The sequence below is a fragment of the Vitis vinifera genome, chromosome 17 (assembly GCF_030704535.1).
Source record: "Vitis vinifera cultivar Pinot Noir 40024 chromosome 17, ASM3070453v1".
Taxonomy (NCBI): Eukaryota; Viridiplantae; Streptophyta; class Magnoliopsida; order Vitales; family Vitaceae; genus Vitis; species Vitis vinifera.
The window spans coordinates 3,208,835-3,333,823 of record NC_081821.1 but is presented as its reverse complement, the minus strand read 5'-3'; the positions used below and the strand labels follow the sequence as shown (position 1 = coordinate 3,333,823).

General features: G+C 35.1%; 10 protein-coding genes across 18 annotated transcripts; 4 read left to right on the top strand and 6 right to left on the bottom strand.

The window, feature by feature from the left end:
* Positions 1-1,288: 1,288 nt before the first annotated feature.
* LOC109124342 (putative disease resistance protein RGA3) lies at positions 1,289-5,181 on the bottom strand. The gene is made up of 2 exons (XM_059734219.1): positions 2,468-5,181; positions 1,289-1,699 (listed from the first exon to the last, which is right to left on the bottom strand). The coding sequence occupies exon 1, from the start codon at positions 5,031-5,033 to the stop codon at positions 2,472-2,474; it is 2,562 nt and encodes an 853-aa protein (XP_059590202.1). The 5' UTR covers positions 5,034-5,181; the 3' UTR covers positions 1,289-1,699; positions 2,468-2,471.
* Positions 5,182-7,220: 2,039 nt separating this feature from the next.
* LOC100247513 (putative disease resistance protein RGA3) lies at positions 7,221-10,980 on the bottom strand. Its single transcript, XM_059734220.1, has 2 exons — positions 8,311-10,980; positions 7,221-7,585 (listed from the first exon to the last, which is right to left on the bottom strand). Exon 1 carries the CDS (start codon positions 10,855-10,857, stop codon positions 8,311-8,313), a length of 2,547 nt encoding a protein of 848 aa, XP_059590203.1. The 5' UTR covers positions 10,858-10,980; the 3' UTR covers positions 7,221-7,585.
* Positions 10,981-13,036: 2,056 nt separating this feature from the next.
* Positions 13,037-16,800, bottom strand: LOC100242377 (putative disease resistance protein RGA3). 2 transcript variants are annotated; one of them, XM_019226514.2, is made up of 2 exons: positions 16,362-16,800; positions 13,037-13,378 (listed from the first exon to the last, which is right to left on the bottom strand). In XM_019226514.2, exons 1-2 carry the CDS (start codon positions 16,665-16,667, stop codon positions 13,370-13,372), a joined length of 315 nt encoding a protein of 104 aa, XP_019082059.2. In that variant the 5' UTR covers positions 16,668-16,800; the 3' UTR covers positions 13,037-13,369. The 2 variants fall into 2 exon arrangements, with proteins under 2 accessions (XP_019082059.2, XP_019082058.1); XM_019226513.2 differs by lacking the exon at positions 16,362-16,800 and adding an exon at positions 14,112-16,347.
* Positions 16,733-19,466, bottom strand: LOC132252556 (disease resistance protein RGA2-like). The gene is made up of 3 exons (XM_059734179.1): positions 19,161-19,466; positions 18,093-19,034; positions 16,733-16,804 (listed from the first exon to the last, which is right to left on the bottom strand). Exons 1-3 carry the CDS (start codon positions 19,464-19,466, stop codon positions 16,733-16,735), a joined length of 1,320 nt encoding a protein of 439 aa, XP_059590162.1.
* A 4,026-nt stretch (positions 19,467-23,492) lies between these two features.
* On the top strand, positions 23,493-29,832 carry LOC100852903 (pentatricopeptide repeat-containing protein At5g40400). Of its 8 annotated transcripts, XM_019226518.2 has the most exons (5): positions 23,493-26,146; positions 26,873-27,647; positions 27,749-27,819; positions 29,016-29,192; positions 29,543-29,832. In XM_019226518.2, the coding sequence occupies exon 1, from the start codon at positions 23,585-23,587 to the stop codon at positions 25,616-25,618; it is 2,034 nt and encodes a 677-aa protein (XP_019082063.1). In that variant the 5' UTR covers positions 23,493-23,584; the 3' UTR covers positions 25,619-26,146; positions 26,873-27,647; positions 27,749-27,819; positions 29,016-29,192; positions 29,543-29,832. The 8 variants fall into 8 exon arrangements, with proteins under 8 accessions (XP_019082063.1, XP_010663649.1, XP_019082061.1 ...); XM_010665347.3 differs by lacking the exon at positions 29,016-29,192 and having other exon boundaries at positions 27,590-27,647; XM_019226516.2 differs by lacking the exon at positions 29,016-29,192.
* A 3,251-nt stretch (positions 29,833-33,083) lies between these two features.
* On the top strand, positions 33,084-35,197 carry LOC100249272 (WAT1-related protein At3g18200). The gene is made up of 7 exons (XM_002277571.4): positions 33,084-33,321; positions 33,404-33,466; positions 33,547-33,663; positions 33,756-33,999; positions 34,138-34,296; positions 34,427-34,578; positions 34,698-35,197. The coding sequence occupies exons 1-7, from the start codon at positions 33,128-33,130 to the stop codon at positions 34,861-34,863; spliced, it is 1,095 nt and encodes a 364-aa protein (XP_002277607.1). The 5' UTR covers positions 33,084-33,127; the 3' UTR covers positions 34,864-35,197.
* Positions 35,198-39,786: 4,589 nt separating this feature from the next.
* LOC100262936 (T-complex protein 1 subunit delta) lies at positions 39,787-41,832 on the bottom strand. The gene has a single exon (XM_002280198.5). It carries the CDS (start codon positions 41,573-41,575, stop codon positions 39,974-39,976), a length of 1,602 nt encoding a protein of 533 aa, XP_002280234.1. The 5' UTR covers positions 41,576-41,832; the 3' UTR covers positions 39,787-39,973.
* A 1,030-nt stretch (positions 41,833-42,862) lies between these two features.
* LOC100244105 (DExH-box ATP-dependent RNA helicase DExH3) lies at positions 42,863-90,086 on the top strand. Its single transcript, XM_002277589.5, has 19 exons — positions 42,863-43,420; positions 47,514-47,668; positions 47,752-47,839; positions 48,059-48,301; positions 62,249-62,344; positions 65,696-65,884; positions 66,018-66,177; positions 66,249-66,379; positions 67,881-68,048; positions 68,127-68,399; positions 81,356-81,550; positions 85,478-85,681; positions 85,882-85,951; positions 86,089-86,237; positions 87,490-87,798; positions 88,131-88,190; positions 88,338-88,490; positions 88,620-88,730; positions 89,030-90,086. Exons 1-19 carry the CDS (start codon positions 43,058-43,060, stop codon positions 89,495-89,497), a joined length of 3,585 nt encoding a protein of 1,194 aa, XP_002277625.3. The 5' UTR covers positions 42,863-43,057; the 3' UTR covers positions 89,498-90,086.
* Positions 90,087-92,732: 2,646 nt separating this feature from the next.
* Positions 92,733-109,859, top strand: LOC100266447 (CDP-diacylglycerol--serine O-phosphatidyltransferase 1). The gene is made up of 13 exons (XM_010665348.3): positions 92,733-93,008; positions 94,747-94,913; positions 96,269-96,334; positions 96,435-96,494; positions 98,518-98,608; positions 100,425-100,479; positions 100,595-100,674; positions 100,812-100,928; positions 101,444-101,528; positions 105,141-105,232; positions 108,914-109,167; positions 109,248-109,336; positions 109,474-109,859. Exons 1-13 carry the CDS (start codon positions 93,000-93,002, stop codon positions 109,599-109,601), a joined length of 1,293 nt encoding a protein of 430 aa, XP_010663650.1. The 5' UTR covers positions 92,733-92,999; the 3' UTR covers positions 109,602-109,859.
* Positions 109,860-111,008: 1,149 nt separating this feature from the next.
* Positions 111,009-112,820, bottom strand: LOC100261238 (alpha-1,3-arabinosyltransferase XAT3). Its single transcript, XM_010665350.3, has 3 exons — positions 112,559-112,820; positions 112,364-112,435; positions 111,009-112,258 (listed from the first exon to the last, which is right to left on the bottom strand). Exons 1-3 carry the CDS (start codon positions 112,734-112,736, stop codon positions 111,090-111,092), a joined length of 1,419 nt encoding a protein of 472 aa, XP_010663652.1. The 5' UTR covers positions 112,737-112,820; the 3' UTR covers positions 111,009-111,089.
* Between the last annotated feature and the right edge of the window lie 12,169 nt (positions 112,821-124,989).

Sequence of the window (124,989 nt, the reverse complement as noted above, 5' to 3'; positions counted from 1 at the left end):
TGATGTATTTATATGTATGTTATTAATTGTATCAATGCATTTCTATTAACAATAGAGAACACGATGACTTTAATTTTAAAGCACTTTCAATATTTTAAAGTTTATATTATATACAAAGTTATGTTTAAAACCATGAATAATCATTTGATTGTTAACAACATAAAAAGACAGGTTGAAGTTATTACGACAAACCAAATTTTTTACAATTTTAAAGTAAAGTGTTTATCACAATTTTAAGGAAATGTTGAAAATGTTATGTTATAACTTTCATTTCCACATTATGAGTAATTAGACGTGAGGAGACAACATCAAATTAATTACACGGCTTATTGATGGGCATGGTGAACCAAACCACACACACAAGTACAAAAATAAAGAAAAATAAGAAATTTTTAACGTGGTTCAAGAATCTATATGATCCCTGTAGGGAGTGCACAAATAGTAAAAAAAATCTACTAATCAAATAGAAGAGAATGGATATAACGGTGAAACTCTCATTCTCTTTTCAATTACGACCACACTCTTATTTATATTTTTGTAACAAAACCTTAAATTATAAAAAAGTTCAAATACAATTGAGGCAAATTCATCATCCGAATAACCTTATTAAGAAAAATCAGTTGTGCTAGAAATTAGTTGAGTGTTTGGGAAACCATAGTTGCAAAAGTATTGTTAATTTCAAAAATAATTTATATAAATATTACATATGACCAATAACCAATTTCAATTGATATTCAAAATTATGTATTTGTTAAATTCATGGTAACATTATTTCTTAAATGATTAGATGTTAATTATGATATTGGATAATCAATTGTTAATTTCAGATATAAAAAAGGTTTTATCCAAAAAATTAAGTTATTTAGAAAAATAAAAAATATAATTTAAAGTTAAAATGTTTATATATTAATATAAAAATAATATTTATTTATTTATAAACACTTATTTATAATGGTATATATAACAAAAAAGAAAACCGAAAAGATTAGTTCAAAAAAATTTTTATGGTATATTTTAGAACAAAAATTTGAACTTTTCACAAGGTAATTTTTTATGGTTGTAAACAAATTATTTTCAACCATTCACTATATTATATGACTATTTTTTAAAACAAATTTAAAAAAACAAATAAAATATATTACTAAAAAACATAATGTTTTCAAAACTACTACTAATAAAATTTTTTTTTTAGTAATGAAATTCTCAATCATGTTTTCAGAGAAAACTATTTTTAAAAATGGTTATCCAAATAGACTTTTTGATACCTACTAAAAGATTATTTAAGAGCATAATAAACAATTATCATTAGTTGCCAATATCTCAATATCATGGGAAATGAGACAAATAAAAGTCATGAGTTCAACTGATTGAGAATCAAGAAGATGAAACCAAATCAATCTGAAAAAAGGCAAGCAAGAAATAACCCACAAGTCAAAGAGGCAAAAGGAGATAAGAAAGATGGTATCTCCTCCGCCATTAATGAAGATACATACTGTTAATCCAGATTGAACACTCAAACAGGAATGAAGAAGGCAACACCAACTGATGAAAACAAATCCAAGGAGTTTGACTAAGCAGAAAAAAGCAAGCAATGGCCCAAGCAACGAAGAGCTAAACAGTAGCTTTGATCGGTCTTCCAGGTCCAGCTCAATTCTCAATCCAATCGCAGCAGCACCACCACATTTCTCACCTACACCACCTGTTTTTTATTTTTATTTATTTTCCAAGAAAAAAAATAGAAAGATTAATATCATTAAAAATTATGGAAACCAACTAAAAAATAAAAATTAGAGAAAGAGAATATCCACTATCTCCATAAGAATCAACAAATGAAGCTATTTGGTACCAGGCGTAAGGTCATCTTGAATGCATAAATAATTATCCTTGACATGTACTAACCTTCATTTGAAGTTGATATCTCAATATAACAATTTATTCAAACATAATATTGTGGAAGGCTCGAGGGAAATTACAAAAGAAAGAAAACATAAAAAAAAAAAATGAATAAAAATAAAAAGTAGATTTAAAATTAATAAATTATTTTTATATATTACTTCAAACTTATTTAAGCTTTTTTAGCTTTTTTATATAACGTTTAAATAATTTAAAACTATATAAGTTTCTAATTAATTTTAATTACGTTTAATTTTTTTTCATATTTTTTATAATAAAACCAAATATGAAAAAAATTATTTTTCTTAATAATTTTTTCCTTTTTTTAATACTTTATTGGAACCAACATAACGTTAAGGTATATATTCCAAAGAAAGTATGAACTTTGATTTATACATATCATAAAAAAATTATCAGAGAAATTCAATTTGAAAAAAAATAATTAAATCACTTGACACAAACATTGAACTTTGAACTAAAAGAATAAAAGTAAGAGCAAAAACTAGACAAATGAGGCTCATAAAATGACAAATAATCAATAAGAAAATAGACTAAAATAGATATTCTCTCATACCTAATTATTTGGTTGATGATGCAATTTCCCGTCCATCAAAATATATTTCAGGTATATGAGCGATTTTTTGCCAATCCTCCCCGGTTTTAGGCTTGCATCTTTTAATCAATTCAGGACAATCATCGATCTCCAATTTTTTAAGGGATGCGAGCTTTTGTAGATCATTCGCTGGCAATGCTTTCAAGTTTGAGCACTGTGAAATCTTTAAATGGTGTAGAGTGTTAGAAGTTGGCTCATGAAGAAGCCACCTCGGTAAAGCCTCCAATTGTGGTAAATTGTCAAAGAACAAAATTTGTAGGCTCCCAAAGCTTTGAATGTCTTCTTGCCCTTCTGCTTCCCCATCCATGGATTCAAGTTTTTGACAATTGCCAATTGCCAAAACCTCTAATGCAGTCAAGAGTTTTATACCATGTGACAAAGAAACCAAACTTGGACAATCGTTAATGACTAACATTCGAAGTTCAATAAGGCTTTCCATTCCTTTAGACAAAAATTCCAAATTGAGACAATCAACAATCTCTAATCGTTGAAGAGAATTCAAGCTTCTCAACCCTTTTTCCTTTCCAAATAAATCCCTTTGTTTCATTGTTATAGATACCGTCCTCAAACTGATCATACTCCATATGCCTCTTGGTAATTCTTCAAGTTCTGAACATCGTGAGAGTGACAAAGCTTGCAAATGGTATAACTTACAAATGGAATTAGGGAGTTTTTTGATTCTCTTATTTCCACTTAAGTCCAAAAATCTTAGATGCTTCATACTACCAATAGATTTAGGCAATGCTTCAAAGTTAGAGTCTTGTAAATCCAATATCCGTATACATTTGAATCTCAAGATGCATGCCTTAACAAATGATTCGCTTCTAGGGGCCACATTTTTCATTTGAAAATAAATGGTATGAACATTATTCAACTTCTCCAAGAATTTTAAAGCTTTACACTCTTCTTTGGGCCACTCGGTATCAGAAAATGCGGCGTGTTGAACCCTTTTAGGAATATCTTTACTATGAAAATTTAGTATTAAACACTCAGGTTGTGCAAAAAACATCGCAAGATCATGTACAAGATCGTGCATTTTGAATGTATATAGTACTCCTAGTATCAGCTGCTCAACATCTTGAAAGAAAGATCTCGATAATAGCTCATTAATATATCTCTCACCAATATCCTCCATTTTGGCATTTTGTCCCGATGAATGAATGAGGCCTTCTGCCATCCAAGTTGAGATCAAAACAACATTACTAAATTCATAATCTTTGGGAAATAGGGAACAAAGAGCAAAGCATTGTTTCAAGTGATAAGGCAAATCATAATAGCTCAGTCTTAACGCAGCCATAATACCATCTTCATTAATACCATCTTCATTTTGTTCTAATTCCCATATTTTGCTATCTCTAATGGATACCCAATCCCGTTCACCCCTTTTCGAATACAGCAAACTCCCTAAACTTCTCACAGCCAGAGGAACCCCTGCACATTTCTCAACAATTTGGTCCCCAATTTTTAAAAGGGTTGGATATTGTTTATCTTCTCCGTCCCTAAATGCGCATTTCACAAATAAAGATAAACAATCGTCATGAGAAAGACCCTTTATTTCTTGCATGGGAAAAGTGCCCATGATTGAAGCAGTTGACTTCTTGCGTGTAGTTACAAGAATTTTGCTTCCACTGGCACCGTCCACGAGCAAGTCTTTCAGCTTAAGCCACTTCTCACGATCCGTATTCCACACATCATCCAAAACCAGCAAGAATTTTTCACCATCTAATGCATTTCTAAGATGACTCTGCAACTGCTCCATGGAGGAGTCACTGTAACTTTCATCACCTTTCCTGATCTCCTTAAGGATTTTCTTTATAAGCTTTTCAATATCAAACTCATCTGACACACAAACCCACATTTTAGTGGAGAATTGCCCCACTACGCTCTCGTCATTATACACAAGTTTAGCCAGAGTTGTCTTGCCTAGCCCCCCAATCCCAACTATGGGAATTACAGAAACATTCTCAGTAACGCTAGGTTGCATCAAAAGCCCAACAATATTTTCTTTATCATCGTCTCTCCCGATAACATCGGAAGCTCGGACAAAGGAGTGGGTCATCTCCCTCTTGCTTAGCACAACAGGCGTGTTTGCAACAGCCTCGATGAGATTAAATTTTGACTTATCAGCTGCAATTTTATCCAATCTCCCTCTTATCTTCTTCACCCTATGACCCATCTTAAGATTGAATGCAAGTGACTTTGGACTTGAAAAGAAACTGCATACCTTGGTTTTAAAACTCCCACTAGCCACCACTTTCTGGCGTAAGGCCTCATATTCAAATTCATCGACAATATCTTCAGCATCATAAAAGCCAACTTTGAGCTTTCCCAGCCAATCTCTCAGCTGATGGCTGGTGGCTTGCTTCTCCTCAGCATCTAAGAGCACCGCTCGGATGGTGGATAAAGTATCGTTGAGCTCTTCCAGCTCGGTTTTAACACCCCAGGCAAGGCCAACTTCTTGGATGAGGGCAGAGCCCAACTTCCCCAAAACTCTGTCAGCTATGGCAAAGGCAAATGATTCAACCATGTTGCAGAGAAGCAGGGAATTGAAGAGCTAGCGATGGGCGATGGTGGTTGTTTGGGAATGGGAAAGGTAAATTGAGAATCAGAGATCCGAGATCTGAAATGATTCTTGGCAAAGTCGATGCTCGGGTCAATGTTAACACATTGTAATGACGCTTCTGTCCCTATAATCAATTCATCCAGTAATAAAGGGACGTGTGTAAAGCATTGGAAACTTTTTTATTGTCCAAGGAAGTCACTTGACTCACTTGGACCATACTCATTGATGCTCACAAGAGGAGAGACTTTTTTTTTTTTGGTTTGTTTAAGGGTTAATTTCACTCAAGCCTACGGTTTTGTCTCAATCATGATCGGTTTTAAATTTCATCAATTAATACTTTAATAAATTTATTTTATTTACCAAATTTACCTTTTTCAGAGAGATTTTAAGTAAAAATATTTTGGAAAGTAGTATTTAACGGTCCTCTAAAAATTAAATTTTATTATTTAAAATATAAAATTTATATATGAAATACATTTATAGGAATCCTAAATGATAAAATTTAATACTTTTGATATTTTAGTGTATTTACACTAAATCTTAAGAGGTCTTAATTTAATTATAAATAAATACAATTTTTATAAATATTATTTAATAAATTATTACTAAATTTATTATAATTCTTCTAGAGATTATAAGTTACTTTTTCAATCATTAAAACAAGGGGAACATTAATAATTAAGTTTCAATTTATGATTTTTCTTTCTTAAAACATAAAATTAAATCCATTCACTTATGAGAAGTTTGAATTTTTTTTCAATTCCTTTTATAGAATAAAACATTTTTTTTTCCAAATTGTACTAAAAATTTGTCATTTAGTTGAAATTCCAATTGACCCCAACATCATATTTTTATAATTTATATTTTATTGATTGTATTTGGGACTTGCCTTTGTAAAACAGAATGTGAAAGAATAAACTTTTATCATGAGACCTGAAATTGTTTTATAAATCAACTTCTCAAAATAAATAATTTTTTCTTACAAATTTAAGGGGTAAAAATAGAAAAGCTATGATATTATATAATGGTTCTCATTACATCATTTTAGAAATTTGCATTTTATATCTTAATTGTAGATACTCACCCGAATGTAATTTTAAACTTTGAAATTTTCTTCTTAATATAAGAAATTCTATCTCTAATAAAGTCATATACCATCTCGGGAAAATTATGGATTATTTAATTAAAAGGTTATTGGTTATTGGAAACCTAATTTTGAAAATATAACCCTTAATAATTTTTTTGGCCTAATTTTGATAAAAATACCTTTATTGTTTTCGTGTAAAAATAATTATTTCTTTTAAAATATATTATAAATACTTGAAATAAAAAAGGATATTTATGTAAAAAATAAGTTACTCTTCAAATAAAAATATAGAAAATAATAAATTCACAAATATGAAAAGTATTTCATCTTTTTTAACCAATTATTTAAAAAAATATTTATTTTTTTAATTTCTTTTATTTTATGATCTCTAATTTTATAAAATTATTTTTGAAAAAAATATTTTACATGTTTTTCAAAATAGCTACCAAAATGAATAAGATTATCTTACAAATCATTCTCTTTAACATTTTTAAACACATTAATTAGAAAAAAAATTATATTATGAGGGGCTTAGAATCAAAAGAAGACCATGCTTTCAAAGATTGGATGTTGCTCGACAAAAAAATCTTAACATGGCCAGAAATCGAGACTTGGATTGAAGGAAGATATATTTTTTTTCCTAAGTTCCAATTTATTGGTTAGAGCAGAGAAAAAGAAAAAGGAAAAAAAAATCAAATGTATGTAAGAAACATCCTCCAGGTCAAAGAGGCAAATTTTTGCAACCAAGCAGGGCATCAAAGTATAGTAGGATAGATAATTCAGTCTCTGTGTTCCCAAACCAAGGTTGTGGCTTTGATTCCAAACGGTAGCCTTGATTAGTCACTCCAGTTCCAGTTCAATTCTCTCCTATGTTGGCCAAAAAAGTCCTTGATTTTAGGACACGGAATACATGCGGAGAATCTCGTATTCATATATATGTGCGTCCATGCATGATATATATAGAGAATGTTGGAGGAGGAAATTATGAATACGGGCAAATCAAAATCGTGTATTGTCATTTATATTTTACCAATAATGTGTAAACTAAATTAGAATCGTATATTATCATTCATATATTTGATTGATAAATGAATCCATCAATCTTTTATTGTAAACTAAATCAAAGTTCACACTCCAAACTCCAAACAACCAAAACAACCTTACACATGAGTCTATGTGAAAATAAGACAAATAATAAACAAGCACACCACTCCAGAATTCAGCACTGAGGCAACAAGTCAAGAATCAAGAAAAAGACTGGTAAGCAAGCAAGGACCCAAACACTAGCTTTGATCAGTTCTCCATTTCCAGCTCCATCAACTCTCTTCCAACTTCCAACTTCCAACCGCATCATCCAATCATAGCAGAAGAACCATATTTGATTAGTCCTCCATTTCCAGGTCAACTCTCCATTTCTTACCCAGTCCGCCTGTTTGTATTTTTATTTTCCAACAACAAGATAGAAAGACCAATATCATTAAAATTTTATGGAAAGAAATTGACAACTAGAAGAAGAGAATGCATGGCCTCTGTCACTATTAAAGAATGGGCAACCGGGAGAGGTCATCTTCAGAGCATAAATTATTATCCTTAACATATGCTACCTTTCATTAATTGCCAATATCTCAATATCAACAACAGATTCAAACATAATATCATGGAAAATCGACAAATTAAACATTCTCAATAGAAAAGGCAACGAGATGAATAGATACTTAAAAGAAATGACTAGTCTGACTCTAGTAACAATATTTCCAACTTCCAACCGCATCATCCAATCAAAGCAGAAGAGCCACATTTGATTAGATACAAGAAATGACAAATGTGGTAACAATATTTCCAACATTTATATATCTCTCTCTCTATATGGAAATACCCATCAAAGTTTATTTGGTTGCCTGTGCTTCATTTTTTTTTTCCCTTCTTTCTTAAGATTATATATACTAAAGAAATAATAAACTTTGATTTATAAATGTTATAAAAAATCATAATAGAAATTTTGTCTAAAAAACCAATTAAACCAAATGACGCATTGAGGATTACACTTCATACTAAAAGAATAAAATTAAAAATCAGAACTAGATAAATGAGGGTAACAAAGTGCCGTGTGAAATTAATAAGAAAATAAACTAGAATTTAAGAGTTCTCCCTTACCTAATTATTGGTTAACGATGCAATCTTTTCTCCATCAAGATATATTTTAGGTATATGAGCGATTTTTTGCCAATCTTCCCCCGTTTCAGTTTTGCATCTTCCAATCAATTCAGGACAATCTTCAATCTCAAGTTTTTGAAGGTATACGAGCTTTTGCAACCCACTTTCTGGCAATGCTCTCAAGCTTGGGCAATTTGAAATATGTAATTGATGTAAAGTGTTAGAAGTTGGCCCATGAAGAAGCCACCTCGGTAAAGCCTCCAATTGTGGTAAATCACCAAAGAACAAAATTTGTAGGCTCCCAAAGCTTTGAATGTCTTCTTGCCCTTCTGCTTCCCCATCCATGGATTCAAGTTTTTGACAATTGTCAATTACCAACACCTCTAATGCAGTCAAGAATTTTATATTATGTGACAAAGAAACCAAACTTGGACAATCGCTAATGACTAATATTCGAAGTTGAATAAGGCTTTCCATTCCTTTAGACAAAAATTCCAAATTGAGACAATCAACAATTTGTAAATGTTGAAGAGAATTCAAGCTTCTCAACCCTTTTTCCTTTCCAAATAAATCCCTTTGTTTCATTGTTATAGATACCGTCCTCAAACTGATCATACTCCATATGCCTCTTGGTAATTCTTCAAGTTCTGAACAACCAAAGAGTGTCAAAAATTGCAAATGGTATAGCTTGCAAATGGAATTAGGGAGTTTCTTGATTCTCTTATTCCCACTTAGGTTCAAGTATCTTAGATGCTTCAGACTACCAATAGAATTAGGCAATGCTTCAAAGTTAGAGTCTTGTAAATCCAATCTCCGTATACATTTGAATCTCAAGATGCATGCCTTAACAAATGATTCGCTTCTAGGGGCCACATTTTCCATTTGAAAATAAATGGTATGAACATTATTCAGCTTCTCCAAGAATCTTAAAGCTTCAGACTCTTCTTTGGGCCACTCGGTATCAGAAAATGCGGCGTGTTGAACCCTTTTAGGAATATCTTTCTTGTGAAAATTTAGTGTTAAACACTCAGGTTGTGCAAAAAACATCGCAAGATCATGTACAAGATCATGCATTTTGAATGTATATAATACTCCTGGTATCCGTTGCTCAACATCTTGAAAGAAAGATCTCGATAATAGCTCATTAATATATCTCTCACCAATATCCTCCATTTTGGCATTTTGTCCCGATGAATGAATGAGGCCTTCTGCCATCCAAGTTGAGATCAATTCAACATTACTAAATTCAAAATCTTTGGCAAATACTGAACAAAGAGCAAAGCATTGCTTCAAGTGATAAGGCAAATCATAATAGCTCAGTCTTAATGCAGCCATAATACCATCTTCATTTTGTTCTAATTCCCATATTTCGCTATCTCTAATGGATACCCAATCCCATTCATCCCTTTTCGAATACAGTAAACTCCCTAAACTTCTCACAGCAAGGGGAACCCCTGCACATTTCTCAACAATCTGATCCCCAATTTTTAAAAGGTTTGGATACTCATCTTCTCCGTCCCTAAATGAGCATTTCACAAATAAAGACAAACAATCGTCATGACAAAGACCCTTTATTTCTTGCATGGGAAAAGTGCCCATGATTGAAGCAGTTGACTTCTTGCGTGTAGTTACAAGAATTTTGCTTCCATTGGCACCGTCCACGAGCAAGTCTTTCAGCTTAAGCCACTTCTCACGATCCGCATTCCACACATCATCCAAAACCAGCAAGAATTTTTCACCATCTAATGCATTTCTAAGATGACTCTGCAACTGCACCATGGAGGAGTCACTGTAACTTTCATCACCTTTCCTGATCTCCTTAAGGATTTTCTTTACCAGCTTTTCAATATCAAACTCATCTGACACACAAACCCACATTTTAGTGGAGAATTGCCCCACTACTCTCTCATCATTATACACAAGTCCAGCCAGAGTTGTCTTGCCTAGCCCCCCAATCCCGACTATGGGAATTACAGAAACATTCTCAGTATCGCTAGGTTGCATCAAAAGCCCAACAATATTTTCTTTATCATCGTCTCTCCCGATAACATCGGAAGCTCGGACAAAGGAGTGGGTCATCTCCCTCTTGCTTAGCACAACAGGCGTGTTTGCAACAGCCTCGATGAGATTAAATTTTGACTTATCAGCTGCAATTTTATCTAATCTCCCTCTTATCTTCTTCACCCTATGACCCATCTTAAGATTGAATGCAAGTGACTTTGGACTTGAAAAGAAACTGCATACCTTGGTTTTAAAGCTCCCACTAGCCACCACTTTCTGGCGTAAGGCCTCATATTCAAATTCATCGACAATATCTTCAGCATCATAAAAGCCATCTTTGAGCTTTCCCAGCCAATCTCTCAGCTGATGGCTGGTGGCTTGCTTCTCCTCTGCATCTAAGAGCACCGCTCGGATGGTGGATAGAGTATCGTTGAGCTCTTCCAGCTCGGTTTTAACACCCCAAGCAAGGCCAACTTCTTGGATGAGGGCAGAGCCCAACTTCCCCAAAACTCTGTCAGCTATGGCAAAAGCAAAGGATTCAGCCATGTTGCAGAGACACAAGGACTAATTGAAACCACAAGAGAAATGGCTGTGCGGAAAAACGATTAGGACGACGAATAATTTTTGTAAAATTTATGAGAGTTAGATCACAAAGTCTTGTTTGGTTCTGGACGATGTCCTTTACCCAAAGGCACTTGGAAAAACAATTTGGTTGCCCACCCTTCACCCAATACTAAATGTACGTGTGTTGAGTGGCAGAAATTTTCTTTCTAAAAGAAAATCAAGAAGGGGTTAATTTCGACTATTTGTCGAGAAAAATATGCAGGGAATTTTTATGTGTGGAGTTACATAATCAATTTGATAATATCATAAATCAGTATTACTTTATTTTTTGTATTGTGGTCCATAATGGGACTGGACACATATTGTTGCTTGATTTTTTATGGGCTCACTCTAATTCACTTGACTGACCCATTAAGTCAAGTCTTCCAACTAAAGTGTGTAATGTGCAATATATATATATATATATAGATGTGTGTGCATTTTGGAGAGCTATCCTATTTTCTTCTCTTTGAAGAGCACTCCCGGCAACACACTCACACACTCCACTTTGAACTGATTTTTGGGAGACAAGGGAAGAGCTCATTGATCCCTCATTCTCGGACCATCACGCACCCGGAAAGCAGATTATTGGATATCAAAGGGAGAAGAAATGGCTTTCCAAAGCATGAACCAAGGTAACGATTGAATTTTTGCTATTAAATGCATGCTTAAATGTAAACATGTGATCCTATGCAATTTAAATTCTCTTTAGGGCAGTCAACTTGGTTCTCTTGGATTTCATTATTACTAATCACAATCTTTTAGACTATATAAAATTAACGCAATTAGCATGTGATCCAAAACTTAGAACATGGTAAATTAATGCTTGTAATTAATCTTTAACAAATTTTATGTTTTCAATCAATGTAGACAATATTAGAAATAAAAGATCCAAAGCTTTAAACCAAGGCTTCTTCATTAATATTATTTTTCTAGATCAATCTTAGCTTAATTTGGACAACTCTCCTCCAAAGATTCAATATCTTACAAGTGAGAAGTCTATGGTCACATTCTTTCGATGGGATTCCATACTTCACAAGTGAGAAACCCATGAACATGGTTAGAATTGGATTCAGTGCTTGACAAGTGAGCAACCAAAATATTCCCACATTCTTTTCTTGAACATGGCACATTTTGAGTAGAAGAGGGGTTTGGCTCCTTTGGTCAAATGTTTGAATACTTAAAGTCCCTAGGAAATATATGATGCTTGCACCAACAAGTGTGGTTGAGGGCTAAGAATGTAGTTGGATCCATGCAAGTATATTTTTAAATTTTGCAGGACAAGAAAGTTATGGGTAAAATTGTAAATTTTATTAATTTATACAATTAGGTCATAATCAATCCCAAACTACTAGCAATCTTGTCTGTGGCTTATCATTTGGTTACGGAAAGGGCAACCCAAAATCTCAAGCTACTACAGCAATTGCCAAAGGCCTCCTCTTGAGAAGATTGAGGATCATCAAAATTTTGTTTTTTCAATGCATTTAATATTTTATGTTGAAAAAAAAGTCTTATTCAAAAGTGTTATGTTAAAAAAGAGTATATATTAATAATACTTCTCCTCAACCCTATACATTTTTTTATAAAATATATATATATATATTTTACTTTCAATATGAATAAGAAATTGTCTAGGAAAGGTTGAAAAACAAGACGAAATATAGTTAGAGTGTTTAACTATTTAATTAAAATGATATGACCCATTCAAAAAAAAAATTTAAGCTAGACTCTAAATCTATAAGTTATGATTGATTTTCAAAAATTATTAGAAAAATGAAAAAAAAAATGGTATGTAAAATGAATTTCTTATGTTTGGTTTTATTATGAAAAATATAAAAGAAAATTAAATAAAATTAAAATTAATTAAAAATTTATATATTTTTAAATTATTTAATCATTATACCAGGAAAGAAAATAAGTAAAATGAGTTTAAAGAAACATAATACTAATGAGTTTTTTTATAATAAAATTCTTATTCGTGGTTTCAAATAGCAGAAAACTATTTTTAAAAACAATTCTCTCAATAAATATTTTGGCATGCACCAAAAGATTGTTTCAGAGCATAAACAATTATGATCAGTCGTCAATACTCAATAACAACGGGTTCAAATATAATATCATGGAAAATGAGACAAATAAAAGTCTTGAATTCAAAAGATGAAGAATCAAGTAGATGACACCAAATTAGTCAAGAGAAAGGCAAGAAAGAAATATCCCCCAAGTCAAGGTGAAAGTAGATAAGAAAGATGATATCTCCTCCGCCAATAAGGATACAGACTATTCCAAACTGAACACAAATGGGAATCAAGAAGTCAGCATCCACTGATGAAAACAAATCAAAAGAAAGCAACCAAGCAAGCAGGGGCCAAGCAACGAAGAGAAAAACAGTAGCTTTCATCAGTTTTCCAGGTCTAGCTCAACTCTCATCCAATCGCAGTAGAACCACATTTCTCTCCTACACCACCTGTTTTTTTATTTTTTATTTTATTTTTCCAAGAACAAAAAAGAAAGATTAATATCATTAAAAATTATGAAAAGAAATTAAAAAATAAAAATTAGAGAAAGAGAATGTCCACTATCACTTATAAAAATCGACAGAGAGAGTTGTTTGGTATCCGGTGTAAGGTCATCTTTAGCATAAATAATTATCTTTGACATTTACTAGCATTCATTTGAAGTCGATATCTCAATACAACAATTGATTCAAACGTAATATCACGGAAAAAGTGAATAAAAATAAAAAATGGATTTAAAGTTAATAAATTATTTTTATATATTACTTCTATTTTATTTAACCCATTTTACATCTTTTATTTAAAAATTAAATAATTTAAAACTATATAAGTTTCTAACTAACTTTAATCAGGTTCGATTTTTTTTTTTCATATTTTTCATGATAAAACCAAATATGAAAAAAATATATTTAAAAAAATATATTTTTTCATTTATTTAATACTTTCTTGGAACCAACGTAACGTTAAGGTAATATATTCCAAAGAAAGTATGAACTTTGATTTATACATATCATAAAAAAATTATAAGAGAAACTCAATTTGAAAAAATAATTAAATAACTTACACAAGCATTGAACTTTGAATCGAAAGAATAAAAGTAAGAGTAAGAACTAGATAAATGAGGCTCATAAAATGTCAAATGAATCAATAAGAAAATAGACTAAAATGAAAATTCTCTCTTACCTAATTATTGGTTGATGATGCAATTTTTTGTCCATCAAGATATATTTCAGGTATATGAGCCATTTTTTGCCAATCCTCCCCTGTTTCAAGTTTGCATCTTCCAATCAATTCAGGACAATCTTTAATCTCCAATTTTTTAAGGGATGTGAGCTTTTGCAGGCCATCATTTGGAAATCCTTTAAAGTTCGGGCAGTTCCAAATTTGCAAATGGTATAGAGTGTTCGAAGTTGGTCCATGAAGAAGCCACTTGGGTAAAGCCTCAAACTTTGGCAAATTTATAAACCTCAAAAGTTTTAGGCTTCCAAAGCTTTGAATGTCTTCTTCTTGCCTTTCTACTTCTCCATCCATGAATTCAATTTTTTCACAATCTCTAATTGCCAGAACCTCTAATGCAATTAGGAGTTTTATACTATGTGACAAAGAAACCAAACTTGGGCAATTGCTAATACTTAATATTCGAAGTGCAATAAGGCTTTTCATTCCTTTAAACAAAAATTCCAAATTGAGACAATCAACAAATTGTAAATATTGAAGAGAATTCAAGCATCTTAACCTTTTTTCCTTTCTCGATAAATCCTTTTGTTTCATTGTTATTATCAACATCCTCAAACTAATCATACTCCCTATGCCTCTTGGGAATTCTTCAAGTTCTGAACATTCACCTAGCATCAAAGTTTGCAAATGGTACAACTTGCAAATGGAATTAGGGAGTTTCTTGATTCTCTCATTCTTAGATAGGTTCAAGAATCTTAGATGCTTCAGACTATCAATTGAATCAGGCAACACTTCAAAGCTGGATTCAGTTAAATCCAATACCCGCATACATTTGAATCTCAAGACACATGCCATAACAAATGAGTTGCTTCTAGGAGCAACATTGTCCATTTGAAAATCAATGGTACGGACATTGTTTAGCTTCTCCAAGAATCTTAAAGCTTCAAACTCTTCTTTTGGCCAATCATTGTCAGAAAATGCAACATGTTGAACCCTTTTAGAAATGTCTTTACTGTGAAAATTTAGTGTTACATACTCAGGTTGTGCAAAAAATATCGCAAGATCATGTACAAGATCATGCATTTTAAAGGCATATATTACTCCTGGTACGTTTTGCTTAACATCTTGAAACAAAGATCTCGACAATAGTTCATTAATATAGTTCTCACCAATATCCTCCATTTTGGCATTTTGTCCCGATGATTGAATGAGGCCTTGCGCCATCCAAATTGAGATCAGAAGACGATTATCAAATTCAAAATCTTTGGGAAATATCGAACAAAGGGCAAAACATTGTCTGAAGTGATGAGGCAAATCATAATAGCTCAGCTTTAATGCAGCCATAATCCTATTTTCATCTTGTTCTAATTTCCAAATTTCGCTCTCTTTAATGGATACCCAATCCCGTTCATCCCTTTTCAAATGCAGTAAACTCCCTAAACTTCTCACAGCAAGAGGAACCCCTGCACATTTCTCAATAATCTGTTCCCCAATTTTTAAAAGGTTTGGATGTTGTTCATCTTCTCCGTCCTTAAATGCACATTTCACAAATAAAGACAAACAATCCTCAAGGGAAAGGCCTCTTAGTTCTTGCATGGGAAAAGTGCCCATGATTGAAGCAACTGCTTTCTTGCGTGTAGTTACAAGAATTTTGCTTCCACTGGCCCCGTCCATGAGCAAGTCCTTTAGCTCAAGCCACTTCTCACGATCTGTATTCCACACATCATCCAAAACCAGCAAGAACTTTTCACCATCTAATGCATTTCTAAGAGGACTCTGCAGCTGCTGCAAGGAAAAGTCACTGTAATTTTCATCACCTTTGATCTCCTTAAGGATTTCCTTTACCAGTTTTTTAACATCAAACTCATCTGACACAGAAACCCACATTTTAATTGAGAAATGGCCCACTACCCTCTCATCGTTATACACAAGTTTAGCCAGAGTTGTCTTGCCTAGCCCCCCAATCCCAACTATGGGAATAACAGAAACATTCTCTGTATCACTGGATTGCCTCAAAAGCCCAACAATATTTTCTTTATCGTCGTCTCTTCCGATGACATCGGATGCTCGGACGAAGGAGTGGGTCTCCCTCTGCCTCTCCCTCTGTACTACGCGGGTGTTTGCAATTCCCTCGGTGAGATTAAATTTAGACTTATCAGCTGCAATTTTGTCTAATCTCTCTCTTATACTCTTCACTCTATGGCCCATCTTAAGACGGAACGCAAGCGATTTTGAACTTGAAATGAAACTGCGTACCTTTGACGTAATGCTTGATCCGCTGGCCACCACCTGCTGCCGCAAAGCTTCATAGTCAAATTCATCGAGCACATCCTCTGCATCATAAAGGACGAGTTTGAGCTTTCCAAGCCAATCGCTAATCTGACGATTGGTTGCTTGCTTCTCCTCAGCGTCCAAGAGCAGGGCGTGGATGGTGGATAAAGTATCCTTGAGCTCTTCCAGCTCGGTTTTAACACCCCAAGCAAGGCCCACTTCTTGGATGAGGGCAGATCCCAACTTCCCCAAAACTCCCTCAGCTATGGCAAAAGCAAACGATTCAGCCATGTTGCAGAGAAGCACAGAATAATAATTGAAACCACAAGATCAGAAATGGTTGTGCGGAAAGGTGTTCATGAGTTGAATCTAAAGGAGACTGATCCAGGCGGAGCCATGGATAAGAGGAGCTGGTCAACTTTGGCAACCTAATTAAATTAATGAGTATTAATATAAAAATGTAATCATGGTGCATGCCAGCCAACGTGAAGACAAATTATTTTAAAGTGAAGACACAAATATTATTTTAAAATGTTTCCTTATTAAAAGGACCATACACGTGTGTGTGCGTAGACAATAAAACCCAACACATTAATTAGGAAAAATGATAGAAAAAGTTTATTATGAAGGGTTTAGGATCAAGAGAAAATTATATTTTTAAATCGTTTTTTTTTTAAATATTTAGGTTATGTTTAGTTGTTATTAAAAAAAATTCTTTTTTATGTTTGATTTTATTATAAAAAATATGAAAAAAAATAAAATCAAATCAAATATAATTAAAATTTATAAAAATATATATTTTAAATTATTTAATTTTTATATAATAGAGATAAATAAGTAAAACATGTTTTAAAAAACATATAAAAATAATTTATTGAGTTTAAATCTATTTTTTATTTTTCTTCATTTTTATTTTCTTATACTTTTCCTCATATTTTTTTCTTAAATTTTCTAAGAATCCAATATAGTCTTAATAAATATAATAGGACACATTAATAAAAAAAATGATAGAAAAAGTTGATTATGAGGGATTTAGAATGAATTGAATCAAACAACACTTCAAAGTTGGATTCAGTTAAATCCAATGCTCCCATACATCCGAATCTCATACACGTGCCATAACAAATGAATTGCTTCTAGGGGCAATATTGTCCATTTGAAAATCAATAGTACGAACATTGTTTAGCTTCTCTAAGAATCTTAAAGCTCCAAACTCTTCTTCTGGCCAATCATTATCAAAAAATGCAATATGTTGAATCATTTCAAGAATATCTTTATTGTGAAAATTTAGTGTTAGATACTCAGGTTGTGCAAAAAATATCTCAAGATCATACATTTTAAAGGCATATATTAGTCATGTATGTTTTGCTTAACATCTTGAAACAAAGATCTCGACAATAGTTCATTAATATAGCTCTTGCCAATATCCTCTATTCTGGTATTTTGTCCCAATGATTGAATGAGGCTTTGCACCATCCAAAATGAGACCATAAAGAGATTAGCAAATTCAAAATCTTTGGGAAATATCGAACAAAGGGCAAAACATTGTCTCAAGTGATGAGGCAAATCATAATAGCTCAACTTTAATGCAGCCATAATCCTATTTTCATCTTGTTCTAATTTCCAAATTTCGCTCTCTTTAATGGATACTGTTGGGATGTCATTTGTTTTATCCGGGCAGGGTCGCGGGTTATTTTTGGCTCTGGCCGACTGTACCACCGAACTGTGCCAGTCAGGGGGCACAGATGGTACCAGGAGGGCAACGGTATCAAAGTTTAAGCCTTGCTTGCTCCCGAGTTCGAATCCTGGAGAGGCCATTCTGGTCCTGACCCATTTCGGCTGTGATGCCCCTGACTGACACAGTTCGGTGGTACAGTCAGCCAGAGCCAAAAATAACCCGCGACCTTGCCCGGATAAAACAAATGACGTCCCAACAGATACACAATCCCGTTCATCCCTTTTCAAATACAGTAAACTCCCTAAACTTCTCACAGCAAGAGGAACCCCTGCACATTTCTCAATAATCTGGTCCCCAATTTTTAAAAGGTTTGGATGTTGTTCATCTTCTCCGTCCTTAAATGCACATTTCACATATAAAGACAAACAATCCTCAAGGGAAAGGCCTCTTAGTTCTTGCATGGGAAAAGTGCCCATGATTGAAGCAACTGCTTTCTTGCGTGTAGTTACAAGAATTTTGCTTCCATTGGCCCCGTCCATGAGCAAGTCCTTCAGCTCAAGCCACTTCTCACGATCTGTATTCCACACATCATCCAAAACCAGCAAGAACTTTTCACCATCTAATGCATTTCTAAGAGGACTCTGCAGCTGCTGCAAGAAGTCACTGTAATTTTCATCACCTTTGATCTCCTTAAGGATTTCCCTTACCAGCTTTTTAACATCAAACTCATCTGACACAGAAACCCAAATTTTAATTGAGAAATGGCCCACTACCCTCTCATCGTTATACACAAGTTTAGCCAGAGTTGTCTTGCCTAGCCCCCCAATCCCAACTATGGGAATAACAGAAACATTCTCTGTATCACTGGATTGCCTCAAAAGCCCAACAATATTTTCTTTATCGTCGTCTCTTCCGATGACATCGGATGCTCGGACGAAGGAGTGGGTCTCCCTCTGCATTACACGGGTGTTTGCAATTCCCTAGGTGAGATTAAATTTAGACTTATCAGCTGCAATTTTGTCTAATTTCTCTCTTATACTCTTCACTCTATGGCCCATCTTAAGACGGAACGCAAGCGATTTTGAACTGGAAATGAAACTGCGTACCTTTGACGTAATGCTTGATCCGCTGGCCACCACCTGCTGCCGCAAAGCTTCATAGTCAAATTCATCGAGCACATCCTCTGCATCATAAAGGACGAGTTTGAGCTTTCCAAGCCAATCGCTAATCTGACGATTGGTTGCTTGCTTCTCCTCAGCGTCCAAGAGCAGGGCGTGGATGGTGGATAAAGTATCCTTGAGCTCTTCCAGCTCGGTTTTAACACCCCAGGCAAGGCCCACTTCTTGGATGAGGGCCGAGCCCAACTTCCCCAAAACTCCCTCAGCTATGGCAAAAGCAAACGATTCAGTCATGTTGCAGAGAAGCAGGGAATAATAATTGAAACCACAAGATCAGAAATGGCTGTGCGCAAAGGTGTTTATGTGTTGAATCTAGCGAAGAATGATCCAGGCGGAACCATTGATAAGCGGAGGTGCTCAGCTTTGGCAATCTAATTAAATTAATGAGTTTTAATATGAATATATAATCACGAGTCATGGTGCCTGCCGGTTGTATTCAGCAAACGACAGAGCTGTCGGCCTCCAACTTAAAATAAAAAGTAAGAATTCATTTTAAAAATATTTGTTACCTTGCCCAAAAAAAAGGCCCTTGCTTTCACATATACCAGCTTTCTATACGTGTCCATTTCCGTTCAACCTACATGGAGGAGACAAGCATAATATCCCCTCTTAACTTTTCATTTTAAACTCATTAGTAAAAGGGAAAATGGTGTTTTACGTTGTTAAGCCCAAAAATTAAGATTTGGTCTATATAACTTACATAATTGATAGAAATGATATATAATATCAAAAGACCAAAATACCCATTGACCTTTCACCTAAGTTTTTTTTTTGTCTTTATTGCACCACTATTCATGCAACCATAATAATTCTCTTTCAATTATTTGGATTTTTCATTTTTAAAATTTTTTTTTTATAAATAATTAAAAAATCAACATTTTAAATTATAAATAAAGAAAAATTACGTTCAAAAACTATTCTAAAAAATCTTTTTGAAAAAACATTTAATTAAAAAATGAAAACTATTTTTAAAAATAAAAATTGAAAACCTTTTTTAGTACTATTTTTTATATGAAAATAATAAAAATAATTAAATTTCATTTATTGATTATCCATTAAAATTTCTATGAAAAAATTTTATTCTTACTTATAATAAGAGTAAAAAGATTCAATATCTTTAAAAAAGAAAAAAACAAAAACAAAAAGTTAGAAATGAGTAATACTTAATTGGGAATAGAAAGAGGAAAAATACAAAAAAAAAAAAAATGAAATTTACACTTATTATGTGCCTATATTGAAATTTACACTTATTATGTGCCTATATTGGGATTAAGGATATTTTAGGGATTAATGAAGGATAATATCCTTCAACTTAATTTTTACATTTTATTTGGGTCTTGAGTTTAAATGTACATGATATATGGATCTTTGATCAATTATTGGGCTCTGGGCCAAAACACAATTCTCCTGTAGTAAAAGAAATATTTTTGTAAAAAGCAATATAATAATTTTAAAAACGATATTTTCTAATTTTCACATTTTTTTAAGCAAATATAATAATTTGTATGTAATTTTTTTTAATACAATTATGCATTGGAGAACAAATGGAGTTTCAAATTTTTAGAATTATTATTAAAATGATGATTTTATAAATGTGTTTTTAGCATGTAATACTTCTGTTAATAATGTTATCAAAGTAAACTATTATTAAAAATAAAGGTTGTTAATGTTTGAATTGACAATAAAAATATAATTTTAATAATATTTTAGTGATGTCTTATAAAATATTAGTCCAAAAATCATTTTAAATAATTCTTTAAATTTTAAAATTATTTTTTTAAAACTTTAATAAATACGTGTTTTTTTTTGATAAAAATACTTTTAAATATTAAAAAGCACTTCTCACTCCCTTAAAAACACTCTTAAATAATCACTTAAGAACTAAGTTCCATCAAATAAGAATTATATTATCTTAAAATCAGGTTATCCTTTACTTAAATATTCTTATAAATTATGATTTAGAGTCTCTTAAATAGTAATTTTAGGAATTATTTCTAACGTTTTTAATACTTGAAAATTTTTATAATTCATGTGTTAAAAATGATAAAAACGTTTTCTAGAACCACTATCAAACACGTTCTTAGTGTGCATTTAATAGTGATTTTAAGAGATGTTTCTAGCCTAAATAATACTTAAAAGATGAAAATTTTCAAGTATTAAAAATATTAAAAATACTTTCTAAAATCACTATCAAACACATTTTTATTCTATGAATCTTTTATTATTAATAATGTATTTCTATTTCTTGTCGTTCACTATCAAACCTCCTCGACATCATTGAAGAGAAACAATTAGTTAATCTAAAATGACAAATGGTTAGTATATATTACAACTTGCAATCATTTTTTATTAGTAGAACCTTAAGCTTGAGATTGAAGGTAGAGGAGAGTGGACGTGAACCGGATTACGTCAAACCATTATAATAATCTTGTATTTGTATTATCTTTTCCCCTAGGTTATGTTTGGTTCCTAGAAAATTTGAGGGAAAATGTAAGGGAAAAAAAATACAAAGAAAAAATAGAAGGAAAGAAAAAGTGAAGGAAAATAAAAAATAGATTAAAAGTTGATAAATTATTTTTTTTATTACTTCAAACTCATTTTATTTATTTTAACTCATCAATATAAAAATTAAATAATTTAAAAATACATAAATTTTTAATTAGTTTTAATTATATTTGATTTTCTTTTATATTTTTCATAGGACAATCAAACATGAAAAAATCATTTTCTTTTGTATTTTTTTTCTTTCCTTAGTATTTTCCGGGAACCAAACATAACTTACTCTTTTACTTTATATGCAATTGTTTTTATATCGTTTTATTATATATTTGTATATATATGTCTCTTGCATTCACATAATTTAAAATTGTAAAATAGATCATTACCCTGTTCCACCCCCACACTTTTTTATTGAATGCTTCTTGTAAATGTTTGAAGTTTTAAAATTTTAATTAATTGAATTAGTATAAAATTGACATGCAAATCAGGCCACACTTTACTTCATTCAAGCCTGTGTCTTGTGTTGCACATTATGCCTAAATTGTAGAAAAATTTTACGCCTTATGTGGGACCCCACAACCGCCAAGGCAGAAGTTCCTTGTTTGTCTAGGTGTTAGTCATGCAAGGGGTTATTTAGGCAATATCCATACTCATTGCACAAGTATTAAATGTTTCGAACCATTGTAGAAATAGTAAATTACAAGTACAAATGTTTGACTTTAAGCCTGAAAACCGTTGTTTATAAGACTAATTATTAACATTTAAAGTAGTAAAGAAGCACATGAAATGCTACAACTTTGTTAATATAAAAAACCATCAAATATTGGAATTCAGGGATGAAAAAGCTCTCTAGGCTATTGTCCGCTTCTTTCAAAAAACTAACTTAAGTTTCAGAGGGACGTATTTGAAAAAACCATCCAAACACACCTTATTGCAGAAACATTTACCGCTTGCCTAAAAGAAGTTAATCAAAGAAGAGTATTGTTGACCATGTACTAATACCTTAGTTATGTATTGGGCTTTTTAAATATATGAAGACCCTAAGGGAAATAAATTTTGAAAATTCTTAATAAGAATGTGAAAAGTAAAATATTAAATAACCTTAAATTATCTTTTTTTTTTTCCTTAAAAAAAGAAAAAAGAAAAAAAAATGTGTAACATACTTTAATCAAACTAATTTCACAACATTCTCTTTTCAACACTTATTATAAAATGGTTGCTCTTTCTTTTTTTAAGAACCCTCCAAAAAAGTTGAAAATTTCTGGTAAGAATGTATAATGTTAAAAAATTTAATAACCTTAAATTTGTGTTTTTTTTAATACTTAAAAAAAGAAAAAAAAAAGAAAAAAAAAAGAGTATTAGGAGATAGAGAATTATCCCTATATATATATATATATATATTTCTTATAAGTTGCATAAGATTTTTTTTATTATATTAATAATAATTTCAAAGTTATATATTTGAAAACCAAATGTTGCATCTATTCAAAGTTTATTTTAATATTAAATCAAAAGTCATCCAATTGATTTTTTTTTTTACATTTAATAAATCTAATTTTTAGAACATTTTATCATTCTTGAAATTATAAAATTAAGAAAATAAAAAACAATAACTTTAAGTTGAATAACATTTTTATGTACTATATCATAATTTTATAATAAAATTTACCTTATTTTAAATATTTCAATAAGAATAAAAATAATTAAACTTAATCAAATCATAGATGATTGAAATTTTATGATGATCAATTTTTGAAAATTCCTTTTAGGGATTAATAATTTTCCCTTCCAAAAAACTTCATCTGATTGCCATCCGGCCCATCCCCGGTCACAAGCCGGCCTGACCCGTTTCTATGTTTAGGGTTAGTGTGGGGGGCATTCTGAACGATTTGTTTGACCGTTATTTCATACAAAGTCGGTTCCAAACCCCTGAACTGCGGATTCCAAAGCTTTGTCCCCCGTATCTGGAGCCTAGGTACGCTAGTTCTATTATGAATCCTACTTCAATCCATGCTATTAAGCTTAATCTCTACAAATGCCCACTCTCATTAACAGTTTTGCGCTTCATCCTTATACCAAAATTTCCCTATTCTTCTTCTTCTTCTTCATCTCTGCAAACCCTTAACCAATCTCAAACCAATTCAATCTCAAACTCACTCTATCACCTTCTCCCCCAAACCCAAAACCCCAACAACATTGTCAATCTCATCTGCTCTAATCTCAAGCAACACAATTCCAATCTTGCCCTTCTTCACACAGAAGTGAACGCGCTTCTCCCTCATCTGGGCGCCCAGGAAATTTCTAGGGTTCTGTTGAGATGCCAATCTGATTCCTTCACGGCTCTCTCTTTCTTCAATTGGGTAAAAAATGATCTGGGTCTGAGACCCAGTACCCAGAACTATTGTATTGTCGTTCATACGTTGGCATGGTCTAGGAATTTTTCCCAAGCAATGAAATTTTTATGTGAATTGGTGGAGTTGGTTAAGGATGATTTGCCCAGTGAAGATGTTTTCAAAAATTTGATTTTGTGTACTGAAGATTGTAATTGGGACCCTGTTGTCTTCGATATGCTTGTTAAGGCCTATCTGAGAATGGGGCGGGTTCGAGAGGGTTTAAGAAGTTTTAGGAGGATGTTAAGGGTTGGTTTTGTCCCCACTGTGATTACCTCAAATTATCTTTTGAATGGATTGTTGAAGCTGAATTATACTGATCGGTGTTGGGAAGTTTATGAAGAAATGGAAAGATTTGGGATAGCTCCAAATTTGTATACATTTAATATTTTGACTCACGTTCTATGCAAGGATGGGGATACAGGTAAGGTGAACAAGTTCTTAGAGAAGATGGAAGAAGAAGGGTTCGACCCTGATATTGTGACTTATAATACACTGATAAATAGCTATTGTAGGAAAGGAAGGCTGGATGATGCATTTTATCTGTATAAGATCATGTATAGGAGGGGTGTGGTGCCAGATTTGGTATCATATACTGCCTTGATGAATGGTCTTTGTAAAGAAGGGAGGGTGAGAGAAGCTCATCAGCTCTTCCATAGGATGGTTCATAGAGGGCTGAGTCCAGATATTGTAACATACAACACTCTTATTCATGGTTATTGCAAGGAGGGAAAGATGCAAGAATCAAGGTCATTGTTGCATGACATGATATGGAATGGGATCTCTCCAGACAGTTTCACTTGTTGGGTACTTGTGGAAGGATATGGGAAAGAGGGTAAATTTCTTTCAGCTTTGAATTTGGTTGTGGAGCTTCAGAGATTTGGAGTTTCAATATCACAGGATATTTATTCTTACCTAATAGTGGCTTTGTGTCGGGAGAATCGGCCTTTTGCAGCCAAGAACCTTTTGGAGAGAATGTCTAAAGATGGCCACAAGCCTGAGTTGGAGATTTATAATGAGTTAATCAAATCATTCTGCCAATGTGATTGTATAGCAGAGGCTTTACTACTGAAAATGGAGATGGTAGATAAGGAAATAAAGCCCAATTTAGCTACTTATAGAGCTGTTATAGGCTGCTTGAGTAGATTAAGTAGAAGTATGGAGGGTGAATCATTAGTGGGTGAAATGGTTGCATCTGGCATGCTACCTGATTTGGAAATTTGCAGGGCTTTATTTTATGGGTACTGCAGGGAAAATGATATTGATAAAGCAGAATCACTATTGAGCTTCTTTGCCAAGGAATTCCAAATTCATGACACAGAAAGTTTTAATGCACTTATCAGAATTACCAGTGCAAAGGGTGACATTGCTAGGTCATTGGAGATCCAGGATATGATGCTGAAAATGGGGCTTTTGCCAAATCCACTGACATGCAAGTATGTGATTGATGGCTTATGGAAAGCCAGGAGGGTGGACTCTGCAAGCTTGATGAAATGAAATATGATAGGAGGTGTTTAAGGAGAAACAGCGTCTACCATTCTTCTAGATAGTTGGGAGGTTTTGCAAAGTGCTCCTAATCCAGGATGCCATGTGACTAACTGCATGGATGTGGTATAGCTTCAGAGTGGTTACTGCAGATTATAAATTTAAATGCTAGAACAATTCAAACATGATGTTAAAAGGCTGGTGTCCTAATCTGTCTTCAACATTAATTTACTGTGTTAAGTAACCTAGAAGTTAGCCTTACCCACAATATGTAGTTTTGTATCTGTGGACATGATGATCACATTTACAATTGGGCTACATGAGTAGGATATGGTGATTATCCATCTTACATGCTGTCTATTGACAAAAGCAAGAACAACATGGCTGTATCTCTGGCATGCCCAACGCATCATCTCTGTGTCTCTTGGAAAGACTACTTGCCTCTTGGAAAGCAGGTTAGGCTCACCAACATGGTTGTCCCTCAAGATTTCAATGAAAAATGTGGCATTCAGACAAGGCAGAAATTGGAAATCTACAAAGGTAATTCTCAAATTCCACTTGGGATGGCCTATCTCCATCTTCCAATTTAGCATGAATACTCCTCCCAGTTTGATAATTGTATAAAAGATAATTTAATCACTTGGACAAGGCTATTTGTTTTAATCTTTCCAATGATTTATCTACCTGTATACACTGTTTATCTGTTTATGGCATCTCGTCTGATATCGTGTTGAGTTGCCAAGACTCAGTTGTCCTTCTAAGACTGATGTTCCTCAGTTATTCTTGCATGTCAAAATTATGTTTTCATTTAAAGTTGGGGATCTTAAATCAGTGGGATGTGTGGCAACTGCACCTTCTTTTCAGTATTTCTAGGAGAATTCTTCAGTTGATCTGCTTCTGTGTGCTGCCAGCTGGGGAGATCAGGTTCTCCCCCGTGTGGACAATGTTCCCTTCTTTGGATTAAACGCCATTGGTTTGTTTTTGAGCTTTGCAAAAGTATTGAGAGTGTGGATTTGGTAGTTCAAATGTCTGATTTTGTATTTTCTTGACTAGTGGCTTTTTTTCTAATAAGATAGTGTTGTGGGCATGGAGCTTTGTCATGCTAAAACGATGGCTTTTATTTTTACATGATTGAAAAATTATACTGCATTCATTGCCTCCATTGTTGTTTAATCTCTGTCAAGTTTTAATTTCTTTTTCCTCGAGAGTTTGCACACATCAACTTTCAAACATTGACATACATAAACACTTCTTTTTCATAAGTAGGGAAGGTATTATGGTGGGTTTGGGATGGGATCTCCTATCCTAAACAAGGCTCAAATTCCGTCAAAAATAAAGTATTTAGTTTTCTTCAGTAACATATGATGATTTACATGCTTGCAGCTGTAATTTAGAGCTGAAAGTCCCTTTGCTTTTTGCTTCCTGACATCAGAAGTATGTTTGTTTGATAACATTCCTCCTACATGGTTCAGAAATTTTCCCAAAGTTACTTATTACTACAATGCCTTAACAGTACCAAAAAAAATGTGAGTAAAGGAAATTGATATTTGGTTGGCCTGCTAGAACCCTTGCGTGTCTCAATTGAAGTTGGAACTTACCATTTCATCTCTGCCCCTAGCTTGTGTAAGGGCCAACGTGTACCAATAAGGTGACCTGTTGAAGGTTAACTGATTAGACAGCCCGTTTGCCATCCTTACCAGCAGAGTGAGATCTATTCCATTATTCTATTTACTTCATTTGTGGACATATGTATATATAGACACACACTCACATACGTGCTTTCCTATTTGTTAACTTTTGCTTCCATGGGTTCTCAGGGAACTAACGGTTGCATATTATTTTCTACAATCTCTCAATACTTTTCATACACTTAAGTTTCGTGACAATATTACTTCTTTTTGGTATTACTAGCTGCAGTACATTTTTTCCTGTTTGGACTTGATTTCCCCTTATTCATGCCTCATTTGTTTTGTTTTATGACAGCTTCGCGTAGATGTTAAAGCTGCCAACATGGCCATATTTGATGGCATGAATGCATCTAGTAATTCTTTTGACTCCAATTCATATTCACTGCTAACTAAAATTTTGTTACTTCGTTCGACATTGTTCTCTTGTGAAGGTTTTTGAATTTTTCTAATTTAGGTCTCTGGGGGGATAACGAGTCTCTTGAGGAAAATGCCCTTCAGGTACTGCTGGGAAAACTTTAGTTCCAGGTACTTTTCTTAAATGCCTTTTTTAAATCATTTCAACATTGTGCAAATGTTTAATCCATTAAAGCAATAAATTTTTGCTTGTGTAGTTTAATTCCTAAATCTTTTCGTTCTGGATAATTAAGGATGGAATATGAAAAGATCTTCATGTGAGATTAAATTGTTTAAATACTTAAACTGTTGTAGATCAGAAACCACAGCTATTCATCCTAACAACTATATACTCAAGTGTTGAATGATTAATTGAAGGGTTAAGGGGCATGTGTGGTGTTTTTGATATGCCATTGGTTCCATTTCGGTTCTGGAATTAATAAAATATGGGAATGCCTGTAAAGCTCCTTGAATTGGAGTAATTTGGTCCTGCAATTCCAGCGTTCTCATCTGGAAAGAGGAAAAGGATTAATATTGGTTTTAAAGCACTATGACATTTTGTTTGGCTCAATTATTGAAATTATGCAAGATTCCAGTGTTCTTACTCAAGGTTCCAGTGTTCTCATTTAGAAAGAAGTGGAAGGTCTTTAAGACCAATATTAAGGCCTTCTTCTTCTTTCTAAATGAGAACACTGGAACCTTGAGTAATTTCAATAATTGAGACAAATGCAATGACATAATGCTTGAAGACCAATATTAAGCCCCCATTTAGTACTAACTTTTTAAGTCCCTAAAAGCTCTTCATAACTGCTAAAGAGCTTTACAGGATTTGTGATTATGCAATGAAGCACATTCAGTAGAAGAATATTGAGGTCTAAAAGCTCTTTTCAAAAGTTATGGGGGATATGCTTTTATAAAAGAGCTTATATAGGAAGAGATTTTAAAATTTAAAATTTCTTCAGGTTAAATAAAAGCTCTTCTTTACACATATCTTTTTAGCAAAGCTCTTCACTAGAAATTAACCCTGTGCCAAGTAGGCCATAAGTAAACTTAAGCCTGTTCATTTTCTTACCAATCCATTTTGAATGCACTCATTTTGTATGTTGTTTTGCTTTGATTGTTATTTGAGGACTCCGAAAGGTGATTTTTTTTTTTTTTAGATTGTGTGTATATCATGATTAGCTTGGTTGTACTTGTAGAAGCTTGCTCTGTCCTTTCTCATTTGACTTGATTAAAAGTCCTAGAGAACTTGTAAAATTGCTAGGAGTTTTCTCAAGTGTTGCTTAAGATATCACTTTCCCTGTTTGTCTTTTGTGAATTCTCATCAGGGGTTTGGCATGATAAGTGCAACAGCTGCATGCATTTGGGTGTTAGGCAAGCAGTAAATCTGTGACTGCTCTTATTTGCTGTTTTACTCTAATAAATAATTGAGATGTGTAATAAAGCAACTTCATTTAGAAAAAGGGTGCTGAGCAAGATGCTGTTCAACCTGTGAGGGACTTTGGGTATATATTGTATTTTAACATAACTGATTTCATTTTGACTGCAATGATTTAGTCCTTTATTTTTCTCCTTTTCCCTTGATGATTAGTTGTTTGATTATGCTTCCTTTTGTTAGCACTCTTCACCTTCCACATATAAAACAGTTTTATTTAAGCTCTATTGAGATGTAATGGAATTCCATATTTGATTCATATTTACTCTTACAGCTACATGGTTCTTTATTACTAATCAGTGAAATAGTGGCTGTATTTGATTGCTCTAAAATTTTTATGCTTTTCTTAGGATCACATGTTCAAGTTTATGGCTTTAATTGATTCAGAAGTAATCCTTTTTTTTTTCTTTTAATTTGTAGGAACATATGCCTTGATCCTCAAGACTTCTCCATTATCAACATGATCATGGTGTTGACATGCAACAAGCCTCATACTGTGTTTATTGAAGAGTTTAGTTGTCACCAAAACAAATTCCCATGATAGAAGAGTCCCTAGTGTTATTTTTTACGAACTTGATGTGAGATGGAGTTGTATCCTTCTTTGCTGATATCATTGTCTTGTTGGGTCAGTGCATGGAGGCATACATTGCCCTTGTTGATATTCTTGGACCAACCTCTTCTATTTCAGCAATCAAAGCCTGTATTTTGCATTTGTATGTGTGCTTGTACCATCCTCTATCAAAGCAATCAAAGCATGTAGAGTAGTAGTTAGTATCTGTTTGGTGAAATTTGAAAATGTTGAATGGAAAAAGGATTTTCTTAGAAGTTCTATTATATGGATGCTCTTCCCCTTTTTATGCTCTGGTTTAACCTTGCTATAGAAACAGAGAATTTGAATTCAGCACTCCTCCACCATCATCATCCCCATTTGTGGCCCATACTTTCTCTACCCTTTATTTTGATTCTTCTCCCAACACCAAACTTGTATGAGAATAGAAAACAAGGAAATAAATAAAATAAACAATCCTTAAAATTCACTACTATTTCAATCTTCTTTCTGTGTTTAAAAGATAAATCATGTTGAATACAGAATGAAGGAAAAACCTTTTGTCCCAAACCCTTTTCTTTGTTTTCCCTTTCTTTCTCTTTATCTTTCCTTTCACATTTTTCCTATAATTTTTTAGGATGAAGCATATTTTTCCTTGTACTTTTTAGCTACTGCAACAGAATATTTGTCAAGGTGCATCTACTTGTTAAAATCTTGAATAAACCCTTAGTTTGGACCTGAAAAACTTTTTGTTGAGAATGAGAGGAAGTCCTATGATCAAACATTTTCTGCATTATGTGTGAAAAAGTAATTCAGAATAGCATAACCCTTTCTCTTGATAATCTCTATATTATTGTACCTATATGCAATTCAAGTGATGCAAAGGTGTTATAGACTTGGAGCTGAGGTGGCTGCTTTACACAGACATGTGATTTTCATAAGTCACCATGACTGCATGCTAGTATTGACTCTGTTGGGATTCTTTTGACATAAATAATGATTTGAAATGAAGTCTTTGAAAGCTACAAAAAAATTAATTAGGGTTCTGCCAAAGCAAATAATGAGATTTGAGACAACCCCATGTTGGCCAAAATGATTGCAATCTATATTCCAATTAAACAATCCTTCCCCTCTTTTTTTATGCCACAATAAATAAGACCCAAGATGGAATATTCTTACTGTTTCCAAATTGCCCCTTTGTTGAAACCTTCATGCACCAAGTTGATTGAAGGAGGTTCATGAATGAGGAGGTTCCCATAAAGAAAAATCTCCATTCATTTCTTGTTAAGTTGCTGATCTCTGATTTCATTGTGGTTAATTAATCAGTTTTTCTATGTTAAAAATGATATCTAGTGAGATGTTTGTTCCTCTCCAGCTCTCCTAAATCTAATTCTCAGTGTAAAACTTGTATTGAATTGAGATGTTTGTCCTCAAAAGGCATGCATACAATGAAGATTATCTTTGATAATCACTACATTTTGTGAGAGACACAAGCTTATACAAAGTTATATTTTATGGGGCTTTCTCTCATGGCCTCAATTAATGATTGGTTAGTGAATGATTGTGGAGAGAGAGATAATAGGGTTAGTGGTTCAATCATCAATTTTTTAGTAGTAGATGATTTTTAAAAAGGAAAAGAGTAGATGGAATGTCTTGAAGAAGACAATAGAGTATACTATGAAAAACTCATATACAAACATTTTGAAATTTTTGTTACTATATGCATGAACCTCAACATTTTCAAATGAAAACAATTTCTTAAGTTTGATTGATTTTGGATAGTAATCTAAAAACTATTGTGCTAATGAAGACATTTTTCTTGGTATCTCCTCAAAAAATCCTTAATCTATTCAATAAGAGTAAAAATAATAAGAAAATAATAATGGTCTTCTAGTCTTCTTCTTGATTAGAAGAACAAACAAACAAAATTCGAGAATCTTGAAATGAATCATGCATCATAGTCGTACATGTTAATTTGAATTAGCATGTCTTTTCACATTTAATAAAAATATAAAAATTGAATAGAAATTCATGCAAAAGACTTCGTACATCATGTAAAATTTTAAATTTTTCTTAATTTTGTTATTCAAATGAAATATCTTAAAATAATAATTAAAAAAAACAAATAGTATTACAACATCTTAAATGTATTAAAAATTCAAGTAAAAAAATTAAAAAGAGCCTTAATTATTTTCATATATATTATTGGTCTATCATTGAAAAATTAAAATCTTATATTTATTATTTAATGTCAAAGCTTTGAATTTGCAATTAAAATGATTTTGGCTCAAGTCTCTTTTAAATTTAAAGGGTTAAATTCACTCACCTCCCTTAATATTTTAGTTAAATACAACTAATTCATCAAATATTTCCCTTATTTTGAATCATGTGATGAAATTTCAAACCAATAGGAACTAGGTGTATTTAGCTAAAACCTCGGACTTGGTGGAGGTCAATGAAATTAACCCTTTAAAATAAATCTTTAAAACACATCTTACAAAAACATATTCCCCTTCAAAAAAAAAAAAAAAAACATTCACAATTTAAAAACTCTTTTGTTTTAAAGTACTCAATTATATAATCACATAAAGTAAGTCATTTTGGAAGTTCAAAAGAAGTTCTATATAGTTAAAAAGTTGCATCCAACAATCTTAGTTTTAGTTTTGGATTGCTTTCAAATCAACTTTTTAACAAAGTATTTTAGTGTAAGTATCTATTTGGAATATAACTTCATTCTTTATCATAAAAAAATATTAAGACTATATTTGGATAATGGAAACTAAAAGTGAAAAAGATAATAAGGAAAAAGGATTAAAAATAATGAAAAATAAAATATAAATATAAATTTGATAAATTTTCTTTACATAATTATTCAAATCTATTTCTCTTTCTTACTCTGTACATCAAGAATGGAACATTTGATTTGCTAATAGTAAAGATAGATAATATCTCCTTCAAATATCCCTTGATTTTCCAAGATTTCTCAGTGAAGAACTAAAGATCCAACAATTTATGGATATGTTGGCCAATTATTTCCAACTGCCAAAGATAATGGTGGAGACAATGGTCATACCAAACATTTTAATTACTAAAATTCAAGTGTAAGGTTGGCCTCTCTCTAACTACCTGTCCAACATGGTCTACTTCCTCCTTGTCTCCTCCAACAAAATTCAATTAATCAATTCCCATTGAGATAACCCCTTCACTCATTGGAGAGACTACATGCAAATACAAAGCCAAAACTTCAAAAATGATACTACACATGAATAACTCATAATCAACTCATATGATTACCTTCCCATATGCTTGTGAGGCAGTTTGCTGCCCTCATGCAACAAATAATTCAGCACTACTTTTAAAGTTTTCTCCTTTTATGTCTATATAAGCACTTTCTCTTTGCTGAATCATACTTCATCCAAAGCCAAGGAGCCAAAGGTAGTAGAAGGAGATTACCCAATATGGGAAGTGAGAGTATGGTCTCTGTGAAAACAAAACTTCTTGCAGCATTGCTTGTTCTGCAGCTCTGCTATGCAGGGACTCACATTGTCTCCAGGGTTGCACTAAACATTGGTGTCAGCAAGGTTGTATACCCAGTTTATAGGAACCTCATTGCCCTGCTTCTGTTGGGCCCTTTTGCTTATTTCTCAGAGAAGTGAGTCCCTTTTTTCGGTTTCTTTGCTAATTGCTTGTTTTCTTCATTGTATTTGGTTTAATGTTGTATTGTGCATTTTCAGGAAGGAGAGACCACCTCTTACTTTCTCTTTGCTGGTTCAGTTCTTCCTTCTAGCATCGCTGGGGTAAGCAGAAACATGAGCTTGGATTTTGATGAAGATTTTGTTTTCTCCTGTTTGTCACAGCCTTGTGTTTCTAAACTCAGAATCACTGCAAACCAAGGCTTTTATCTCTTGGGGTTGTATTATGCATCTCCAACTTTTGCATCTGCAATGCAGAACTCAGTTCCAGCAATCACTTTTGTCATGGCTTTTGCTCTGAGGTAACTGAGGACTAGCTCCTTGCTCTTCAGAATCAGTTCTATTATGGATTAGCTTTTCCTCTGATCTGTTTCTCTCTGCCTCGATTTCACAGGCTTGAGAAGGTTGATATCTCAAGGAGATATGGACTGGCAAAGGTGCTGGGAACCATTGCAAGTATAGGAGGTGCCACAATCATCACTATCTACAAGGGCCCTCCTCTTCTGCACCAGACACATCCCCAACCGGGAAATTCCTTGGAGGAAGACATGTATTCCAGGAAAATGCAGAACTGGACATGGGGCTGTGTATACCTGGTTGGACACTGCCTATCATGGGCTGGTTGGATGGTCCTTCAGGTCAGCTTTTGTTCATCTTAACCCCATAAATTATTAATACTAAAACTACTTCTAAGACCACTAGCTTACCTCCTGCATAAATGCATGAGAATTGAGAATCCACCCTCATTTACTGAACTTTTGAATTTCGATTTGCAGGCACCTGTGTTGAGGAACTATCCAGCTAAACTCAGTCTCACTTCATTTACGTGCTTCTTTGGATTGATCCAGTTCTTGATCATAGCAGCCTTTGTAGAAACCAACCCTGAGCTCTGGAAAATTCAATCAGGAGAAGAGCTTTTCACAATTCTATATGCTGTAATACATTCAAACTCAATTATTTGAATCTTATGATGATATCACATGCTCTGTATATTATATTGGGGATTCAGATTAGTTTCTCCTCATAAAATGTTATTTATTTAGCCTACTTCCCACTTCTTTGCAGGGAGTTGTGGCAGCTGGGATCGTCTTCTCCCTTCAAACATGGTGTATTCAAAAAGGAGGTCCTGTTTTTGTTGCTGTCTTCCAGCCCATGCAGACACTTTTAGTCGCTGTCATGGCATCTCTAATTCTTGGCGATCAGTTATACCTTGGAGGGTACGTAGAAATTCAAATAAAATTACCAAAAGAAATCTACAAGTGATAGAAATTTCAAGATTCATCAAGCTTATAAAATTCATCCTACTGACAGTTTCGGAAATACTGGTCACCTGCAGGATTATCGGTGCAGCTCTCATTATGATTGGTCTTTACTCGGTTCTATGGGGTAAAACAGAAGAAAAGAGAGTAGGAAGCCAAGATCAGGAACGGACATTGACAAAGCATCTTCTTGATACTGAAAATAGAGATAAAGATGATGCTCCTGCATCAGACATTCCATGACTACTACTCCTCATATATCAAGATAGCTTATCTCCAGATAAGAAGAAGCTCATGGAGCTTGATAATCCCAGCCCTTCAACATGTAAATCTAAGGGGTCTTTTCTTTTTTCATTTTTTTTTTCTTAGTTCTATTGTCAAACTAAGCTGGGAGTGGCCTGCAAGTGAATCAAAGAGGGAAGCCCATTTCAATGGAGTATAGATTTGAAGGTCTGGTATGGTGAGTCATCAACACTCATGAGACAAACTGAGGCTGGAGTCATTGGAAGTGAGGCTGAATGATTGTACACTAGTACTGATTTGGATCTAAATATTATATAGAAGCAGCAAGATTTATGTATTTGAATATTGGAACAAGACAACTAAACCTCCCTCTCAAAAAAACTTATAATTGGAGACACTCAATTCCAAGATGACTCTGAAAATTGACTAATAGAGATGATTGTTGCTGAGTTGCAGCCATGGCTAATCATATGCATCTGCCACTTCAGAAATTCACCTCTCCCTAGAGAGATACAAGTCCCAATATGGGAACAAATTTACATGGAAAATTTTGACTGAATCATCTAAAAGAGGCTTTGACATGGGAAAGAGTCATCTCTCAACCCTCTCATTCTAAAAAACTTACCTCCCATTCTGAACATCTCTCAAACTCTCTTTCCAAATGCAAGTGCCTCATGAAATGCCAAAAAAACTAGTACTGCTTCACACTTTTCTACCTATTTCTAGAAATAGAAAACCTGAATAATTTTTTAATTATATATATAATTTTTTTTAAATATTAAACATGTTTCAATTTTTAAAAATAAAAACAAAATTTGAAAAACGAAAATGCCACTAGAACATATTTCTTATTTTTTGTTTTTAAAAACAAAAAAATGATAATAAAACTCTTCAAAACTTATTTTCAAGAGATGGTATTTTTTTAAAAGTATTTAACAAATTAAGATATTAAATAAATTTTAATATCTCGAGTTTTAAAAACAATTTTTAAATATACAAGAAAATTCCATACTCTTTATATAAGAATTATCATATAAATTGTACTACTAATTTCTATATATATATATATATATATATGTATATATAAAGGAAGTGCATAAGTATGTTTCAATTCTTTTAAAATAGTTTTTAAAAATCATTATTTAAAAAAAAAAAAAAAGTCTCAAAGCATTTTTGGTAGGAGTTTCTGTTTTAAAAATTAAAAAAGAAAGTAATTTATCCAAATCAAGTCCAAATATTTCAATTCAATGTAAACTCGAAAAGCAGTGGGCGGTTCTAACGATGCAGACCTCTTCGCCATTATTAGGCATTGGCAACCAAATATGGGACCCGATATGACTCCCTAAGACCTTGTCTCACTCAAAAATCATCAGGAAAGGCGAAAATACAAGCAACCAGAATTAAAAGTTTCTTTTCAAGACATCATGGAAGACGTTTAAAACTGAAACTCTCAATATAAGTCATCATCACACACTCAAAACCAACCAAAGAAGGGGAAGAAAGTTGTAGACCTCCACATGATGCTTAAGATTCTCACCAGCAAATCTCTGCTTCAATTTACTTTCAGAGTATTAACCCTAACCATTATTTAATTCTAATCATCTGCAATTGAACTGCAGATATTAACTTGAGATAATTTAGAGCAGAATAGCCTGCTAACAGTCCAGAAGCCAGTATCAAACCGAGCCCAGACAACCACTAGGAAAAGTAAACAACATACAGAGCATGCACTAGCATAGAACAAGCAATTCCTCTGAAAAGGCCATCCCACTTACAAAGATGAACTAGCAGTGTTCCTTTTTCTTGAAAGGGATTAGAGATTTGGAACACTGCTCAAATATTCTCCGCTTGGCCTGTTTCCATGTACTGTCCGACAAATAAAGAAACCAATGAGTTCATTTCATGATTGATCTTCAAGCAGCCATAAGGTTGCTAAACATCATGTGCTTATCATATTGGAGGCTTAGTTCCTGAGGTTATGGCCTAAATATTTGGGACCAGGACAACTAAAAAATTCCCAATAAGAATAGCTAAGCCGAAAAATCAATGTCTTACTATGCCAGCAGATCTGATTGCATTTGATTATTATTTTTAGTCCAAGAAAAAAACACAGCACAGCCATTCAATGAAAATAGGAAAACCTAGTTCTCTTGCACATCTAAGAGCAACTAAAGGGCACTAACTGAAACTAACAGCCTTGATCACCCCACCCATCCCCAACCAAACCATGCAGCATAGAAAATACATTAGTACTGTTTCCACAATGGACACTGAATTTTCATTCAGATACCCAATCAGGGCTTCCAATGAGCACCTATCAAAGTTATTATTCTACCAATGGAGGGAAGAATCCAACTTTGGGCCATGGTAATCCAAAAGGAAGCTTTCTAATAGACAAAATCAGTATACCAAGTGGGCCTAGCAAAAGCATCAAGTTGAAAAGGGTTAAGATATAGGAATTTATTTCCCGGGGGTAAAAAAAGAGACAAAAAGGTCATATAACTTGGTAGTAACTATGGATTTGAAGCAAGCCTCTTGAGAAAGGGATCAAATCTCCTTCTTACCAAAAAGATTTTCTAGATTTTGGGGCAGCCCACTCCCCAGGCACTATGTGGCTCCACCACTGATCCCTAGCACCCAGAGAGTATATAGGAAAAGCAAAAACCAAGACAGAGACCCTATGGTGGGTTAACTCCTCAAACAATCCAGAAACTCCAGAAACGAAATCCTAGCCATCTCAAAAGAATCTCTAGACCACCATCCAGTTGGTTGGTTATAACAGAGATGAGGATACCTTGAATGTTTTAATCACAGAAACCCAAAAGAAGAAGGGACTTGAATTTCCACCTGAATAGAGGGCATGACAGCACCTTTTTTCTACAACAACGATAGAAAAGGGAGCTATCCAATTTTTTCCATTCGTACAGACCAAAGAACCTCTAAAAGTGGAACATCTGCCACGAACTTCAACTTTTTTTTTTGATAGGCAAAAGCAGAAATATATTAGAAAAGGGCACCAAGAGGAAAACCCAATAGCATACAGGGAGTATACAAAAGGCCCCTTAAGGCACACACAAAAGAAGAGAAAAAAACAAACCCGACCCTCATCTAGCGCCTAGCCAATCAAAAAAACTAGGTAAAGTAAGAGAACCTTCATTTACAATTGTTTTTGTCCACACCCAAAGATTACAAACAAAAGAATTTTTCAACCTATGAGCCGAAAATTCCTCATTATCGAATGCAATCCTGTTTCTTTCTATCCAAACCGCCCAAAAAAGGCACAACGGGGCTGCCTTCCACACCTTTCTATGCTTCTTGCCCAACATAAAGCCTCTCCATTCAATAAGGGTCTCTCTAGCCGAAAAAGGAAGGACACAACACACTCCAAAAAGGGCGAACAATAATTCCCATAAAGCTCTTGCCTTGGAGCAATGTATAAGAATATGATCAATTGACTCCTCTTCCTCACAGCACAAAAAACATCTGTTAGCAACAGCCCACCCCCTCTTTTTAAGCTGATCCATAGTAAGCACCTTGCCCCAAGAAGCCTCCCAAGCAAAGAAACTCACTTTGGAAGGCACACTAGGGTTCCATATCAAACCATGAGGAAAAAGACCAGCTCTTCTTGAAAAAAGATCATTATAGAGTGATTTAACTGAAAAAATCCCATTCGAATTCGCCTTCCACATCATTCTATCTTCCATAAGAGGACTAAGTCTTGCACCTCGGATTGTCAAAAGAAGCCTCTCCACCTCTTCCACCTCCCAATCATTGAAGGGCCTAGAAAATCTAGGACTCCAAGCCCCTTCCCCTCCCGACGTGTCCCAATACTCCTCTACCCAAGCCTCCTTAGAGGAGGCAAAAGCATACAAGGAGGGAAAAGAATTGCATAAGGCGAGGTTCCCCCACCATATATCTTTCCAAAATTTTACCCTTCTACCATCCCCCACTACAAAAGCGACTTTATTTTGCATAAGGGCACGAACTTCAACTTTGTTATCCCAAAATCCAGAAACACATGTTTGAAGAGCTAGAAAAAGTGAATGGCAAACAACTAAAATTGTGTTACTCAAGCAGCTTTCCCAAATGAAGAACACAACCAGGTAGTGTACAAAAATAAATATCACTACTATTTACTATTCATTTATCAGAAAACACATATTTGAGGATAAAGCATATAACTTTGACAGGATTTTTTTTTTTTTTTTTCCTTTTTGATAGGCAAATAATAACAGCCTTGCAATTTGAAGCATATCAAATGTATTAGCCAAGAAAAATAAAAAAGCCTTAACCCTATGGGGCACCATAGGTATTTAGAATACTCTACAGGAGAAAAGAAGATCCAAACTAAGAATGCAAGGACTTCCAACAATAAAATGCAACTGGACTCAAGAATCCAACTTTTAGCATCTTGGCAAGAAGAACTGAGATTACTCAAACAGCCTAAGATAAGCATGATCATCTACCCTGTGTCCTAAATTCCAAGATCAGCAGAAACAGGATGAGGATATAAAGAAATGAGGGAACAAAGATTCAGGAGGAAAATCACCAAGGTATCATTCCTCCCTAAAGAAAATAGAATCCATGTTTCCTGCATTTTCAGCATTATATCAGTGCAATTCAGGAGCTCAAACAAACTTAGGACACTGAGTTTTCAAGGGAAGTAATAGGTTTTCCCACACATTTAGGTGGGTGAAAACATTAAATTTTCAATATAGCATAGTGAATCAGAAGGAATAAGTAAAGGCTCTTCATTGACGCCACAAAAGACATCTATCAAACTATCAGCTAGTGTATAATCATCTTTGCAAAGTACTTAACCCAGAGGCCCTATAAAGAACCAAACCAATGCACAGAAACACAATCATCGGCTCCACTATGAACGAATTGATAAAATCAACAAAATTTCAATAAACACCACAGTTTAACCAAATTCAAAGCAGATATGAATAACAAAAGCAGCAATGTCAAAATTCTTTAACCATGATCAATCCCAAAACACCAAGACCATTAATTTAAAAACACTATTTGAAAGCACACAGAGCCTAAATGATAACAAGAGCAGTTTTTCATTGTCCAATATTGTCAATATTGCCGTGTTCTGATCAAACTACCTCACTGTAACAATATCATCGATCTTCAAAATCATCCGCACACACTCTGTTGCCAGAGTGATAGCACTTGTGCTCACCAGCAGTGGCTGCACCACATTCTCCTCCAAGATGTTTGTAATCTGTCCCTTCCTCACATTGATTCCGGCATTGATCTCCCCTTGAGCATGACGGTTCCTAAGCTCGGTCACAATAGATATTGGGTTCAAGCCTGCGTTCTCAGCCAAGGTATAAGGAATAACTTCAAGAGCCTCTGCAAATGACCGGACACAGTAGCTCTCCATTCCCTGCAACACCTTTGCCCAAGCACCAAGCTGCCTCGATAGCTCAATCTCTGGAGCACCACCACCAGCAATCAAAAACCTCTTGTTCACCAAGCACCTAACAACACACAAAGCATCGTGCAAACTCCGTTCTGCCTCATCTAGAACCAACATATTCGACCCACGAACAAGCACAGTCGTGGTCCGACCCATATCCTTAATGCCAGTGATTTTCACAATCTTCCCATCTCCAAGTGAAACCTCCTCAACACAATCCGCAAAACCCAACTTCTCTGCCCTGAAATGCTCAATATTTGCAATTGGCAAACAATTCAGAGTCTTTGTAATGAACTCAATTTCATCACGCTCCACATCCTTTATCACCAAAATCTTTGCTTTAGCAAGATAATGCAACGAGAGATCCGTCACTGCATCTCTCAATATACTCTTCTGAATCAGCAGAACGTTACAGCCAGTGGCCTTAATCTTCTTAATCATACCTAGAATATAATTTCTCTCTTCTTTCAATATCCGGTCCATTTGGGTATAATCGGAAACTACAATACTCTGCTCAATATCAGTCTTTGGAGGCGAAATCTGGAACTGAATCACTGCAATCTTAGCGTTCTCCACCCGGGTCGGCCCGCCAGCTGTGTGACTCACCTTCTTGTCGAAAACCAAGCCCTTGACCAACTCGGTGTCGTCCACAGTACCTCCCAGCTTTTTCACGATCTTGACGTCGCGGAGATCCACGAGGTCGGGCTTCGCCGGGTCGACGACGGAGAGCACTGCATCAACGGCAAGCGGAGCGAGCAGCGTCGAGTACTGGCTCACAACCTTGCTGTTAAGCGAAGTGCTGGCGGATTTAATCAATGATTCGCGGTCGGAGAGTTCCACCGGAACGGCCATGGCAGTGAGGACATCCACGGCCTTGATCGACGCCTTGTGGAGCGAATCTGAGATGATTGTTGGGTGAATGCCGTGCGAAAGAAGCGAGAGGCACTGCTTCAGTAGAGCGCCGGCGATAACAACCACGGTGGTAGTGCCATCGCCAGCAACAATATCCTGAGACTTAGAGAGCTCCACAAGCATCTTTGCCGCCGGCTGGAGCACCTCCATCTTGTTGAGAATGGTGGCGCCGTCGTTGGTAATGATAACCTCGCCGCTGGCGGTGGAAATCATCTTGTCCATGCCCTTGGGGCCCAAGCTGGTGCGGACGGCATCAGCCACAGCTCGTGCCGCGACGATGTTGGCTTGGCGGATGTCATCTTTGCGCTTGTTGTCAACGTAGCTCTCGGTCTTGGAGGAGCGCACCAGAGGAGCCACGGGAGCCGCCATGGATAAAGGAGATCGAAGCTCGAAACCTTAACCCTAACCCTAGGTGGGTGGAAGTGTAAATTTGAGAGCAAAGCAGGGTGTATGTAAAACCCTAGAAACAGTTTGTTTTAGGGGCTTGAAAATGAAAAGAGGCGAAGCGGGAATGAGAACGGTGATAGTGAGAGAGTGTTAAGAGGTTGCTGGAAGGAATGTTAAATTACGGAAATAACCTTGGTAATTGAGAAGGCTTTTCTTTGTCTTGAGAAATTATCTAGGGTTTGTTTGAGCTTCTACATGACTATATCTGATTTTTTCGATATTATAATTTACTTGTGACCCTTTTACTTGAGTTAATGTATATATATACATTAACACCTTCCTATTCCTTTTTTTTTTTTTTAAAGTTAAAAATATAAAAATAGAATATTAACTTTTATTTATTTAAAATGTTCTCATAAAAAAAACGTAGATATAAAAAAAGAGTTGGAAACACGATGAGAGTAAATATTTTATTTTTAAATTTTTAAGTGTTTTTGGTTTTTAATCTTTTTTTTCATGTATTTTCAGTTTTAATTGTATTTTTTTTCTTTTTGAACATTCTCATTTTATTGTTGATGTCAACTTAAAAAAAATTCATTCAATTTTATTAAAAAAAGGGAGAAGATAATAGGATTTATATGATGCAAAATATAAAATCACTGTTAATTAGGAAATTAGAAAAAATATTTTATTTATCACTTGAAGATAATAGAAAAAATTTATTCACAATAATTTGTATTTTATATTATATAATAAAAAATTATAACATATTTATTTGTAAAACACTTTTATCATATTAAAATTATAAATTAATTTTAGATAATTTATTTTATATTATAAAATAAAATGGTATTTCATAAAATAATAATTTTGACTTATGAAAAAATACATTTATTTTAAAATATTTTTAAATTAATAAAGATAAAGCTGATTTATTAAAATTATGAGTTTTTTTTTATATTTTTAAAATTAATGAGTCAAAATTATTTTTTCCTATATAAAAATATATAATATTTTTATGGAGAATAAGTGGATCAAATAAAAATTTATTCATAAAAATAGTTAAAAATGGTTTTGAATGACAGTTTTCAAAAATTATTTTTTAGAATGTATTTTCAAAAACTTGTTTACCAATGAAGCACTTTATTTCAAGGCGGAGCCCAAACTCAAACTTTAACCCAGCCCAGCCCAGCTGTTTATGCTCGATTTGGCTCAATTTACGCCACAGAGAGTGGTTGGCAAATGGGCTTTCTTGGATTTATTATTTTATTTTATTTTATGAAACAGATATAACTCTGAACTCCCTCCCCAAAACCCTTGGCAAGCGACAGCTTAAACCCTCTTCTCATTTCCCCACCACCTCTCTTCAACCACCAAGCCTAATTCCTCTCTTCTCTAAACCCCCAATTTCAGCAAAAATGCTACTAAAACCCTAAAACTACCGCCCCAAATCCGATTCCTACCATGCCCTACCCTTACGCCTCCATTTTTCAAGGTTGTTTCAGAACCACCATGTCTCTTAAACCCGTTCCTCTCCAATTCCACATCCGTCCTTACCACAAGACCCCCAAAATGTTCAGGCCTTTGCTCTTCACCCCAATGAGAGCCCATGTCTCTGCTGGCGGTTCCTTGTATCTGCGATCAGTGGTGGCGTGCTCGGCCTCTTCTGGTGCCTGTGCTCGGTCCCTGGAGCTTGATTGGCGGCAGAGGAATGTGGCCCTGCCCTATTTGTTTCATCAGAATTCGCGGTATGGTCGGTTTGCTTATGATGATTTTTCCGAGTATGACTCCGACCGTGAAGTAGAGTCGGCTCAGCAGCAGCAGATGGTAAGTTTATTGTACTCCTTTTTATGGATAATTTTGCGGAAGTGTTTTTGTGTTTGCTTTGGAAAGCAATTTAAGTGCTTTTTGTTTGTGGAGTGTGTGCTGTGTTGGTGTTGGAGTTGGAGTTATAGAGAAAAATGAAGCAAAAGCAAGGAGATGAGAATGTTGGGAATTGTATTTTATGTAATTTCCTTTGAAATGTTTTGTTGAATAATGCTCTTTGATTGGCATTTTTTTGTATGTAATTATTCATTTGCATATAGAGAAGTTTTCCATTTACTAATTGTGATAATTATAGTTTGGCTGCTGTTTTACTATTCATTCTTGAAAGTATGAAGTATGGGATATAAGCTTGAGATGAGCGGAAAGTAGGTAGTTGGAAAGAGTTTGAGGGACTGGAAATTGTACTACGCTATAAAGCTATCACTGTTCTTTCATGTGGGGGTTTCTATATGTTCTTAATTATTCTTCTTTTTGACACAATACTGGGGTACTCTACATCGTTCTTCATACACATATCTAGGAATGATCATTATGTATAACTTCAGGATATTCTAATTATTCCAATTTCACACCTTTCTGTGCATTCTTAAGAGTTCAGGAATTTTGTGTGCAATTATATACACAAGCTAAGTAGGCACTGGCACATGACGTTAAGCTCAAGGTTTAGAGTTTCGTTCTAGGAATGACTTCGTATTGGATACAACTATAATTTTGCACAAATGACGGAATGGAAAATTTGAAAGAAGAAAGTTGGGGAATGGAAAATAAATATGCTATGATATAAATTTGATGGAGCAAGTGTGTTTGAGGCTACTATATCAATCCACGAGGCAAACCATCATATGGAATAAGAGAGGGAAAAAGAATGCACTCATATATTAACTAAAACCTTTTTTTGACCCAGTTGGAAAGGCTAAATGATATCTTTTATAGGCAAATTGAATATATGTTAGATGGTGCCTAAAATAGGTGCAACCCTAGTACGTAAAAAGTTATGCAAGAAATACTTGAAAGAGGGAGACTACAACAAGGACCAATCCACAAGCTTGCATGAAGATCTCATCCCATCTCCATCTTATCAACAAAGTGTTGTGCTAGCGAAAGCTTCAATGCAAACATGTTGGTTCAAGCACACAAAGATAAAATAATCCACACACAAAGGTACACAAGATTTTAATGTGGTTCAACCAACCATGCCCACATCCATGGCTAGGAGAAAATAATTTCATTATACCATAGAGAATATTATAATGGATAGAAACTAAATACAACCGCCCTTGAAGCCTGACTCGAGTGATAAAGGAATGGGGGCAAAATTTTGTGGAGGTTTCAAGTTTCAAGTCCCAATGGGAACAAAAGTTTACCTAAAAATTAAAAATCAAATACTACTATTGGGTTCTTTAGACATCTCATATTTCTTTACTTCTTGTATCTACACCCTGAACCACGAGTTCCTTTGCTCCATCAAGTGTCTCCCATTCTTCCTCACATCTCTATCACCCTAAACAATCGACTCCACCTTCAACTAAACTTTCTTTGGTCATTTTCTTGTGTCACATTCTCTTTGATTCTTCGAGAGATCTTCAACTAAGGCCATGATATCGATTGTTGTGCCGGTGAAAGCTTGCAAACATGTTAGTTCAAGCACACAAAGATAAAATAATCTGCATACCACACAGTTTTAATGTAATTTGGCCAACCATACCTACATTAATGGATGAGAGAGAAAATCATTTCACCATACCATAGAGAATATTATAGAGGATAGAAACCAGATACAATTATTGGGTTCTTGAAACACCTTATGTTTCCCCACTCCTTGTATCTATATCCTAAACTACAAGTTTTCTCTCTCCACCGAGTGTCTCCCATTCTTCCTCACATCTTTATCCACTTCTTATAGTTTTTCACGCTTATCTCCATCTCATAACCTTTTCCCCTCATGACGTAGAATATTTATAGAAAATTTCCTTATAATTTTCCCTATTCTATAAAGGAATCTAATATTACAATGACATATGAATATAAAAAATATTCTATACAAAATTCTTTACAAAGAAGAATTTATACCAATTAGGAATTTGAGACTTTTTCCAATGCATATAAAAGATACTCTCTCCCCCCTTGAATTTTTGGGCCAAACAAAGATTTGAGGAATGAGTCTTTAAGGTTCAGCTTTGACATATGCAAGCCTTGAAAAGTTCTTGGATTCCACCCCTTTTAAATACCTTAAAATGAATTTTAAGGGTTGTTCTCCGTACTTTCTTTCTTCTCTTTCCTACTAAGCTTTTGCAAGCTAGAGGGTCTTTTTCATTGTCTTTGCAACACTCAAGTGACACCTAAATTAAATTTACTCTCATAAATTAGGAGTTATCCTATAATGGTTAAGGGGTTGATTAGTTAATTCCTCATTTGTTTTGCATACATGACACCAATTAGCTTGGAGCACTCCTCTTTTCATCCATTGGTTGTAATTTGTAGATCTATATCAATTTAAAACAAAATTACCTTGTTTTAGTGTTGAAATACTATTTTTCATGCTTGGACAACGTAGAGAGTTTCTTTTTTGAACCAGAAGGAAAGGTTGTGAATAAGGAAGGAGAGGATAGGGTGATTTGGATGGAGTCAAAGGATAAAATGTTTTTCTTTTTAATAAAAAAAGAATGAAACTTTCAAAGCCCTTGAGGTTTGGCTCAAGTGGTAAAGGGATGAGGAGGATTTGTGGGAGGTTCTAGGTTTAAGTCTTAATGAGGACAAAATTTACCTATTAAAAAAAAAATGAAACTTTCAAAGCTATATACTTTGTCTTGGAGACAAGGAGATCAATTCTTTTCCCAACGGAAGTAATTTGGAATTCCTTGGTTTTGTCTAAAGTGAGTTTTTTTGCTTGGGAGGTGAGCTAAGGAAAAGTATTGGCCTTGGATCAAGCTTTAGAGGAGAGGGTGCTCCATGGAAAATAGATGCTTTCTTTGGAAGAATGAAGAAGCATCCATTGATCGCATTCTCTTTCACTATGCCAAGACAAGAGTTTTGTGGTAGTTGTTTTCTTTGTTTGATGTATCTTAGGTGATATCTTCCATGGTTAGAGAGACTCTCTTAGGACGACATGGCTTTGACAAGCAACTCCTTTGTGCATTTTTTGGACAATATGAAAGAAAAGGAATAAAAAATCATTTGAAAATGAGGAGCATTCTGACCAAAGACTAAAAAACACTTTCCTTAGTAATCTTTTTCATGGGCTAAGTTGTATATAGAGAAATATTTATGCCTTTAATTGATTTTGTTAATTGGTTGGGTTCAATGAAGGAGTAGTTTTTTGTAGTTTCCTCTTATTTGGTTATGACTTTTGGCAATTATTGTATACATCCAATGTACTTTGGCACACTCTTTTTGGCATTTTTATATATTATACTCACTTTATTTACCTATATAAAAAAATGATTTTATAGTACATGATGTGGTTAGGTTCAGAGGGGTCTATGAGAGTCTTTGGGAATCTAGTTTGAAACTTTGAAGTTTGAAAATTATGTTTACTTATGTTTCATTCTTCTAAAAAAGCTGAAAATTTCAGCCATTTGGGTGAAATGATGATGATTTGTGGTCTTCATTGTCCTTGTAACTTGCATTGGCTCATTAAGGCCACCCGCAGGGAGAAGACATATATTTTGCTTAATCCATTGAGAACAGCCACACAAAGAATCAAGGAGATAAGAGAAAACGAACACCTTGCTGCTATTGAATATTCTGAAATAATAATCATCATCAATTGATGGCCTTATTTGCCCTAAATAAGCAAAATAAAAGAAAGAAGTACGGAATTTTTTGTGGGGTTGTTGTTTGTTCATTCCGGTGTCAGATCAATTTGTGACCCGTTTTCAACATGGATCTTGATTTTTTTCTTTTTCTTCCATTGCTTCAAAGCTACTCATGCACCATGAATGAGTCAGCAGGAATTGGAATTCCGTAGTGCATTGTTGTTCTTATTCTAAATCTTCTCTAGATTACTTCTCCTGGCCTGTTGCCTATATAAAATATGAATTTGTTATAACTCACTTGCACTATTTTTTATTTGTTTTTCATTCATGATTATCAGCGTGCTTCCACCCATGAGAACATTGATGAGTGGAAATGGAAATTAACCATGCTTATCCGCAACAAAGATGAGCAAGAAGTGGTCTCAACAGAGAAAAAGGACAGACGTGATTTTGAGCAAATTTCAGCACTGGCAACCAGAATGGGCTTATATAGGTATTGTAAAACTTTGTAACATAAAATTCCATTGTGCTACTACCTTTATCCATTGTGTTTTGAAATTTGATTGACTTTGGCAGCTGTCAGTATTCAAGAGTTGTTGTCTTTAGTAAAGTTCCGCTGCCAAATTACAGATCTGATCTGGATGATAAGCGTCCACAGAGGGAGGTATTTTCTTGTAAACTAGCAACTTTATGTCAATTAATCCATTCAATAGTTTAATATGTGTAAGGAAGGTATTGGTCTGGGGAACATAAAAACTTTCCCTAAACATGTTTTAGTATGGCTGTCAAACTAAATTGAATTTGTGCATGTTTCTTATAAATATTTACTTCTGTATATAGCTGTGTGCTTAGTGTGATTCATGACATTCTTGAGAACCTACAGGTGGTGTTACCTTTTGGGTTGCAAAGAGAAGTACATGCTCATCTTAAAGAATACCTTTCTCAAAAGTCTATGAGCAGGGAAAGTTTTTCAGATAAGACCTTGTCAAGGTCAATTGGTAACAGCAGTGTTACTGAGGAGGGATTTTATGAGCAACAGGAGCCCTTGACACAGACTAGTGTCGTCATGGAACGAATCCTCAAACGGAAAAGTTTGCAAATACGTAATCAACAACAAGATTGGCAGGTTTTTCTCATCCTGAAAATTTTAAGTACTTTCTTGGCCTATTGTTCTCATAAGTAGCACATTAAAAATAATTATTATCCTACCTAGAAATTTTTTTATTTTGATAGGTGTTATCCTACCTAGAAATAAATATAACTAATGCCATAATAAAATATTTGCATTATTTAGGTCCTGCTCTGCATTTGGCATGTCTCTATGCTGAATTTAGAAGGGTTTATATTTTTGAAATGTGGCTCTTGTTTTAATTCAAGTATCTCAGTGTTGCAATTGTGTTCATTTCTTCCTCATTTTCAAATCCACATGTTGATTTTAGGAAACTTTTAAATATTAGAAAAATAGAAGAACTCGTTAATGTCAGTTTATTTCTTTTAGGCTTTTGAAGGACAACTATAGAAGCATTGGAAAAGATATCAGTGAAGTAAACACTAATTTATTTTTGAGCTTATAAATGGTTCATCTTCACAAAACCTATTGGACTTACATACTAGTGTGATAAGCTTTGAGTCATGCTGACACTTTTGACGCGTAATCATACTGTGATATAGTATCTTTCTTTTGACTCCCGGATGAATTTTATACTGTCTTTGAAGTGTGTTGAAATAATGCCAAAGTTAGGACTTTAATTTAGGAATAAAAAAGGAGAGATCATTTAGGATATTTCCTTATGATTTAGTTTCCTAATTTTAGGAGAGAATTAAGCTAGATTGATTTTTTCTTATTCAGTCATTTGTGTATATATATGTGGATGGTGTGTACCGATCAAACATCAATAAAGGAGTTCAGAAATTCTTCATGGTATCAGAGCCAGTTTTCTGAAACCCTAATCCCTTCTAGCCACCTCTTATTCAGGCCATCACTCATTCCGGCCAAATCTCTCTGGCCATATCTCAATCCGATCATCTCTCTCTCTCCCTCTCTCTCTCATTCCGGTCATCAGTCCCTGTTCTCAGAGCCAAGGGAGAAAACGCTTTCCGGTCAGTCGAATCGTCGTCAGAAAACACTCACCGCCGGCAACTTTTCCGGCGAACTTTCCGGCAAACTTCCGGCGAACTTCCCGGCGAACTTTTTTTCTACACCGCAAGGAGTGCCTGGAGGAGATCTCCAATTTGTCCCAAAGCACCGGAACCAGAAACCCATCCACGCGCCGCCCACGCACATTTTTCCGGCCGGCGACTGCATCTCACACGCCGGCGCGTGAGGGCGCGTGAGCCACTTTCCGGCGACGCGCTTCCTCCTCCAGGCTCGCCTGACGCCGACCAGCCACCCTTCTTACCTGTTTGTGCAATCCGAGCCCTGCACGTGCCTCTTTTGGGGTTCTTTTGCTTCCGCGGGCCCTCTGATCAGATTTTCCGGCGTCCTCCGGCTATTTTTTCTCAACTCCAGTCCCTGCACGTGCCTTGGGAAGTGTTCTTCTACCTTTCCGGTCTATGACAAAATACGGAATGGCATCATCACAAGTATCCAGTGTCACGTCACAAGAATTAGGGGGCAGATTTGAAATTCCAAACCTTGGTGGCAATGATTCCTCTCCTATTCTCATCACAGGACACAAATTAAATGGCCATAACTATTTACAGTGGTCACAATCTGTGTTGCTGTTCATTTGCGGTAAAGGAAAGGATGAGTACCTCACTGGAGAAGCAGTCATGCCAGAAACTACAGAACCGGGTTTCAGGAAGTGGAGGATTGAAAACAGCATGATCATGTCATGACTTATCAATTCCATGAACAATGACATAGGCGAAAATTTCTTGTTGTTTGGGACTGCAAAAGACATATGGGATGCAGCCAAAGAAACTTATTCAAGTTCTGAAAATACTTCAGAACTGTTTCAGGTTGAATCAGCTCTACATGACTTCCGCCAAGGAGAGCAGTCAGTTACTCAGTATTACAACACACTCACAAGGTATTGGCAGCAACTTGAATTATTTGAGACTCACTCATGGAAATGTTCGGATGATGCAGCAACATACAGGCAAATTGTGGAACAAAAGAGACTGTTCAAGTTCTTCCTAGGACTAAACAGGGAATTGGATGATGTTAGAGGCCGAATCATGGGCATTAAACCCCTGCCAAGTCTCAGGGAGGCTTTTTCAGAGGTTAGGCGTGAAGAAAGTAGAAAGAAAGTGATGATGGGATCAAAAGAGCAACCTGCCCCAACATTGGATGCCTCTGCCCTTGCTGCTCGGTCATTTAATAGTAGTGGTGGAGATCGTCAGAAACGGGATAGGCCTTGGTGTGATTATTGTAAGAAACCAGGCCATTATAAGGAGACTTGCTGGAAGCTTCATGGCAAACCGGCTGATTGGAAACCAAAGCCACGGTTTGACAGAGATGGCAGAGCACACGTGGCTACCAACTCTGAGAGCACATCTGTTCCCGAGCCGAGTCCATTCAACAAAGAGCAGATGGAGATGCTACAGAAATTATTAAGCCAAGTTGGCAGTGGCAGTACTACCGGTGTAGCCTTCACTGCTAATCGAGGAGGAATGAGGCCGTGGATAGTAGACACAGGTGCTTCTGATCACATGACAGGAGATGCTGCCATTCTTCAAAATTACAAGCCAAGTAATGGTCATTCATCCGTCCATATTGCTGATGGTTCAAAGTAAAAAATTGCCGGGACAGGTTCTATAAAACTTACTAAAGACTTATATCTTGACTCTGTCCTCCATGTTCCAAACTTGGATTGTAATCTTTTGTCCATTAGCAAATTGGCTCGTGATCTCCAATGTGTTACTAAATTCTATCCAAACTTGTGTGTTTTTCAGGACTTGAAATCGGGGAAGATGATTGGCAGTGCTGAACTGTGTTCCGGGCTCTACCTCCTTTCATGTGGCCAATTCTCAAACCAAGTCTCTCAAGCAAGTTGCGTACAGTCTCAGAGTATGTCAGAGTCTTTCAATTCTGTGTCAAATTCTAAGGTCAATAAAGATAGTGAGATTATAATGTTACACTATCGCCTTGGTCATCCTAGCTTTGTTTACCTTGCAAAATTGTTTCCCAAATTATTTATCAATAAAAATCCAGCATCTTATCACTGTGAAATTTGTCAGTTTGCAAAGCATACTCGAACAGTATATCCTCAAATCCCATACAAACCTTCGACTGTTTTCTCTCTAGTACATAGTGATGTGTGGGGTCCCTCCCGGATAAAAAATATTTCTGGCACTCGATGGTTTGTGACATTCGTTGATGATCATACTCGGGTAACATGGGTTTTCCTTATGAAAGAAAAGTCAGAGGTCGGGCACATTTTTCAAACCTTCAATCTTATGGTTCAAAATCAATTCAATTCCAAAATACAAGTCCTCAAGTCAGATAATGCAAAGGAATACTTTACTAGTAGTCTCAGTACTTATCTTCAAAATCATGGCATTATCCACATAAGTTCTTGCGTTGACACCCCACAACAAAATGGGGTGGCTGAACGCAAGAATAGACATCTCTTGGAGGTTGCCCGGTGCCTTATGTTTTCCTCTAATGTTCCAAACTATTTCTGGGGGGAAGCTATTCTCACAGCTACCTATTTGATTAACCGTATGCCATCCAGAGTGCTTACCTTTCAATCCCCACGTCAACTTTTCTTAAAACAGTTTCCTCACACCCATGCCACCTCTTCTGATTTACCACTCAAAGTATTTGGTTGCACGGCATTCGTTCATGTGTATTCTCAAAATCGTAGCAAATTTGCTCCTCGAGCAAATAAGTGCATTTTTCTAGGGTATTCTCCAACCCAAAAAGGGTACAAATGCTATTCTCCAACCAACAAAAGATTTTACACTACCATGGACGTCTCTTTCTTTGAACATGTCTTCTTCTATCCCAAATCTCATGTTCAGGGGGAGAGCATGAATGAACATCAAGTTTGGGAGTCTTTTCTTGAGGGTGTACCTTCTTTTCACTCAGAGTCACCAAATCCTTCCCAATTCGCGCCCACTGAGTTGTCCACACCCATGCCGCCATCAGTTCAGCCAGCCCAGCACACAAATGTCCCTTCTCCCGTGACCATCCAGTCTCCCATGCCTATTCAACCTATAGCCCCACAACTTGCTAATGAGAACTTACAAGTTTACATCAGGAGGAGGAAAAGACAGGAATTAGAGCACGGATCACAGTCAACATGTGGCCAATATATTGACTCCAATTCAAGTCTTCCTGAAGAGAACATAGGTGAGGATAGGGCTGGAGAGGTGTTAATTCCCAGCATTGATGATTCTACTTTGCCAATTGCATTGAGGAAGGGTGTTAGGAGATGTACAGATCATCCAATTGGGAATTATGTTACGTATGAAGGGTTATCACCATCTTACAGAGCATTTGCTACTTCTCTTGATGATACTCAGGTTCCCAACACAATACAAGAGGCATTAAAAATTTCAGAATGGAAGAAGGCAGTACAAGATGAGATTGATGCACTTGAGAAGAATGGGACGTGGACTATCACAGATTTGCCGGTTGGGAAGAGGCTTGTGGGGTGCAAGTGGATTTTCACCATAAAATACAAAGCAGATGGATCAGTCGAAAGATTCAAGGCTCGTTTGGTAGCTAGAGGGTTTACACAATCCTATGGGATAGACTATCAGGAGACTTTTGCTCCTGTTGCAAAACTGAACACTATCAGGATCCTTCTCTCATTGGCTGTCAATCAAGATTGGTGCTTGCAACAACTGGACATAAAAAATGCGTTTCTAAATGGGGACCTAGAAGAGGAAGTCTACATGGAAATACCACCTGGTTTCGAAGAAAGTATGGCAAAGAATCAGGTTTGCAAACTCCAAAAATCCTTGTACGGCCTTAAACAATCTCCTCGAGCCTGGTTTGATAGATTCACAAAAGCAGTCCTGAAGCTGGGCTACAAACAAGGTCAGGCTGATCATACTCTATTTGTCAAGAAGTCTCATGCCGGGAAATTGGCCATATTGATAGTCTATGTCGATGATATTATTCTATCTGGGAATGATATGGGGGAGTTACAGAATTTGAAGAAGTATTTGTCAGAAGAGTTTGAAGTTAAAGACCTTGGAAATTTGAAATATTTCCTTGGTATGGAAGTGGCTAGATCAAGGAAGGGAATCGTAGTCTCTCAAAGAAAATACATACTCGATCTTCTTAAGGAGACCGGTATGCTTGGATGCAAACCAATTGATACTCCTATGGATAGTCAGAAGAAACTTGGTATCGAGAAAGAAAGTACACCGGTAGACAGGGGGAGATATCAGCGGCTTGTCGGGCGCTTGATTTATCTCTCACACACTCGGCCAGATATTGGCTTTGCAGTGAGTGCTGTAAGTCAATTCATGCACAGCCCCACTGAGGAACACATGGAAGCAGTCTACAGGATTCTTAGATATTTAAAAATGACACCAGGGAAAGGCCTATTCTTCAGAAAGACAGAGAACCGTGACACTGAAGTATACTCAGATGCGGATTGGGCAGGAAACATCATTGACAGGCGGTCCACTTCCGGATATTGTTCTTTTGTCTGGGGAAATCTTGTTACCTGGAGGAGTAAGAAGCAATCAGTTGTAGCCAGAAGTAGTGCAGAAGCTGAGTACAGAGCTCTTGCACAGGGAATCTGTGAAGGGATTTGGATAAAAAGGGTTCTTAGTGAACTGGGACAAACGAGTTCATCTCCAATTCTGATGATGTGTGATAATCAGGCAGCTATAAGCATAGCAAAGAACCCCGTGCATCATGACAGGACCAAGCATGTTGAGATTGACAGACACTTCATCACAGAGAAGGTGACTAGTGAGACGGTCAAATTGAACTATGTTCCTACCAAGCACCAAACCGCAGACATCCTCACCAAAGCTTTACCTAGGCCTAACTTCGAAGACTTAACTTGCAAGCTGGGATTATATGATATATATTCTCCAGCTTGAGGGGGAGTGTTGAAATAATGCCAAAGTTAGGACTTTAATTTAGGAATAAAAAAGGAGAGATCATTTAGGATATTTCCTTATGATTTAGTTTCCTAATTTTAGGAGAGAATTAAGCTAGATTGATTTTTTCTTATTCAGTCATTTGTGTATATATATGTGGATGGTGTGTACCGATCAAACATCAATAAAGGAGTTCAGAAATTCTTCAAAGTGATATAAGGCTGCAGCAGACATACATTCATACATATGTATATATATATTGTATGGAAAGGACAATGAGTCCTCCGGATCTAACCTTAATAGTTTTTTAATGCAAGGCCAGTTATGTGTGGTCCATGCTTCCATGTGGTCTTTATCTGCACCTTCTAGGTAACAATTTAAAATAATTTAAGTGAATGTGTCATGGGATTTGTCCACTGATACACTTGTTTTTATGAGGCAACATTTGATATTTCATTTTTTTTTTTTTTTATCGGAAACAAAAACATTTTCATTAAGAGAGTAAACAAGAGAAGGATGAGAAGTTCATTCCTGAATACAAAACCTAATAAAAACAAACGAAAAGAAAAATAAACCAAAAGACATCAAAATGTCTCAACATTACTATTTTGACCCTTGTGATCTACATATTGAAATCCAATCAAGTTGAATAAAGTCGAGAGGAATGCCCTTGAAAGCTATAGTAGTAGATGTCCAAAAGATGAATAGAAATAAACTACGTCCCATAACGTTTCAAATGTCCTCCACTTATCCTCAAAGATCCTTTCATTTCTTTCTTGCCATACTATCCAAAATCTACGTAAGACAAGCGATTTTCCATAGAACTTTGCCCCTATTTGTGCTCTCCAACCCCCTAAAAGAATGGTCAACATGTAACAAACAGTTCTAGGAGCAACCCAAACTAAATTGGCTAGTCTAAATAGTTTATGTCATAACTCCAAAGTCATCAAATAGTGTAAAAAGGGGTGATCTATCGATTCTCCACTACCCATACACAGCGATCAACAATTTGGACTAAGGGCTTTGAAAAGTCTTTGCACTTGAAGCACGACATTGGTATTAACCTTTTTGTTGGCAACTAACCAAGAAAACACCTTGACCTTTTGGTGGGGCTTCCAAATGAGATTAGTAGGAGAGACGAGAACTATAGTTGATTGATTAGCTAACACTAGGAAAAAAGATTTGATCGAAATAAATCGAAAGGTGAAGATGATAAGCTCTCACACCTAGGAATGACGGTGATAGGTTAACACTATTAAAACACACAAAAAGCATATATTAGAAAATGACACCTTGAGGCTGACCCAAAAGCATATAGGGAGTATACAAGAGGCGCCAAAGGACACAAAAAGAAGAGGAAATACAATATTAGCCCTCAACTAGCACCTAGCCAATAAAAAAAACTGAGTAAAGGGAGAGGACCACCATTTACAACCAACTTAGTTCACAACCAAAGGTTACATACAAAAGAATTTTTCAACCTATGCATCGAAAGCTCCTCATTATCAAAAACAATCCTATTTATTTTCTTTCAAACCGCCCAAAAAATACACAAAGGGGCTGCTTTCCACACTTTTCTGCGCTTCTTGCCGTTAAAGTCACACCAACCACTAAGGGTATCTCTAACCGAAAAAGGAAGGACCTAAGTAACACCAAAAAGAGCAAACAATAACTCCCATAACACTCTTGCCTTGGAGCACTGAATAAGAATATGATCAATTGACTCTTCTTCCTCATAGCAAAGGAAGCATCTTTCAGCTAGAAACCGGCCTCTCTTTTTGAGTTGATCCAAAGTTAGCACCTAACCCCAAGAAGCTTCCCAAGCAAAGAGACACACTTTAGTAGGCACACAAGGATTCCATATAATGCTGATAGGGAGCTGAACAACTCTTCTTGAAACTAGAGTACTATAAAGAGATTTAATTGAGAAAATCCCATCCTTAGTCTCTTTCCACAACATTCTATCTTCCATAAGAGGATTAAGCCTCTTACCCCGGATTGACAAAAGTAATCTCTCCACCTCCTCCACCTCCCAGTCATTAAAGGGCCTAGAAAAGTTAGGACTCCAAACCCTTTCTTCTCCTGAATGATCTCACAACTCCTCTAACCAAGCCTCTTTATATGATGCAAAGACATACAAAGAGGGGAAGGAATTACAGAGAGTGAAATTCCCACACCAATTATCTTTCCAAAATTTCACTCTTCTACCATTCCCTACAGAAAAGACCACTTTGTTTTGCAAAAGAGCGCCTTCCTTCCTTATGTCCTTCCAAAAGCCTACTCCAAAACCCTCCCTAACATCTCTAGTATACCAACCCCCTTCTTCCTCCCCGAACTTCCTACTAATGATGCTCCTCCAAAGAGTTTCCCTTTCATTCGCAAAATGCCAATTCCACTTACATAAAAGGGCCCTATTGAGAGTAGAGAAACGTCTAACTCACAAACCACCCTTCCTTTTATCCAAACACACGGAATCCCATTTGACTAGATGAGGCTTCCTCTCCAAAGCTCCCCCTCCCCACAAAAAATCCCTTTGAATTTTTTCCAGTCTTAAACTAACCACTCTAGGAATTCATAGTAGAGACATCAAGTATATGAGCATACTTGACAAGGTGCTACGAATTAGAGTAATTCTCCCGCCTTTGGAGATAAATTGCCTTTTCCACATGGTAAGCCTTTTTCGGAATCTCTCTTCCACCCCATCCCAAACGGCCACAGACTTGTGATTCACCCCCAAAGGGATCCCCAAGTAAGAAGTTGGCAGCCTTCCCACTTTACAACCAACCTCAAGAGCCAAAACCTCCAGATTCTCTACTCTCCCAATCGGCAAGATTTCACTCTTATCCAAATTGATTCTCAAACCTGATATGACTTCAAACCACATCAACAACCAGCTTAAATAAGCCATTTGGTCTTAGGATGTATCACAAAAAACTAAAATATCGTCGGCGAACAGCAAATGAGATACCAAAGCCCCGTCTCCGCTTCTTCCTTTTATCCTACAGCCTGAAAGAAACCCCCCTCTCACTGCCTTAAGGATGAGCCTACTAAGGGCCTCCATCCCAATCACAAAAAGATAGGGAGAAAGTGGATCCCCCTGACGTAATCCCCTTGAACTGTTGAAGAAACCCGTTGGAGTACCATTGATTAAAACAGAAAATGTTGCTGTGGAAATGCATCAGGATATCCAACCAGTCCACTTCTCCCCCCATGCTTTGCAATACCAACAACAAGAAATTCCAGTTTAGGTGATCGTAAGCCTTCTCTATATCCAACTTGCACAACACCCCGCTCTCATTTCTTTTTAGCATCGAGTCTATTGCCTCATTGGCGATTAGGGCAGCATCAAGAATTTGTCTTCCTTCAACGAAAGCATTTTGAGCTGAAGACACTAACTTTCCCACAACCTTCTTAAGCCTATTAGCTAACACTTTTGCCAACAGTTTATACAACCCCCCTACCAAACTAATCGGTCTAAAATCTCTAAGGTACTCTGCACTCGCCTTTTTAGGGACAAGGACCAGAAAAGTTGAGTTCAGACTCCTTACGAATCTGCCATGCTCGTGGAATTCCTTCAAAAAGCCCATAACCTCTTCTTTCACAAACTCCTAACTAAACTGCCAAAAGCTGAGAGAGAAACCGTCTGGACCAGGAGCCTTGTCCCCATTCAGATTTGTGAGGGCAGAGAAGACCTCTTTCTCTGAAAAAGCCTCCTCCAATCTAGCTGCATCCTCACCATCAATCCTATTAAAATCCAACCCTTCCATAGATGGGTGCCATTCACCAGGATCTGTTAGAAGGTTCTTAAAGGCTCCAACCCCCCCCCCCCCCCCCCTTTAATTTCTTGCTCCTCTGTTAACCAGGTTCCATTAACCTTTATCTTAGACAAACAATTTTTCCTTCTGTGGGTTGGCCATCTTATGAAAGAAACCAGTATTTCTGTCACCCTCCCTCAACCACACTTCTCTTGATTTTTGCCTCCAAGAAATTTCCTCCATGAGAGCCCATTTCTCAAAATCCCCCTTTGCTTCCTTTCTAGCTTCCAACTCCTCCATAGATAATGTACACATCTTCTCCTGAGTATCCCAGAAAGCCACTTTGTCCAAGGCCAATCTTTTATTCATTCCCACCTTCCCAAAAACATCCTTGTTCCAAGATTTTAAGATGACCTTCAGAGCGTTCAATTTCTCTGCAAGGATGAAACTGAAGGAACCACTGAATCTTGAACCTTGCCACTACCGTTTTAGCAAATCCTTAAAACCCTCCTCCTTAAGCCACATATTTTCAAACCGGAAGGGGATACGCCTCCTTCTCACCCCTCCCCCATCCAATAGGATGGGAAAATGATCCGACACTGGCCTAGGAAGAGTACTCTGCACCACCCCATTAAAATAGCCCTCCCAGTCCTCCGACACCAAAAATCGATCAAGTCTTGACATGGATTGACTGTTCAACCCTCCACTCTAGGTAAATGGACCCCCCTGAAGAAGGAGATCCCTCAAGTCTAGGTCATCGATCACCTCTGAGAATCTTCTCATTGAAGAAGACACTTTGCCTCCTTTTCTACGCTCATTCGGAAACCTGATCATATTAAAATTTCCTCCAATACACCATGGATCATTCCAAAGCCCGCGGATGGCCCCTAATTCTTCCCAAAAAAATTCTCTATATCTTTTCAAAGTAGGACCATACACTCCTGAAAAAAGTTCATCTGAATCCATCTTCAACATTCTTGAAACGACAAGAAATGGAAAAAAGACCCACCTCCATCCCCATTAGCTCTAACACTCTATTATCCCAGAATACTACCACCCCTCCAGCTGCACCCCTGGCATTCAAAGCTCCCCACTCCAAAAATCTCCCCACCCCTAGGCTTCGCACCACCCCTAAAGACATCTCGGTCATTTTAGTCTCCTGAAGGCAAACTAAATCCACTTTTTGGGATCTAATTAAGGCTTTAATTAATTTCCTCTTATTTCTGTCATTCACCCCTCGAACATTCCAAGATAAAATTTTAATCTTCATTTAAAACACAAAGCTCTGTCCCCTCCTCTTCTGTCCGACCCTTTCTTTCTGCTCTCTCCATCGTAATTAATCGAACATTCTAACTTTTTACTTCCCAATCAAACCTAGTCGGTCCTAGAGTTCCCTTTTTCTTGCCTTGATCTCTTCTGGTTTTCAATCTTAGCAGCAATTTTAGGATTTCCTCTTCAACGCCTTCTCTCGAGAACCCCAACGACTTGCTGAATTTCACCAAACTACTTTCATCCCACTTACTACCAGGAATCTCCCTTTCTTATATCTCCTCAACAACATCCGACTTATTACCCGTAGACTTTTCCTCATCTGAGTCCATCACCGACGGACTACCATCTTTCAACACTGCGCACAATGGGGCTTGAAACCCAACACCTTCAATAGTCTCATCCAATCCCGAAGGGCCCCTCACCACCAAAGCCCGATCACACCTAGAAGAAGGAGTAGAAGAGAAGAAGTCCCAGACTCCCCCAATGTCAGCGAGATATGGCTCGTGCTTGGATGCCTAGGCTGTCAGCGCTTCGTCAATTATCAACGCCCTAGATTTCGTTGGAAAAGCCTCTGAAACCCTCCAATCCCCTTCGTGACAACAGGCGACCCCCGCGTCCTCTCTAACACGAGCTCGAGAAGCCTCCTCTGTAGCCTTAGCTTCCATATCCGCTTCCTCAGAAAGGGAGTGAGCCCTAACTCCTTTTATCCCCTCTGTCGCATGTCCAGAGCCCATTTTGGACATACCCTCACAACCCACAAATGAGCCCTTGATGTAAAAGGGCCTCTCTTCACAGCCCATCTGCCAACCTTTTAAAATAATGGGCCTTGCATCCACCGGCCCATGCACCTGGGCCACCTCACAAGCTGACTCATAACTTTCCCCCCCCAAGCCCGCATCTAAACTGGGCCTTCCCAAGAACAGGCCCAACTTTAGGAACAACGGGCCCTAACCCAAATCCACCCCCTTTGACCACTTTACCTGCACCTTGACCCCTATTCCCTAACCTATCCTCTCCATCAGTCGCCTCCATACCAGGCCCTCTTGCAACGAGGTCAGAGGAGAAGACTGTAGCTTCTTTTGAGGAACTTCCACAGGGTGGCTCACCCTGTACTCCAGTCTGCACCATGAGCTGCGCCTCCTTCTCCAACACACTTCCTCTGCACACGACACATGATCCACTCCCTGCTTCTTCATTCTCTGTATCACCCTTCCCATACATGCTTCTCGCCGGCACCACCTGAGAAAACCAAGGCGGGGTTTCCCACCATAGCTGGACTGAAAAACACCCCGACCCCACCACCAACTGGACGGAGGTAGGTAAATCCCTGCCGACCACCATCACCAACAATCTAGCCCATTGCAATTCAACCATAAAATCCGTATTTTCGTCCACTGCAATGAGACCACCACAGCCATCCCCTATCAATTTAAACACCTCGCGGCTCCATAGATGAAGAGGAAGACCCACCACTCTCATCCAAGCCTTGTTAGCATTGGCTCCATTACAAAAACACCCCACCTCTGGGTGCCATTTTTCCAAAAATAAGACATTGTCTTTCATCCTTCTCTTCTCTCTCAACAGAACACGCTCGACTTCACTTAAACATTCAAACTCAAAGAGCAAAAGCCTTCTTCCCAAAACAACTATGTTCAATTTTCCTTTGAGGAGCCAAGCATGGCCCGCCCAATGTTTCAGAGAATCCAGCTGGAGGGGTGGATTCGCACCATTTTCCCATCTGCCCACTAAACAGCGATCCAACTGCTCAAGTGTTTTTGGCTTCACCCTCCTTCCCAACTCCAACTAGACCTTATCTCCTAATCTACCCGTTTTCGATTTTGCTACATCCGCATAGGTCCTTGGTTCTAGTTCCTTTTCCTTCTTCAGCACCTCACTATATAGAGGATTCTTTAAGCCTCCAATGGGAACTACCCCAACCTCTCTCAACTTCTCTACAAAAATATTCCACCCTCCAGACAACCCCTTCCTTTCTGGAAAAATTAAGCAAAAACGTTTTGCCTCTAAATCACGAACATAGCAAAGGAGAAATCTTCCTGCCTCATTTGAACGACGCTCCAACCTGTACTTCCTTCCCTCCTCCTCCCAGGCGAGAGACCAACCTCTATCATCTTTGCCTCTGCAACAAGTCTCAATTCCAGCCAGCAACCTACTAAGACTTACATCCCAAAATCTGATCCAAGATGTTATTCCTTTGCATCTCTCCCAAATGCACCCTCTCAGCTTACCTCCTACTTCATTAATCATGATCTCAAAAGATTTTGACTCCACAGCAAACCAACTTCTTCCACCCCTAGGAACTTCCTTCATTCTTCCACAGGGCCCTGAGAACAACACTATTAAAAATAGACATGAGTCTTTCAATATCCTCTATCTTTGAATTCGTGATGCGTTGCTGAAAGTTAAAATTCCGAGTAAGCGGGGGAACAAGTCAAGGATAGATGAAATAGGAGAATTTTGAATCGATAAAACTCTGCAAAGACTCAGAAATTGCAAATTCAAAGGTTGATTATCTCACCACAAGTCTTCCTAGAAACGGATATTTCATAATTTTACTTTTAACATTTGAAAAATCAATCAATCACATGTCAATTGCTAACTGGCTATGTTTTTTGCAATTGGTTTCTGCTTATAGACCCCCATTTGCTGGGGTAGTATGTTGGCCGTTTTGGTGTTTTCATGTGTACCACTAATTAATAAATATTCTTTTTCATTTTTTTCCCTTTCAAGGATTCTCTCATCCCTTGATGAAGAGTTCTGCATTTGTGTTAGTGGATCAATATGCCATGCACATTTGGTTTCAGAGGGAGGAGTCAAGATTGGTTAATGTACATTCTGATTATTCTTTAATTTTTAACACAATATTAGTCAACAGTGGCTGTTTATCTATCTGTTTCTAAGTTTTTCTATATTTTACCTTTTAGTCATGCAAGTATGCTTTGTGCATGTATTTGATTGTTCACTTTTAACTTCATAAGTCAAAATGTTGTTGACAAGTATCAGATCTTCTATAGGAATCTTCAGAAGGCCAAAAGATGCAAGAGTTTCGCAGAAGTCTCCCTGCATACAAAGAGAGAGAGGCATTATTAAATGCCATTTCACAAAATCAGGTGCTTTATGCTTTTTCATTTGTTTTAGTTGGCTTGGGTTGCCTACATTACATTTATTTTTATTTTTGAACTAACACTTGGCTCCAGAGGAGTTATAAAAAGGCATTGTTTATTAAGGTTTTAGAAGTAAATGTAGGCTGAAATCCTTCTTAACATCTCATAGGGTTTTCCCCCCTTCTTTTTGAGGTTGTGAAGAAATCAAGGTAGCATTTATCTATTGTTCCAATAAAAGCACTAGTTTCATTTGGGAAGTTGACAACTGTCTTTGTGGCATGAATTATGGTATTCAATCTTATAACTAATACATTAGTGAGTCTCATACTGCATTTGTTTCTTCTCAATGGAGACCGACCTAGTTTCTTTCTCTTTTCTATACAATAATTCCTAGAGTAGTTAAAATAGTTGTTGCATCAATTATGAAAACCTTTCTTGTGCACCAATTCTTTTTGGGCTTTTAATATATTATATGATCTTAATGCCAATAATGGCTTAATCTTTCAAGATTTCTTCGTCATTGTTACTATGTTTTAACTGCTGATTTTATCTCTTTGAAATAATTTGTTATGCTATTTACCAATTTATCAGTGTCTCTAGAAAGTGGTCGATAGTTTGAAACTGCCAAACTTTTACTGCAAAACCTATTTCAAACCGTAAAGCTTCAGCTGTTCATTGAAAATACTCTATGTTCAATTTCTCATGGCATGAATAATAAGTTTAAAGTTTGAGAACTTTTTCCCTTAAATTTTCTTGTTCAATAATGATATTCTGTGACAAGGACATTTTCCCCCCCTTATATCTGATGGGTTTTTTGGATAGGGAAAACTAAGATGTAAGGGGGGGGGGGGGGGGGGGGGGAAGAAGTTTCAAGGTTAATGAATTTGACCTTGACATTTTGTCTTTGCTTTTTGGACTCGTACATGTAATTTCGCTTTATTGAGTCCAGTCCAACAATTATTGATGTAGGACAACCCTCAAATGGATGTCTACAATCAAGTTGGTGGGTTAGGGTTTTTGTCTTTTAGGGTTCAAGGAGAGGAATAAAGGATGAAGTTTATGACAACAAAAAAATAAAATAAAAACATAGAGAAAGAAGGTTAAAAGAAGAATGGATAGAAACCTTAGAATCTTACTAAGGTCTTCTAGGAATCTCACTTAGAATAAAATCAATGTAATCCGACTAATGAGACTTGCGAAGTATGCAAAAAAATCATAGCTCGTCAATGTGCCTAGTTGGTTAGGACGAATGGCAGAATGTGTGGCAGAGGCGTATGGTCTTGGGTTCAATTCCTGCCATTGGTTTGATGTCATGGATGATTCGGTTTTGGTTGTCGTGGGCGTGATCCGTACCTTGAGGTTTGGTTCCCTATAGAGAGTTCAAAAGACTCGTCCGTGAAAGGTTCATTGATTATAAAAAAATATATATATAATATTATTAGTCATCATTACTTAATCCCATTTTTCATCAATGAGCCTTATTTATAGGTTTTAGAAAATCTTGGAATTTGAATAAAACTATGAAAAAGTAAACCTAACCTATTTAGTAACTAATTGAGACCCTCATTTCTTTCCTAAAACTTCTAAATTAAAAGAAATAAAAAACTTACTTTTTAGAATTAGAAACTTCTTATAATAAAGTTTCTAATAAAGAAGGCTTCTAAATTATAAGAACTCAAAATAGAAACTCTAAAGTAAAAAGATTATTTTAGAAAATAGAAAGTTAAAAAATTTGTGAAGGCAAATTCTAAAACCTTCCAAATTCTAAATAACACTCAAATACCAATTATTAATTAATTATGACACCTGCAAAATTACTTGAATACCCTTGCTAGAGGAGTTTAGGATTTCTTAGTCTTTCAATCCTTTCTTTGAGTAGATCTTGAAGATTCATCCTCATCAATTACTAGTCTCTTTTAGTCTCAATTTCCTAGAAGTGGCATTTTACCCCTGTATTGGCATGTTTTGTTGGTAATTTTGGTAATGGTGCTGTCTATTTTGTGAGAGGATGATGTTCGACTAAAAAATTAGGGTATTGGATGTGTAACACTGTTGCATTGAGAAGGCTATTGAATCATGATTCTAAATATCAGTACTTTTGGGCATTGAAAACAATATAATGGGTAGGAGAACCTATCTTTGTAAAAAAAATGACACAAATTTTAGAAGTAGAAACTGTTGGCAATAGTAAGAAAACTGTCAATAACATAATATCGTGATGAAGTCAAAATAAATAAATAATTTTTTTAAATGCATATCACTTTGAGCATAAGTTTGAGATTTCACAGTATCATTTTTTGTCTTTGAAACTTGTAAAAGAAAAAAAAACTTTGAACACAATTAAGAAAACGTTTTCAAGCCCTTAAGTAAGAGAAGATTTGACAACAAGAGTTCTTGAGGGTTTAATAATTGGCACTTGTGCTAATATCTTTGGCTCTTATTAACATATATTAGCTAATACAGCTCCATAAAGCATTCATATAGTGTTTTCTAACCCTGGTGTATCACAAAGTTAGCTTGGGTTAGAGGAGGAGGTCTTTGGGTTTAATAATTACATCCTTGTTGAGAAAATTGGAAGCCAAAAACGGTTGTAGAATGGCAGTCTCAAGTATTAAGAAGAGGTCTTTCCTTGCGTCTCGCTTTGATAGGGAGCTCCAGAAGTTGGAGTGCTCGGTTAACTCCATCAAGTGAAAGAAGAGAGGGGTAGCCAGAAGAGCGGGTGAGATTTGGATTCTGAGTGTCTAGGCTTTAGAGATAAGGTGGGGGCCGGGATGTGGGGAAGAGGAGGAAGAATGAATTCTCTTCAAAACTTGAAAGAGATTCAAAGAAGTTGGATTGTTTTATTTTTACAAATGGGTGAAGGTAGTTGCATTAGGTAGCAGCTGGGAAAAGTAGGATTTGCTGATGTGGGAAGTTGATGCTCACATTTTGGGTGCTGTGAAGGCTTTGGTTAAATATCAGACTGCGGTCTGGGTTTGCCTGCAAATAGGTCATATGGAAGATCTCTCTTTTTCTACCTCTTTAGGACATTGTTTTTGTTTCATGCTGTGGTTTGTTGTTTCTCTTTTCCTTTGCTTGCCTTTTGGTGCTTTCTGCATATTTCATGTGTACTTTGTGTGCCATTTCCAAGCACTTTTAATATATTTGCCTATTTTCCTATCGGACAAAAAAACCCTGATGTATCACAGGGTATCTGCATTTGATGGTCCTATCTAAAACCAAGTGCATCATATAAATGTGGGTTGTGGACTGGCCACCAGATTACGACTATGCTAGTTTCTTAGATGTTATTATATCTAGTGATGGTGATATTTTCTTATTTAAAACTGATGGGTTGTGTTTCTATTAATTTCACAGGTGGTTGTAGTCTCAGGTGAAACTGGTTGTGGTAAGACCACACAACTCCCTCAGTACATTTTAGAATCTGAGATTGAAGCTGCTCGTGGAGCTTTCTGTAGTATTATTTGTACTCAGCCTAGACGAATATCAGCTATGTCTGTCTCTGAAAGAGTTGCTGCAGAGAGAGGTGAAAAACTGGGAGAATCTGTAAGTTTCTGATTGCATTTTAGGAATCTTGCTTCTGATCATTTTGATCTGTCTAAGACTAATGTAAAAATACCTATAAAAAAAAAAAGAAGATTAATATAAAAATATCTCCATTTCATGATCTTTTCTAAAGGTTGGTTATAAAGTTCGGCTGGAGGGAATGAAAGGGAGGGACACTCGCCTTCTTTTTTGCACTACTGGCATATTATTGAGAAGATTACTTGTTGACAGAAATTTGAAGGGTGTAACTCATGTTATCGTCGATGAGATTCATGAACGTGGAATGAATGAAGGTAATATTCAAATTGACTGAATGTCATTATTTGGTGTTTCAATTTCTTATGGTAGTCTGCATTTATTTCAGATTTTCTCCTTATTGTCCTAAAAGACCTGCTTCCTCGTCGGCCAGAATTGAGGCTGATTCTGATGAGTGCAACTCTTAATGCTGAGCTTTTTTCCTCCTACTTTGGTGGTGCTCCAAGTATCCATATTCCTGTAAGTTTAAGATGCCATTATCATTTGCATTAGGCACTAGTCCCATGTTTTCATTTCTTTCCCCAATCAATGAAGAGATCCAGGTGGAATTGTCACTCACAACATAAGAAAAATAAGGAGAAATGTGAGAATTGAGAAGAGAATTTGATTTGATGGTTGATTCCTAATGTGATTTTATCATTGACTTGTTAGGGAGTATTAACAGATCAATCTTATATTTTCTTCTCATTTGTGAAGAGGGTTTTTTCCTTTTACAAACTGGGTTTTGTCTCATTTAATGGGGTCCTGTCTCTTGTTGCTCTTTGTTGTTTCTCTTTTCTTTCCCAGCTGTTGGCCTTCTTTTTAAGCTGGATTGAAGGACTGCTCTTCCCTATATTTTGTTCAACACTAATGAAGTTTTATTTCCTACTGGGGAAAGAATCGTTAAATGCTTTGGCTGTGAACACCAAACTTTTGACAAACTTAAGTCATTTGAATCTAGAAAAATTGTGAGTTGTGCTAAGCTCTCCTCTGGAGGGGATGTTGGCTTTTGTCAGCCAAGTTCAGTGAGGAAATTACTAAGGTTTATTTAGGAAGCAGTGTGCTGCTTGAATGCCAAGGATGCTGTGAAAAGTTGACAAACGTTTCCCTATGCATTCATGCCATGATTAAGTGCATGGGAAGAATCTAACAGAAAGAATAAAGTCAAGTAGCGTGCATGCCCACCCAAAACTAAGTGAAAGAAGAATTGAATGATGAAGTGATCGCAATTCAGACTAAGGAAGTGAAAAAGGCATAGATAGTGTTTTTATAAAAAAACACATTAGATCTTTTCTATTAATTAAAAAATCAAGATGGATGTCACATTCTTCCACAATATACTAGTCTTATCAAGACAAGGGAATGGGCTCCTTAACAAGGAGCCTTACAAGCTGAACACTAATTACTGCCTGAGGAGGCAAATAATTTCCAATAGAAGGCACCAAATGCTTTGATTCTCTTTTAGCTAAAAAGTTTGCTACTTGATTAGCTAAGCGAGGAACCCAATCCCTGGAGCATCCTAACTTTGGAACAATATCAAATGTTTAATGTAGCCACTTGTCAAGCCTCTATGAATCTATTTCCTTCTTAGCCACCCATAAGATGACAATAGTAGAATTTCCCTGCACTACAAAGTTGGACAAGCCCGAAGCTTTTGTTTGCATGAGGCCCTCCAACAGCACAACAATCTGAATCTCAATAGAAAAACCCACACCTGCAGGTTTAGAATAAGCTTTGACTACTAAACCTCAATGATCTCTAATCACTCGACCAATCTCGAGTTGCCTTAGGGTACCCAAAGAGCATCCATCTAAGTTCAACTGAATACTCCTTCAATCATGAATGATCACACTTAAGTGGACTTCTCATGTATTAAATCAATTTAGTTTATTATTGAGTACAAATTTTTTATATATAACATGTTGTTCATTCATGGTGTGATGGACTAACTCTTCTCTCTCCCTCTACTGTTCTACTTTAGGGGTTTACGTACCCAGTACGAACTCATTTTCTGGAAAATATTCTGGAAATGACTGGATATAGATTGACTCCTTATAATCAAATTGATGATTATGGTCAAGAAAAGGTGTGGAAAATGCAGAAACAAGCTCTCAGAAAGAGAAAGAGCCAAATTGCTTCCTCGGTTGAGGTATAACAGTTTTATGAGGCTACATACTGTTGTTGTTTTTCTATAAATGCATCTTGAACACTTTATACTTGTGAACAGGATGCACTTGAAGTTGCTAATTTTGATGCATATAGCCCACGGACACAAGACTCTTTATCCTGTTGGAATCCTGATTCTATTGGTTTTAACCTTATCGAACATGCTCTTTGCCACATAGTTAAAAAAGAAAGACCTGGTGCTGTCTTGGTTTTCATGACTGGTTGGGATGACATAAATTCTTTGAAAGATCAGCTCGAAGCTCATCCTCTCTTGGGAGATCCAAGCAGAGTTTTGCTGCTTGCATGCCATGGTTCCATGGCCAGCTCAGAGCAGGTAATCTTGCTATTTACTCTTCATTTTGTGTTGGCTCTATCATTTATCAACATTAGTACTCCTATTCATGCAACTTTCTTGAACTCATGCTGATAATTTATTCTTCTTCAAACAATACCTGCTAATTGTAGCTTTTTGAGGCGTTTGAGGCTTCTCGTGAGGCTCAAGGAGAACACCTTGAGCCAATACCCAGCAACTTAACTCACAAACAACTGATAATGGTCTTTTTCAAACAAAGTCGAGAGGGGGTTTGGGTTTTGGAAAGATTTCTATGAGGAATGTCGCTCTTTTAGGGAAGTGGTTGTGGAGGTATCCTAGGGAGGGTTCAGCTCTATGGCACCAGGTTATCTTAAGCATTTATGGATCACACTCCAATGGCTGGGATGTCAACAATAATGTTAGATGGTCTCATCGTTGTCCTTGGAAGGCCATTGCACTTGTCTTCCAAGAGTTTTCCAAGTTTACTCGGTTTGTGGTAGGGGACGGGGATAGAATTCGGTTCTGGGATGACTTGTGGTGGGGGGATCAACCTTTGGGAACCCAATATCCAAGATTACTTAGCGTAGTCACGGATAAAAATGCTCCAATTTCTTCAATTCTCGGGTATTCCCGTCCTTTCTCTTGGAATTTCAATTTTCGCCGAAATCTTACTGATTCTGAGATAGAAGATTTAGAAAGCCTCATGCGGTCTCTTGATCGTCTACACATATCTCCTTCGGTTCCAGATAAGAGATCCTGGTCCATATCTCCTTCAGGTCTTTTCACAGTCAAATCTTTCTTTCTGGCCTTATCCCAATATTCCGAGTCGCCTCCAGTGTTCCCTACTAAGTTTGTCTGGAATTCTCAAGTCCCTTTCAAAGTCAAGTCCTTTGTCTGGTTGGTGGCGCACAAGAAGCTTAATACTAATGACTTGCTACAATTGAGAAGACCCCACAAAGCACTTAGTCCCAACATATGTAAGTTGTGCATGAAGCATGGAGAAACAGTAGATCACCTTTTCCTCCATTGCTCGTTGACCAAGGGGTTGTGGCACAGATTATTTCAGTTAGCAAAGATGGATTGGGTTTCCCCAAGGAGCATCTCTGACATGTTTTTTACTAATTTTAATGGTTTCGGTTCTTCTAAGAGAGGGGTTGTGTTATGGCAAGACGCGTGCATCGCGTGCATCGCGTTAATGTGGGTGGTGTGGCGGGAAAGAAATGCAAGGATTTTTGAGGATAAAGCAAGGAATTCAGGGTTTCTTTGGGATTCTATTCGTTTTTTGGCTTCTCTATGGGCTTTTTGTTCTAAGGTTTTTAAAGGGATACCTCTTAACATGTTACAACTTGATTGGTTAGCGGTGTGTAAATAGTCCGTTTGCTTATTCTCTCATTGTATTTCTTATATTTGATTCTTGTAGTCTTGTTTTTCTTTGGTGGGAGGATTTCTCATCCTTCTAATTGTACCTTCTTTTTATCAATATATTCCGTTGTCGTTTCCTATCAAAAAAAAAAAAAAAAAAAACAAATTTCAGAAGTCATGCAAAAATAAGTAAAACTACAGGAAAAATATCCAAACAAAATTATTTGTATCAGAAAATTTCTGGGTATAACTCTTTGTAGTAATACTCTTTTATCCACTAATTGTGGCTTTTCGAGGGGTTTTCAGATGAGGCTCAAGGAGAAGACCTTGATGCACAACCTAGTCACTAAAACATGCACCATTCTTTGTTGCAAGAGTTTGGGTGCAAGTATCTGGTGTGGGTATGTTTTCAGGTGTTTGGCCCTTCACATGTGTGAAAAGAGAGAAAAAGGGAGAATCCCTAATTATTGTTATTGAAAAACTGTAAAGAATACACATTAGACTTGGACATATATATATACATGTTAGTGGGACCCACAATACAATAAGGAAAGAAAAGGAAAAGGAAAAGGAAAAGTAAATAACCTAAATAACTGTACACTATCTAACACTCCCCCTCAAGCTGGAGCATATATGTTATATGCACCAAGCTTGTTACAAATGTATTTAATTCTAGGACCTCTGAGAGATTTAGTAAAAATATCTGCTAGTTGATCATTTGAATTGACAAAACTAGTCGCCACACATCCTGATGCGATCTTCTCTCTAATGAAGTGACAATCAACTTCAATGTGTTTGGTCCCTTCATGGAAGATTGGATTGGATGCAATATGCAAAGCGGCTTGGTTGTTACAGATGAGCTTCATCTGTTCATCCTTTCTAAATCTCAACTCCCAAAGAAGATGTTTCAGCCATATGAGTTCACATGTTGCAAGAGCCATAGCTTGATACTCGGCTTCAGCACTAGATCTGGCCACTATATCTTGTTTCTTACTCTTTCAGGATATTAGGTTACCTCCAATAAAAACACAATACCCGGAAGTGGAACGCCTATCTGTGGGTGAGCCAGCCCAATCTGCATCTGTGTAACCAACAATCTGGGTATGACCTCTGTTCTCGTACAACACACCTTGGCCTGGTGTGCTTTTGATATATCGAAGAATGCGGATTACAGCATCCCAATGGCTATCACATGGTGACTGTAGGAATTGATTAACAACACTTACAGGAAAATAAATGTCCGGACGAGTAATGGTGAGGTAGTTCAGTTTAACTACAAGTCGCCGATATCTCCCAGGATCTCCTAAAGGCTCCCCCTGTCCTGGTATAAGTTTGACATTTGGATCCATAGGAGTGTCTACCAGTTTACAGTCTAACATACCGGTTTCTTCCAAGATGTCTAAAGCATACTTCCTTTGGGAAAGAACCACATCGGAACTGGATTGAGCTATCTCAATCCCTAAGAAATACTTGAGTTTCCCCAAGTCTTTAGTCTGAAAGTGGGTGAAAAGGTGTTGCTTTAGTTTCTGAATACCATTCTGATCACTGCCTGTAATGATTATGTCGTCCACATAAACTACCAGATAAATACACTGTCCCGAAGAGTTATGATGATAGAAAACGGAATGATCTACTGTACTACGGAACATGCTAAACTCCTGAACAACAGAACTAAAACGGCTAAACCATGCTTGAGGAGATTGTTTCAAGCCATATAGAGAACGACGTAACCTGCACACTAAACCAGACTCCCCCTGAGCAACAAAACCAGGTGGTTGCTCCATATAAACTTCCTCAGCAAGATCCCTATGAAGGAAAGCATTTTTAATATCTAACTGATAAAGAGGCCAAGAACGCATAGCAGCCATGGAGAGCAATAGATGAACAGAAGCTATCTTGGCAACAGAAGAGAAAGTGTCACCATAATCAGAACCATAAACCTGAGTATAACCTTTAGTAACTAAGCGGGCCTTAAGGCGATCAACCTGACCATCAGGGTCAACCTTAACTGTGTAGACCCAACGACAACCAACTGTAGATTTACTAGAGGGTAAAACAACAAGATTCCAAGTGCCATTGGAGTGTAAAGCAGCCATTTCATCTACCATTGCCTGTCGCCAGCCTGGATGGGAAAGAGCCTCAGGGGTGCTCTTGGGAAGAGAAACAAAAGATATAGTAGAAACAAATGCAGAATAGGGTGAAGATAATCGATGGTAACTCAAAAAATTGTAAATGGGATGAGGATTACGAGTAGATTGATTACCTTTCCGAAGAGCAATGGGTAAGTTAGCAGAAGGAAACAGAGCCGGGGCAGGAGAAGCCGAAGGGATAGGAAGTGAGTCAGCAGGTACCTTGGCCAAAGAAGGAGGAACAACGACACAATGACGGCGATGATAAACCTGAAGTGGGCGAGAAGGCACTGCATCAAGTGAGGAGATAATGGGAAGAGGTAAGACTTCAGAAACAGGAAGAGACTCAGAGGTGGAGAAGAACGGTGAGTCCTCAAAGAAAGTGACATCAACGGAGAGAAAGTAGCGATGAGTCTCAGAGGAATAACAACGATAACCCTTTTGAAGTCTGGAATATCCCAAGAAAATGCATTTTGTGGCTCTGGCAGAAAGTTTGTCTTGTCCAAGAGTGAGAATATGAACAAAGCAAGTACAAAAAAAAACACGAGGAGGAAGGAAATAAAGTGGTTGGTCAGGGAAAAGAAGGGAATGAGGAATTTGATCGTGTAATACAGATGAGGGCATATGATTAATCAAATAACATGCTGCAAGAACAGCGTCCCCCCAAAAACGAAAAGAAGCATGACTATGGAGAAGGAGAGTACGAGCTGTCTCAACAAGATGTCGATTCTTACGTTCAGCTACCCCATTTTGTTGAGGAGTATGAGCACAAGAAGACTGATGAATGATCCCATGTTGGGACATAAATGAAGTAAATGGTGCAGAAAAATATTCCATGACATTGTCACTACGCAACACACGAATAGAAATATTGAACTGGGTTTGGATTTCAGCATAAAATTTCTGGAAAATAGAGAATAACTCAACTCGATTTTTCATTAAAAATAAACAAGTACATCGAGAATAGTCATCAATGAAAGTGACAAAATACTGAAATCCTAAAGTAGACGCAGTCCGACAAGGACCCCAAACATCAGTGTGGACAAGTTCAAAAAGAGACTTTGTCCGATTATTCAAACGCTTTGGGAACGAGACACGAGTATGTTTCCCAAGCTGACAGGACTCACACGCAAGCGACGACAAAGATGAAATACTAGGGACCATTTTCTCGAACTTGGATAGACTAGGGTGGCCCAGGCGACTATGGATGAGGAGGGGAGTATCAGTGGAAACGCAAACTGCAGGAGTTGAAGGCGAGGTGAGGTGATAGAGGCCTTGAGACTCACGTCCTATGCCAATCGTTTTCCCCGTACTCCTGTCTTGCAAGGTCACAAATTTATCAGAGAAAGTGATAGAACAGTTAAGAGTGCGAGTTATTTTGTTGATGGAAATAAGATTAAAAGGACACTCAGGGGCATAAAGGATAGAATGGAGAGGTTGGGAAAGGAGAGGATGAGCGAAACCAAAACCTTTAGCCATAGTTTGGGAACCATTAGCTAAAGTAACAGTAGATAAGGCAGAGGTAGTAGTAATAGAAGAGAAAAGATCCTTATTACCAGATATGTGATCAGAAGCGCCAGAATCTAGAATCCAAGGTCCAAGAGAAGATGTGTGGGTAAGACAAGCAGAAGCATTACCAGTCTGGGCAACAGAAGCTGACTTGGTGGCCTGATAGCGAAGATAGTCATCATACTCATTGTCAGTGAGGGAAATACCCTGAGATGTGGAGGAAGTGGGAGGCTGAGGCGACTGAGGATTAGATGACTGGGCCACGTGGGCAGTGCGGGGAGGCCGCCCATGTAACTGATAACACTGATCACGAGTGTGGCCAAGCTTATTGCAATAGGTGCAATGAGGACGTTGGCCTCTACCTCGGTTACCACTGCGTCCTCCTCAAGAGTTAGTTTGAGAAACTAACACAGAAGAATCTGAAGTGTTATCAGATGGCAAAGTCTGAGTGGAGGAGATACGGAGGAGGCGAGTAAACACATCATCCAATGATGGAACGGAGGAACTGCCAAGAATCTGATCGCGGATGGTCTCGAGATATGGACGGAGGCCAATAAGCGTAAGAACCATGAAGAACTTGTCAATTTGTGTTCGTTGATCCCCAACATCAATAGTAAGAGGCATCACGGTCAAGAATTCCTCCTTAAGAGAGGCAATCTGGCCAATATAAGTAGATAAATCCATGTCTTGTTGTCTGACATTGACAATAGAAGAAGCCACCTTATAAAGACGTTGGATGTCATTCGTGTATAGCCCTTTCGCCTGATTCCAAAATTTAAAGCATGTTTTGTAGGCCCGAAGATGAAGTAGAATCTTAGGATCAACTGATTGCCATAACACACTACATAACTGTGCATCTATCTTCCTCCATTGTACTCTGTCAACCTCAGGGATATCCGCCTCTTGCGTAACAAAGTGATCCTCATAACCTTGACCCATAAACCAAAGCTCCACAGAGGCAGACCAGGACAAATAATTTTCACTACCAACCAATTTCTCCGAAGTAATCATAGGAGATCCAGATATGACAGAGGAAAAAGTGGAACTTTTAGTAGCCATATCTACTTATCTGGAGAACGAAATATGTTTGGATTGAAGAGAGCCCTAATACGGCTTTAGATCGCGGCTGAAAGAAGAAAAACCGAGGATCCGCGGCTGTGAGAGACCAAATAGTAAAGAAAAACAAATATGACATTACTAGAAAGGTAGAAGAACACTTCCTAAGACACGTGTAGGGCTCGGGGTGGAGAGAAAGTCACTGGAGGACGCCAGAAAGGCTGTTTAGAGGGCCGACGGAGACAAAAAACTCCAAAAAATGCATTTTCAGGGCTCGAATGACACAAGCAAAGATGGAGGGTGGCTAAATGGCGTCAGGCGAGGCTGGAGGTGGAAGCGCGTGGCCGGAAAGTGCCCCACGCACCCCCACGCGCCGACGCGTGAGATTCAGGCCGCCAGAGAAGAGATGCGCGTGGCCGGCGCGTGGCTGAGATTCTTCCTCCAGCGCCTTGAGAAAAGTTGAAGATCTCCTCCTTGCGCACCTGATGGTATGGTCGATGTCGGAAAAGGACTTCGCCGAAAAAGGTCGCAGGCGGTGAGGGTTTTCTGACGGCGATACGGTTGATCGGAAAGCTTTAAGGGATGGGAAGGGTGACCGGAATGAAACACGGTCACTGAAAGATTTCCTATAATGGATTCACGGATAAACCGGAAATAATTAGAGTTTTTTTTTCTCCCTAGGCTCTGATACCATGTGAAAAGAGAGAAAAAGGGAGAATCCCTAATTATTGTTATTGAAAAACTGTAAAGAATACACATTAGACTTGAGCATATATATACATGTTAGTGGGACCCACAATACAATAAGGAAAGAAAAGGAAAAGGAAAAGTAAATAACCTAAATAACTGTACACCATCTAACAACATGTACAAATTTTAAGTTTAATCAGAAGTATGGGCACTTGGGTATAACACAATAGTACAAAAAGAAAAGGGAAAATCAAATAAAAATTAATTAGAAGCTAAGATATACTTGATAAAAAGTCCCCTTATATTCTCTTTTACCCATATTTTTTCTTTTTTATCCCTATATATGCTTATAAGGTTCAATTTCCACCAAATTTTCTCTTTCTTCAAGAATTAAAAAGGAAGAAAGAAACTAATTGAAGTCAAACAACCATATGCTTAGCTAAAATAGTAGCATTGGACAAGGATCCTATGCGCAACACCATGTCAATTTAGTGTTTACACGGGTTTGTTGGGTGAAGTTGGAGAGTCCAAGTATCGTAACCTGTTTTACTTCTGCATACACAATTCTTTTATAATATAATTGGATTGAAAATGTTTATTACAAAGACAATTTTTAGCACTTGAAGTATGAAATATGTGAAAAGTAATTATCATTTCTTTGAAAAGTTAATTTCGATCTTAATTGGGAAAAAGAAAAAGTTAAGTTTTAAAAACTATATATATTTCATATAAATTGCAGGTTAAATAAATAAAGGTTTTAAAATATGAGATTTCATTGTGTATATCATAAATATATATGAAATATCATTGCATTAATTCATGTAGTTTTTTAGAGAAGAAAGATTACTTCTACTTATTCAATACTCGAGAATTTACATATCTATCAAAAAAAAAAAATACTTGAGAATTTACATAGATATATGACTGGTTCTATAATAATCTCAACCTATCTAAAATAGGAAGCATAAAAATAGGAAATTCTGACTGTCTAATCTACCATACTAATTCAAATTTTATTCGAACATAGAGAAACTAATTCAAATTTTATTCAAACATAGAGAAACAAAAAAATAGCCAACTCATCCCAAATCTTCGATGCTCCCCCTCAAGTTGGTGCATGGATGTCTATCGTGTCCAACTTGTTGATAAGAAACTCAAAGTTAGGTCTGATCTGAACAACCCCTTTCTAAGAATATCAGTTATCATTTGTTTTGTTGGTTCGAGCTTTTCTTTGATTAAATGTTTGTTGATCTCAAGATTCTCAACATTTTTGGTCCTATTATGTTATACAGGGTTATGTGCAATGCTGATTACAATCTTATTGTTATAGTATAACTTCATTGGCATGTTTACTGGTGTCCTGAGCTCTTCCATGACTGTTTCAACCACAACATCTCACATACCTCGTGAGCCATTGTCTTGTATTTAGTCTTTGCGTTGTTTTGTGATACCACACTTTGTTTCTTGTTCCTCCAATTAACTAAGTTACCCTACACATAGGTACAATATCTTGATTGGACCTTCCATCGCTAATTGAACCTACCTAATCCACGTCAATATAAGACTCAATATTCTGCTGAACATTGTTTTGAAAGAATAAACCTATACCTAGTGTACTTTTCAAGTACCTTAGGATTCTATACACAGCCTCAAAGTGTTCTTCATAAGGAGAGTGCATAAATTGGCTTACCAAACTAATAACGAAAGTAATATCAAGATGTATGTGTAATATCAAATTCTGAGGCAAGACATTTCTTCAATCTGTTCATTTCATGTACATCATCTCTGGTAAGGATAATGTCGTCCACATATACTATTAAAACAACAATCTTCCTATCATTAGAGAAGTTCATGAACATGGTGTGGTTGGTTTGCCCTAGAGTGTACCTCTACTTCATGAATTGACTGAACTTTTCAAACCAAGCTCTTGGTGACTGTTTTAGTCCATACAAAGACTTTTTTAGTGTACAAACTTTTGATCCAAAGTTCATGTCAAAACTAGAGGTGAGTCCATGTGAACCTCTTCCTCCAAGTCTCCAGTAAGGAAGGTATTTTTTACATCTAGATGTTGTGGAGGCCAGTCAAGGTTTACTACAGTTTGATTGGAGTACTCTCATAGTGTTTAGCTTTGCCACAAGAGCAAAAGTTTCAAGATAGTCAATATCATGGGTCTAAGTAAATCCTTTGGCCACCAATCGAACTTTAAACCTTTGGAGTGATCCATCTGACCTATATTTGAATGTGAACACCCATTTGCACCCAACTATCGTTTTTCCTCTTGGTGGGTCCACCATCTCCCACATCTCATTCTTCTCAAGAGCCCTCATCTCCTCAAAAGTAGTCTCCTTCCACTTAGGAATCCTTAAGAGCATTTTTTACATCCTTTGGAATTTCTAGGCTAGAAAGTTGTGAAGTGAATGCAAAAAAAAAATGGTAAGAGGTTCTTATAAGACACATAGTTAGACATGGGAGGTTTGGTACAATACCTAACACCCTTTTGGATAGCAATGGGAATACTGAGATTATTAATGAACTCAGATTGTGAACTAGGACTAGGTAGGACAGATTGAACAGGCTTGGATTGGTCATTACTTGGAAGATCGGTCAAGTTTCAATCATGTCCTGGTTCAGACTCATGGCATTGTAGTGGAGCATTGGTCTCTATCCTAGTGTGATCATGAGATGGCAGTAAGGAGGGGTCTGGACCTGCATTTTCAGTAGTTAACATACATGGTTCCCCTATAGGTTGGACTGAAGTGATTATGGGTGGAACATGTGATGATTCTTTTGGTTGAAAAACATCTAGATACTCTGAGGCTTCACTTCCTTTCTCATCTTGAAGATGAGATTCAAAAGATGGTTTGGACAGGAAATTATGACATCCATGGTAAATTTTTTTTTTTTTTGGAAATGGGATCATAGCATTTGTACCCTCGCTGAGTTGGAGAATAGCCCACAAACACACCTTTTTGCTCTAGGATCAAGCTTCCCACAGTTTTGTTTATAAATATGGACAAAGGCAATATAATGAAAGAATTTTGAAGGCAAATTGGATGAAAGCTGAGATATAGGATGACATTTTGAAAAATGTGTAAAGGTGTTTGGAATGCAAAACCTTGCTTGGCGTTCAATTTATTAGATAAGTGGTCGTAAGGATAGCTTCACCCCTAAGATATTCAAGAACTTTATTTGTGAAAATTGAGGCCCTAGCTACTTTTAAAAGGTTTTTGTTTTTCCTTTCAATTACTCCATTTCGTTGAGGAGTATCATTGCAAGAACTTTGATGTACAGTCCCTTTTTGCACAAAGAAATGTTCCAAAACTTTGTTGAAATATTCTTTCCCATCATCACTTCGAAATACCTAAATACTTGTGTGGAATTGTGTTTGCACCCTAGTGTAAAAATTTTGAAAACTTCCCCCACTTCTGATTTTTCTTTTTGTAAATATACCCAACTTACTCGTATGTGATCGTCATCCAAAAAGCGTGGTAACCTTAGATGACCACCATACGTCACTGTATATTAAGGAAAAGGGTTTAGAAGCTTTATAAGGCTGTTAATAAATTTGAAAACAAATATTTTAAATAATGAAAATTCGGGTGGCCTAGCCTAAAATGTCATAACATTATTTCACTATCACTAGCAACAAAAATGGATTTCAAACTGGTACTCTGAGTTTGTCTTCTCGATTCAATTTCATCCTCAAAGAAATAGAGTCCTCTACTTTCTCTAGGATTTGCCAATCATCCTCCCCGAGATCATTTCCTGAAAGTCACCCGAAATGGATAAAAATTAGCTTGACACTTGTGATCATGTGTTAGTTTGCTAACAGACAATAAATTACAAGACTAGTTAGGATCATGAAGGACATTATGGAGTGTAAGGGAAGCAGAGATGATGATTGATCCTGCCCCAACTATGGCCTAACAGCCAGTCATGTGATCAATTGCTCCAAAATCTATGATCCATGGACTATCTAAATTTGTACTAACACTAACAAGAGCAGTAGTCAGATAGTTACCTTTTCGAGCTAAAGAACAAGAGGAAGTGGGGTTTACTGAGACTTGTGGAGATTGAAAGAGGTTATATAGATGTTCTAACTGTTTCTTCATGAATGGAGACATCTCTGAGTTGATCAGTTGCCCTTTGGATTCTTCATTTGCTGCTTGGAAGGCTCGGTTTTCTCTTCCAGGTTTCTTTTTCCAATTCTATGGTCTACCATGAAGTGTCTAGCATATTTCCCTAGTGTACCAAGGTTTATGACAGTGATCACACCAAGGTTTTTCACCTTTTCTGTTTTATGACTATCTAGGCTGATTGCTTTTGGTTACTAGGGCAGAACCTTCAGGTATTGGTGGAATATGTCCCTCATCATGACTTTCCTTTGATTTTCCTCCCTTCGAACTTTGGAAAACACTTCGCGAAGAGTGGGCAGAAGTTGTTTTCCTAGAATCCGCCCTCTGACTTCATCTAATTCCTTGTTCAGTCTAGCTAAGAACACAAAGACTCAATCATTCTGCAATCTCTTCAAATGTCTCACATTGTCACTTGGGCAATCTCGATCTTCTTTGTAACATAAGTCTTAACTTTTGCCACAACATTGTCATTTTGTTATCATACTGGGTTACCTCTTAGTCTCCTTGTTTGGACTGCCACAATTGTTATTTCAGTTCAAATATTTGAGCTGAGTTTTCCAGATTCGAATAAGTCTCAGGAGCTGCTTCTCACACTTTTTTCATCATTGGTAAGAAGACATGCGTCTTTCCGATTGTTGGTTCCATGGAATTCACAAGCCAAGCAATTGCCGTAGAATTTTCAGATCTCCATGTTCTGAGAGCTGGATCATCAACCACTGGTTTTGTTATTTCTCTAATGAGATGGCCTAATTTTCCCTTGCCCTCAATCACCAATTTAATGGATTGTATCCACCTGAGATAATTCTTACCATTCAATTTGTGAATGGTCTATTGAGTAGATGGATATAGATTATCCAATCCATTAAAATTCCCAACAAAAACTTGTGGAGCACCTCATTGGCAATACCAAAGGACATTGTTCTCCTTGTTCCAGTCATGGCGGTTTTTGCCATCACCACGATTTTCAGTACAGAGGCTTAGGTTTTGATATCATGTAGTCTTTGAGAGAAGAAAGGTTACTTCTTCTGCTTATTCAATACTCAAGAATTTACAAAGATATATAGGAGAGATTGATTCCACAATAATCTCAACTAATCTAACTGAAAGCATAAAAATAGGGAATCCCAACTATTTAATCTACTTGATTAATTTAAATTATAAATTCAAGTTATATTTGAACATAGAGAAACAAAAAAATAACTAACTCATCCTAAATCTTCAACAATTCATAAAGAATGCAGATGGAACTTGGAAGTCTTATACATTTTTTTTTCTTTGGAAATAAGAATATTCTAAAATGTGTGACTAAAAAGGGACATACTCGAATCAAAATCTTGGAGTTAATAACTTCTCTAATGTTTCACCATAAGAAGAAAGCCATGTTTCTGTATATTGGACTTCTATATCTATGAATGGTAATATATGATATACACGTCAAATGCATGTTATCCAGTAAAATAAATAAATAAATAAGAAAAAGAAAAAAACAAAAGCATGCTTTCATAATTTGAGTAGCCTTTTATGATGACAAAGCAAGCATAAATTAAAGACACAACTTTAGATGTCTTGAAAACAATAATTGATTTTCCATTTTTTTTGTCGAAGGTTGCAAGGGGTGGGGGGGATAGCCCTAAAAAACTGAGGTACTTTAACTATGCTCACGCCTAAAGGTGTGATGCGGAGGCCTGTCTTGAATCTATAATCATTAGTTAGTAGGCAACCAAAACTTGGTGGCTCTTATCACAATAATTATGACTAATAGGTTGGAGTTTGGTGTCTTTGCATTGTGCTCAGATGCAGATTTGTATGCACAACTGAACCCAAACTCAGAAAAGCATTATTCCAACCATCTTGGTTTTTACAGAGATCTGTCGTGTTTTCTTTCCATATTTTCATATAGCAGTAAGCATTTCTGGATTGACATCTGTTATAAATTCTCTTCATGTTTCCTAAACAGAGAGATACACAGATGATTTACATTTGAATCGTAGTACGGAAACTTGCTTTAAATTATATATGATTTCTAACTTGGTTAAATGGTAATGTTTGTTTCCACCCTTGTTTTCCTGACCATTTTGAACTGGTTTGCATGCAGAGGTTAATATTTGATAAGCCGGAAGATGGAGTAAGGAAAATAGTTCTTGCTACCAACATGGCTGAGACTAGTATCACCATTAATGATGTGGTTTTTGTGGTCGATTGTGGAAAGGCAAAAGAGACGTCATACGATGCTCTGAATAACACTCCTTGTTTACTTCCTTCTTGGATCTCAAAGGCTTCTGCTCGACAAGTAACACCACTCTGATTGGCATTTTTCTTTAACCTAGCTTATGGGATGATATTTCAATGGCACTAATTTTCTTCTTGAGTTGCCTTTTCCTTTTCTTTAGTCTATTTTTATTGAGTTCACCACCAAATCATCTTCTAGCATGTCATACACACATGTAGACTGCGATAAGTATTTGCTAATGATAGGTAGAGCCAGGTAGCATGTATGTATTGTGAATGAATTTTTGTGTGTCAAACATTATCTTTATTTCAGTTTTTCTTTGTCTCCCCTTTTCTCTCTCTTGAGATCAGGGCATGGAAATTCTTGATGAGATGTCCCAATTCCATAGACCCATTTTGTTGGCTAACTCCTTTTAAAAGATTAGGTTAATTATTTCAAACAGTGTCAGAACCAAAAATGTAGGGGGCGGGGGGTGCAAAATTGAACAAATTTGTTTCATGGGAGGGAGGCAATGTGTTATCAGGATTCAAATTTGGCTTAGTGATTAAGCATTTTTTGCCTTTAAATCTGGTAGTTTAGTTTCAAACCCAGCTCAAATTATGCACTAATTTTTTTATTTTTTTGTTGAGGGGTTGGGGGTGGGGGGTTTGGGTAGGGGGATATGCTGGATGAGGGGGCATGTGCTAGCACAATATACATTATGGATCTATATCCTACCAACTAAATATTTTAGGGAAGTTGTTAGCTCAACACTTGCCTTTGCTTCCATGTTAAACTTTGGTGGAAGCAAAATACAATTTTATTAAAATCACTTGAAGTATTAGTTTTGGCTTTCAAGAAGTCAACTCAAACAAGGAGAAGCTCTTGTTGAGCTTTCAAGAAGCCGACTCAACAAGATCTTAAAGTCACATAATAGTCACCTGATTGCTTAAAAGATCTAAGAGCCTAATAGGCAAAGGCTGAACTTCCAATCTGTCTCGGATTAAGAAAAAAATTAGATAACAATGTCCAACATTGTATCTAAAATAGATTGGAATAATTATGCTTGCATACATCCGAAATCCTGATTTTTATTTTTTTTTCATTATTTCAATTGTTACAATCATGCTCAAATTAGTGACATAAACCTAGAGAAGAATATGGGTGTTCGAAATACGGTTTTTTTTTCTTCCATAAAAACTGCCTTAAGAGAAGAAACTTCATGGTGAAGATCAAGATCAATAGGACTTGGGTAGCAAAGGAGAGAGAGATCAAAGAAGGGGTGGTCCAGGTCTTCCACTCTCTTTTGTCTGAATCAGAGGAATGGAGACCCAGTTGCAATGACTTGCCGGTTGAGGTTTTAGGAGGTGAGAATGAAGTGATGTTAGAGGTCCCTTTTTCCAAGGAAGAGATATTTTCTACTCTCTTAGATCTTAGTGGGGGTTAATGCTCCTAGACCTAATGGCTTCTCTTTGGCTTTTTGGCAATTCAATTGGGATTTTTTGAAGGAAGAAGTTATAGGGTTTTTTTAAGGACTTTCATGAATAGGGCAAGTTTGTGAAGAGTATTAATGTCTATTTTCTGGTGTTAGTTCCTAAGAAAGGGGGAGCTAAAGATCTTAAGGATTTTAGGCCTATAAGCTTGGTAGGTAGCATTTACAAGTTGTTAGCTAAAATGTTAGTTAGTAGGCTAAAGAAAGTGGTGGGTAAGGTGATATCCAAGTCCCAAAATGCTTTTGTGGAGGGTAGGCAGATCCTGATGCTTCTTTGATTGCTAATGAAGCTATTGATTTGTTGCAGAAAGGCAATGATGGTGGTATTCTATGCAAACTTGATGTTGAGAAGTTATACGACCATGTAAATTGGAACTTCTTAATTTGGATGCTAGAAAATATAGGTTTCAGTGTTAACTGGATCAGTTAGATTCAGTGGTGTATTTCTATAGTAAGCTTCTCTGTCCTTATTAATGGAACTCCTTCTAGTTTTTTCCAAAGATCTCAGGGTTTTAGGTTAGGGGACCCTCTATACCTTACCTTCTTGTGATTGTCATGGAGGCCCTCTGTTGTTTGTTAAAGAGAGCTAAGGAGGGAGGTTTTTTGTTGGGTTGGCAATTTAATGGTAGAGAAGGAGTAGGAGTGGAAATCTCTCACTTGTTGTTCGTAGATGACACTTTACTCTTCTGTAAACCTTTTCTAGATCAATCAACTTATTTGAGTTGGTTACTTATGTGGTTTAAGGCCATGTCAGGGTTGAGTATAAATATGAAAAAAAGTGAGTTGATTCCCATGAAGAGAATGGAGAATGTAGAAGAGTTGGCTCAAGAGTTTGGTTGCAAGGTTATTACGTTGTTGTCTTCTTACTTGGGCCTTCCTTTGGGTGCTTGTTTCAAGGGGAACGGAGTAGGTTTACCTTAATTCTTAGCACTTTTTTCAGTATGCGTATTTATTTTGTCTTTGTTTCGTATTCCAAGGAGAGTCAGATTGAGGTTGGAGCAAATCTAAAGGGATTTCCTTTAGGGAGGAGGGGCACTTGAGAGAAAGCCTTAGTAAGTTAGTTTATTGTTTGCTCAGATAAATGTAAGGGTGGTTTGGGAGTGAGGAATTTGACATTGCTTAATAAGGCACTCCTGTGCAAATGGAGTTGGTGTTTTGCAGTGGAAGGGGAGGCCTTTTGGAAGCAAGTCATTTGTGGGAAGTATGGGGAAGAAGAAGGTAGGTGGCACTCATGTGAAGTGAGAGAAAGGTTTAGGGTAGGTTTGTGGAAAGCCATCAGGAGAGAATGGGTAGTGATGGCTGGCTATATGACTTTTTTTGTGAGGAATGGGAGGTGGGTAGATTTTGGAAGGATAAGTGGTGTGGCAGCAATTCTTTGTGCACCTCTTTTCCCTCCTTATTTGCTCTAGCTTCGTCCAAGGAGGCTTGGGTGGAGGATATTTGGAACCATTCTAGAGAGGGAGTTTGAGATCCTCGTTTCTCTTGGTGGCTCAATGATTGGGAGGTGATTGATGTGAAACATTTTTTTTAGTGATTGCAAGGAATAAGGGTGTGTAGAGATGTGGGAGATCCGGTGATATGGACAAAGTCAAAGGATGGTAAATTTACTATCAAATCTCTTTATAAGGCTTTGGAACCAAAAAGAAAAAGGGATTTTCCTACAAGTGTAATTTGGAAGTCATGGGTGCTATCAAGGGTGGGTTTCTTTGCTTGGAAGGCTACTTGGAATAAAGTCTTAACCTTGAATCAGATTCAAAGGAGAAGGTGGCATTTGGCTAACAGATGTTGCTTGTGTCTTTCAGAGGAAGAGTATCTTGATCACATCCTCTTGCATTGGGATATGGCAAGTAGTCTCTGGCACTTGTTGTTTTCTCTGTTTTGGATGTCATGGGTGCTTCTGTTATTAGTTAGAGAGACGTTGTTAGGTTGACATGGTTCTTTTGTGGGTAAGAAAAGAGAATAAGTGTGGCGAGTTGCTCCCCTATGCCTTTTCTAGATAGTTTTGAAGGAAAGAAATGGTAGAGCGTTTAAAAATGAGGGTCATTCGGTACAAAAGTGTAAATTTTCTTTCAAATTTGTAACCTTTGGGCATGGATTAAGGTGTATTTAGTTTTTAGCCCTTCTTCCATTGTTGATTTTGTAGATTGGTTGGGTTTGTTTGAGGGGGTGTTGTTTTTTGTTGGTCCCCTGTTCCTTTTTTAGGCATTCTTAAGTGTCCTTTGTATACTTCTTGTGTATTTTTGAGTGTTTTTATGGAGTGCCTTGTTTTACTATATTGCTTTTTCATCAAAAAAAAAAAAAAAACCTGGAGCATGAACAATTTGCTTCTCACATGCTTTCTGCTGCATATTATATCTGTCTGGTTGAGTTGATGCATAGCACTCAATTCTATTGTAACTTGTTTTAATTCAGTAGAGGGTTTAAGCAGTTTCTTACATATCATTTTGCTTTTGTACGATGTTTTGGGATTTATCACATGGATTAAAGTTTACTGATTTGCTCTTCATTTTTTATAGAGAAGAGGAAGAGCGGGTCGTGTACAACCTGGTGAATGTTACCATCTGTATCCAAAATGTGTATATGATGCTTTTTCTGATTACCAATTGCCAGAACTTCTAAGGACACCTTTACAGTCCCTTTGTTTGCAAATCAAGAGTTTGCAACTTGGAAGTATTTCAGAATTCCTGGCCAGGGCCTTGCAGCCACCAGAACCCTTATCGGTAAATTCACTTGGAACCTGATTCTCGGTCTCTGAACATTTACATGGATGCTGGACACCAGATCATTTGGTGGTCTTTTCACCTTTTGGTTGCCACTAAAATTTATGTTTTAACCAAAGGGATCTTGTTGCTTCTACTTGTATCATTGATAATATTGCAGTTCTGCCTTTTCAGTTTTTTGAATCATATTTGTTCTGCAGGTTCAAAATGCCATCGAGTATTTGAAGACCATTGGGGCTTTAGATGAGAATGAGAATTTGACAGTGTTAGGTGCATAAATTATATTTCTTTGTCTATTTTGGTGTTCATATTTTGATCTTTCTAAGCTGTTTTAAGGTTGTGCTATTGGTATATTTAAAATATTTAGAAAAGAAGAAAGACCTCAAGTCTTGCTGGTTGTTTGACAGGACGCAACTTGTCAATGCTTCCGGTTGAGCCCAAACTTGGGAAAATGCTCATATTTGGTTCTCTTTTCAACTGTCTGAATCCAATAATGACTGTTGTTGCTGGTCTTAGTGTTAGAGATCCGTTCTTGATGCCATTTGACAAGAAGGATGTAAGTTATCTTTCCATTTCCGAGTTGCAGATGCTGTTCTGTCTTTGGCTTAATAGATGTTTTAAGTTATTATTGATGTCTTTTCTTTTTTCTTGTTATTTATTTCAGCTAGCTTCATTCGCTTTTGATTGAGGGATGATTTATGACTTTTCTATTAAGCAACAAGAACAGTATTATATTTATAGTAAAAAGAAGTTACAAGGATAAGAAATCCTTAATGCTAATAAAAGGACAAGAAGACATAAAGAAGAGAGAGACAGGAGAAACATATAATAATCAACACATAGGCTCCAGATACCCCAGCTTAGAACTATAATCCACTCCCCTAACCTGCACCACCATATATATATAGTAGATGCCACCTCTCTTGGCCTACCTATCAGTCTTCTAGTCTTCTTTTCTAAACTTTCTAAAAGAGAAGCAATTTGTATCCCTAGAAAGCTTCACTACTCCGAACAACAAATTGCAGTGTCTTTATGGTCCTCTCCCATCCTTAGACATCCAAAAAGGAACTGTTTATGAGTCCCCTTCACCATAAATTTAGAAACACCTTTGACATAAACTGAGCTTAAAACTGAGATCTAATGGCAGAAGAGAGAGTGGCCATTGCTCTGGCCATCCTTGCAAGCATTTATTATGGTTTGGGTGCTGTTCCCAAGAGAAACTGGGTCCAGGCTAGTGCAATGCAGAGCTTACTGCCTGCTCTTAATTCAACATGCTTCCACAGCAGTTCCCAAGTAGATGCTGATGATTTTGCCTCTATAAACTTCCACGGCCTGTGCAAAAGTAAAATCACAACTTGATATAGTGCTCTTTACCATCTTCAACAACCTTACCTGGCCTTTTTCACTATCTTTGTCAACAAGATATGTCATATAAATTTCTACCTTCACATGACACGAAAATCTTAAACTAATGGCTGCATACTTGTCTTGAATGAACTATCTTACACTTGTATTCACAAGATAAAAGAAAGATGTGCAAAATAAAGAAGGATGATAAGTCTTTTAGAAAAGGAAATGTATACAAGTATATACAGAAAAGAAATATGGAACTACGTGAAGCGCAAAGCAGAGGACCTTTAATTTCACAACCTAAGAACAGTTAGTAAAACTCAAAAGGACATGAGATTTGCATTAAAGTCAACTAGAGAAGAGGGTCTTCTCTGTGCCAGCCTATCCAGCTTTCTGATTTGCTGATCTAGGCCTCTACAAGAAAAAGTGACCTAACCCCCTGTTGTTCACTTATGCAGCTTGCAGAATCAGCAAAAGCTCTTTTCTCAGGCCGCACCTTCAGTGACCATCTTGCACTTGTCCAAGCCTATGAGGGCTGGAAAGAGGCTGAAAGACAGCAATCTGGATACGAGTACTGTTGGAGAAATTTCCTTTCTGCACAAACTCTAAAAGCTATTGATTCCCTTCGAAGGCAATTCTTTTATTTGCTCAAGGATGCTGGTCTGGTTGAAAACAACACAGAAGCATGCAATAAGTGGAGCCATGATGAGCATCTCATTCGAGCAGTCATTTGTGCAGGCCTGTTCCCTGGGATATGCTCTGTTGTTGTGAGTGATAAATTTTTACATTGTCCTATGCTTTCTACTTTTTCCTTTCTGGGTTTGTTCTTGTATATAGTAACAACATTTTTGTTCCAAAAAGAAAAAAAATGATACTTTTTGCTAATGTTATTTGGTTTATTGAATAACATGAATGTCCAATAAGCAAAGAATGATTAAAGTTGCTTTTATGATGGTGAGTTTGTTTATAGTTGAATGAAAGTATTTGGAGGGAACAGCTTTCTGCTTGGAGTTTATTGGGTGGTAGTGGATAACCTGTCTTCTTTTTTCCCTATGGAGCATAACTTAAAATTGGCTATAACATGAGTGTGTGTTTGCAGAACAAGGAAAAATCAATATCATTGAAAACGATGGAGGATGGTCAAGTTCTTCTGTACTCGGTAAGTTGCTTTGCTGTTCCATAAAGCGTTATTATGCATATCCCATCATTGAATTCAGAATTGTAAAGAATCAAATTTTCCTTCGCAACAAGATTTTCTTTTCTTTTCTTTTCTTTAATTGTGGACTGCATTTCCTTTTTTTCATAGAATTCGGTGAATGCCCGGGAACCTAAAATTCCATACCCGTGGTTAGTTTTCAATGAAAAGGTGAAGGTGAATTCAGTTTTCCTCCGTGATTCCACTGCTGTATCTGATTCTATGCTTCTTTTATTTGGAGGACGTATTTCCAGAGGGGGAATTGTAAGTTTCTTATCCCACTTATTTGCAGTATTCCTAGGATGATACCTCCTTTCAAGAAGATGATTCCTAAAAATATATTTCAAATTAGTTATATGCCACATTCGCTAGAATGATTTCTTGCTTTGGTAGGATGGACACCTGAAAATGTTGGGAGGATATTTGGAGTTCTTCATGAAACCTGACTTAGCAGATACATATCTGAGCCTCAAGAAAGAGCTTGAAGAACTAATTCAACAGAAAGTAAGTATTATTTTATCTCATTGCTGGATGCTCAAAAGTAACCTTTTATATTTTTTCCCATCATCTGAGGTTCAAATTTCCACATGCACATGCACACAGACTTTATTATGTGCGTGCAGATGCACATACACCCACAAACACTAAATGAATGAATGCTTTTGAATTGATGTCTTCTTTCCTCTCTCTCTCTCTCTCACACACACACGTGTTCGTGGGTGTGCACACACACACATACATAAAATAGAATAATACTCATAAATTGATTTTTCTTTCTTTTATGCTGTGTTCTTATCGAACAGCTTCTGAATCCAACACTGGATGTACACACCAATAATGAGCTGCTATCTGCAGTAAGATTACTGGTTTCAGAGGATGAATGCAATGGCAGGTTTGTCTTTGGCCGCCAGTTGCCTAAGTCTTCAAAACAGGCGATAAAAGAGACCTCGGCTGGTGCACTCTTGAGAAGTGGTGGAGCTGGGGGTGATAATGCAAAGGGTAGGCTGCAAACTGTACTTATCAGGGGTGGACATCAGGCACCAGTCTACAAGACGAGACAACTGAAAAATAACATGTTCCGGTCCACTGTGATCTTCAACGGATTGCAGTTTGCGGGGCAGCCTTGCAGCAGTAAGAAACTTGCGGAAAAGGATGCAGCAGCCAAAGCTCTGGAATGGTTGATGGGCGAGAGACAATCATCCACTGAAGACATTGACCATATGTCAATGCTTCTAAAAAAGAGCAAAGGGAAACGTCGGAAGAGAACTTAAATTCATCTTACTAAGTTGGTCATAAACTGCCCATGATAGGTGAAGGTTAAAATGGTCATTTATTATTTTTCAAGGGGGAAGAGCTGAGTTCCTAGTCCAAACTGAAACAAATGATGGACTAGGTGGTGGACCTTAATCTTTCTGGCCATGACATTGTTACCTCACAGGAAGTTGCAGTTCCAAGAGTCAATGACAGATCTTGTCATTTTTAACCCCTGCTTTTTTACATGGGTGATAGATAAAATTCCACAGAAGCAGAAGCTTGATTTTCTACCAAGGCTTACTAAAGATACAGAATTAGGATTATTTTTCACACAAAGGTGCTGTCCATCTCAGCTCAAAGATCACTTTGATCCAAACTTATTGTTGTATCGGGTGGCCACCATCACTTTAGTATCAATTAGAGATAGAATTCTTATCAAAGAAGTAGAAACAATAAGAATTATCTGTAAAGCGAGGACACATAGCTATCCATTTCTTCTCTCTCAGTTTTGTAAATTGCTCTTGTTTGAATCTGAAGATTTGGTGCATTTGCAGGTTCCTGCCCAAGCATACAATGGATATAAGCTAGACAATTCTATGACCCAAATATGTACTTGAGTGGAATTGTTGTGACCTTGAATGATGTTGCAGGCTTATATGCTTTTGATGCAGAATTTGCCATACCCATAATAAGATGGAGATGGAGATGGAGATGCATAAATTCGTGTGTGCTGAACTGCAATGGGTATCTCCCAATCAACATAAAGGGGTATGGGATCCATATCTACAAATTTAGCCATTGCTGGTTTGCTCCATGTGCCTTTTGGTGTGCAATTTCTTGTTGATGTCCTAATTTTTGGTGTTTTGTTAATGAGGTGACCAGCTGTGGGAGGATTCATTTTCAGAAGCAACCTGCTACTCAACTTGCAGACGGTGTGTTACTGTCATCTAACAATCCATCCACGTTGGGGCGAAAGACCTGCACCGTAAGAGGTTAGAATGGTTACCCAGTCAAGAGCATTGGATTCCATTTGTTTCATCAGTTGAATAAGAACTCGCTTTGTTGCACAACTCTTCACTGTTAAGGAGGTTTAAATTCATTCAGATGCGGATATATTGGTTTGTTGCTCATCTGGGAAGATGTTTGATAATCCCTCAAGACAAAATCTCTGGAAAAGACCAGATTATTGGAGTTTGAGAGGTACATATAGCTTACTCATATTTGTCATAGAAGTTTTAGGTACTGAGAAAATATACGCTCCAATTTAGTGTAGCATTTAAGTCACCTTTTTCAGGATGAAGCTGTGGGCTTAATCTAAATCAAAAGAAAAAAAAAATATATATATATATATATATATATATATATTACAGTAAACTTAAAAAGACTGGTGAATGGTAACTAAGATAAGTAATAATTTTTTTTTTCTTTTTCTGTTGGCGACTGAGAAAAAAACGATCAGACCTTTGAACAGGCTGACTTGTAAATTTTACAGGAATTTGTACTAAAAAGATTTAATTTCAAATATTACAGAAATTGTACCAAAAAGATTTAATTTCAAATATCGCTTCAGAGAAGATGAGTTGACCATTGTACTTCTTTCTTAAATAAGAAATTTAAGGAGTACATTCATCCAAAATTGAAGGACGACATCTGAAGACTGATTGATGGTCTGAGAAAAAGAGACTAGCATCCATGCCTTTAGTGAAAAATTATGGGTCGGAATGATTCCTGGGAAAAAGAAAAAAAAAAGGGAACAGTTCATCAATGCGACGGTAACAAATTTTTTTTATATTAATTGGTCCAACTTTTAAGTTCTATTAAAAAAGAAAATTAAATTGGTTAAAGAATTCCATCTTATAAAAAATGTGAAGGGAAATGAAATATAATTAAAATTTTATATATTTAAAAATTATTTAATTTTTATATAATAAATAAAAATAAGTGAAATGAATTTGAATAAATATATAAAAATAATTTATTTAAACAAACATTAAGTTGATTAATACCTTAATTTATAGTGCCAAAAATGGTCTAGAATGACTATATCAATTTTTCTTCTGTCTATAACCCTTTTTTATCATTACATTTTCTAACATTAAAAAAATAATTTAGAATGATTATATCAATTTTTCTTCTACACATAACTACATATATTTTTAATTTTTTATTATCATGAGTTCTAAATCAAGGAGGCCTTAGATGTATAGGACTTATTAAGGAGTCTATCAATTTAAAAAAAAACAATTTGAAAATAAAAATTAAATATTTATTGACACACTTCTTATTTTATTTTATTTTTTAAAATAATGTTAATTTATATATAAATAAATAAAAACATTTGTACAAAATTCTCAAAATTTTAAATAATTTATAAAAATTATAATTATTTTAATATATGTCTTGAAAAATTACCACTTTCTATAGTTAGAAATAGGCAATACAAAATATATCAAAGCTAATTGATATAAAATATTTTCAAATCAAAATCATTTAAGAATAATTATGCTAATTTCTTCTATAAAGTAATTTTTAAAAACAAGTATAGAAAATGTATTATTAATTTTCAAATATAATTTATTTACTACATAAACTAAGATAGTATTAGCTGTCTTTTTGTAACATGGAATGCATTTTAATTATTATATGATATTTATAACATATAAAAAAAGAAATTACGTTTTCAAAGCATTTGTATTGAATATATATATAAAAAATGGTTTAATAGTCGAAATAATTTAAAAATCAACTCCTTTAATAGTTTTAAAATTAAAAATGAAAAAAAACATCATCTTATCTCCACCAATAATACATTTGATGATGTTTATTTTTTTATGGAAGAAAAAAATTAAAATATTTAATTTTTTTTATTGTTAAAAGTAATTTGTAGATATTAATAAATATAATTAAATTGAATATATTAATAATAAATTTATTTTAATTATATTAATAGATATGAATAAATTATTTTTAATTAAATAAAAATTTTAATATATATATATATATATATATTTTTTTTTATTCAATGAGAAAACTAACACCACCTTTGTGGCTTTCTTACTTGTTTTTATCTTTTCCTAAAAAAAAATAAAAATATTAAAAATAATGAAAGGCCGCTCAAGCCCAAACCTTTCATTTATGACTCTAAAAAGTGAGTGTCAAGTATGTAAACATCTTTAAATTATTATACAGTAGTGTGAAGACCTCACTTTGACCAGGAGTACTCAGAAGGCTTTTTCTCTCTCTAGCCTGTCCACAACTTTAGTCTCATCTCTCACTTCTCTCTCTCTTCTCTCTCTCAAACTTTCACTCTCACCATTATTACTGGCTCTTCACTAGTCCCTCTCACTTCATTTATACCTCCCCTGAATCCACCCTGGACGCCCAAGATCCTCTATCCTCCTACTCCCCCTTTTCAAAGCCCACTATTCCACTCCTTCCTCCCTACTTCAATAAATACTCAAAACTCTTCCTTCAAAGTTCTACTTGTACCCCCACTTCTCCATTTTCACTCCTCTCTTCATGCCAACTGTATGTATTTTTCATTTTTTGTTTGTGTTGTTAGATTGCTGGGTTTCTCTGATTTTTATTTATTTATTTATTTATTTATTTGCTTTTGGGGTTTGTTTTTTATGGGTTGCATGATTTGTTGTTAATAAAGCGCAATGTGGTTTGATTCGTGGTGATGGGTGTTGAACATTCCATTACTGATGAGAAAAGTGTGGAAAATATGTGGGTTTTGATGAAGTTGGGAACGGGTTTTGATGGGTTTTGGATGATTTGGGAGAGATTTACTTGGCCTGTGTTCGGTTGCTGAGAAAAATGCAGAAAGAAAAGAAAAGAAAAGAAAAGAAGGAAAAGAAGAAAAAGAAGAGAAAAGCAGTAACTATTTTGAGTTATAAATATGTGATTTGTGTTGCTTTATTTCTATAAAGAAAGCAAAATGCACACCAAGTAATATAGATAAATAAATTTCAGATTCATAACCTTTTTGCAGTACGTAATGGCAAAAAGTTCATGTACTCATATTTATATTTTTGGGTTAAAAGCAAGCAGTCCTGAGTGATAGTGTTGAGATTATGATGTCCCAATCAATAAAACTAGGCTTTCTTTTCATTGCCCTTTTCTGTTTAATCCTATTCTTTGTTTTTAGATTCTTGGTATTGATTATGAGTTCCTGACCATTGATAGAAGTATACACCTTTTGTTTGATTTTGAGAAGTGTTATGTTGATAGAAGTATTCGTGTAGATTTGTAGTGACTACAATTATATCATGACTGTATAGTGTTATAATGACTTGGAAATGCATTCACATTAATGGTGGATTTTCAGCAACTTTCTTAATAGTTAGTTTGCTTTTACTGACACAGATACAGCCCTTTTAACATGGCTTTTAGTATGACTTTTAGTGTGGCTTTTAGTATGGCTTTAATATGACCTTTAGCATGGCTTTTAGTTTGGCTACTTTATGATCATCATCATTATCATTATTTTTCATTTTAGTGTCCATTTTATGGAAATGTTCAATATTAGATATGGGAGCATCCTAGTTGTCCTACTTTTCAATTTAACTAATTTTTCTTTCACATGTACAACCGAATAATGTAGGCAATAGTAATGACATCTGGTTCTTGGTGAATGAATGATGAAAGATATTGTTTCCTGATTGATATACTGACATGCTGTTGTGTGTGAAATAGCTGCTGAGTTCATTTGTACAAGTCACAGTTTATTTTTCTTTCTTTCTTTCTTTTCATTTTGGGTACATGCTTCATTATGTTATTTGTTTTTATATATATTTTCATTTTGCTGTAGAAAGTTTAAGCAGCTTAGTTCTTCTTTCTGAAAAAATTAAAATAAATATTTTTGTTGAAATGGCTGTTGGTGATGCTGTTAATCTCAGATTTCGTGGTCTAATCTTCTCTTATTTAGATTTCTTTGTGATGCTGAAACAACCTAATCCTTCTCAGTTGAACAATGGAAACAAGTATGCTGATTTATGGCTGGAAATAAACCTTTGTTTCTCATTCTATACCATTTAATGCATGCCATTTTTAATAGTTTCCTGTATTGTTTAACTCAACCTATTAACTTTGCAATTTGGTTTATTTTCTAACTGCTTCTGGTGATTATGCTGTTGGGAAATCAAGAGTGACCTCACCCCTCAGGAATACCAATGTTTTTACCTTTTTTATTCATCGTTTTCTTGAATGATACTGATTGTCATTTATGATTTTTACTAAGAAACTTGCTTTTTCTGGTTGCTAGGACATGGAACCTAATGGGCATAGGAAAATGAGGAGAAGTCATCTTACTGCTCAAGAAAGTAGCAGTTTGAACTTGTCAGAAGTTATTGATGAACTTGATCCTTGGACTGCATGGGCTTACAGACCTCACACCATTAAACTTTTATTTATAGGCACATGTTTTCTAATGTAAGTCCTATGTGCCTATGAAGTGCTTGTCATCAGGATGCATTTTTTTTTTTTGATAGGCAACCAAGAATAAATTAAAGATGCCTAATAAAAAGAGGGAGGCTCACCCCAAGTACATGGTAAAAAAAACAGAAACATCACAAAAGAGCATACGAAACTCCCACCCACTAATTAACACACAATCAGTCAATAAAATCTAACAAGGAACTATGACCCTCTTGAATATGTAGGCCATCAGGATACATTTTTTTCCCTCAGAATTCAAAGTTTCTTTGTTCATTGTGATCAAACATGAAATCCTATTACCTTTCAGTGCAAAGATTGTGACTATGTCATTGTAAGATCTGGTTACTCCTGCATGATTTTTGCTTCACAGAAAAAATTGTTTTGTAAAAGAGATATTTTTTCTTTCTTTGTAACAAGAGCCCACCCAAACACACACATTCTGATTATTTTCTGTAGCTTAAAATTTTCTTCTCTTTATTTAGCGCCTCTTTTGTGGGCACTGCCACATTCATTGCACATGCTCGATCTACTACAAAATCTGCATCTTAGACTTTTCAACTCCTTAGCAAGTTTCCTATATTAAATCATGTGACTGGAAACTGCTCTTTTGGCTCCGTTTGATAACATCAATTGATTTGTCAGTACAGTCCGGAACTATTAAAGTTGAAATTTGCTGATATGTCATAATTACTACTGTAATTCTTGATATTATTACCATCTATTATCCATTCTGCTGTATCCTAAAGTTGATAGGGTTTTAAGTAGGTATTCAAGCTGCAAAGTTGATCTTTATCAATAACTTGGAGTCCTTACTAAACCTATGCCTTTTACATAAGAGTGGAACAGATATTATTACATTAAAGTTTCCCTCATTAATCTTTATACATGTATATTCTTATTTGCCTATAAAAGAAAAGGTTCTTTCATTAACCTTTAAAAGTGAGTTGCATTTTCCTTAAGAGTCTAAAAATTCCATGTCCTTGCATATGCTGTCTGCTATGGGACTGCATGCAAGATCGGGCTTTGCCAACAGTCTCTTGCTAGGCAGCTTCCTACTATTCTTATATCTTTCTATGTAGGAGTTGCAAGATCTCCCTCAATAAATTTTCTGGTCTAACCTAGATGGTATTATGAAGAGCCTAGTTCATGTTTCGAAGTGTTATCTAAATGTTCTTAACTTGTGATCACTTAATTGAAAGAATCATTGTTTTAGCCTTTTGAATTAATTAATGATTTCATGGAATGAGTTCAGTATTATTCTGGTGCTTATCAGTGTTTTAGCTTGTTTTTTATGTGATTAATAACTTGATGGAGTGATGGGATATTATATGTTTATTGGTGCTTATCAGTTGGGCAAGTGGAGCCCTTGATCCAGATAACACTTCATCTGGTGATCTTGTGACCTCTGTGAAAAGGTGTGCATTTTTTAGTGTGATTTCTTTGACTTTGAGTTATGTGATTGGTATTTTTTGAAGCAATTATTTTAATACTTATGTTTTATATTGCTTTTGATAGGGGGATATTTGCGATGATTGCAGTTTTTCTTGCTTATAGCTTACTTCAAGCGCCTGCAACGTAAGTTAAAAAATTAAAGTTTATTTTGAAACAACTTGCATCCGAAGATATTTGTAGATTAGAAAGGCTTTTCATGGTTACTTCAACTGTTTAGAGTAAATAATTATTTCTTGTGATCAGAAATGAACATTTGCCTATGTTATTTTGGTAACTTCCCTTATTCTTTGACCCATCTTTTGGCTTTAGAATACTTAGCAACATTTTCCAATATAGTTTTTAAAAAACAGATTTTGAGAGCCGTTTTTAAAAACAATTCTCAATTATTTTCATGAACAAAATTCTATTTCGTAACTCAAATATAAAAAACTGTTTTCGTGGCTTTTTTCCCATGAAGGTGTTGTGTATTTACATATAATGCAAAAATTTTCAAAGGATTTTTCATATTTTCAAATGTTTCTTAGAATTCTCTAGAAAAAACACTTAAAAATTACTTTAAATATGTTATAAAAAATTGCTTATTTTCAGAACAAATTTTCGAAAAAACCATTTTAGGAAAAAGTTTGCCAAATATGTTTTCTAATTGAGAAAATGATTTTCTATTCTAAGAACAAAAAACTATTTTCAAAAACAATTTCCAAACAGATCTTAAAAATTTTGGTGGAATGATGCACTATTGCATCCATATTTAGGAAAGAAACATAATTGAAAAGATCTTCTATTTCAAGTTGCAGAATGATTTTCCTTTTTACTAGAAGGAGCTTGTTCAGGTCGATTCTTTGACGTTTGGTGTCGGTGTGCTTGTTGCCTGTTGGCTCAAGATGCGTTGTGGACAAATTTACACAGAGGGGCTAGCGTTTTTTTAGGTGGGTTAAAGTAGGTAGGCAATGGCTTTCTTGGCTCATAGACTGCTTGGATAGGTCATGCTATGGTGGTTGAAGACATTGCTCTGGGTAAAATAAAGGGAAAAGGAGTTTGGTGTCATATGTGATGTAGTGCCAAAGTGGCAGCCATGCCCTGTATATATTGTGTATACTTTAGGTGCATTTTAGGCGCTTTTAACACAATTGTGTTTACCTATCAGAAAAAAAATATACCAAAGTGGCAGCCATGTTGTTGCCAAGTGGAAACTAAGGTGACATGGTTAGACAAGTGTGTGTGTGTGTATATATACATGATATATATATACATGATAAGTCGTACTCTATTTGGTACATCATGTAATCAATTTCCTGACTTTAAGAAGTAGATTAGTTGATTTTATGGAATAAGTTGTATTTATACGGAAAAATTTTTAAGTCAATGCTTCTTGTAATATTTTTTAAATTTTAATGAGAAGAAAAGAAAAGAAAAGAAATATGTTAAAAAGAAACAGTAAATTTCTTTGCAAGTTCTCGTCGTTGATCTTAGACTAGAGTGATTTGTCCATTCCATTCATGCATTTGGCTTAGTCTTGTCGAGTAATTCTGAAATTACCAACGTTCCGTGAGTTTGCTGTGATTCGAGGCACACATCATTCTCTACTTAGATCAGCTGACAAAAAGCTTCCAAGATTAATTTTGTCTCCAATCCTTCAATAAACTCAATCTACTGAAACTAGCCAAAGTTTGATTAAGATGACTAAGAATTAAGCTAGATCATCAAGAGTCCTAAGGTCTTTGGGTTGCTCATTATACCTTTGTTTACTTGGAAGTTGTGCCTAGTGATCTTAAATGGTATGCAAACATGCTTAAATCTTCAAAGTTTTGTCACTGTGAATGAGTTATCCATGAAGCAACTTTGACTGACTGAAGTTTGTGAGGCAATTTGCCAATAATATTTTTAGAATAAAAATCCTGGCAATAGCTGTAACTTAGTGTGGATTACCTTCAGTGGCTGGTCATGTAATGTTGGTTGCTTATGTTCTCGGGTTACGGTATAACTTCCAGTTTCCTTGGCTGTTGTCTGTTGGTATGTTTTCTGGTGTGTGTGTGTGTGTTTTGTGGGGAGGGGGGCAGCATTAGCATTTACTCTTTTTTCCTTTTTCACCTTAAAACTTATTGTTTTAAATATTTAAATTCTAGGCTTTTCTTGTCCTCTCATTCAGGGTTCTTATAAGGCCGCATCCTGCAATTTGGCGCTTGGTTCATGGACTGGCAGTTGTTTACCTTATTTCTCTTACATTTTTACTTTTCCAGGTTGGTTTTTCTTACAGTCAAACTTTTCCCTGTACTAATTGAGTTAATTAAGGAAAACTCTGTTCACTTTCTTGCATACTTTGTTGCTATATGGCATATTCTTTTAGTAAACAAGGCTTATATTTGGTATCACTGAAATTGAAGGAGGTAGACCTCTTTTTAATTGGATGAAAATCTAAACTCAGTCCCATTGGGATCATCATAGTTTTATATGGGCATTTCAATTCTTGGGTCAACAGTGTTGGAGGTGTTTTGCTACATTAGCTGCTTTGGAACTGATGAGAGTAAGGCTGCTTTGCTTGTTGGCAGTTAATGTTGTTCTGGGATGCCATCAAGGGCAGGCATACAACTTAGTGGCCTGTATACCAGTATTTTTTTTTTTATAAATCAGAAGGCCTGTATACTATTTCTTCCCTCTCAAAATGACATGATATATCATTGCACACTTTAAAAGTCTCATACTAAATATCTCTTTTTTCTTTAGGTAATAGGGTTGTCTTTTATTCACTCTGATGGCATTTTTCTTTTTCTTTTTTTTTTTTTCCTTTTTTCTGATCAGAACTCTGATGGCATTTTTCTGGTCTTTTCAATTTGGATGATCTTTTCAATTATGTCTTTTAGATGAAAAGAACTGTGTCTAACTTGAGTAGGAAAAAGTTCAGTAGTGCTGTAACTCAAGATCTCCAAATGCTGTAAAGAAAAATGAAAATTTTCTTTTTCTTCTCCTTCAATGTCTCCTTCTGTCATAGCTGTTTACCCCTTTCTGCAGCCTCCAAAATATATTATTGAGAATGTTGCATAGGTTGGTGATGCAGGATCTTAAAAGTTCCAGCATTGAAGGATTTTCTTTATATCATGAGGTGAAAAGAATAAAAGATGATTGGAAAAGAAGAAATGAAACCCTTGGCAAACGCATCAAGGTTCTCAGGCAATCACACGTTGGGTTTTCTTTGTCCTTGATAAAAACTCTCCTATTTTATTTTATCCTTGTTTTTTCTTTCTTATCCTTAAATGTTCTTAAAAAAAATCATTTTTCATTAAATTCTCTTTTTCTTCAATATAACCATTCAATAAGAGGGTTGAAAGCAAAAGAACAAATCAAGCAAAATCGAATAGTCAAATCCACACCCATGTTGTTGGTGTTGACCTGGGTAGGTGAAGTAGGAGAGTCGAATTCTCCTAGGTTATTGAGAAAAATAATGAGCATATGATGGTCACACTTCTATGATTTTGTACCTCATAACATTTTCTAAAGTAGTAAATTATTCCCAGCTATAAATACTTTAATTTCAAAATTTGTTCTTTTCTAAATGAATTTTAAAAGAAAGCCTAAATAATTACATTTTGTATTATAAACAAAAATTAGAATCTAGGTTCATGATATCACAAAAAGGGTATAATGTCCCATGAAAGTCTGGATTATTTTGGTTGGTCAATCTAGACAAACTAAAGCAATAGCATGTCTACAAGACAACGCTTGGAATCTTAAGGGCATGCAAGAGAGGTTATCTATTGGCAACATAATTGAGAGGCAATTGGCAAATGCAACTGAAGATGAACAAACTTTTACTGCCTATTCTTCACATTCCAAATTCATCTGAAGCTGTCTACTTAGATGGGATTTAGTAATAGTGGAGCTTTATTAGTAAAACTATGTCATGCAGTTATGTAATTAATATTATCAATATTGTAGTGGAATAAAAATCTCTATCTTATATTTAGTTGCCTATTGTTCCTAAATTCTGAGAGCAATTTACCTGCAATAATTTTATATATGACACTTTCAGTGATCTGTAAACCGTTTTCCCTTTTCCAGAAGCGAGATGATGCTCGACAGTTCATGAGATTTCTGCATCCTAATCTTGGTGTTGGTATTGCATTTCAGTCTGCAAAACTGTTGATTTCTCCAATTAGCTGCTGATGCAGTTCATATACTTGAGATTCATGACTAAGATTTTTATGTTATGTATGTTGTACATGATGCAGAACTTCCTGAAAGATCATATGGATCAGATTGCCGCATTTATGTGCCAGAGAATCCCTCGAGCAGGTTTAAGAATGTTTATGTATGATGTCTTTATTCACAGTTCACTCACTTTAATTTCTACACATTTACTCTGTTTATGGCATATCTAAACTCAGTTTTAAATACCACAGGCGTCTAACTTGGTTTTTGATTTTTTGTTTTTTTGTTTTTTTTTAGGAAACCTTGTTTGATGAATTTGTGCTTGCTCATATCTTTGGTTGGTGGGGAAAAGCCATAATGATCCGCAATCAACCTCTTTTATGGGTTTTGTCATTTGGGTTTGAGCTAATGGAGGTATGTTCTTATGTTGTTCACTTCACAAAATAGCACGGTTTCTGCTTCTGTTCATTCTTTTGCTTTTATTTTATTGATTTTTTTCCTTTTCCAAAAAAATGAATTAGAATGTTGCTTAAAGCATGCAGAAAGAGTAAAATAGGAGGAGAAACTTATATAAAAATAGATAAATAGATAATAGTGGGAAATCAGAGGTGAACTAATTATTTAGGAAGGCAAGAATGTGAATACATGTAAACAAATCAGGCTAATTCAACAAAAGTTACTTATATTAAAAAAAAAAAAACAGTAATTAAAAGCTGGCAATTTTCAATTTCCCCTATGAAGGTCTATTAAGTCTTAATCTTAGATTCTGTATTTTCCCTCTTTTACAATCCGCTCAAAGATTTCAGTTCTAGCTATTGATTAAATCATAATTTTGGAAGGCAAATGGGCAGTACATGAGGTGTTGATCCACCTTTATGCAGTCTTCGCATGTTATTTTGCTGCTGTATAATTCATTTTCGTATTTGCAGCTCACTTTCCGCCACATGTTGCCAAACTTCAATGAGTGCTGGTGGGATAGTATTGTTTTGGACGTTCTAGTATGCAATTGGTTTGGTGAGCTTCTTGCTACTTTGTTCTCTATTTGTGATTTGATATGTTTATAAAATTTGAACATCAAGTTTCTCCTTTAAAATTAACTTGTGCTATTGTTAACTGCATGCCTGATCCTTCTTCCATAAGATTTCTGATTGCCTATTCAGCCTGTGTACTTTTCACCTTCCTTTCCAGATGTGAGGGTTTGGTCATTGACACCTTTAGGGTTTTTCTTAGTGAGCTCTTTTTTTAGAGCTCTTTCAGCTTTGTCTATTTTCAGTCCTTTTGCTTCATCCAAATTTATCTGGAAGTCAAAAGCTTCAGCTAAGATTAAGCCTTTTGCATGCTTTGTGGATAATAAGAAGGTTGATACCAATGATAGGCTTCAAATGAGGAGATCTAACAAAGCTCTTAGTTTAAACCAGTGTGCTATGTGCTTGGAGAATAGAAAATCAGTTGATTATCTCTTTCTTCATTGCCCTATAGCATTGAGACTATGGCAAAGATTGTTTGACTTGCCAAGATTGATTGGGTACCTCCTAGAGGCATAGTAGATATTTGTAATTTTGTACCTGGGGTTTGGTAGTTAACCTAAAGGGAGAGTTCTTTGGTGAGTGGTTGATATGGTTTTTGTGGTTAAAAAAAAAGGATCTTTGAGAGACAAATGGAGACTTGTGGAGGTTATTTGGGATTTGGTTTACTTCTTCTGGTCTTTACAGGCCTCTGTATTTTATCCCTCTGTAGGTATTTCTTTGTACGCTCTATTGCTAGATTGGAATAATGTTTGCTACTCCAAGAGGTTAAATAGTAAGTCCATGTGTGGGTGGTTACCTCTTGCTGTAGGTTTGGTAAAGTTAAACTTTGATGGATGTTTTCTTGGTAACCTGGGGCAATTGGGTATAGGAGGTGTGATCAGAAATCATCTGGGTACAGTAGTAGGAGCTTACTCTTAACCTGCTGGACTGGGTTCAACTATTGAGCAGATATATCAGCTTTATAAAAGGGCTTGTTGCAAGCTAAAGTTTTTTTTGTCTCTCCAACCTAAACGTAGAAGGAGATTATCCTATTGTTATCTATGGTGTCTTATTGTGAGGGAGACTCTTGGAAGTTTGATGGTTGGCTCTGCAAAATTCTAGATACTACTGGTGAAATGGGATGCTCTTTCTCTTGGATTCCTCACTCGGCTAATTAAGTTGCAGATTGGTTATCTAAGCAAGGAGAAAACACTTGGTTTCTTTTGTTTGAGACTTTTTTCTCCTTGAGCATATAGAGCATTTGTAGTGGTTGTACATTGCTTTGTCTGCTTATAGTTTGTGCTGATGATAGTAAGTTTTTTGAAGCCTTGTATACATTCTCGGCCATCTCCCAATAACTTAGGTTTTTAGGACAGTTCACAGCTTAGTCTGGCATCAGAGTTATGGTTAACTAGAGTTCTCAAGTTCGAGTTTCTCCTATTGTTTTATTCCTTCTAATTTATCCATCCATGTGCTACAATCCCTTGATTCAGATTTAGATTCAATTATGTGATCTGAATTAGAAAGCATGCTATGAGTTCTTTGCACCTTTATTCGGGATTTTTCCATATATCATTTTCTTAACGAGACCCCTAATCCTGTGCTCTGTACCTGTATTTGGTATTATTCTGATTTTTCAATATATAATTGTTTTAATTAGATACCTGATCTTAGTTTCTCACTTTGTGTGCTTGTTTACTCACAATGTAAAGGGAACTATCAGTGCTATCCAAACTGTGTCTATGGTGGGAATATTTTTGCCCTTTGTTAAGTACCATGTTGTTGTGCTCTTTGGTCAAGACATTTTGGTTATTTTGTTTGTGCATGAAGTTCTTTGTTGTTAAGGTTTGTTTACACAAATTTTATCTTCGATAAACAAATTTTTGCCTTACCCTTCCATGCAATTTTTTCCCTCCATGGATGGACTTTGCATCAAAAGTTATAAGGAACTTCTCTTTAAAAATTTAAGGTAGTGTCCTCCCAATAAATTATAAAATATGTTCTTCTAAATCCTACCCTTGTTATAGATTGGCAAGTAAAATCTAACATAATAAGGTTGATTGCATGCCCCTACTTGCTAAGCATCCGTAATTTTTGCTAATTTATAAACATCGGTTTCTTGACCAGTTCAAGATTCAGTGTGGGGCTGTGATTTTATTTACTTCTCAGTAGCGTCATTCAATACAAAATCTTGGTTGAATTGTAACCTATAATATTCTCTGATGTCTTCCACCATGTTGGAAATGGTCTGAATATGAGCTGGAATTATTCACTGTTTTGTACTAAGCAGATTCAAGAGAGCAGATTCGAGAGAGAACTTTCTCTCTCTGTCCTTGAGCTTAACTGCAGTATTATTAGAAGTATTGGCCAAAAAATTCAGAGTTGTGCTGTTGTGAGACCAAAAAGTTCTGGTAGATTGTTAGTTGGCAGAAGATTTGTGTCAAGGCACATGGAGATTCTGAATGGGCCATGCAAACTCAGCCATTAAGAGTGCAGCACAGGAGCATCAGAGCTGGGCTTGAAAGGGTGAAATTAGAACCGTGTGTGATCCAACATAAAATCCATATGATGCTGCTCTTGTACCATTATCCTCATTTAAACAGGTGGAAATTTGACTTGTAGAGTGGAAGAGTGTACCCCAATCTAAAATTAACAAACAATTTGGTTTGTGCAGATATACAAAGAGACCATGATGACTGCATTATTGGCCACCTTTCGCTCATTGGGTCTCTTTCTTTTTTATAATCCCATCTAATTGTGACAAACAATATATTGGTGTAATATCTTGGAATTATGTGGCTCCAAAGATCAAAGGGAACTTAAATTGATCTCAATTCATCATAGATAAGATTGGAAGAAATAGTTGCAAAAAAAAAATGACGCAAAATCTCAACTTTCGGTTAGTTGCTCCAAATTCCTTTGAAGGTCTGTTAATGCAGTCTTTAATATTCAGTAGATGCCTAAGGAGCTTTGAAAGCATCCATTTATGTTGTATAATAACAGATGAGGGCTTTGTTTTTACCAAGCAAAAAAAGGCAAAAGAAAAAGAAAAAAAGGAAAAAAAAAAAAAAAAGAAGAAGAAGAAAGGATCCCAAAATTTATAAGCGTTTCCACCACTATTAGTTTAGGACCACATGTTAAGGCAAGAGGAATCTGCCATGTAGTGCCTCACATGTAGTTCTGCTTCTCAGGTGATTTAACCCTCTAACTTGGCATTGTTGAATTGTTGTTTCTCCTCATCTTTGCCTAGAAGTGAGCCTCAAGATTAAATGGTCAAAAGACCTAAAAGAATAAATAGTGCCTCACATGTAGTTGTGCTTCGCAGATGACTTAACCCTCCAACTTGGCATTGTTGAATTGTTGTTTCTCCTCAGCCTTGCCTAGAACTAAGCCTCAAGATTAAATGGTCAAAAAACCTAAAAGAATAAAATTGATAAAATATCTAGGCTGTTTGTACCAGAATCCTGCTTTCTATAAAATTCTGATCGGAAAATTGATTTTAATTGATGTTTAGAATTTTATTTGTTTAGTTCCCTGAAGGGTCTCCTCTCTAAGTTTATGAAAATAATTTTTCTCTTTTTTCCAGCTTCTGAAGACATGTTTCATATTTTGTTGGCAGGCATATGGGCAGGCATGCGTACTGTTCGATACTTTGATGGGAGAACATATGAGTGGGTCGGAATTAGTCGACAACCAAATATCATTAGTAAAGTATGTTCCATTTAACTGTTTAGCAATTGTATTTCAGCCTTCTCTGTTAAATATGTCTATAAGTTTACATATATTTGTTACCTATCAAAAAGTTTACATATATTTGTTATACAAGACATCATGTTCCATCTGGAGCTGCCTGGTCTGCAATTGGATTTATTAGATGGGCATCATGTTTTGTGCTGAACCGGACAGTTCTTTGGCACCTCTGCTAGTGTCATTTGGTTGAGCAGGTTACCAAATCACTTTTTTTTTGTTTTTCTTTTTTTAAGTACAAGTTTAAATTCAAGGTACTCATCCTACCAAAATTTAAGGTACTCAGCATTGTCTTTCCATCCTTAACACCTGAAATTTAATTTTTAAGTGGAAGTGATGTAGGACAACCCTAGGATGGTTGCCTACACTCAAGGGTAGGTGGGCTAGGGTTTTATTTTTAGGGTGTAAGGAGAGGAACAAGGAATAAATTTTATGGTATAGAAAATTATAAGATAAGAAATAGAGAGAACGAAGAAACAATGAAGAAAAGATGGAAAACCTTAGAGTCTCACTAAGGCCTTCTAGGAGTCTCACCTAGAAGAAAATCAATGGAGTCTCACCATTGAGGGTTGCAACCTTGCAATAAAAGAAAGTATAATATTATTCATCAAATTCATTCCTTTGATTTACATTGATTAGCCTATTTATAGGCTTTTCTAAGAAATCCAAAGTCTACTAGGACTCTAATAACCTATTATGATTCTAAGGTGGTGTTTGTTTTTTGGTTGAATAGAAAAAGTCAAAATATTTAGCTTTTTCTATTCAGCTAAAAGTAACATATTGACATCATCCAATATAATTAAATTGAACTTATTGATAATAAGTTCATTTTAGCTATGTTAGATGATGTCAACATGTTACTTTTAGTTGAATAGAAAAAGGTAAAATATTTGGCTTTTTCTATTCAACCAAAAAACAAATACCACCTAATTCTAATTATAACATCCAACGTTTACTAGGACTCTAATAATTTATCATGACTCAAATTCTAATTATATTATAACTCAACTAGCTAATCCTAATTAGACTCTAACAAATACCAATCCCTATTCAACTAATTAATATTAATCCTACTTTAATTACAACTAATACTAATTCCCTTTCTTGATATATATCTTAAAGATTCATCCTCATCAATTCCCCCTGGCTTGAAAAAAACTCGGCCTCGAGTTTTGGTGATTTTCCACGATCAATTGAAATTCCGAGCAATGCCTTCCACCCTTTCTTTCTTCATCGTCTCTTTCCCATGGTAAGACGGGATCTCAAGATCTCTTGAACTTGTTCAATTTCATGCAAGACAAATACTGGACTTTGAAAAGCTTTTTGATGTTGTACAACAAGTTGATAATTCTCGAAATAATTATTTGTCTTCAACAAGCTTGTGGAAAGTTGTTTCCCGCACTTTTCTTGTAAATTGTTTTGTGGAAGAATAAGATTCTTGAATTCCCTATATTCAAAAGAAATTTCAGCAGATTCTTCATGTTGGCACCACTCATGATAATGTTTGGGAAGTCAAACATCGATTCTTTTGAAACTTTTTCAACTTCTTTGAGCTCTTCTATTGGTTGATCTAGGATTAGTTTCATCACTTCTTGCTTTCTAGATTCATCATTGATGATTTCTTCCTCCTTTCTAGTAACTTTGAATTGCTTTTTAGTAAGAATATTTGATGGCTCTTCTAGTTTCAAGGGTGCTATTTTTTCCCCTGGTTGCTTATGTGGTGGAATTTCCTTCATTGGACGAAGAATCTTCTTACGCCTATTGCGCACAAGGGTGTAAGTGTTCTCATATCGATCATGTTGGACCTTTTCATCAAAAAGGCATGGTCTTCCAAGCATAATATGGGCAACTTTCATCGGCAAAATATCACACCATGCTGATAACTCAAAATTATTACTAAAATTAAATGTCACTAGACAACGAGAACTCACCAAAATAGATGTGTCATTTACCCATGCTATTTGATAGGGATTTGGATGATCTTCTGTCTTTAGATTAAGCTTCTCAACAAGCTCCTCTGAAGCTAGATTGGAACAACTACCTCCATCAATAATCAAAGTACATAGTCTCCCTTGACAAGCAACACGAGTTTGGAAGATGCTAGTACGTTGCCAATCCTTCTCTTCATTTGGCCTTGGTATGTTCACCAATGGCTGCATAAAAAGGTCGTAGTCTTCAACCATGGTTGCATATGTTGCTCCACTCCTCAATTACATATGCCTTCATGCCAAGAACTTTGGCTCTAATACCAAAATTGATGTAGGATAACCCTAGGATGGTTGCCTACACTCAAGGGTAGATGGGCTAGGGTTTTATTTTAGGGTGTAAGGAGAGGAACAAGGAATAAATTTTATGGTATAGAAAATTATAAGATAAGAAATAGAGAGAACAAAGAAACAATGAAGAAAAGATGGAAAACCTTAGAGTCTCACTAAGGCCTTCTAGGAGTCTCACCTAGAAGAAAATCAATGGAGTCTCACCATTGAGGGTTGCAACCTTGCAATAAAAGAAAGTATAATATTATTCATCAAATTCATTCTTTTGATTTACATTGATTAGCCTATTTATAGGCTTTTCTAAGAAATCTAAAGTCTACTAGGACTCTAATAACCTATTATGATTCTAATTCTAATTATAACATCCAAAGTCTACTAGGACTCTAATAACTTATCATGACTCAAATTCTAATTATATTATAACTCAACTAGCTAATCCTAATTAGACTCCAACAAATACCAATCCCTATTTAACTAATTAATATTAATCCTACTTTAATTACAACTAATACTAATTCCCTTTCTTGATATATATCTTGAAGATTCATCCTCATCAGGAAGACTGACTGGTTTTGCTTTAGCATGGAAGTTGAGACACTGTTGCTTTGTTCAACTCATCTAGCATCTCTTATCAGTCTTATCAGTTTTGAATTGCATCTCACTGCTTTGCTATGTATCGGGAATTTTGTCAAGATTGTTTGTTAGTTGCTTGTATGTAGCGCCTAGCTTGGTGATCTTGGAAATTTTTTTAAACAAATCTAATAAAGGCAGTGACATTTTTGTTGTCATCTAGTTTTTTGACGTACTTTTGCTTAAGACCCTATGGACATGTTCTTTTCTTGGTAATTGTTAGACTGATATCCTAGCCGCTTAAAATTTTAGGAAAGTTGGTAGCCTAACATGATACAAGAGTCTGGTCAGTTAGAGGTCTCAAGTTCCAGTCTGTCCTAGTTTTCCCCCTCTATTTGATTGTTGCTAGTTTAGTGATTTTATCCCTATTTAGTATCATTTAATTTGTTTGGCCTTTTAATGTAGAACTTTCCTTGTCTGACTAATGGAACTGATGTTATTTTCTAAAATATAACATGTCGATATTTAGGCTTGATATCTTCCTTACCATAATAATTTCTGCCTCTTGCATTCCTTTCTGCTGGGCCAACAGCATTTGCTTCCATTTTCCCTTTCTGGCTTTGCCATGGATAAGACGTTGTCCAGATGGTATTCTGCCTCTTGCATCGCCTTTTTTATAACCCAAGTGACATCGGCTTCCATTCTGTTTTTGACTTTACCATGACTTTCTCCAATATATGATTTCTTTTGACCGAAAACTAATGATGGCTTCTGTGTCTCTATTTGTCACTGTTTTCAGGTAAAGCGAACATTGGGACAATTCACACCAGCACAATGGGATAAAGATGAGTGGCATCCTTTACTTGGTCCATGGCGATTTGTTCAAGTTCTTTTTCTTTGCATTGTGTTCTTGACAGTGGAGCTCAACACATTCTTTCTCAAGTTCTGCCTCTGGATTCCTGCTCAAAACCCCTTGATTGTGTATAGGTTAATTTTGTGGTGGCTAATTGCTATACCAACAATTCGTGAATATAACTCATTTCTACAAGACCGGTACTCCCTCTCTACACCCACTTTCTCTCATATGCATGTAGAATTTCATGTATTCTTATTTTTATTACCTCTGTTTTTAGAACTCCAGCAAAAAAGTTGGGAGCATTTTGTTGGCTCTCCATTGCTGCATGCATAGTGGAACTCCTCATATGTATCAAATTTGGTAACGGTATGTTCTCCATTTTCATGTTCGGTTTTGCGTAGACAATGTGATTAACTTCTAGCTGCCCATTTCTCTGTTGATGGTGATTTTGAACTTCTGCTGATGACTATAAACTCTAACATGATATTATTGTTCCTCACCAGGTCTGTATCCAAATCCAATGCCTAGGTGGTTGGTAACATTCTGGATATCTGTTGGGGTTGCTTTGGTGGTTTTTCTGATTGTATGGTCATGGCAACTGCATAAAGCCTTGGAGCAAAAGAAGCTCTGATCTTGCCTATTCAGTGTTTGGTAAAATTAATTTTTGAGTACTTCTAAATCAATCAATCCTGCTCATATTTTTCATATTCATAATTTATAAATGCCTATGCTTTCATTTCAATGGACTTTCCTGTGTATAAAACTGTTCTTTCTTTATATTGTTTGACGCAGGCTTTTGAATTAGCTGCATTTATCATTTACCCAGTTTGCAAATCTTTCTTAACTTGGCTTGCTGAAAGCCAACATAAGCATTCTCACATTCTCTTGATTCCTTCTTTTCTTCTGTATGCCTTTCATCTATTTATGTATTGACAGAGGTATGAGGATACTAATTGCCAAGCTAACCTACATTTTCGTCTTGACCCTTGTCTAGACCGAGATCTCCAGTCCTATGGAAAGGAGGATTAGTACTAACTGAAACTTTCTTCTAGCATATGTCTCTTACCAATTGTGTGAGAGTTACACTTTCTTCTAGTCTATAAATCAACAATTTCCCCTCCCTAGACGAAGTGTCATATAAATTCCAAGATCAGAAGAGAAAGCATAATAATGATTTCTTTATGGGCACCGACAACTTGTATGAGGCCATCATCACAAGTCTTTCTATGCACAAAGGCCTCCTTCCTCCATTGATGGGATATTTCAACAATTATTTGAAATTTTTTTTTTTTTTGTTGACTTTGCTTTTTGGTACTTAACCTAACTTCTCCCATCCATGCAGAGACTCTTAATAAAATGAATTAAGAATTATAGAAGATGGTTTGGATCCCACTTAATATGCATTGATTAAATTAAGTCACTTAAGTCTACAACCTTTTTTTTTTTCCTTTTTACTTTTTAAAAAGAATGAATGTTGAATTGTTAATTGTTATGGTTTGGTACTTCAAGAATTGAATTTTATACTCTATTTATTCATTTATTGCTAACTAGATTTGACTGAATTATGAAATTAATTCTAATAAATGTTAATGAATCAATAATCATTTTATTTTTATTTATTTTTTAATTTTTGTAGAAAGTAGTTGAGGTTAATATTTTACAAAGAAATACAAAAATGAAAACCTTAGGAAATTGATTACCCAGTATACATTTTAGGGTTTTTTGATAAAAGAGATGGAATAATCCGTATTTTATAAATAATCAATTTTTCATAAAAATATCGTTATTTTTTTTCTTATAATTTTTTTTTATCTTATATGTAAATAATCAAAATATTGAAGAATGTTTATTTCAAAAATTGATTAAATTTTCAAATTCAAACATGAGAGGAGGTAGATTTACGATTTTGTGATTATTTCATCCTTTTAATCAATTAATCCTATATTTTATGATACATCAATACAACATCAAAAATGCTTCTCCTCGATTAATGTTCTATATATATATATATATATATATATATATATATATGCAAAAATGAAAACTAATCAACTATTAATTATTGATTTAAAAAATGCAAAAGATAAACAGGAAGGAAACAATCAAATAAACAGATACGCTAATGCAGAAGCTGAAGGGCTTGCAACAAGGTGTTCCTAAACCTATTCAAATCAAGCTTTACATTCTGTTTGTCCAGGTATACTGCCTTAAGCTCTAGCCATCCCAGCTTTGTAATTGAATGGGGTTCTCTTAGAACTGCATGCTCATGTGGGTATTTCTCTATCAGGCTGCTCTCTTCTTCCTTTATCTGATACTCTATATACCTTATCTTCATGTCCACTGCCGGCAATCCAAAGTCATATCTAGCCACCCATTCCAGCCCACCCAAGGGAACTACTTGGATCAGGACTGCATTTTCAGGGAGGAAGACGATGTTTGTAAGCCCAGCTCCATGAACTCCCATCAGTACATCGCAAGAATTCACCAGTTCTGCGAATCTTGATATTTCTGTCCCATTTGGCTCTGCAACAATTACTTCATACCCCAAGCTTCTGGCCATTTCAGCGATTTTGCCATCATTTGTAAATGAACGTGACTTCTTTCTTGCAATGATCAGAAGCCGTGGTTTTTTGGTGTCAGTACCGTCTCTTACTTTGATTGCTGTAGCTCTCTTCAGTGAGTATGAGCTTCTCAAGAACTCCCTGAAGTCTTTCATGGAGTATGGAGACTTTGAAGGGTCGATGTCCAGCTCTTTGTGACACTTAAGGCCGATGATGGCGCTGGAGAAGCAATGGATTCCTTCTTCTCTATCAATGTCAATGATGGGATATCGGGACAACTCTTGAAGTAGTATTCTGAATTTTGCGATCCACCATAACGATTTTGAAGTCACAAGAAACTGTACTTCTCCATTGAACTGTCTGGAAGTCAAATACAGTGGGATCAGGACGTCACTAAAGGCATGAAAATGGTTTCCAGAATATCCTCCGAGGGAGAAAAGGATGGCTGGAACAGTGTGGTTTTGAGTGCAATGTGGGAGATGTTGACGACCCGTTGTCATTTTCACTGTGAAGTTCTTAATGTGCTTCATTGCTCTTGCGTCTCCTTTCCGAGCATAAGGTCTTATGCTCCATGAACCATTCTCAGGCAAGATGTCCACTGGAGCTGATGAAGCAATAAAAACGGTGGATGAGTTCCCATGAACCCTAACATCCCCACTGATCACACAAAAATCTGACCTGGGTTCAATATTGCATACTAAAGCCTCCATTTCCTTTCTTCTAATCTCTGCAACTTCAAAACATCAGCAAGAAACCCGCCTTCATCATATGTAACATAGAAATAGAACAATCAAATTGCAGGCCATGTTCATCAAATTCTAGCTAGTCTTACCTATTTGCTGGGTACTGGTCGTATCCTCCACCATTAGCATCTTGAAACCCCCCGTTGACAACCGTAAATTCACTGCAAAACCCGAACAAATATGGATATAGAACGTATATTGCATGTATGTCTACCAAATGCATGCATTACAACATATAGAAATTTCACAAAGTGTGGACAAAACTTAATATGACAAGGACTTACACACTGGTAGAGGACCCAAGTAAGGCTTAAACACAGTGAAAATGGTGAAAGTGGTGATCAAGCAAACAGCAAACGCGCCATATCCCAATTTTTTCTGCTCATACCGACTAAAGCTTCTGGCGAAAATGGTCTCATACATCATCTTTGCCTCCATGATCAAACAAGATAGGGTGATCATGAAGAGGATTCATTCATTGTGAGGCTATAGCTTTTAGAACATTGCTGATGAAAATAGCTAGCTAGGCTTGGATGTTTCAATGTGGCCGGGGAGGAAGATTTGGAGGGTCCATTTTATATGACAATTGTAGAAGGTTGAGGTTCATTTTCATGAGTGATTGCTTCCCACGATTTTGTTGTATTTAGGTTGATTTCCCAAAGCGATGAAAAAGTTGTGAAAGGGACTTGGTGGTTGACTGGAGACGAGCATCTCTTTCTATTATCATATACATTTCTTGCATATACTGAGATTGAACTGCCGGCCATGGATTTCATCTCTGAAAGCTATCAACCCAACTAAAGTTAGATAAATTTCAAACTATTAATTGTTTTTGAAACAGTTAAAAATAGACTGCTCAATTACTTCACAATTTCCACTCAAAATCTAATTTGGAGTAACTTGAGTCACTTGACTCAGTACTAGCAAGATCAATGAAATCAGAAAAATAAAAGAAAAAACACCACTCAATTATTTACTACTTTAAGGAGCGATAAGAGATTAAGTGAGTGAGATTGGGAGTAGTGTATTTTTATTTTAAAAACTATAATATAAAAAATAGTAATTTTGAATTTTGAGCCGGACGAGTTCAATATAAAAATGAATTATCTTTTTAAAAGGTGAGTTTAATATAAAAAAAGATGATTTTAATATAAAAACAGTAAATTCATATTTTGAAAAGATGAATTTAATATACAAAGTTTTAAGGTAAAAAGAAAATTCATATTTTCAAAAGATAAATTTAATACAAAAAAATAAACCAATTCAATATAAAAAATAAATTCGTCTTTTGAAAAACCAAGTTTAATGCAAAAATAAAAAAGTGATAAAAGATGTCGTATTTTTTTATTTATGTTTTAAACAATTATATTTTAATAATATTTTTTAAAAAGAACATTTGAAAAAAAAATCCTAGTGAGATTAGCTTGGAAATTGCTTTCCCTTTGTCACATATCATTTAGAAACTTGTACAACTTATAAAAAAATTGAGGTATTAAAAAACTTTTATTACCTCAATTTTTGAAAATAAATTTTAATGATATAAGATAAGTTCATACTTTTTGTGCAATAGTTTCTATTTTTTTATGCAAAGATTTTTATTTTTAAAAACAAAAATCAACTACAACTGAGCTTACTATATATTATATTTACATCAACTCAAACTGAGTGGACTCAGCGAGTTAAATGAAGGCACCCCAGTAGGTTGACGGGTACAGAATGAGACATTCTAACAAATCTATGGCTAAGAGTTTTGGTGGGATGCATGTTACTGATTGGGTAGGAGGAAGGAGACTTTTTTAATAACTATATTGTCTAGTGGAGACAAAAAGAGTGGTTAATGGGGTGTTACCATAAAATACTACAATCCTTGGTTTTCTACCTACCTTCCTAAATCAATTATATCCCATTAATTTTTATTTTTTTATTTTTAATGTGAGCACCACCACCTCTTTCTTTCTCTCTGTCTACACAAGCATGCTGTGTGATAGGGGTGGTTTGGAGATTAAATACATGTATTATTTAATATGATGGACAATTAATTATATTTAATTAAGTTATTTATTGGTTGTAGTTGAAATAATTAAGGGGGGTTGATTTTGATAGAAGTGATGGCATGTGGTTATTGATCTCCATGCCAAGTAATATTTAGTGCTGTGCACCAAGTGGCTTGCTGGCTGAGTCAGTCAAGAAATTCATGGGCGGAAAATTGTGGGAGTAAAAATTGGATTATCATTATTTAGAAAAAATAAATGATAATAGGATTATAAAATTTTATATGATTCATTAATACGATTCAAATTCAACACGTTTTTTTGCAAGTTTGGGTTGATAATTGGGTTTAAATTAAATTTGTCTTGATTTGTATAACCCGTTTAATAAATAGATAGTTTTTAAATTAACCTATATAATATGAATTTGAATCGAATTGACTTATTTAATAATTTTATTGATCAACCTAATTATAAATTTAAATTATTTAATTCATCTGTAATGCATTTTAAATAAATAGATCAATTGAATTATAGATATATTTGATTGAGACATCAATTATATAGGCTTGTACAATATTTAATTTAATATAATTATTAAATAAAAATATTTGATTATTAAATGAGTTACATGATTATTGTTTGTATCGGGTTTGAATTCACTTATATATTAAAATGTCTAAACTTTGACATAACACAAACATAACCTACCAACCAACCAACAAAAATTGTCATTCCTATTAAAAGGGTTTAATTAATTTAATAAAATTAGTAAAGCACAAGTGTGAGAGGAAAAAAAAAAAAAGTTAAGTTGAAATCTATTAGAGTTAGGTGATGTTTGTTTTTTGGGCTTTTTGTTGAAAATAATTTAATTTTAGAATTTAGGTTGTTTGTTTTTCTATTTTTTCATGATTTATTATAAACTTTTTACTAAATAAAAAAAGCCAAAATATGTAGTTTTTTCTAAATATAAAAAATAACATATTGATTTTTTTTACTTTTTAATACTTAATAGAAATAAAATACTACAAAAACAAATAACCTAATATTTAACACTATTAAGCATTAATGTTCTATTTAATTTTAAGTAAAAAAACAAACATCACCTTAAGTCTTATAGAGTTTTGGTAAAAAAGAATTTTACATTTATGCTGAACTAATGGGTCATGGTGATAAAGGAATTAGCCGGAGAATTTGCTTAAAACAATAGAGGTGTATAAGGTGGATAAAAGATAAGGGTTATTACTTACCTGTTCAAGATATGTTCAATTACCAAAGAGATTGTGGGACACGTACTTACACTAATATGGACTGGGTGAGAGATCCAACATCAAAATCAATCACGTTGTCCTTTCATCATTAGAGATAGGGTAACCCAGGTTCCTTACGATTTCATCAAAAGTAATCATTTCCCATTTGTTCGAATTCCTTGGGTTTCAATCAATGATTTGATTTGAGGGTTTTTATCCTTTTTGCGAGGATTTTTACCATCTTTATTCAATTGTGGAAGAGTTTGTTGAATATCCAAACGTGGGATTAGTTTCGCTATCTATGGTATTATAGAAAGTGAATTCCCCAAGTATCGATTATTACCTATGGATAATAGACCAATGACATTATAGTATACGATACATAAATTAATAAGGGTGACATTAGCTCGTCAAAAGCTCTCAGCTATCCAGGTGGACCAGGTGCAGTTTGATTAGTACAGTAAGTAATGGATCAAAGGATTGTTAATTCCTATGATGGAAAGTTCAAAATCATATGCTTATGAGTTTTAGACTATGAGTCTGTTTGGTAACGATGATAAAAAACATTTTTAACATTTTTAATACTTGAAAATTTTCATCATTAAATGTTACAAACGCTTTTTAAATCACTCTCAAATCCACTCTATGTTTGAAAAAGTATTATAAGAAACGATTTTGAAAAATAGTTATGATGTAATGTTTTGTAAAATAAAAATTTATTTGAAAATCTAAACTATTTTTAACTTTGTTTTATATGTTTTTTTAATATATTTTAAAAATAATTTTTATATGTGATATTTTATTTTTAATAATTTTTCATATTTATATAATTATTTTTTAAAACAGTCTCTGAAAATAAATGAAAACAATTAAAAAAAATTTCTAAAAACACCTTAATTTCTATTTAAAAAAAAAAGAAAATTATTTTTTATTTTCTTGTTATCATATGTGTAATAAAAAACTATTTTAAAAAATAATTATCTGAGTCTTAATATCCAATGCAAAGATAAGGTAACTTTCTTGGATAGATGAACCTAAAAGCATTTTGGTGTGATATTAGATACTTGATAATTCAATTATAATTCTTCAACTAATATGATAAAATTCTTCTATTTGTTTAATTAACCAATATTATTCCAACCTTTAGTTGATTTAACTTGGGTGAAATAGTAATAAATTAACCCATTATAGAAAGGACAAGAAGAAAGAGGATTTAGGCTACAATACTTTTTGTTCATAGAATTAGAATGAAAGTATTTAGAATTAGTTTCCTTAATAGGACTAAACTGATATCCTTAAGTTATTTTGGTACACTTATGCATTGGACTAGCAAGGTGATGTTTGTTTTTTAATTCAATACTAAATGCAATTTGCTTTCAGATTTTAGATGATTTGTTTTTAATTTTTTTTAATTTTATTGATTTTTAATTGAATAGAAAAAGTTATAATATTTGACTTTTTATTAAATGCTAAAAATAATGTTTTAAAACGATTAAAATATAATCTCAACATGACTCTCACCCTATTGATATTTAATACTTAATAGAATAAAATAATAATAAAAAATAAACAATTTAATACTTAATACGATTAAGTTATATTCAGATTTAAATCAAACCAAGCTCTATTTAGATTTAAGCAAAAGAAACAAATATCATCTAAGTTTATTTTGAACTAATTAGACTTCACTCAACCCCCCGTTTAATAATATGTTATAATGAGTCTTTTTTTTGCATTTTTTGTGTTGTAATATAATACAAGATAAAACACTTTATTTTTTAAGCATTAGGAATGTTAAAAATACTTCTGAAAATCACCGCATTATAAGTATTTTAGATGTGTTTTCAAGTATAAAATTATTATACAATATTATAAATCATATGATACATATTTTATTTTCTTTAATAAAACAATTTTAATATGTGAATAATTGCTTTTTTTTTTGTACTTGTCATTTCTTAGAGTTTTTCTTTTTTAGTTTTTTTTTTCTTTTTTTTGTATTGTAATCAATTTTTTTCTTTTTTCTTTTATAAAATTCAACTATCGATATTTTCTTATATTTCTATAATAGAAATAGATTATATAATTGTTATAAATATTAAAATTAAAAAAAAAAAAAAACATAGGATAGTTTAATATACTTGAGTTTTATGGTGAAATGGTGAAATGTTTTTTTTTTTGGGGGGGGGGTGGGTTTTGTTGGGAGTTATGTCATGGTAGTTGGATAATTGTTATATACATGATGATAACTGTTCAATAATTGTGATATACATGGTTACATAATCACCTTTGTGCATACCTGTTTTTATTTCATAGAGTTCGCTACTTTATTGTCTTTAGATATGCAGGTCATAATAATTTGAAGAGTTCATTTTTTGGTTTGATTCTATAATTATTGAAGCAGGTATTTTTATTAAATATGATTTTGTAGTTTATTTTAAAGTTTTTTTAGATTATGAATTATATATTTACCCTTTATCTCAAAATTACCTATTACGATCCCGTGTAAAAAAATTGGTAATTCGAATTTTAATTAAAAATGTATCTTGTGAACAAGAGGAGCATTGGAATAAATTTTATGAGCTTCTATAAATAACAAAAAATTTATTACCATTTCAAGCATTCATGGATGATATAATCTTTAATCTCCAAAAAAAAAAAAAATTAAAGATAAGGAATTATAGGATTCAAGTTGAAAAATTGTGAATTTTGGAATTACGGGAAGTATAAAGGTTTCAGCATGCTCTATACTCAAAGAGATTATGACAACTTTACTTGAAATATGAATATTGAATCATGAACCAATGAAAGTATTATCATATAAAGACATACGGTCAAATCTTAAGTAGTAATGAGATGAGGTAAAAAATAAAAAATCTGGAAAGAAATGGAGGAGATGGACTACCAAAAAGGGGAAGAAGGAAGGAGAAGGAAGGATTGGGGGTGCTAGCAAGGGAGCGACATTCGATCGACCAATAGTTGGCGACAGTGGGAGGTAGTAGTTAGGACAGTCATGTGGGAGGGGTTGCTGGGAAAAAAGAAAAATGGTTGAATCAGACGGTTCGAAGGGAATCGTTTGATTTGCTGGTTCAAGCAATCCAATTCTAGTTTGACTATTTTTTTGCCCAATTCACCAAACTGGACTGGAACCGTGACCAGTCGACGGTCGAACCGACTGGTCCAATCTGGTTTTTAAAACCATGGTTTTCTCCACTGTCTCAAATATATTTAAGACTCAGAAGTTTTCATTAATTACCATGGAAGAAAATTTTACTTGTATATGTATATTTCTAATATATAAAAAAAAAATGAAAAATGTGTTGTAATGTGTAACCGCTTATCACAAAATTCTCACTTCTATGCATGCCTGATATGATTATAAGATGATTGCTCATAGTTTTGTACAACCATCTATATTTATTTGGTCGATTATGCTCTTGACTTTAATAAAGAATTACTCGTGTGGTTACATTGATTTATTATAATTATAGAAAATGCAATTAATTATATTAAATAATCAAATATAATTTATTGCAAAACTAAATATAGTATCATTTAGTAGTACTATATTTCATTTGAAATCCCAAATAAGTAAATGAGTTTGACTTTAGCATGGAATGATATTTTTTCGGTACTTATAAAAAGACACCATTAAACAAATAGTGTCACGTATACATTTCTCGATCACATTATTTGTACTTTAATTTCATTTATTTATATCAGTATACCTTAATTTTATTTGTTTATATCATTACCCAATGACTTAAATCTCATCATATATATTCTACCGTTCAAATCTTGTATGTGAAAAGTACTATATCTTAGCATTTTCCTAAATAAATATAATTAGAAAAATTGTTGTAAAACCGCACTATCATTTCACTTTATTTTAGCAAAATAAAAAAAATACTGGCATATTGTCATTATTTCACCATATTAAAATTCGTTGCAAATTAGGAATAAGCAAGGGAAGGCTACAACTTTTTAAGATGCATCAAAATGGAACATTATTGGATGAATTAATTAAATATCAAAATATCATTGGGGGAGTGATCCAACAAAAAAACAAACACGTTTTCCTTTTTATCACTAGGAATAACATAACTTAAGGTTACTTACGATTTCATCAAGGAACCATTTTTCATTTGTTTTTTATTCCTTAGGTTTCAATCAATGAATTAATTTGAGGGTGGCATCCAATCTTTGCCAAGCAAGAGTTTATATCCTTTTTGTGAAGGATTTTTTACCATCTTTGTTCAATTTAGGAAAGTGAACTTCTTTAATATCAATTATGCCCTACCAACAATAGACAAATAACATTATAGCATCTAGCACATAAATTAATGAGGGGTAACATTATCATTTAGTGTATGGTGACTTCCCTGGCTAAATGAGCTCAAAAGTGTTGTAGTGTGATTAGAGATACTTGAAAATTCAGTTGTACGATTCTTCCACTAATATAATAAAGTCCTATTTATTTAATCAACCCATATTATTTCAACCTTTAATTAATTTAACTTGGGTGAATTAGTGGTAAAGTAACCCGTTTTCGCAATTAATTTAGCCTCTTTTGGTTGACCTTTTCTATTTCCTTGAGCAATTAAAAGTCCTGATATGGAAAAGAGCTTCGAGCACGTGAAATGCCGTAACACAAACATTTGGAAGAAGAAAGAGCATTTAAGGGACAATGCTTTTTGTTAAGAGGATTAAAATAAGAGTATTTAGGATTAGTTTCTCTAATAGGACTAAATTGACATTCTTAAATTATTTTGACACATGTATGCATTGGATTTATACTTCTGTCTTGAACTAGTTAGGTAATAATGTATCATGACATGTTGAGATATAAAATAATGAAAATTTATTCAACTCGAACATGACTCATTTAATAATATGTCAGAATGAGTATTTCTTTGCATCTTTTGTACAATTAGGTTAATATCATTATATTAACTAGGCAAATTCCGTTGAAATATTAATCTTGAAACCACGAGATTAAAAAATAGGTACAGCCAAATATATGGAAATTGAGCCAATAATAGCAATTTTATATGGAAATTTTATGGTTTTCTCCTGTCTCAAATATATTTAAGACAACATTTTCCATTTATTAGCATGGCAGCTGTCCAAACTTTTACTGCATGTGCATATTTATAAAGGAAAAAAAAGTGAAAACTATGTTTTAATGCTATAATGTGTGACTACTTATCACAAAATTCTCACATCTATACATGGTTGATATGATTGTAAGAGAATTGGTTTTTTTTTTTTTTTTTAATTTTAAAATTTGAGTTCAACCTTTTAATTGATATAAAATTTACAAAAATCTATATTTATTTGGTAGATTGCTCCATACTTCAAAAAAGAATTAACTCCTATGGTTAAATTGATTTATTATACTCATAGGGAAAGTTATTATTTATATTAAATTATCAAGTATAATTTTTTGTCTGATATTAAAACTAGATATAAAACTAAATAGTACAATACTTCATTTGAAATCTCAAATAACTAAATATAATGGGAAAATTTGTAGTAAAATTACACCCTCATTTCGCTTTATTTTAGTACAACTTTTTAACATGCATTAAGATGGAACATTGTTGCATAATTATGAAAGTTTCTTTTATGTCCATTTTTTCTACATTAAGAGAGATTATAGAAAGTGGATGTGCATAGAGTGTATTCTTATTTATTATTAAAAATAAAGATAATTTTGATATTTTTAAAATTTTAATGCAACAAAAAAATTCTTATAAGCCAATTAGGAGCCTCATAATGCATTAAAATGTACATAAATCAAATTAGGAAATATAATTGGACATTTTGAAAGTTCCATCTAAAGCTATTTGAAAATTATATTTGGTATTCAAATGTTATTTATAAATTTGGAAGTTGTCTTAAACAAGGTTTTTAGTAAGTTACATATACTAAAAATGAAAACGATAACCCTAAAATGAATAAAAAAAAAAAAGAAAGTCATGTTTGTGAATTTCATTTGATGAAAATTTCAACTCTTAATAAAATATCTACTCACTAACCAAAATGAATAAAAATGATTTTTCCAAATATATCTTCACAGTCTAATATCATAGAAAAAAAGGATCTACATAAGTCCAGTCCCTAATCTTAGAGTCAATAAGACACGACCAGCATGAAAGTCAATAAAAAAAGTCATATGTTTAAAATATATAATATAAAATAATATAATTTAATGTAAAATTTTGAATGATACAATATAATATTTATTATGTGCAGATAAAGAAATAAAAATAAATTATTAATTAGTTACTAATATTTAATTTATTATTCAATATTACACACATTATTTTATAAAATAATTTAAAATGTTATTAGAAAAGGATAAAATGCCTTTATTTATATGTTTACAATTATTTCAATAATTTCTTTTGAAATGATAAAATGGTTTATTTAATTAAAGGTTAATTTTCACATTAAAATTTTTTTGGTTAAAGGTTAATTTTCACATCAAAATACAAATTTTGGTTAAAATTTTACTGTTCATATTTTCGTACTCCATAAAACTTCACTAATTTAATTTATTAAATATTGGAACCTTTTTATACTCATCAATATACTTTTGTACAATAGTTTATCACTATTTTGATTTTTTTTTATAATCGGCATGCTTTTAAACAATAGTTTACTACATATTCAAATTGAATTTTTCCAATTCGGGAGGTCGCTAGCTAGCTTGTTGAGCAGTGGGCCGACCCCTTCTCTAATGGGTATATTGAGACTGACCATGTTTGCACATGATTTAATCACTCCCAGCCATGCTCCTTGGGAGAATAAATAAACAAACTTTTCACATGTGTGGACAAATAAACATACTTTGCATATTGCTTTGCAAGGTAGTTAATTTGCTAGCTTGTTCGTCAAAAAGGTATGATAATACTCAACCACGGAAAACTTTTAAGGATTATGTGGGAAGGATAAATGTCCTGTGGCATAATTTTATCGACATGTTAACAATTAACTCATGTATCTTAAAAACCCTAAGAAAAATAGGACAAGAGAATAAAAAAATGGTTCTTACTTTACAAGTGAACAAAAGCATATTTAACTTGAAATTTGATGGTTTTCTCCCCTATCTCAAATGTATTTAATATTAGTTTTTTTCTTAGTACCTCAAAATCCACTCTTTATTTACATACACATATTTATAAAATGAATAAATAAGAAATAGAAACTAAAAATGTGTGGAGATATACCACTAAATTTTAGTTACATACACACATTTATATGAAATATGAATGAAAAATGTGTGATAATATATCATTAATAATTAGCATAAAAGTCTCACCTTACACGTAATTGATATGATTCTAAAAAGGAATATTAACCTGTAATAATATGTTTATTTACCTCCAACATAATCAAGATGATTTTAAAAAGAATATTAATAGTCAACCATATATGTATTTTCGATAGAGTTGATGACCAAATTCTTGAACAACGAGTCTCTCTAGTCCATGGAAAATCCATCATAAATTTAATTATACCACACTTATTATTACTATTATTATTATTTTCAATTCATGAATACCATTTATTAATATTTTTGTGAGTTGAATGAGTTATTGTGAATTAAAAAAATGTATTTAATATTATTTTGCTATGTTGATTCTAAAAAATAGTAAATTTTTTTAATAAAGATGATTTTCTTATTTGAATAACAAAACAATTAAAAAAAAATCATGTTAAGTAGAAGAGAAAAAACCTCAAAAAATTTTTGAAAAAAAATTAGATAAAAAACTTTCCCTAATAGTTTAATTTCCTTCTTTCAATTTTTTTCACAAATAATTAATTAAGAGACAATTTATTTATTTTCATTTTTTCCCACTACTTTTGAATGTTAACACAAGGAGAAAACATAATAAGATAATTACTCTAATTGATAATTAACCTCTTATGTTAAGATATAGATTTATGCCAATCAAATCAGACACAACCAAACAACAATATGAGGAGAAAAATCACTTTAATTGAAAATCAATCATATATATATATATATATATATATATATATATATATATATATATATATATATATATTCTCATCCTATATTAGATATTGTTAGGAATTTGAGGTTAATCCAACCTATGGTAATCACCCTAGAGGGGGGGGAGTGAATAGGGTGATGGTCTCTTTTCTTAAATTTAAACAAGTGAATGCAAGAGACAATTATATGTAAGTATATAATAATCAATATATAGACAATTGCATATAAATTAAAGAGTAGGGAAGAAAGAATGCAAACATAAGAATTTATAGTGGTTCGGCGCAACCCGACCTACATCCACTCTCCTCTAGTTTCAATCCCGAGCATGAGGTTCCACTAATCCAAGGCTTCCAAACCAAGCCTTCAAGCAATACAATTGGATTATGGTTTCAATTCACCCTCTTGGACTTTTAGCTACAAGCACCCTTTACACTTCTCAAGAGATATCACACTCTTGAACAACCCCTCAAGTGATACCCCACACTTGAGAAACTTCCTCTCAAAGATTTACAAATAAATGATCTCTAAAAAATCCTAGAACAAGAACTTTAAGCTCAAATGATACAAGAAAAACTAGGATTGAAATGGTGCACTAAAGATATGCAAGTTTTGAAATAATGGTGCACTAAAAAATACTCTTCCAATGCTCAAATATAATCAAGAAAGATTTGGGAAGGTTAAACTTTTAAAACAATGAAGATTGGAGCCTTTTTATAGAAGAAAAAAGTCAAACTAGTCGTTGGGGGTTCGACCAATCGAACTAGGGGTCGACCGGTTCACTAGTCGTTAGCATTTAATGCTTGACAGGTGACCGTTGGGCCTCAACCAAACCTCGACCAGACCTCAACCGATTGAGGTTCAACCTTGACCGAGAAGAGAAGATCACTGGGAAAGAGAGAAAAACTTTTTGACCTCCCTCAACCGGTTGAACCATTTTTTGGCTCAACACCCAACCTTTTTCAACTTAAAACCTTTTAACATAAGTTTGAAAAACATTTAATACAAGGTTTTAGTTGAAAACATGAAATCATCCAATTCTTAAGATATTTAAAACAATATTACTCTTGAATGATTTTGGTGCATAAATAAAAAATGAAATGCATGAAAGTCCTAGTGCACCAACAATCTTACAAAGAGATCTTATGAATTTTTGATCTTGAAAAACTCTTCTCTCTGAGGTGGTCTTCTTCTTCATGATTTCTCCTTAACTTGATTTGTCTTTGTGATTGTCACTTTGGAAATCGTCTTGCCTAATCACACTTGAAATATGATCATTAGTTCTAAACCTTATTTTGTTATCATCAAAACCAAGATTAACCAAACCTTGGTTTCACAGATATCACTATAAATAAATATATTGTAAAAGATAATTTGAACTATGCTTCTTACAAAGCCTTATTAAATTCATTCACACTCTAAATCAAAGGCACAAAGATTACTTTGAAAAAAAC

Excerpts from the sequence above, each read along its gene's own strand:
- LOC100261238 (XM_010665350.3), bottom strand. The coding sequence starts at position 112,736 with ATGATCACCCTATCTTGTTTGATCATGGAGGCAAAGATGATGTATGAG. Across the intron at positions 112,436-112,558 it reads CTTGGGTCCTCTACCAGTGT|TGAATTTACGGTTGTCAACG; the intron begins GTAAGTCCTTGT and ends CGGGTTTTGCAG. Across the intron at positions 112,259-112,363 it reads GACCAGTACCCAGCAAATAG|AGATTAGAAGAAAGGAAATG; the intron begins GTAAGACTAGCT and ends TTGAAGTTGCAG.
- LOC100242377 (XM_019226513.2), bottom strand. The coding sequence starts at position 16,313 with ATGGGCCATAGAGTGAAGAGTATAAGAGAGAGATTAGACAAAATTGCA.
- LOC132252556 (XM_059734179.1), bottom strand. The coding sequence starts at position 19,466 with ATGACTGAATCGTTTGCTTTTGCCATAGCTGAGGGAGTTTTGGGGAAG. Across the intron at positions 19,035-19,160 it reads GATCAAGCATTACGTCAAAG|GGAATTGCAAACACCCGTGT; the intron begins GTACGCAGTTTC and ends AATCTCACCTAG. Across the intron at positions 16,805-18,092 it reads CTGACTGGCACAGTTCGGTG|GTTGCCAAAGTTGACCAGCT; the intron begins GTACAGTCGGCC and ends TAATTTAATTAG.
- LOC100266447 (XM_010665348.3), top strand. Across the intron at positions 100,480-100,594 it reads GCATCCTAATCTTGGTGTTG|AACTTCCTGAAAGATCATAT; the intron begins GTATTGCATTTC and ends TACATGATGCAG. Across the intron at positions 109,168-109,247 it reads AACTCATTTCTACAAGACCG|AACTCCAGCAAAAAAGTTGG; the intron begins GTACTCCCTCTC and ends CTCTGTTTTTAG.
- LOC100244105 (XM_002277589.5), top strand. The coding sequence starts at position 43,058 with ATGCCCTACCCTTACGCCTCCATTTTTCAAGGTTGTTTCAGAACCACC. Across the intron at positions 47,840-48,058 it reads ATAAGCGTCCACAGAGGGAG|GTGGTGTTACCTTTTGGGTT; the intron begins GTATTTTCTTGT and ends GAGAACCTACAG. Across the intron at positions 68,400-81,355 it reads CCATGGCCAGCTCAGAGCAG|AGGTTAATATTTGATAAGCC; the intron begins GTAATCTTGCTA and ends GTTTGCATGCAG.
- LOC109124342 (XM_059734219.1), bottom strand. The coding sequence starts at position 5,033 with ATGGTTGAATCATTTGCCTTTGCCATAGCTGACAGAGTTTTGGGGAAG.
- LOC100247513 (XM_059734220.1), bottom strand. The coding sequence starts at position 10,857 with ATGGCTGAATCCTTTGCTTTTGCCATAGCTGACAGAGTTTTGGGGAAG.
- LOC100852903 (XM_059734222.1), top strand. The coding sequence starts at position 23,585 with ATGTTTAGGGTTAGTGTGGGGGGCATTCTGAACGATTTGTTTGACCGT.
- LOC100262936 (XM_002280198.5), bottom strand. The coding sequence starts at position 41,575 with ATGGCGGCTCCCGTGGCTCCTCTGGTGCGCTCCTCCAAGACCGAGAGC.
- LOC100249272 (XM_002277571.4), top strand. The coding sequence starts at position 33,128 with ATGGGAAGTGAGAGTATGGTCTCTGTGAAAACAAAACTTCTTGCAGCA. Across the intron at positions 33,322-33,403 it reads TTTGCTTATTTCTCAGAGAA|GAAGGAGAGACCACCTCTTA; the intron begins GTGAGTCCCTTT and ends GTGCATTTTCAG. Across the intron at positions 34,000-34,137 it reads CTGGTTGGATGGTCCTTCAG|GCACCTGTGTTGAGGAACTA; the intron begins GTCAGCTTTTGT and ends TTCGATTTGCAG.